Source organism: Medicago sativa, chromosome 5 (assembly GCF_051527215.1).
Source record: "Medicago sativa cultivar Bolivia chromosome 5, Bolivia_mono, whole genome shotgun sequence".
NCBI classification, from domain to species: domain Eukaryota; kingdom Viridiplantae; phylum Streptophyta; class Magnoliopsida; order Fabales; family Fabaceae; genus Medicago; species Medicago sativa.
The window spans coordinates 8,190,163-8,330,773 of NC_140753.1; the positions used below are offsets into that span (position 1 = coordinate 8,190,163).

Below are 140,611 nucleotides of genomic sequence, written 5' to 3' on the forward strand. Positions count from 1 at the left end.
TAAATACATGTTTCTCTTTTAACTTTTGTACACACATATTATTCACTTTGAAAAAAAAAAGTTAAAAGTTCAATGTCTCTATTCGCCAAAAAATTTATCTTGTGGTGTGTGTTGACATTGTTATTTGTGCACGATGCTCTTGGAGTGTGTGTGACTATTTGGAAGACAATCTTGATTTAAACCTTCATTGCAAAGCTGAAGGAGAAGATCTTGGAATTCACATTCTTTATCATGGTGAAAGTTTTGGTTGGAATGTTATAAACGAACAATACTTATGTTCCTTTCCAGGGTGTTCCTATGAAATAGGAGGCTCGATTCTATTTTTAAAATAGCCCTAGTAAAATCAAAACGCAATTCTTTTTGTGTAGCTAAGCTTCATTCAAAAATCAAAATCATAAGAACTTTTAAACACGAAACAAAACAAAATAAAATTAAGTGAAAGAGAGGTGAAATTTACCTAACGGTGTCGTTTGGAATGTCACTCCTACGTCGTAGGAAAGGGGAAATGAATGGTTTATGCGAAAAAGAAATAATTGTTGTGATTCTTTCAATGGGGGTGGGTATCATAATTTTTTTGAGGCCCATAGTTTTTAGAGGCTCGGTTCGGTAGCGCTTCTTGCACTCCCCAAGGTCCGGCCCTGTTCCTTTCAATGGAGTGGTAGTGGTGGATTACGTTTATACAAGATTTACTTTTTTTTGCTAAGCCATGAGCAAGGATAGACATCGAGGGGAAGCGATGACATCCCAACCAGGTTGGCATGCCAAAACGGTGCCACATTTGTTGTCATGCCAAAAACCACACAAAATCAAGAAATAGAAACATAATGAAGTGATCATGCATCCCAAGCAAGCATATACTCCCTCCATCCTTAACTATAAGCCTCATTTGAAAAGAAGTTTAGTCCCTAAATATAAGCTCTTATACAAATTACTAGGTATATTTATTTTTTTTCCTAAACATACCCTAATTAATTTCACTAACTTGCATTGGAATATGAAAAATCAAATTAAATACGCAAACAAATAAAAGACAAATAGTAAAATTCACACACGAACTAAACACATTAACTACACTGTCGATTTTTCTTAATATGTGTGAAATTAGTCAAAAGGACTTATAACAAGGGACATAGGGAGCATCGAGAATAATTATCACAATTCCGAACACAATCCCGTCAAACATGAGTTAAAAACAAAGAGGGAAGAAGAGAAATGAAATTTCTATTGAGAAACACTTTACCCGAACAAAGCCCTAGAAGCAAAAAACTTCAAAATACCAATAACAACACAAAAACTGCAATATGGAAAGAGCAAAACAAACTAATGGTAACATTGATTAAGTTTGAAATTTTATAAACTTGTCTGATTATCAAGGAAATCACGGTTGTTGAAATAAGAAGAATATCGTTGAGGAGGAACGACCAAAATGAAAAACGCAGCATTCATATAAAGAGTCTTCAGATCAAGCTCCGCTTTGATATGGAACAACACTCTTTAGCAGTTTTCCTAGAATCAGAAAACGTGTCTGAACCAGGAAGTCGTAAAATGTTACAAAGTTATCCTATCAAACATCATAAGGCTTATTTCCTTCTTCTTCTTTAAAAAAAAAAAATCCATCATAAGGCTTAATACTTATGTTTATATGTTGCATAGAAATTATGTACCTTCTAAAATGGGATTTAGAGGAAATAACTCCACAATAGTTTCTGCTTTAACACTCCATCGGGATATCAACATTCATGTTTCAACACTAGTCGGATGAAACTCTTATAATTGTTGTGGACGGAAGACCAGAAAAAACATGGTCACATGTTTGTTCAAGACCTTCAATGGCCTCGGAAAGCCTGCAACAAGAAGCAACAGAGATGATAAGAGGATTTCTTCAAGCTATATATGATTGTTTTTTTTCTTTATAATCCAATAAGAATGCTCGTTAATTACCTGAGTAGTTATATTTTATAGCTATGTTTTAAGTTTTCATGAAGAGTAGTAAAATGATTGTTCTTCATGAGTAGTAAAATGATTGTAATATGATACAAAGTGTTATACTCTATATCAAATTATAAGTCGTTTTGGGGAAACAATTGTCTCAAATTATAAATCTTTTTATAATATTATGCAATTAATTATTTATTATCTCAAATTATAAGTCGTTTTATAATATACACCCTCCATTAATGTTATACCATTAATTATTTATTGCTCTCAATTTCAATTCTTTAATATATTTTTCATGTACCATTAATTAAAGATAATTTTGTTAAATAACTCATAACTTCCATTTCTCATACAAAACTAACTAAATTTCTTACAGTGTGTTTGTTTGAAGTTATATTTGTAGATTCCTGAGAATAAAATGATAGAAATATATATATGTTTATGTTTGTTACAAGTTTACTAAATTTTATTTCCGGCTATAAAATGTTTCTAGGAATAAAAAAAAATCCCAAAGAAATGGGAATTAATTTATACTCCCTCCGGTCTCAAATATAAGAAAATATTCCTTTTTTAAGTTCATTGAGTAGTTAATGTATCTGGTCTACATTGTAAAGCAAATACATTAATTATTCAATGAACCTAAAAAATGAATCTTTTCTTATATTTGAGACCGGAGGGAGTATGTAGTTACCTATTATAATCCCTAATTTTATGGTTACTAAGAATATTATAAAGTTAACCAAACATATTTTTTTTAAATATCTTAGAATAAAATTCTCATCTTTATATTCCAAGGAATGTTATTTTTAGAAATAAACTAGTAACATACCCGTGCATCCGCACGGGTGCTGGTTGGTCGGGGACGAATTTGTGCAGTATAAACTTGACATTAAGTATTTGTAAACAATTTTTTTTAAAGAGAAAGAATTTGTAAACAGTTGAAATGTATACATATTAAACAAATTATTATTAATATTTTTGTAATGTATTCCCTCCGGTCCTATTTATAAGAAAAAGTTGGGTCAACAAAAGTTAATGTATCTGGGCTGAATTTTTAACCAAATACATCAACTTTTGTTGACCCAAATTTCTCTTATAAATAGGACCGGAGGAAGTAGTATATAAAACGTTGGATAACAAAAATGATTATTAAAAATAGGTTTTTCTATCATGTGCAAATTTGAAATTTTTTTATATAATGATTTATATTATAATATCGAAATTTTTTATATGCAAATTGAAACAATAATATTATAAACTTATATGATTTTTCTCTTAAAAAAATATCGACTAATATAATTTTAAAATATGTTTATCAAATTGCCATGCGTATAATAATCATTTTAAAAATTTATCAGTGACAACATGTCTCGTGTATACTTATTATTTTAATTTTTTAATCAATGACAATACGACACGTGTATTATAATTACTTTAAGTTTTTAATTAATGAGAACATGTCTCGTATATAGTGACGACTCGTCCCATGTTTAATAATTATTTTAAAAATTTATATCAATGACAACATGACTCGTGTAATATAATTACTTTAAGTTTTTATCAATGAAAACATGTCTCTTGTATTAGTGACGACTTATCTTGTGTATAAAGATAATTTTTATGTTTTTAACAGCAACAATTTTTCAAGTATAAAATAATCATTTTAAAAACTTATTTGTGACAACCTGTCATGAGTATAATAATCATTTTAAAACATGATCTGACGGCGTATTCCATGTATAATTATTATTTTTAACCTTTTAGCAGTAACAACTTATCCCTTTCTTATATGGTGCAGACTTTTTTACATTGTATAGAATTTTAGCAACGACAATATTATAAATAGCAGGAATATTTTTTTATAAATAACAGTCGGTTTTCTGCATCAAGGTTAGTTTAGTCAGCGACAACTATTCCCGTGCATTTACATTGCTTTTGGAAATTTTAGTCAATCCTCACTTCTTCCAAGTATTTCAACTTATCCCTTTCTTATATTGTGGAGACTTTTTTACATTGTATAGAATTTTAGCAATGACAATTATTTAAGTGTATAATAATTTTCGACTTATAAAATTTTATAATATGTTTGCCAACTTCTCGTGTGTATTAGTGATGACTTGTCCCAGGTATAATAATTATTTAAAAATTTATATCAATGACAACATGACTCGTGTATTATAATTACTTTAAGTTTTTATCAATGAAAACATGTCTCTTGTATTAGTGACGACTTATCTTGTGTATAAAGATAATTTTTATATTTTTAACAGCAACAATTTTTCAAGTATAAAATAATCATTTTAAAAATTTATTTGTGACAACCTGTCATGAGTATAATAATCATTTTAAAACATGATCTGACGACGTATTCCATGTATAATTATTATTTTTAACTTTTTAGCAGTAACAACTTATCCCTTTCTTATATGGTGCAGACTTTTTTACATTGTATAGAATTTTAGCAACGACAATATTATAAATAGCAGGAATATTTTTTTATAAATAACAGTCGGTTTTCTGCATCAAGGTTAGTTTAGTCAGAGACAACTTATCCTGTGCATTTACATTGCTTTTGGAAATTTTAGTCAATCCATACTTCTTCCAAGTATTTTGTAACACCCATACTCTCTACTTATATTAAGAGGATGTCAACTTCACCCATGCCATTTAATATGTGACAACTTATATCGTACATTTGAGTTAGTTCTCAATTTTTAAATTTTATTAGCGAAAACTTGTCGAGTGCATGCTAGTCTAATTCAACCAAATCCCTAAAAAAAAAAAGTTCAATTCAATCAATGTCAACTTCTCTTGTGTATTTATTAATGAAAACTTGTCTCGTGCATGATAGTTCTATTTTTTTACGGGGCATGGTAGTTTTATTCTATTTTTTAGGGAGCATGATCTTTCTATCTTACGGGGCATGATCTTTTCGTTGTGATAGTTCTATTGATGCTTTCTATTAAATTTTTAATTTACGTGATGCTAGTTAAGAATCCTTATATAATGTTTTTTTTTACGGAATCCTTATATAATGTTGAATCACAACGAAATAAATTCTTAAATTCAATTTTATTTGTGAGTTTATAATGTATTAGTTACAAATAATTATATTATTTTTTCCCCTAAACAAATATTTTTATAAGTTTCCTTTGAAAAGAAATATAATTTTCTAATAATGAATTAGTGACAAATATTTATTTAATTTTTTATTTATCAGTGACAAATCTTTTAAAAATATTCAATCTTTCTTTGTATATTTTTCATTAGTGAAATATAGGGTCCCTAGTTTTTATAAATTATTAACAAAATTCAAGTGCACCAATAAAAAAATATAATTCATTTTATACAACCGAAGAAAGTTTTTTCTCAATTTTTTTTTCAAGAAAGAATTTATTATTCATTCATTAATAGGAAAAAAAAATTAAAACATAAAAAAAAAAATTTAGAATGAAAAAAAAGTGAATGGGCTCAAAAGCCCAACCCACACATTAAAACACCTATCATCACCACAATTCATCCTTTTCCTTTAACCCTAGCCGCCACCTTACTTCTCTCTCTGGTCTCTCTGTTTTTACGTTCCTTCTCTTCTCTATCACAACCATCACCTTCTCTCTAATTTTCAACAAAATCCAACCACCATCTTCAAAAAATAAAAACACTATTCTTTTCCTCTGATTCTCCTCACGAAGCACCATAAATTTATTTTAAGTTTTGAGGAGATTAAATTTTGAGTCTGTATCTTCTTTCACGTTTTTCGGCCACCGCGAGCCACATGCACGAAAATCAAACTCTCCATCTGCCTACTGTGTGCATCAAAAACAAAATCCACAAAAAATTACAGTTGGAAGAACTCCGTCGGAGAAAATCGCCGGTGACAACAACCTCCGTCTTGCCATCATACATGCAACAACAACAACAATCAAAAGATTAAATTAGATAAGATTTTATTGTATTTTCAATTGTTGTAAGTTTTTTTAGATCAGTAGATCTGGTATAGGTTTTTTAGATCTGATAGTAATGATATTCTTTGGTAATCCTTGTATAAGATTTTTGATAAAAAAAAGATCTTGTGTTCCTGCAAAAATCATACAAACAGAAGACGGTTTTTTTTAAATAAAAAATGAGAATTTTCTTATTATGAAATAGGAAGTGTTTTTTATTACCAACTAATATTATTTTTTTGGCAACTAATTATTTGTTTTATGATTTAATAAAAATAATTATAGTTATATTTTACATTTCAAAATTTAAAATAAAGATAACATAAATGGTAAGGTTTTAGATTTTCCTTTCAGAAATAAAGGACATATTTCTCTAACTTTTCTTTTCAAAGATTAATTATCATTTTACTCACAATTTTCTAATTAATATTTTTTTATAAATAAAGAAGAGAATCTGAAAAAGTTGTTTTTTTTTTTGTATTTTAAGAATAGCAAGACATTATAAAAACATATGAATAAAAGTTTAAATTGTAGACACATATTATAAGATTTTCCTCCTGTTTCCTTAGAATATGGGATTAGACCAATAAAATTACATTAGACATAATTGCTATCTCTTTTGATGGTGGTATTCATCATCTTTATTTTTTTTAATAAAAAATTATAATGAACCATGAAAAGAAGTATTTGAAGAAAATTGATCATAGGACAAAACCATATTCATTTGTTTAAATTTGCAGATTTTCTTTTTTTTTTCATTCTACAGTTTGTTGGCTCTATCCATTTTCCTTCACTTTATTTTTTTTTCAAGTATAAGGAAGGAAAAGGTAATAGAACAGAAATACAAAATATGAATAGAATAGAAATACACAACATGAATGATTTTTTGTATATCTTGATGTTGCATATATCATGTTGATTTGGGTGGAAGAAAAAAAAGTGTAGTAATTTTTATATGATGATATGAAGAAATAAAATGGGAAAATACTTTTTAGCAAGAAAAAAAGAGTTGTTGTTACCTTTCCGTGTTTTTGATTTCGCTTGCACCTTTTTCAATAAAAAATAAAATCTTCCTGCATAAAAGAAAATGAATTGAAGATTAGAAAAAGAGAAAGGTAGAAGATGATGAAATATAGATGAGAAAAGTGAGAAAGAAAGAGGAAGAAGAATGAGTGAAATGGAGTACTGAATATTGTATATAGAAGTATGTTAGAATAAAATGAGGTTGAATATAATTTCAAATTTGAGAGCCAAAATTTTGGGGAAGAGTGTAGAAATGAGTGAATAAGTTTGTAGAAGGTTTGAAATTGAAAAGCTCTTACGGGTTGTTGAGAGAAGTGTGATATTTTTGAATTGACATATTGAATAAAGTAGATATCTTTAAAAAAGCAAAAGTTTAAGTTAGCTTTCAACTAACATTTCCAGCAATTAAAGCAATGTGTGTTGGTAAGACAAAGGATGTAGTTACATGACATCATAATAGTTACATGGTGTAATCTTGTTAGAAAAAGCATTATTTAGACTTGTTTTACCCCTCAATTTTATACGTGTCAATAGCATAGGATGACCAGTTTGGGTTTTTCCACAACATTGTATCTTCTTATATTAAGGAGGATTTGATAAACTTGAATCAAACACATATATGTAAAATGACCAAAAGCAACTATAATCTGAGGACGCAGCCCAACAAATCCTTTTGTTTCTCTACCACTCAATATACTTTTCAAATTTAAGCCTTGTTTTATATTTTTTTTTTTTTGACAAGTCCTTGTTTTATACTTATAACAACAAATTGGTACCATTTCAGCTCAAACTTGGTGAGAGAATTCAAGATGCCAAGCACGAAGGAGAAAAAAACTATCAAGGCTTATGTTGCCAAATTGTTAAACTACACAAATTCCCCTTCCTAGAAATGTTGTCTTTACACATAACTACAACAAAATCGTTACAAATTCAATTCATGCATTTTAAAAGCGGCTTTCATTTTCCATGTATTTTAACAAATGTTTGTTTATAGTACAACATACATCTATCTATCTATCTATCTATATATATATCTTTGAATTTGAAACTTGAACTATTCTTATGCAAGAGTTTTGATGATGTGGCATGTCTAAATGAGCTCTAATTTTTCATTTTCTATTGATACTTTGCCACCCTCTTTTAACTACAGTTAAAATTCTATAAATTAATAATGTCAGGACCAGAGAAATTTATTAATTTAGAGAGTTATTAATTTATCGATAAATTAATAATTATTAATTTAAAGAGTTTTTAAATAATTATACTGTACATAACAAACAAAAAGACAAATTAGTCTATGCCTTTTAGAATTACGTTGCAGCGAACCTTGAGACTCAACGTAAATTAGTAACTACTGTGTTCATATGCATTGGAAATCAATAATGACTTTTAAAGTACACTTAATGTAAACAAGATGAACAAATGTGTTCAATGTATTCTTAATACTCCCTCCGGTCCTATTTACAAGAGAAATTTGACTTTTTAGATACATTGAATAATGTATGTATCTAGTCAAGAACCTAAACCAAATACATAAATTATTTAATGTATCTAAAAAGTAAATTGTCTCTTGTAAATAGGACCGGAGGGAGTATATTTTTTCAGTTTCTATGAATTATTAATTTATGATTTTCTTGGGACCGAAAATTATAAAGGGATCGCCCGAAAAATTATTATTTTATTATTTTATGAGTTTTTCAATTTTTTACATTGGCCCAAGTCGGGACCGGACAAATTTATTATTTTAGAGAGTTTATTAATTTACCGAGTATTAAATTAAAGAGTTTCTACTGTATTACTCTAATAATTCATTCATTATTTAACCCCACTAAATCAATTTAATGTTTAGTGCCCATTATGAGAGATTGTATATGCATGATGATACCCTCCACTAATTCAATGTTTTTCCTATTCATTTTCCAACATTTTCAATTATCCAGTAGCTGAAATATTTTTCTTGAAATCAATCGGTTACATTATCATTCTATTAATTTTTCCTAAAAAAAAAAAAAAAACTCTATGCAGCATTTCTTACGGGGGCAATTTATTTTTATATTTATAACACTATATTATCATGCTATCAAAGAGAGAATTCCCTCTCCAAGTTATGCATCTTCTCCCTCACATTCTTTTTTTATTTTCAGTTATAAATATTCCTATTGAACCAAAATTTTCTTGCATAGTGAATTGCTTTAGTTGCGGATATTGAATCATCACTCTCAAAAACTATCCCTGATTTTTTCATCATCATTTTCTCTAAGAAACTATGATACCTCTTCAATTTTATCTTATGGTTCATCCCATCCGCCATCATCACTTTTGTTACTCTTCAATCTCTTGAGTATTCATTGATTTCTAATCTATGACATGATAGGGACTCAAATTACTATTAGATTAGAAAAATATTTTAGCTCAACTTTTCTTTATTGATTTTGTTTTGAAGGATACTTTGTTTATTGATATAATGTTTATTAGTTTAATTTTCTAACTTTTTTAGTTTATTTCTTAAGGTGGATGTGGCAATTTTTTCATGTCAATTAGAAGAAGAGATTGCTTCAAATAAAAAAAAAAATTTTGGGAGAAGAGGATAAATGAGGCTTTTATTTTCACTTTTGATGCATCCAACTCAAGAAGCCTATGAAAAATGACAGCTCATGTAGGTATATTTTTATAGCCCTAACTATTATTTGCATAAACATTTAAATTTATTGAATTTATTTTGAAGTTGTTTTATACAGTAAATTGTTTAAAGTTTAAGTAAATTATTTTTAATTAGTTTATATGAATGTAGTGCTAATTGTTATCATCTATTATATATTTATTTTCACACTTATATTTTCGGTACAATTTATCTGTTTATCAAATTTATATAGGTTAAAGAAATATATAGGTTAAGACAATATTAGTAGAAAAATATTACAAATGACAAAATAAAATAAACAATATAATTATTTATAATGATAATATTTTATATTTAGTCAAGAAAATATTTTTATAAATATTTTTATCTCAAAAAATAGAAAAAAAATTGATTAAAGGTTAATGAAACTATTGGATGATACCTCTTCAATTACTCGCTCATTGTATTAATGCAAATATTAAGTAACTGTTTCCTATTTCTTAACTATGATCATTTAGTCACTCATTTTATTCCTTAAACAAATGAGAATGATACAAATGATGATAATTTTGTTCATCCTCACTTTCTTCAAGCAAACTATAGAATGATACTTTTCAATTTTGTATTATAGTTTTTCTCTCCTCTTTTTTACTCTTCATTTATTGACTATTCATTGGTTTCTATGATATCATTCAATTTACTCAAAACATTCCTCAAAATTAACCTACAAAATGAAAAAACTTGATTTATCTATCTATCTATCTATCTATCTATATATCTATCTATCTTTGTAAACTAAACTTGAGTCACTCTAATGCTAGAATTGTGTCTATGTGACACCTCTAAAAAAACTTGATTTCTACTCTCTTATTCTATCTATCTAAATAAGTAAATAATAATGTGCAGTTAAGTTGAAGTTACATAAAGATAACTTCTCACATTATATCTAAAAAATGTAACTTCTCACCACACGATAAATATGTATAACAAAGAGTTATTTTAACCGTTGACTCTATATATGCTCCAATTTAAAGATGTTTTTTATATGCTATGTTAATTTTGCATGTTCACATATAAAGCTTATAGACTAATCAAATTCTACATATACACCGCAACATGAAATGTCTTAGCAAACAATAAAAATTTGAAAAGACAGTCCTAACATTTTAAGAATATTAAAAATTATTATTATGCTACAAAAATAAATTTCATTTATAAGACCAAAAACTCTATAAATTGACGTTTTAATTTTTCTAATAAAGTCTTATCTCATGTTATATATACATGATTGAAACATCTACATTCATGATCATTTTCGCTTTTCTCTTTTTTTGGTGAGGTGGTTCTCCCATTTCCTTCCATTCTTTTTATTTTTGTTCTTGGTATCTTTGTAATCTAAGTTTGCATAGTTCTTATGCAAGTATTGTGCTTATGTGGCACCTCTAAAAAGCTTTCTCACACTATTAACAACTTGACTCTATATCTTAAATTCTTAGTCCATCGATATCCATATTGTTGTTGTTCAACTTCGTAACAACCCCACCGTACTAATTATTGTTATCAAAATTAACTATTTAATTTTTCATATCATCAATATTATAATATAAATCATTTTGATTTTCTCATATTTGTCTAAGTCATGAGGCAAAGTATGAAAGATTACTCATAAATATCTATAGCAATATATTTATGTGTGCGTCAAAATAACAACGCATCTCTTATATGCAATATACTTGGATTTCATGAGAATGATAGAAACAAAATCTAAGTGAGACATAAAGATTTTGAAGTTGTCATATAAAAAGAATATTAATGTAACAAAATCTACACATGGTTGGTATAGTAGAGTTTATATACCGGCATCAAATGATTGTCGAACAATTTTATCTAATATAAAATACTACTTGCACATAACAAAGTTCATTCAAAAAGCTCTTTGAACATTTAATCTATTTTGCTTATTGTAAAAGTTTGGATGTTGATGTCATATATTTACTTTTACATTTTACTTATTTAGCCTAGATAAAAAGAATTTTATTTGAATCAAAAGAAACTTTAATTTTAACTAACTCTTTTATTTGACAATGACAAAAGTTTAAAAATGTTTCAAGTGTGATTTTATTTAAAATAAAAATGATTCATTGGAGCTACCGAAATGTTCATTTCCATTAAATTTATAAAAAAATCCATTGAAACCCGTGCAACGCACGGGTTAAATACCTAGTTGCTAGTTATTCCGAAAGCTTTTGTCCCGACATTATCACGACAGTTGTAACTGTAACAGTAACAAGATTTTTTATCATTTTCATCAACCGATGTAATTGTAAAGAAATCCAAAATCTAATATCTATCCTTTATTCGCCATGTGTCCGTAATGGATTTTCTCGGAAGAAATAACACCACTCTTTTTTTTTTTTGAGAACAAAAAGCTTATAACATTTCATTATAAAGCAAGTCATGTATACATGTCGGTACATCATTAAAAATTCGGAAGCTAGTCAAGGAAGTGGCTGCCTTTGCCAATTCATGGGCAACCTCATTCGCTTGCCTCCTAATAAACTCAACATGAGAGTTTGCTAAATTTAAGGAGCAATACTGAATATTACTATCCATAATGATTCCAAACTCAGTAATATCTCCATTGCTTCGGTTGAAATAATCTGCTACACGCTTGGAATCTACCTCAAAATCAACATTGTGTAGTTGTAGCTCATGAGCCCACCGAATAGCATGATACAAACCCAATGCTTCACCCACATGTACAGAGCAAACCGGGGAGAACCACATCGTTTTTGCACGAACAAAACGCCCTTCTTCGTTACGGATGCACATGCCTATGCCTAGCTTATTAGTAGACGTTGAAAATGACGCATCCACGTTACATTTGAGCCTTCCACGCGACGGTTTCTGCCATCTAAGTGTGCTGATCCTGCTGGCTGAACCTGTTTCTGCAGAATTACGTATAACAGCAGCTGCACCTGCTGGTTGCGCATATGACTGAACCTGCTTTCTGTTTGCGTTTCTCCACTCTTCCAACAAGTGTTTAGCTCGTTCAACAACACTTCTGTTATTTTCTGTCACCTGCTGCCACAAATTCAGATTTCTACTCTTCCAAATACTCCATAAAGTCGTGGCAAAAAGCTCAGCTTTCGGCACTGCTGCATGTTCCAGCACATGAAATATTATCTCTGGTGCATCATCAAATCTTTGTAACAATGGCTCAATTAAATTCCATAGACCTGCTGTACGCCACACACCTATTGCTGAACAACAGTGGAAAAAAACATGGTAACTGTCCTCATGAGGATCGTTACACGTGACACACATCGATGGACAATTAACCCCTCTTCGGTTCAGCCTAATCCGAGTAGGCCAACATTCTCTACAGACTCGCCACACCATATTCTTAACTTTGGGAGGGACTTTTAACTTCCAAATTCCACCCCAATAGCCGTTTCTCCTTAAATGCGAATTATCCACAATTTCCTCCACACACAAACGATACGCACTTTTTACCGAATAATGGCCATTTTTTTCCGGATTCCACACTAATCTATCCTCATTTATTTGCGGAAACAGAGGTATATTTACAATATTATGCGCTGTTTCTTCTTCAAATATGTACTTCACTAGCTCTTCATTCCAAGCTTTCCTGTTCTGCTGTATCAAGTTACCCACAGTAAGACCTTGAAGGCCTAAAGCTGCACCAACAGGATATATACTCGAACCAGCTCCCAACCAAGGTTCACCTATAAGTGGAATATCATAACCAGCTCCAATTCTCCATCGCGCACCCTTACCAACAATCAATTTTGCACTGAAAATACTCCTCCAAACAAAACTAGGATTGTGACCCAGCTTTGAGCCAAGGAAACTACTATTAGGAAAATACTTCGCCTTAAACACTTTAGTCACGAGAGTATCCGGTTCAGTTTGGAATCTCCATCCTTGTTTCCCAAGCATTGCAACATTAAACGCCGCAAGGTCCTTAAATCCCATTCCACCATGCCTTTTATGAACCGAAAGTTTATCCCACGACAACCAATGCATTCCTTTATTATTAGCACCACCATTCCCCCACCAAAAAGCATTCATCATCTTTTCAATTTCATCAAGAAGAGTATTAGGTAATCTGAATATACTCATCACATACGATGGGATAGATTGAAGAACTGATTTAATCATAACCTCCCGTCCTGCTTTAGACAAACACTTACTACTCCAACTATTAATTTTATTCCACACTCTGTCTTTGATAAAATTAAAAGTTGCCTTCTTGCTACGGCCTACCATGGACGGTAGTCCCAAATACTTGCCAGTTCCCAACACTGCCTGAACTCCTAGTATGTCAGTTATATCTTGCTGAACCTGCTGCTGAACATTTCGACTATAATATATCTCTGACTTAGGCAGGCTAATAGCTTGCCCCGAAGCTTCCTCATAGGTATTCAAGATCCTCTTCATAACATTGGCTTGACTCACCTCCGCTTGAAAGAATAAAAAACAGTCATCTGCAAAAAGCAAATGGGACACCACTGGTGCAGTCCTACATACACGTATTCCTTGGAGTTCTCCTCGAGTTTCTGCATCTCGAATTAATGCTGAAAGTCCTTCCGCACAAAGAATAAAAAGGTACGGCGATAAAGGATCACCCTGTCTTAATCCACGACCCGGAATAATTGGTCCCACCATGTCTTTGTTGACAATCACGGAATAGTCCACCGTTTCGACACACATCATAATCCAATCAATCCATCTATTAGAAAAACCCATTTTGATCATGACATCCTTAAGGTAAGCCCAATCAATGCGATCATAGGCTTTGCTAATATCTAACTTTAGCGCAACACTTCGTTCCTTAATCCTTGTTTTAGTTTTCATATGATGAACCAACTCAATTGCAACTAAAGCATTATCAAGGATGGATCTGCCAGGAACAAATGCAGACTGAGTTTCTGATATGCATTTATGAAGCACACTCTTTAGTCTATTCGCAAGCACCTTTGACACCAACTTATAAAGAACATTGCACAACGCAATAGGCCTCCAATCCTTCATAGACTTCTGCTCATTTCCTTTTGGAATAAGGGCTATGTTGGTTGCATTCAGAGAAGGTGGAAACTGACCTTCATTAAGCCATTGACAACATTCACGATAAATATCTCCACTACATGTACTCCATAAGTGTTGATAAAAACCTGGGTTAAACCCATCAGGACCCGGGCACTTATCAGGTTGCATTGCAAACATAGCATCCTTAAACTCACTAGCTTGGAATGGTGCGGTTAGCTTCCTGTTGTCATCAGCTGAAATTACTCTGTTCAGAACATTAATCACTGGGGCTGTTGTACTAATTTTCTCCTCGAACAGCTCCTCAAAATACTGCTTCGCTACATTTCTCATTCCTACATCATCAGAGATACGGATTCCATCATCATTCTCTAAAAAAGAAATAGCATTTACCTTTTTTCTAGAAGTGGCTGCAGCATGAAAATATTTTGTATTGAGGTCTCCTTCGCGGTACCAATGTGTTTTAGCTCGTTGCCTCCAATACATGTCATCTTGCACCAACAAGTGTGTCATCTTCTTTCTTAGTGCTTCAAAATGGATTTCATTCTCTACCCCTGCATTGCCTCGGCACCTATTCAACTCTTTCCGACAATCTTCAATGTCAATGCGCAATTTGTTACAATGTGATTTACTCCAATGTGTTAACTCTTCTGCACACGCAGACAACTTCGCCATCACACTATTTCCTGCATTAAGCTGCCAACTATTTTGCACTACCTCATTGAGTCCCTCTTCAACCCTCCAAGCGTTCTCAAATTTAAATGTTCTCCTTCCTCTATAGGGGCGCTGCACTGGTGCTCTCTCCAATAAAATTGCAAAATGATCTGAGGATGGGGCTACAAGGTTCTCCAATCGGGCATGTGGGAAAAGTTGCATCCAAGCTTCATTTGCCATAGCTCTATCGAGCTTTTCTTCAACAGCACGCGGAGTGCCTAAGCTCTTGAACCATGTAAACGGGTAACCTTCCATGTGCATGTCTATCAAGCCTGCATCTGTAACCGCTTGCCTGAACCCACGAATAAGCCAGTTGGACCTCTCGGTTCTGCCCTTCTTTTCTTGTGCATGTAAGATGTCATTAAAATCACCAAAAATGCACCAAGGGAGATTGGTGCTGCCTGCAAGTTGACGAATAAAATTCCAAGAATCTCGTCGTCTACCACCTTCCGGGTAACCATAAAAACCTGTCAACAGCCAAGAATTGTTGTTGTTTTCTTCAATTTTAGCATTAATATGGTTAGAGGAATAATTCACAATAGTGCAGTTAATGGTTTTACGCCAAAATAACGCAATTCCACCACCTCTTCCTACTCTATCTGGAGCAAAACAATAATCATAACCCAACATATAACGGAATTCTTCTATTTTATTTATGTGGACTAGAGTCTCACTAAGGAAAATAACATCCGGATTATAATACCGGACTAGGAATTTTAATTTTGGAACTGCACTCAGGTTTCCAAGGCCTCGGCAGTTCCATGATACAAAACTCATGGCTCCCGGCAGACCTGCTGAGCAGGTTCTGCCGATACATTATCATCCTCATACACAGGATTATTATTAACAAAGACAGTAGTAGATCCTATGCTAGTTTTAGGATCTCCGAAACAAAATTCTCCAGCTCTATCCCAATAGAAAGTGTCAGCAGCTTGAGTTATATGACCTTCAGCAGTTCTTTTCCTTTTCTTTAGGTCACCCCCCTCATCAGCTACATCTTCTCTTTGAACTTGGTTATCCACACTAGGTCCAGTCAGCATCATCTGTTCATTATCTTTCAGATTGGGGACCACGCCAGACACTAAATTATTTCCCATAATGCTAGAATTAACAGCATTTAAGGTATGAATTGCCATCATTGCACCATTATTTGAAAACTGCTCAGAAATAGGATCAACATTAACTTTCTCATTAATGCCTGAAGGAGTCGTTTCTGTATTTACTCCTGCCGCAAAACTAGTGCCTTGACTGGTGAAAGAGCTTTGACCCCCTTCTGCAGCCGTGCCGGAATCCTGCACCACCACTGTCGGTTTCAGCATCCATTTGTTATTAGTCACTGATCTACCTTGTCGTTGTTCTGCTTTGATTTCATTGCTCCAACCTCTGATGCCATCATCAGTTTCAGATTCATATCTCTTTATGCAGGTTCTGTCTGTATGCCCTATTATCCCACACAAGAAACAGAAAATGCCCAGCTTCTCATACTTAAACTTGGCAGTAACCCACGCACCATCCTCAAGTCTCACCTGTAGTTCTTTTTTCAATGGCTGATCAACATCAATGCACACTTTCAGCTTCATAAACCTGCTATGAACCGTATTTTTAGCATCATATTCCTTAAACTCACCTAAGTAAGCACCAAAACCCATTCCTACCTTTTCCTGCATAAAGACAACAGGTAAGCCATGGATCTGAACACACATATCCAGCTTGTTAACTATGGCCTGCTTTGGTACCTCACCAGGTGATATCTTTTGGACAACAATGTTTGCGTTATCATATAGCCAGGGACCTTTTTTTAACACATTCTCCACATCAAGTGGATGAGCAAACTGAAACAGAAATTTGTTATCTTCCACCGGAATGACAGCCAAACCTTTCCCGGGTGTCCACATAGCTCCTAGGCGTGACTGCAGATATTTTGCCTTGATCTGTTTGTCCGTCATGAACCGGCCAATCAGACAATGTTCTAGTATCTGGACATTTGATGCACCTGCATCCATTTTGAGTGTCATGCCTTCCTCTCCAATTGTAAGTCCTTCGATATTGAGATTGGAAGCCATAGCGGAAATGCACAGGTTTAGAACAAAGATTTGTGTTATTGTAATAAGAAGGAAAGTTTTATGAAACATGAAATTTTGAGAGAGGGACTTTAGTTTACACTTTTTGGAATACAAACACTCACACACAGTGGTCACTGCCATATAAAGGCTAAGATACGCTCCTAGGATAGAGAACAATAAAGGGGTATTTGATAATCAACAAGAATATTAAGTCATGAAAGCCTATAATAACAACAATCTGCCACTAGTCAACGAATCTCAACATTAACAGATCTCATTCACAATGAAAGGGAAATAAAAACTCATATAGATATCATAATAAACACAAGACCACAACAGGGCAAAAAGACACAAATAAGGCCAAAACGATCAGATTAATCAAAAGACTAACCACATCGACAATCAAAACTCTCACAAAGAGGTAGCCTTAGAAGAAGATAGCGACACCTTAGGAGAGAAAGCTTGGATTAAGTTCTTATTTCTGAGTAACACCACTCTTGTTTATGTTTTAAATTTTTTCCGACAGTGTAGCACAATATTTATTGCAAGTGTACTAAAGCCACAATAAATATTAATTGCAATTGCAAAGGGTACTAAAGCCACAATAATTAGAGTGCTCGGAATATAATTTACTAATTTTAAAGTGAGTCTCATACCTTCTTTTGCACCCTCTACATTGAGAAACCCTCTCCCTTGAAACTCTCTTAATTAATCAAGGAAATCGCAGTCGAAAAGAATATCTCCAACGAAAGACCGACGAAACAAAGCGCATGATAGATAGATCTTGGGACTCAGGCTGCATCTGGAAATTTAGCAGAGATTAGAAAAGCACAGAAATGAAATATAAAGTAAAATCAATGAAGAAAATGATAATGCATTCCTATAGTTAAACCAAATGAAGGAACATGAATCTTTTGAGGGCAGATAGCAGCGGTTAGTTAAACCTTTTGAGTTTAAGAAGTAGAAAGATAATGCATATCCAATAGACAAGTTACTGAGTGAAGCTTCCATTACAATGGTTAGAGCTCACATATTTTTAACGTAGAGAAGTATGGTATCCGGGGTTTGAACCCCGGCTCTGCATATAATATGTAATATCATATCCCTACCAAATGAGCTAAGCTCACGGGATTATAAAAACGGTTTAGGAAAATCACAACTATTAACATAAATTGTTTAAGTAATAAAATTGTCTAAAATGTATGTGACTGGTGTTAAATTATCCTTTATATATAAATGCATTCAATATTATTTTTCGTATTTCAAAATAAATTAATAATATTAATAAAAGGTGTATTTGGAATAAAAAAGTAATAAATGCATTTAGTTTTTATCCTTTGTATTTGAATTCACAACTTCTAATTCCTTATTTTTTTTTAAATCAAATTAGTTGAGCTATCCAACTTCGATAATTTATAAGTTTAGATTTTTTTTTTCTGTTGGTGTTATTGGAATGCAAACTCACAATGATTAATTGCTAAATCTGTAATGATCTCAAAAAATGTATTTTCTCATGTGCTATTTTAAATCATAACAAAATCATCTTTTATAATTGGCAAACCAATCATATTGCATAAAAAAAATCGACTTTAATACAAGTTACAAACTACGTGATACAACTTTACAATCGTATACTCATTGAGCTAGTACTTTCTTCTTCGCCAATTAAATACTAAATAGTTTTTATTTTCAACTGAATACAATTCACTATGTGCTAGTATATAACTTGTCCACAACCAGGGCCGTTCCTATAAAATAGGAGGCTCGGTTCTATTTTTAAAATAGGCCCGAGTAAAATAAAAACGCATTTTTTTTGTGTGTAGCTAAGCTTCATTAAAAAGTCAGAATCAGAAGAACTTTTAAACATGAAACAAAACAAAATAAAATTAAGTGAAAGAGATGTGAAATTTACCTAACGGTGTCATTTGGAATGTCACTCCTACGTCGTAGGAAAGGGGAAAACGAATAGTTTATGCGAAAAAGAAATAATTGTTGTGATTCTTTCAATGAAATAGCCTTTCAAATTGACCGATTAAGTGATTATACAAATTGATGGTGGTTTGATAGCATCAAATTTATGTCTAGAAAGTAGAACTAGAGTTTAGAAAAAACTCATACGTGTACTGAAGAAAAAAAAGTAACATGTAATTTTTTAATTTAAGTGGGGGTGGGTATTATAATTTTTTTTGAGACCCATCGTTTTTGGAGGCTCGGTTCTGTAGAACCTCTTGCACCCTCCAGGGTCCGGCCCTGCCTACAACAACTACTTTACAAATTTTCTATTAGTTGCATAAATCAAATGGAAAAGCTTCAAATTCTGCATCAAGGTCTTCATGATTATCAGATCCAAAAATCCAAAGACACAACATCCCATTTCACAACTATGCCACTCAAAAACACAACATCGAGACATCACTCAACAATTATGCACACATTTGCAATCACTCGTATGTAGTTGTAAAGTGGCTTACATAATTAGTGTCTTACATTGAAGAGATCAAGCATCATATTCAGATAGTTATTTATCTCAAGAACAATTAAAAATATAAAGACAGAAATTAAGAAACATATTTTCTAATTTATCGCGGAGATTGATTTTGATGACTTTATACTAGGGGTGACAAAATGGATTGGATGGATATGGATTTGAATCCCAATGGATGGATCAAAAAAGGTTCATTAGTCCATTACAATCCACTATATTTTTTTCTTAAAAAAAATCATCCAATCCATCCAATCAGAATAAAGTCCATCCAATCCATCCATTATTAGATTTTAATGGATGGATAATCCATCCGATCCACAAATCAAAGTGTATTATTTTTTTTAAAGTGTATTTTTTTTATAGGTGCTTTATAAAACTTTTATTAGTGAATTCAATCTAAAATAGCTTATTACAATCTTTTTTTTAAAAAACAACTTATTTATGCAAAACAACTTATTATGATCTTGTTTTGAAAAACAACTTATTAATGCAAAACAACTTATTACGATATCTTTTGAAAAAACAACTTATTTATGCAAAACAGCTTATTATGATCTCTTTAAAAAAACAGCTTATTCGAAACAACTTATTTATACAAAGCAACTTATTAGGATCTCTTTTTTAAAAAACAACTTATTCGAAACAACTTATTTATGCAAAAAAACTTATTACGATCTCATTTTAAAAAACAACTTATTCAAAACAGCTTATTTATACAAAACAACTTATTCGAAATAGCTTATTTATGCAGAACAACTTATTAGGATCTCTTTTTTTAAAACCGCTTATTTGAAACAGCTTATTTATGCAAAACAGCTTATTATATTGTATGCATGGTTTATTATTACGCGTAATTGCCTTCAACCAATGTTTTAAAAAGTGTAAAGTAATTATATTGCCTTCAACCATGGTTTTCTACAACTGTACATATAATCAAATTTTAAATAGTGCCAATAATTCATTTAAAATAAAACTATAATGATTAAAAAAGGATAGAAACCCTATCACACCAGAAACTAAATAAAACTAAACAACTTAATTATACTTCTCACTACAATAAGCAGCTTTTGGGAAAACCAAGTTTGCAACAGTAGGAAACAAAGGAAGTTGATTCACTTTAGAGGATAAATTGCTCCAAGTTACAATGTGTGGCCAAAATTACAATAAACATCAACATTTTCAAACACATTGCCCATCTCTAGTGGCTTACATAAAATGTATTTTGCATGGAAAAACTTTTTTGTAACCAAAAATTCTATTGTCTATCAAAACTGCAGCTACTAGTGGCAAAATTCACCATCAGCATGTTGTAAGAAATAACTTTGTGATGATAATTGGAGCCATGGAAGATAGTGGCCTTTTGTATGGTTCAATAAAACTTGGTAGAGATCACAATACATTGTTTCTATCAGCACCTGGAACACATAAATGACCATTGTTACCAAATATTATTCAAGCCAGCCACAAACAAATAAATAATATGATGATGTTGTGAACCCAAATTTGATTGCATCAGTCACTGACTACACGCAATCACACAATCAGGGAGATCGGACGCGTCCAAATCTAGACCATCCAATTGCGATCAGACAACTACTACTAAGTGCAGTATCAAGGTTATGTGGTGAGTGAAGTTGTGAATAACGGTGTAAAATGGTTTACTTTGACATGAACATTCATTAACTCTCTTTCTAACATAACTTGAACATTACAATTCAATTGGGAAGTTCCTGGCACACAGATACATTGTTCATACTGAATCCAAAGTAGCACCACAAAAATTCTGATTCTAAAGTTTATACTCTTAAAACTTCAAGACCAATATCCTTCACAGCACTTTAGTTAAAAATAAAATAAAAAATGTTTCACGGCACAAATTTTAATCCTCTAGGTAACATGATTAATTGTAATTTTGAAATTCATATCATATACATCCATATCTAGAATATTGCACACAGCACACATTTTTTCTTAGTTTATATGGTGGCCAATACTTTTCTCAACACACTCAATTCTTGCGGGACACACTTAGTTGAACACATGACAGGAGTTAAATTGTGAGGCTCGTTTATTAGTTGAACAATCCTTTCTTTATTTTACGAACATAAGGTTTTAATTTTAATACCTAATAAACACTCAATCTCTTTGAATCAATACCTTAAAAAATTAAATAAATCAAACTAATATTTAAATCATAGTAACCTTATTCGCAATTTGCTTCCGTAAGTGGTGTGGGTAGTTTTTTTTTTTTGAAAGTGTGGATAAATTTGTTGGATATACATAGTCGATACGATATTTGAATTTGTGGCAGGTTCAAATGTGATAATTGGTACACTGTAATTAAAAAAATAGTTAAAAAATAAGATGATTAAAATAAGAGGATTTGGAATTTGATATTGGGAAATGCAAGAATTTGAAAGTTTTTAAAAAATAAGATGGATACTCAAACTTTTTTTAAAAGGGAAATATACTCAGACTTATTATTTTATTGTAATGTTTAATGTATTTTAGATATTAACTAACAATTTGATTGGTAGATAAAACAACAAAATTCAAAGTAGTCAAAAGAATTAAAATTCATATTCATGCATGTTAAATTTAAAGTCAAACATTTTACCAAACATCATTTATGAAACTCGAAATATATAAAAACATATATTTTATTATATTTGTTATACAATCATAACACTATGAAGATTTCATTATAATTTCCAGCTAAACGCAATAGGACTTCTTACAACAGTTTTTCCGTCAGACCATTCCAAACTTCCAAAACTTTGAGTGCTATTTGGTTTTGAACCTGATGACGAAAATGTAATTGTGTACGACTTTTTCTCATTTTTCTTAAAACTTAACACTTCTGGTTCAACTGATATCTTGATGGATGGAGCATCTGACTTGATAGACACCTTGTATGTTCCTTCTGCGCCCACATTGGTAAGAGTTCGTGTGTGTTTGATCTCCTCTACACCATGCTCACCCTCAAAAACTACTGCAAAGGAAGGGTAGTTAAGGTTTGTTACACTATATTGTTTCTTTGGGTCACATGTGTATTTTCTCCTTGCCACCATTTCAATTTTATCAGCTGAGTAGTTCAATGCACAAAGGAAGCTCAAATAGTCATCCACTGTCAAATCATAGACAAGTCCAGGATTTAATGCAAAAATAGGGTTGACATGTCCTGCACCAAAATCAAACGGAGTTGCTGGCTTTTTGTTAGCACCGTCCAATAATGTCTTATTGTTCTTGTAAGCCGTATAAGCTGTTGTCATCAAAGCAGATCGAATGGCAGCTGGGCTCCAATCTGGATGAACTGACTTAATCAAAGCCGCTAATCCACTTGCATGAGGGCATGACATGGATGTGCCTGAGATAATGTTGAAATCTACACGCCTAGGATCTGAATCCAAACCTGTGGGGCTCACATTCCTTGTATATGCTGCTAAGATGTTAACACCGGGAGCAATAAAATCAGGCTTCAATATTTGTGGTGTTAATGAATTGGGGCCTCGTGAGCTGAATTCTGCAACAATAGGTGACGGCTCAACCCCGAGCTTTGTTCCTTGAAACAAAATTGTGGCAGTTGGTTTTGGATCAAAAAATAAGTATTTCTTGATAGCTTCACCATCTTTGAAGCCCACGGCAGTTGCAGGCAAAATATGGGCATCTGCCACAGGTTCTTCTCCATCGCTCTCAACGTTAGCTAACACCATGCCCAAACCGCCAGCAGACTTTACTGTGTTTCCTTTTTCTGTCCTAGAGCTCTCTCCACGATCGCATAACACAATCTTTCCTGAAACTTTTTTTGGATCCAAGCTACCCGAAATGCATGTACCAGTACCTAGGCCATTGATGCTTGCATTTCCTGCATATATGAATGGAACGGGAGTATCGGGCAAAGAATTGTCATTCGAAAGGGACACACCTGGATATTTTTTTCCATTTCCAAGACTAATGTATGCAGGGAAATCTCGATCGAGGGTGCCAGCTCCAACAGTTGTAATCCAAGGTGCTACATTGGTAACACTCAAAGGATTAGGACCAGAGTTTCCTGCAGCACATGAAACTAGAATCCCATGCTCCATTGCTGCAAATGCTCCAATTGCGAGGTTGTCCTCAAAGTAATCAATTGATCCACCTCCAAGAGACAATGAAAGAACATTGACGTTATCGGCAATGGCCTGGTCCATTGCAGCTAGTATATCAGAAATGCTACAAGCTTCTTTCCAACAAACCTTATAGACAGCAACTCTAGCACCAGCGGCCATTCCACGAGCAGTCCCATTAGCGTAGCCAAAAAGATTAGCGTTGTTCACTGGAGATCCTGCAGCTGTGCTCGCTGTGTGGGTTCCATGGCCATTATCGTCTCGAGGGGATCTAGACTGAATGGTTTCATCAATTGATCCTGTAGATGCCTCAATTCCCAAAGAATAGAACCTGGCACCAATTAATTTCTTATTACAATTCGAGGTTGTGAAATTGGTACCTGTTTCACATTTTCCTTTCCAACTACGGGGGATTGGCCCATAACCTGTATCATCAAAGCTCTTACTTTCAGGCCAGACACCTGTATCAAGGAGTCCCACAACTACGTCAGTGCTGTTATTTGTTGTGGGGAACATACTAGAAATTTTATCGAGCCCAAGGAATTCTGGTGTACGAGTTGTAAGGAGTTTGTACTGTTGATCTGGTGTCACCTTTAGAATCCCAATTTGGCTCTTTAATAACTGAAGTTCTTCGAGCGTCAGACTTGTTGAGAATCCATTAATTGCATTATCATAGGTGTATAACATTTCAGCTGAATTGGACACCGACTTAAGAATTGAGTTGTACCAGATTGAATGGTGGTTGAAGCTTGTAGGCATTATGGATTTGGCAACATGTACTATGTAAGTAATCTTATTGTTCTGGCTCTTATCTGTTCTTGCAAGAGACACATCACAGACAACCAGAATGAAAAAAAAAGTTGCAACCAAAGGTTTCATGTTAGATAGCTCTGTATGTATGTAATGTAATGAAATGAAATGAGGTTGTGTGAGAAATGCAGTATAGAACTTCGCTTTATAAAGGGGTAGACTTGAATACCTTGGAACTATTACCATATAAAAAGGACCAATGGAACAAAGAGAAAGTGCAGAAAAGATGTCACTCATTAAAGACATAATATTAAATTATATTTATTTCTTTTGACCAAGTATTAAATTATATATCTGGTCAAAAAAGTGTTAAATGATATATTAAATAATTATAATTTTGACTTATGCAATAATATTATCAAATTTATATTCGTAATTAAATGAAATATTATTAAAAGTTATATATATATATATATATATATATATATATATATATAGACACACACACACACACACACACACTCCCTCCAGCCTAAAATGTAAGTAAAAATTGGTCAATAAAATTTAATGTATTTGGTTTAAAATTTGTACCAGATACATCAACTTATGTTGACCCATTTTTGCTTACATTTTGGGACGGAGAGAGTATATATATATATATTGGTCAAATTATTTTTTGTCTCTTAATGTTATGAAGTCAAACTCTAGTAAATGAGTTGCCACGTTATAGGTTTTGGTTAAATTGCATGATATAACCATTATGAATAATAGTGATTAGACCAGCACTCCGTGACTGTCTGTTTGTTCTTCTTATTGCTTTTAGTGATTAGACTGGCACGCTATTTAAGACGGGCTGAGTCGAAGTTTTGAACTCGCTTACAGGGTCGGCCGACCTGCTTAACTGGTTTTTCTTTTCTTTTTTAGAATTATTTTATCCTTTTAGATTTATTTTAGTTGTTGGATTTCATTTAAGATTTGTTTTATGTTGGCAGATTTTTCTTATTTTGCTATTAAATATGATGTTGAGTTCGATAATTTATAAATTATCTTATTTTTACCACAAATTTATTCGATGTCTATTCTTTTATATTTTTTTATGATGAAAACAACGTAACAATTAAGAGCCCGTTAGTTATAGCTCTTTTAAGAAAAAAAATCACTTATTTTAAAAAAATAATCACTTTTAAGAGTTTTGCATCCGTTTGTTACAACTTTTTTAAAAAATAAGAATCTAAAAACAGCTTCAAATGAGAAGCTGTTAAGAGCAGCTTCTCAAAAAATAGATTTTTTTTAGAGGAGAGAGAAAATATGGATCTAAAGATTGAACTAATTTTGTTACAAAAAAATCGCTTTTATATAGTTGTATCCAAACAAACTAAATTATTTTTTTAAAAAAAGTGATTTTTATTACGGTAAACAAACGCAAAATAGATTCTGATTTTTCATAAAATCACTAAAAAATAATATCTAAATTAGTTTATGTCAAAATCACTTTTATTTTAATCGGTAACAAACGGACCCTAAGTTGTATAAAAAAATCCATTAAAAAAAGTTGCTTTTTCCTCAAAAAAAACAAATTTTTTGTCTGGCGGGTTGACCCGCCAACTTGTTTGTCCACCACTAAACGGGACGAGGTGAAATTTTGGAATTCGTCGCATAATTTGACTCGGCTCATCTCATCCCGTTTTAAGCGGGCTTAGATGGGACATACAAGCCCGCTTTGCCATCCGTAATTGCACTAATGCGTATAAATCACGAACAATATAGTTTTTATGAAATTTTGACTAAAATTAATTTGATTTTAATTAAAATTATACTTATAATAGATATTTTGCACTTTCATATTGTAACAACTTTTTTTTTAATCAACCAATATTATTAGTGCAACATCTGCACAAGAAGCGCGAGACTTGCTAGAAAAATACAAACGATAGACCGGGCATCGCACAAAAGCAGCGCACCCCCTAAAAATAAACACCAACAACGTCACACAACAACTGCCAAAAAACTAATGGGCTATACAAACAAAAAAACGCCGAACCCACTCCTATAAAAAACTGCCAAAACACCTGGGCCTAAAAACCACAACCAATATTTATCTTTCGATGATACCAACAATATCTATAAATATTGTAACAACCTATATTTATCTTTTGACTATTACTTTTCCCACCATATGAGGTACTCACGTGCCCTATTTTAATTCCAAAAATGCCCTTCAGATTTTAAAATCCGAAACCCAGTTCAGAAAATATAATCCGAACCATTTTGATGTATAAAGACATCCATGGGCCATGATGTATCTACCGATCAGGGGTATGTCTACACCAGACGAATACAGACAACATCTGGATTGACTGGATCTGACGGGTGTTATCATGACCCTGTATGCTGAACATCGCCATGCATGTCTGTTCGAGCGGGTCAATCTTTACTCTGGATGACTCAGATACGGTACCCGCAAGGTGAGATATTTACCGAAGCAGGTGCTTCGCCTGTTTGGGCGCATCCAGACCATTCCAGACATCCACATGAGAGTGCACCTCCCCAGACGACCTTAATGGAGATCAGTTACTGCTATGTGCACCATCTTGATCATATGCTGACAGATCAACAGTTGGGGCTCCCTGCTAGGCAGGGTGTGGAGGCGGAGCAGGGTACATCAGATGATTTTATCTTATCTCCCATCCACACATGCGTCTTCCGGACGAGGATGTTCTGGTCCCAAAGCCACCAGAGCAGAATGCCCTTGATGAGATTGCTGTTGTGCAGGATGGAGAGCATGAGTACTTGGATCTGGCTGAAAGGTTGGGCCGTATCAGAGACCATGTCTATGTTGTCATTGTAACAACCCGATTTTTCGTTAGATTTATTATATTATTTATTTAATTGCTTTTATGTGAATTTGCGTGTGCTTGTACGTGATTAATTGCCTCTGTGTGTATTTTTGGTCGGAATTTGTAGAATTCGGTGTTAGAAGGGTATTTTAGTCATTTTGGACTTAGGGGTATTTTGGTCATTTTGAGAGTAGGGGTAATTTTGTAATTTTGCTGAGGATTATTTTTAGTGCTTAGTGAGAGTTGTTATTTTACTAAGCCACTAGAGAGAGTGTAGTAATTATTTTATTACAGGTAGGTGACCGTTAGTATTACATTTTACCGTTAAGTGAGTAGTAACATTTTGGGTTAGAATAGAAATGGGTTAGGCCCATTAAGGCATTGTGAGTTAAGCCCAATTAGGTGAACCTATATAAACTCTTGTTAGTAGAGAAATAGGGTTTTTCACCAACATTTGCAATTGAGAAGAGATAGAGATAGAGAGAAGATAAGGGTTTGAAAAGAAGAATCTAGAGAAGGCTAGAGGGAGGTCAAACTTCAAGGATTGGAGCTAGGATTGGAGCTAAAGTGAATCCCTAGTTGATAATTGTGAAGAATTAAGGTAAGAGGGTTAGAATTCAAGCATAATCAATAGTTATAGTTTATCCCTAATTATTTGCTTAAGTTGTTAATTGGGGTTTTGTTGTAGAAATTCGTGCTTATTTATGATGATATGATTATATGCAAGAATTGAATGTTAATTGTGTTGTTGTTGTTGAAATTGTATGTTAAAATGGGTATATGCATATGACATGTTCTTGTGGAAAATTGATGATGAATAATGTTGTGGTTGTTAGATTGATGAAGAAATCATGTTCAAATGTTGTTGTTGTTATCTTGACATATGTTGTTGTTGAATTGATGCATTGGGTATCATTGAAATGGTGAATTGTGATGAAATTTGTTGTTGTTGTTGAGAGTTGAGAAAGTGTTGGTGAGATGATGAATTTTGTTGAATTGATGTGGTAATCTCAAAACTTGTGCATGTTTGAGTGTTTTATAGTGTATATGACCTGTAAACACGTTTTGGGTTAAGTTTTGGGGCTTGGGAAGATCAAAATGGGGATTTTGGATGAAAAAAGGGGTGGAACCCGTAACAATTTTGGCAGGAACTGAGACAGCACGCTTAAGCGTGCTGCAGCGTGCTCCAAGCGAGCAGCTTCTGGGACTAGGACGCTTAAGCGTGCTCCAAGCGTGCTAAGTCCATAAGCTACTGGAACTTGGACGCTTAAGCGTGCAGACCACGCTTAAGCGAGCTGCACCCAGTTCATCCACTTTTGATTTTTGTTCCGTGAACCTTAGGACCTTTCCGAGCATTTTCTAACACTTCTTTCAACCTCTATAAGCACTGTTTGCATCTATAATCCTACTGAAATAACATTTGAATCGAATCGGATTGATTTTTAAAGATTGAGCATGAAACTTGAAAATGGTCAAGAACACGGACCTTCCGGAACTTGATTCTTTTCAAGGAAACCAAGTGGGATTATACTTGAACAATGTTTATATGATTTTTAATGATGATTACAACTGGTTCCATGGATTAATTACTTCTTTTGTTTTGGAAACTAATAATTTTGGAAAAGTGGCAAAAGTGAGATGAACTTAGTGATTTTGGGAATTCTTCATATGTGGCCGATGAAATGCTTATGTAACCTCTACTGTACACATATGTGACTTGTGAGAACACATGGCATAGGCAATTGAGCTTGTTTACTTGGTTTTGGTTCAATACTTCAATTATTTTGAAAATGAGATATCGATAGACGAACTTGGTTGAAAATGCTTCTTTCAAGCCAATTACCTTATAAATCTTCCATGAATGATTTTATATGATTAATTGATGATATGTGGATGATTGTGGATGATTGAATATGATGTTTATCATGATATGATGTGTTGTTCCATTTTACTTGGTTTATGAAAAGTATATGGAAATGTTATGATATTTGGTAAGGAGATGTTGATGTGTGTGATGATGACCCTTATGTAAGTTGTGATTGTTGAATGTGTGGACATGTATACTTGATAATGCAATGTTGTTGAGATAGTCAATGTAATTGGAGGTGAACTTTTACATTGTCATTGTTGTGGTGGAGTTGGGCATTATTGGGTCGTTGTAGTATGTCCATGCATCATAATCATATCGAGTCATATGTGAAATGTAAAAGAGGAGGTGTACTTTTACATAGGTGATTTGTAAGAGAGAAGGTGTTCTCTTGCATATGATGTTTTTGTTGCATCATGAGTGACGACCTTGAGGTGATTTGATACCACATGCATGTATGTGTCGAGTTTAGGCATATCACATTGCATGAGTCTTGATTGTTGTGTTGAATGATGAATGTTGATGATGAGTGTGCTAAATGATTATATACTTGCAATGATTGAGGTTGTTATTTGAGTGTGGATGTGGAGGTTAAATGTTTGTAATGATTAATTGAGAATTGAACTGTTTTATCTATATCAAGTTATTTATATTGATTATGATTGATGTAATACTAACCTCCAGTGGTTTTGACCGCCTACCTGTCTGTATGGATGGGTAGACGCTGTGCAGGAGTAGTCCGCTTGCGGTGAGTGCTTGGATAGCTGGAGTTAGCCTCCACTATCATTTTGGAGTTATAGTATAGGGCTCTGATTAGGTTGAGTCAGTGTCTTTTAGTTGTGTTGGACTTATTTTATTTTTGAGGTGTACTCATTGTTGAGATTTGGAGAATTTTATGTTGATGTATTGTTGACCATGGCATATTTATGTCGGAGATTTTGTATATGAATTTTATCCGCTGTGACTGTTGAGATATTCTATCTAGATGTGCATGTTGAGTTTTTAGATTATGTGAGACGTAGAGTCTAATTCTTGAATATTTGCTATATTCGCATGTTTTATTGCTTTAATAGAATTAGGTCGTTACAGTCATGGTCAGTGGTGTGGTGGAGCAAGGGTCTGAGAAATGGCTTCAATTGGAAGAAATTTTGGGAGAGGTTCATGTAGGGTGGGTTTATCGTCGTAGGCGTGATGTTCAGGGTGGCAGGGGTTTGATTTTATATGTTATGGTGTTGTAACCGTTGGATAATTTTTATTTTGATTTTAGTGTTATGTTTGAACTATTTTGTAACTTTGGGATAATTTTTATTTTTAATATGATGTTTGTAAATTATGTTGTGTTGTTAATTGTTGTTTTGGATTAAATTTTATGTTTGAACATATGATCAATGCATTATGTCGTCTAGAAACAATTTAATTGCCAAAGGCATGTCTCAACCAAAATAGACCATGTCTGTCTCTGTGCTTATACATTTTAGATTATATAATCCGAAATGGCTCTTTTTTCCTCCAAAGTTTGATATTTTTTGAGGTGCTTGACACATTTCGGATTTTATATACCAAAGTTGACTAAAAGTGTTCGGATTATATAATCTGAACTGTTCCAATGCACTTCAGGATCAAAGTGCTTCAGGCACCAACAGTTTCTGAATGTTTCGGATTTTATAATTCAAAACTAGTTCAGATTATATAATCCGAACCATGGGTATTTTTGGAAAAAAAATAGGACGCGTGAGAATGTCATAGGGTGAGAAAAGTAATAGTCTTATCTTTTTCAATGATACCAACAATATAACAAATATAATACCTTCTTTAAAAAAAACAAATATAATACCTTTCAAAAAACTATAACAAATATAATATAAATTCTTATCTTTTTTAATGAGACGAACAAAATAGTATTTTTATAGGTAGGTTTGCTTAAAGGTATAATTGGAATAAAAAAACTAAGTCTAAAAAAGTCTACTTTCTTTATATATATATATATATATATATATATATATATATATATATATATATATATATATATGGTTATGATAGAAGACACCTTTTATGAAGATGTCTTTTATCAAGTTACTCTATGAGCATTTGCGAAAAGACATCAACTTACTTTTAGGAAGGTGTCTTTTATCAAAGTTATAACTAAAAAGTGAAAATCACACATTAAGGTGTGACTTGATAAAAGACACCACCAAAGGGTGGCTTGTAACATAACCCATATATATATATGTAAAAAAACCATTATGAATAAAATGTGTTAATTAACTAAATTGTATTTGTCTCGCGGTCTTGGTTTGTGACCATAGAGTGTGCTCCTCTCGAAGTCTCAAGTTTGATTCTTACAAATGTCAATTTCGGTGGGTTAGTTTGATTTTTTCAAGAAAAATAAAATGTGTTTTTTTTTAAGAATTAAATTTAAAATTAACACTAACAACACATCTTTTAACATACATTTTTCAACACTCGCTCTTAATGTACAATAATCATATAGGTCTCATCCAATTAATATGTGACTCACATGATTCGGTGTGATCCGTGATTTGATGGATCTCATCGAGAGACACACTTTAACATTTTCCTAAAATTTAATTAATAAATTTTTTAAAAAAATGCATTGGAAAATATGTATTAGAGATGTCTTGCTGGCAATCCTCAAAAACTTACTACATCTAATCCTATTTACAAGAAGAATTTGTGTTTGGTCCTTATTATAAGAAAAAGATACTATTTTATTGCTGTGATATACGGTAACTCAGGGACACTTTTAACATTTCCCTAAACTTTAACCAATGCATTCAAAAATAGTGCATTGGAAAATGTGTATTAGAGATGTCTTGCTGGCAATTCTAGCCAAAAACTTACTACATTTGATCCTACTCCCTCCATCTCATAATATGTGTCATCTTTCCTAAAATAATTTGTCCCTTTTACAATATCAATACAATAATTCTTATTTTTTTCGACTAACATATCCTTATTTATTGCATTTCAATAATCTATAATTATTTCACTAGCAACGATTAATAAAGATGTTTTAGTAAATGATACACATTTTGTTATTAAAATCAACACAATCAATGATTTCCTTAATAATCATGTAAAACTCAAATAGGACACATATTGTGAGATGGAGGAAGTATTTACAAGAAGAATCTATGTCTTTTTGTGTCCTTATTACAAGAAAATGATACTCATTTATTGCTATAATACTTTTTGAGATATGATCACTTGAGCACTTAGACCATCCACAATGATAGATGTTTCACCTATTTAACATCATATTAAATAGATACTCTAATTGTGTAGTCTAATATATAGGTGTTTATGGAAAACGGTCGTTGTAGAAGCACCCTCATTCTCTTCATTTTAATTCTCTTCATTTACTTAGGAGTATTTTTTATGAAAATACCTTGTAATTTGAAGAAAAAAATATTATAAAAAGTGACAATTTTTAAAAACTTGTCTTACATGTAGGGTTGAAGTTAGTAATAGAGATCATTCAATCTATATTAAACATATATAAAGTTGACTTATTGCTTCTAATTATTTTCTCAGTCAAAAAATAAAATGATATTTTATATCTACAGTGATATAAATTTCTTAATTTAGGCTCATCCTTCATCATATTGTTATTGTGAAAGGACTACGGTTCGCTGGGTATGCAAGAAATTGTGAAAGATGAAGTAAAAAAGACTGAGAATCCCCATTTAGGAGCCCCGCTCAAGGAACAGAGACCAATCATAAATCATTATTACCAATTTTCAAACTACAGAAGCAACAAAACATGCCACAGCAGTACAATTGTTAGGGTGAAGCTGAGCAGGAGAAAAGTTCAACCATTGCATCACCTCACATTCAAAGTTGAAGAAAGAAAGTCTAAGATTTAAACCTAAAAAACATATAATGTCTGATAAAAGTAGCAATAGTCCAGTTTACTAGGAGAATTTTCTGAACAGCTTACAATAACAATCTTTTGTTTGCCAATTATGTGAAGAAGAAGAAAACGAATAAAAAGAGAATATAAAGCTAACCGAGAAATTAGCTAGAGGAATGAAGCTTGAAGCACTACGAATTCAATCGTAGAAATAGAAGCAAAATACACAACCATGAAATACTTCTAAAGTCATTGTTAAAATCCAAGGGTTCGGTGTAATTCCATGACATCTAACAATTCAGGTTTACTATAGAGCGACATGCAAATGATTAACCATCTCAAGCAAGAAAACGTAAGAAACAGAATCAATTTTGGCAATTTTAATTATTTGAACTTTTTCATTTGAATAGAATAAATGGGAAGAAAAATGTGTATTTGCCGGAAGAGACAAGATCGTTGACTCGTCGTGGTTATTTTTTTTTCTTTCAAGAAGGTTGTCGTGTTATGGGTGGAGAAGAAGATGCAGGGCCACAATAGAAGAAAGAGGAGTGCTATATATCGCGAAGGATAGTATAGCGAGAGTGTCCCGACAAACACTCCAGCCAATGAAAATGGCTGCTGGCCACAAAACATGGGGGGTGAGGTTTTAAATTTTAATTTTTTTTATTAAGCAATCAAATGAAACTGAAATCTAATGGCCATTTTTTGCCAACACACTCGGGTACTCTTCACGAAACAGCTTTTCGCTTGATCTATCTTTTCCCTAGAAGAAAATCAATGGAATACCAAACTTACAACCAAATTAAAAAGGGTAAATGAGTAATTATTTAATTAAGAGATTTTATTCTATTGCATATTCTCCAAATTAGGAGGAATGAAAAATAGAATAAAATGGTGGTATGTGATGGAATGCATTCCATCATGTTCCATGTCACTCCATCCATTTTGTTAAAATCCAAACAAGGGAATATAAGTAGATATCACTCCATTTCATCAATCCAAACAAATCTAATGAGTCTAATATTGTGTAATGGTATGAGCATAAGAAGTCCAACTAATTATCAAACACATGGCCACATTGGTCCATAACTCATAAGCAAACCAAGCCTAGTAAAGAAGTATCGAACAAGATGCTCAAGTCGAAATAATAGTGTGATTTGAACACTGTTGACGAGATCGTATCCAGAATAAGAACTCCCCTTAAGAATAAGAACACATGCGCGTCCCCACCGTTGTGTGTAAACCGAGAAACTCAGTGTAACCATTACATGATGAACATGACTACATGAGCATTATTCAAATAAGCACTATTATATCATAGCTCATTACCATAATAAATAGGGGTTTGTTAGAAGTATAACACACTTAATATGTCTCACTTAAATCATGTTTACACCTTACCTTAGTTTGGCATATGTAGGGGTGGGCAAAGTTAACCAAAAACCAATCTGAACCGGTTAACCGAACCGAACCACATTAAAATTAACCGAACCATTGCATTGGTTAACCGAATTGAACCGTTATTTGAAGATGGTTTACTAACCGAACCAAACTTTTATTAGATTCAATTAACCGGTATTATCCGAACCGAACCATTACAATTCACAACTCAATTAATCAGTTATCACAAAAACTTCTTTTCACACACAATGACACAAAACGTGAACTGAACCCTTTTCTAAACCCTAATTTCAAATTCAATTTCAATTTCTGAACCCTAATTTCTCCTCTTCAGGGACCAGTGATGGTGATATCGAAGCTTTCTTCACCTCACTCAATTCACTCTTCTGCGATTTTCCCACTTCAGTGAGCACTTTTCTCTTCTGCGATTTTCCCACTTCTACTTCAGAGACCATTTTTTTCTGCGATCTTCACCTCTTCTTCGAACTCTTATGCGGACTCTTCACCTAAGGTACAAATTAGTTTATGGGTATGATTTGTTTTGAGTTTTGTTTTTGGGTATGATTGATTTTGGTTTTTGGGTATGATTTTGTTTGATTTTTGTTTCTGGGTATGATTGATTTTGGTTTGTGGGCATGTTTTTGTTTCTGGCATGTTTGTGTGATTATATGATGAGTGTTAATTTGTTAGTGATTGTTGCAAAGTGACGTGTGAAATATTTGGACTCTTAGAAGCTTTTTTTAGCTCATTTCTATAACATATTCATTTGTGTTCTCTACTGTGGAGTTTTTCGGTAGGATGGTGAATCTTTTGTAACTTTGTTATTATTGTTATCCTGTGAAGTTAAATAGAGAACTAAATATAGCAGCACCTTTTAGATTGGTGAATCTTTTGTAACTTTGTTAATTGTTATTATTATTGTTGTAACTTTAAAGCCTTTGGTAATCAAATTTATTTGAACAAAAAATGTTGTTATTCTGAACAAATAGAGAACCAAATATAGCAGCACCCTTTTAGATTGATTTGAGAGAGAAATAGGTTTGGCTTGTATTGAAAGGTAAGCAAGAAATCCAATGTTGTTATAGGCAGTGGGTAAAGTTGTTGAATACTGATATAAGTGTGGTATCATACTATCATGTTCAAGTCCATACTAGATTGAATTGTGAATAGGTTGTTGGAACCATTTTAATTAAACTCTGTTCTTATCTAGCCAGTGCTTCGTAGATACTAGCACGTGTTCGGCACCAAACATACGTGTGAATAGGTTACATTTGTGTGATGACTGAGTATATAATAATAGATTGTGTGATGGCTTGGCTTCATAGCGTTTACATTACTAAGATAACTTCTGTTGCAACATATTTTCTGCATTATTTCTGTCACATTCTGTTGCAGCGTATTTTCCGCATTTTGTTACTGCTACTACTGCACTGTTGCAGCATATTTTCTGCATTATTTCTGTCACATTCTGATATGTTGTCCATTCTTGTTACACAGATGTCGGATAATATCTTAGACTTCACAGTGCCACAAGATACAAACCTCAATGCGTCGAATGAACTATCAAATGAACTTGAATCTAATGCTGAACATGATGTTCAATCTACTGGCAACACTAGTAACAAGCGGTCTAATGTGTGGGAACATTTCACAGAGGTACCCGGCATAGGGTTAAATGGAAAGAAAAAGGCTAAATGCAATTATTGCCCTCAGCTCATTGTAATTAGTGGGACAAGTGGTATGTGGAATCATCTAGGAAGATGCACTAAGTATAACAATGGTGACACCCAAGGGACCCAATCAAGGAAAAGGAGAAAAATCGTTAAAAAGGGTCAAGTTGTTTCATCTCCAAGCTATTCAAAATTTGATCAAGAGGCTTTCCGAGCGCAATTAGTGAGAACTTTTGTGTGTGCCGAGCTCCCTTTCCGCTTTGTGGAACATGAAGAATTTCGAAAGTTGTTGATTATCTTGCAGCCTCGATTCGACATCCCCTCACGATATACATTGAGGCGTGACATCTGGGCCCTCTATATTGAGGAGTTGGGGAAATTGAAAAAAGACTTGAAGAATTGTGGTAGAGTGAGTTTGACAACAGATACATGGACATCAAATCAAAACTTAAGCTACATGAGTTTGACCGTTCATTTTGTTGATCGTGGATTGAAGCTGCACAAGAAAATCATAAATTTTTGCCAAATCACGGGTCACACGGGAGACATGTTAGGTAAATATGTTGACACTTATTTGAGGGATTGGGGGTTGTATGGTAAGATATTAACGGTAACAGTGGATAATGCCAAGGCAAATGATGTAATGATTCGATATTTGCATAACATGATGGGTTCTTGGGACAATCACGTCCTAAATGGGGATTATGTTCACATGCGGTGTTGCACGCATGTATTAAACCTTATTGTGAAATCTGGCTTGAAGGAGGATAAACAAGGGTCTATTTCAAAGATTCGTCATGCTGTTAAATGGGTCAAATCCTCGCCATCTAGATTGGAAAAGTTCATGATATGTGCTTCTGATGAGAAAATTCCATACAAAGGTGCTGTTGTACTTGATGTTGACACTCGTTGGAACTCAATGTATTCAATGTTGACGGTTGCCTTGAAGTATAGAAAGGCCTTTCACAAGTTAAGCGTACGAGAGGTCACATTTCGTCGAGAAATGGAAGAGAAAACAACGCATGGAATAACAGATGAAGATTGGGACTATGTTGAATCAGTGCTTCCCTTGCTTGAGTTGTTTTATAAATCCACAATTCGTTTGTCTGGATCTTTGTATGTGACCAGTGCTTCGTATATGGCAGAGGTGTTCACCATTGGGAAAGGGATCAACAAGCATATGAGGAGTACAAATAAGTACATCATGGAGACAGCAAACAAGATGAAAATTAAGTTCAATAAGTATTGGGGAGATCCAGGCACCTTAAATATCTTGCTATTGATTGCTTTTGTTCTTGATCCACGGGCGAAACTGCATTTTGCTGAATTTTATATTGACCTTTTATATGCAAGCACCGGAAAAGCTAAACACCTGAAGGACAAATTGATGTTAGAGTTTAGAAAAATTTATGTTCAATATGGTGGTACAGATTACTCTCAATCTAGTCTACTAGAAACCAGGCATGAGAAGGATGACGATGATATTTGGTCCCACTACAGTCAAGAAACCGGGCATGTTTCTGATTCTAAAGATGAAATTGAAGAATATCTAAAAGAAGCTCGAATGCCTTACAAGAAAGAAGTTGATTTTGACATCTTAGGTTGGTGGAAAGCCAACTTAACTAGATATCCTATTTTGGCAAGCATAGCTCGAGAGGTGTTAGCTATTCCTGCATCTACAGTAGCTTCAGAGTCGGCATTCAGCACTGGTGGAAGGGTTGTTAGTGATTACCGTACTTGTCTAACACCCAAAATGGTGGAAGCGCTTGTTTGCACGCAAGACTGGTTGAAAGGAAAGGCCCTCCACTTGTTTTCTGAAGAGGACCTTGATGAGATCCATCGATTGGAGAAAGGTAAACTTACTCGTATCTATATTATTACTCTTGTGTATTTTGATTCATATTTTCAACATTGGTTAATTATATATCTTTTTTTTTTTTTTTTTGTAGAGATAACATCTCAAGAATCTGTCCACTTAGATGATTAAAGTTGATATGCACTCTGGCCAGTATTATTGAGGTACATTATAAGGTCTAATTTGTGAACATTGTCTGATCAATTTTTGAGATTCCTTCTGTTGCTTGAGTTTCAGATTCATTCAGATTTTGTCTTTGATGTGTTCTGCAGCTTCTGCATCTATTTGTGTGTTACTCATGTTTTTGAATTGAGCTATCTGAAATGCATTCATTTGACTGTGCTCTGGTTTTCTTGAGGCTTCTTTTGATTTGGAAATTCACAAAGAGAAAGTGAATTTGGCTTACACAGTTTTCATGTTCACATGTAGATTTTTTTTTTTCTTCATGTTACTGGTTGTATTGGAGTTCCTTGCTATTGAATTGTTTCAGCAATGGTTAGTTTGCCATGACTAAGAATGAGATTATCCTAGTTGATGGAAAAGAAACTCATGTAATTTTAAGACCATAGGTTGATTAGGTTAAGTATTCTGGTATGGTATTTTCAGGATGCAGTTAATGGTTAAGTACTATAGGTTAAGTAGTAAACAAATAGCTTACCTCCTATTGGATCTTATACAATAAAATCATATGTTTCATTTGATTTAAATAAAATAAGATTTGATTCAATAGACATTATTTAAACTACAACCAAGTTGATGAACTTATCTTGTGTAGTTGTCTTACTATTCCAAATATCAGTATAAACTAATTATTGCAGGTTCACACAAGTAATTCTTCTGATTTCGAAATGCTTTTCCTGTGTTTCTCTGCTAAGTTTTTTTTTCCTGCTTATTCCAAATGTCTTGAATCCCTTTCTAAGCCAATTCACTTCAATTCATGTCTTTTTGTTTTGCAGGGCCAATTCACTTCAATTCAATTCATGTCTTCAATTCCAAATGTCTTGAATCCCTTTCTAAGCCAATTCACTTCAATTAATTCATGAAGTCAGAGATCAATTTTTGTTTTGCCATTGTAATAGTATTTTTGGAAGGATGTTGACCCTAAACTTATGCAAGTATGATGTATTGAGAGCAACTAAGGAATTATTGTGCATCTTTATACTTCAAACTGAAGTTGATTTTATTGTTACTTAAGGATTAAGCTCTTGTGATTTATGTGCTCTTAAGTTGATGTCAACTGTACAAAAGATATTACACAGGTCGGATTCATACTATTTTGAAAAAATAGATCCTAATAAGCTATTTTGCATAAATAAGCTGTTTTGAATAAGTTATTTTGAAAAAATAGATCCTAATAAGTTGTTTTGCATAAATAAGCTGTTTTGAATAAGTAGTTTTGAAAAAATAGATCCTAATAAGCTGTTTTGCATAAATAAGCTGTTTTGAATAAGTTATTTTGAAAAAAGAGATCCTAATAAGCTGTTTTGCATAAATAAGCTGTTTTGAATAAGTTATTTTGAAAAAATAGATCCTAATAAGCTGTTTTACATAAATAAGCTATTTTGAATAAGTTATTTTGAAAAAAGAGACCAAAATAAGTTGTTTTGCATAAATAAGTTGTTTTGAATAAATAGTTTTGAAAAAAGAGATCTTGATAAGCCGTTTTGTATAAATAAGCTGTTTTGAATAAGTTGTTTTTTAAAAAGAGATCCTAATAAGCTGTTTCGTATAAACAAGTTGTTTTGAATAAGTTGTTTCTTGAAAAGAGATCCTAATAAACTGTTTTACATAAATAAGTTGTTTCGAATAAGTTATTTTGAAAAATGAGATCCTAATAAGCTGTTTTGCATAAATAAGCTGTTTTGAATAAGTTGATTTTAAAATAAGTTGTTTTGCATAAAATAAGTTATTTTAAAATAAGTTGTTTTTTTTAAAATAAGTTGGTTTTAAATAGATATGCTTAATGGTTTGGTTCGATTCGGTTAATAGGCAAGAAAACGGTTAACCGAACCATAACTTTGGTTCGGTTCGGTTACTTCCAAAACTTAAACGGTTCGGTTCGGTTATTCCGAACCATTTCACCAATTCGGTTCGGTTCGGTTCGGTTAATCTGGATAACCGAACCATGCCCAGCCCTAGGCATATGTGTGTCTTGGAGGCACATTCCCCATTTTGGAGAAGGAAGAAGAGACGTAGAAATCAGATCCCCAACTCATATGATCAGGGCCGGCCCTGAGGGGGTGCAAACAGCTCAACTGAGCTGGGCCTCCCCCAAGGATGGGCCTCAAAAAAAATAATTATACCCAGTAGTATACTATCCTGCAATAAAGGGGGTGCAAACAACGCATGACTTTTGATTGTTTTGTGCAGGTTTAATTTTCCTCTTGCTTTTGGTGTTAGGTGGGGATTCCTCATGTATACGGTAGTTATTTTCACCTATGGGTGTACCGCATATATACGGCACGTTGTATTTATCTTTTAAAAAATATAAATAGAGCATTGCTCTTTTAAAAAAAATACGTTTTGATTTTATCACTGGCCTCTTTTCATTCCCAGAGCCGAGCCTCCGAATTCTCAGGGACGGCCCTGCATATGATCACCCCGTGTTCAAGAACTAATGTTTTTTAAGAGTTTCTTCTCTAATTAGAAGCATCCACCTTTGTATCAACTGAGCTTTAGGGGTCTAGTTCTTAAGCTAAAATTGGCCTGCAACATATCTTAAACTCTATCACCATTAAGCTAGATTCTCAAGTTGTAGTCGATCAACTTGCAAACATTCATGATTACTATGAGAAAATATCAACGTGCTTATGTTGATTAACCCGTTATTGGAAGACGCTTAATTTGAAGCTCTTAGATCTTATGAGAAAATATCAATGTACTAATTATGTTGATTAACCCGTTATTGGAAGACGCTTAATTTGAAGCTCTTAGATCTTATGAGAAAATATCAATGTACTAACGAACAAAACTTTAATCAAGAACATATTTTAATGATTTAATGACAAAAATGCAAGAAAAATGATATGAAAATGATTAGTGACCGGAATAGCAAATTTGAATATGTTTATTTTCCAATGAAGATTATGTATGAATTTTTTTGTCCATCTAATAATATTTGCTTCATAACTCATGAATGTATCAAGTAACTTGATTCCTTTTTAAATTAACTTTTCGATTGTTAAGACTTGAGAATTGATGTACCATGTTTACAGCCTTGATTGGGGTGGCACTTTGGTGCCATTAATGGCATCATGCCATTAGATCTCCACCACACACACACACATCATACACACATCCACAATGTTTGGGTGCCATCAATGGCCAGGATGTAATGGCACGGTGCCATTAATGGCACCCGCCATTAATGACACCATGCCATTAGATCTCCACCACACACACATCACACACACATCCACAATGTTTGGGTGCCATCAATGGCCAGGATGTAATGGCACGGTGCCATTAATGGCACGGTGCCATTAATGGCACCCAAGTATTTCTCCCTTGATTGGCTGAAGGCTAGATAACCCTAGCAGCAGGGAACGAAAATATCAAACATGGAAAAAGACACGTGACTTCGTGCTTTCATCCAGCTGTGCCGTATAGTTCTTGCCAATTTTTAACGTTAAATTAATTGCTTTTCTTTCTTGATATGTTATATAGCATTGCTCTTTCTTTAAAGAAGATTTATATTGTCAACCATGATACATCCATTAATTTTTTAAACAAACATTCAACACTTTATAAAAATCCTTAATTGTGAAACATGAGTGCATATATTAGTTATCGTTTTTTCACGAACATATCTATATTTTTCTTTTTTGAAAAACGATCATATCTATGTTGTCTTAGTAAAATTATAAAAATGTATCAATTCACTTATCAATTTTTTAAAATAGTTTATGAATTTGTAAAATTTAAATTAGATCAGTCTTTTTTTTACAAAACAGATTAGTCCCTCTATTAATATTGATATTTTGTTGTAACTAACTAATTTAGAAAGATGACGACCTATTTCTTCTTTTAGAGGAGATATAGGACGACTTTGATTAACAACACTTTACTATTCCATAAATCAAATCATTTAAAATATCGATAATATACAAAGAAAGTTTAGTAAAAAAAAAGTTGATAGAAGTAGAACCCTATACAAGCAACTTGTTCTTGGTTAGTTTTTCATATATACGTGTGTTTTAGGAATGTTATTTGAACAATTATTTTTTTGATAAGTTGTGGGACAACCAAAATATACAAAGAAATACAGGTATCGACACAAACAACAAAACAATAAAGAATCCCTCAAAAAAAACAAAAAAAAAAACGCAAGTATGAAAGAAAAAGTTGCCACAAAAGTTGTTCAAATATCATTTCTATTTTTTTTTTACTCAAAGTAACTTTATTCAAATATCATCAAATACTAAATAAAATACGAACATTTCTCATAACTTAAATTTAAATATTAGTTCACCGTATTATGTAAGATTAACTCTTTTTACTAGAGTCAACGTCTCGGTGACAATCTTTGTATTTATTGTATGGAAAATTTGAAATTATTTCAAATTTTCTGTAGTTTAGAAGTAAAATAAACTGATCATGTAAAAGAATATTCTAATTTATTATCAATCGTTGTTTTTTTTTATCTAAACTAGTTATCCTCCGCATGAACATATGAATAATCCCTCGAATCATGTGAAACTTAAATGGACGGAAAACTCTATCTAAATGCACGTCATTATAAAGGAAGTATAAATTGCCAATAGTTAAATTTTTGGGAGCTTCTACGGTAGTTGAGGTATATTATATTTGACTATTAAATCAATAAATCAAGGATGATTTTAATAAAAAAAGGTTTATTTATTGAATTTTTTATGTTAAAAAATATCTGTTCATAAGAAAAATATATTATTTCATTGTTTATAAGTATTATACTACCTTTAAAAAAAGTATTATACTAAATTTTATATTTTATAACAAAAATATTAAATATTTACTATTATGAATTATATAAATTTAAAGAATAAATTTTAAAAGTTCCTTAAAAATAGTAAATAATAATTAGTTATTAAAATTTATTTTTTTGAAAGGATAGTTTTTTTTTAAAGATAAAAAATATTTTTTTAATATTCTTATTTATTTAATTATCAATTATTTTGCACTTTGTCAACGTTAATATTGAACGAGCATGGCCCCATCGTCCCAAAATAAGAAGCAACTCCCCATTAATAATAATAAATGCTCTGAGAAGAGATTATGATGTTCGTTGCAATTTGCACAGATAATGTCAAGTTACATTTAATGGGGGTCGGTTCTGTAATGTAATGTACTAACCACTAACCAGGTTATATTTTCATATTTTCTACGCTAGAAAACCTACCCATTGAACAATAGAGAATCCTCTTTTAATTAACCAATGAAATTTCATTATTTTTCAGTTAAAGATTTATGCTACACCAAATATCTCTAAGATGTGGCTCTACGTGTTCCTCGTGGCCTAAATAAGTCCAAATATAACGACGTGACTTTCCAGATTCACATAGTCGGTGAATGATTAAACAAAAATAGAAAGTCACAACCTCACACAAAAGGAAAAACGTAGAAGAGAAAATTGTGTAAACAACAAAAAATGGGAATAGTGGAAGAAGCTCACAACGTGAAAGTTTTAGGAACAGGAAATAGGTACATAGTTCTAGCTCATGGATTTGGAACAGACCAATCTGTGTGGAAACACTTTGTACCTTATCTTGTTGATGATTTTCGTGTTGTTCTATATGATAACATGGGTGCTGGTACCACTAACCCTGAATACTTTGATTCTGAGAGACATTCAAGCTTAGAAGGTTATGCTTATGATTTACTTGCTATTTTGGAAGAGCTTCAAATTGAATCTTGCGTATTTGTTGGTCATTCTGTTTCTGCAATGATTGGTGCTATTGCTTCTATTACACGACCTGATCTTTTCCTTAAACTTGTCATGGTTTCCGGTTCACCAAGGTAATTAGTAAGTTTTATTTGTACAGTTTATACATAAAAATTGTAACATTGTTTAATGGTGAATTATTTGAACAATAAACACAAAATTTGGAGCACCGCCTCACACTGTCACACACACAATATATATGTATAAAATAGATTTTAAAAAAGGGAAAATGGATTTGTGTCCACTTAAAATATTGTTACTCCTTTTTTTTATACCTAGGTTCAATTAGATATCATTGAGAATTTTTTTTTCATAACCCTTACATTTCTCTTGATTATTTTGAATTCGACTATAAGTATATAGTTTGGTAAAATATTCTTTTAGACATAGTTTGAATTTGGATACTCTCAATCAATTCAACTTTAGCTGGGTAGACACTTGATACCATTGAGATGTTTTATGTTCTTGTTGTTAACGTGTCGGAAAAGACATGCCCTAGTAATATGAAATTTGATATAGTTGGATAAAGAATTCTTTTATAACTTGAATACTTTGAATCGATCCTACCTAAGTTGCTTAACAATAAAATAATAATAATAATTTTAAATTATATGCATAAAAATTTATTAGCTAACTGTAAAACTATTTTATATGTGATTGTGACATGGTTTATTTTCTCTTTGAGTTAGGTATTTGAACGATGTGAATTACTTTGGAGGATTTGAGCAAGAAGATTTGAACCAATTATTCAACGCTATCGCTGAAAATTACAAAGCATGGTGTTATGGATTCGCTCCACTGGCTGTGGGTGGGGACATGGATTCAGTGGCAGTACAGGAGTTTAGTCGAACATTGTTCAACATGAGGCCAGACATAGCTCTAATAGTGTCACGGACAATTTTTCAAAGTGACATGAGACAAATTTTGAACCTTGTTACTGTGCCTTGTCATATTATACAAGCTGAGAAAGATATGGCGGTTCCGGTGATGGTTTCGGAGTATCTTCACCAACACTTAGGTGGTCAGTCCATTGTTGAGGTCATGCAGACTGATGGTCATTTGCCGCAGTTAAGCTCACCAGATATTGTTATTCCGGTGTTGCTTAAACACATTCAACTTAATATTGAGCCCACGAGGTAAATACTTGTTATTTACATCACTCCAAAATTGTGATTAAGATTTGACTTAGTCATAGTTAGGGACGTTAGTTGGATTAAGATCTGATAATTCAATTTTAAAATTTTGCTCCTGACTGAGTGGATAGTTGTGTGGTAATTTCGGAAACATAAAAAACCGTTACGTCACAACATTATATTATCACTATCGTAGACTTTTATTTAAAACCTTATAGTTGATTGGAGAGATATACTTGTGAGGTAAATAGAGAGATGAGAATCACCCTGTTTTATTCTATTCAATTATTTATTTTTGCTTGTTTGTTTGTGATTTAATTGTGGTATGGAAGAATGACAGTGGGAATCGAAGGTCGTTGTCCATCACTATGTTGTGGGGATGTATAAATTTATTTTCTCAACCAATTGGAGTACTTTGTGTGGCCTAAATTTAATGGGGGACAAACTTCAAAATCCAGAGTCAACTTCTGTACTGTTTTATTATGGTGGAAAAAAACTTTTGTACTGTCTGAATCATAGTTGGGAATTTTTCATGTATCTTCAATCATATTAACTGAGGTTTTAAGTTAAAATTCTGAAGTATTTTGCATTCGATTATAGTCCTATTATATCGATGAATTGGTCAAATTATGCGCGGAGGATGTCCTATTTACTCAAAAAAAGAAGGTTTTAAGTTAACTTGCAGAGAAGAACACAGTAGCTTAAGCTGAAATATTGACTTGTAAAAAATTGGTAATACAGTATTAGTTATGCATGTTTAACTTTAATTTTTTTTTTTTAAAAAAACGTTGGAACTTGGAAGCCTACAAAAAAAAAAAACTATTAGGACCTTATTTAACTAACAGAAAATACAATTCCATAATCAAATTAGGAATTTCATTTCATTGTATACATATATCATTCATATGTGGTTAGTCTAAGTGATAATAGATTCAGACACCTTAAGCAAATTGTTAACCAGTCTTTACTCTTATGTATGAGGAAAACTTGATTGAAAATGGAGAATTTACTTTGTATGTCCAACAAATTGTTCAACAAATAGTCATATCTAAACAAAGGTGGATGATTAGTAGTATCTATTACAATTTAAATGTTTATCCACAAATTAGGAACATGTCTTCCTTAGACTTTATCTGGCTTCTTGGTGGTGTTGTTTCTATCTTCTAAAATCCTATGAGAATTTGAAAATAAAATCATTCTATATTAACATTAATTTCTCTTCAATTAGTTATATCAGTGTTCTCACTTTTTCGCACAAAATAGTTGTTCTTTGGTTTTGTGATGTTTTAAAAAAACTAGTTATACTTAACTATTCATTTACTTACTTTTTTTTTTCTAACAATGGCAGCTGCCAGAGAAACTACCACACTTTCCAAAATCCAGAGGCTTCATCAACAAAAACAACAAATACAGAGGCTTCATCCTTGATGAAAATGGAAGCAGATTTGTAATTTGAATAGCCATTCTTGGCTGATTGATGTTGGTGTTTGTGTTGCTAGCTAAGATAAGTTAAGGGTCCTGGAAGAAGGAGAAGGGTAATCTGATCAAATAAATAAGATGCATTATCTCCCCATTTTCTAGTGTGAAGAAGGAAAAAGTTACATATAATGTTTTTCTTCTTTTTAACATCTCTAAAAAAATAATCTTATTCTCTTCTAATTTTCCCTCTATTTTCTCATGTATCTTTTTCTTGTCTAGCAAACTACGTTTTGGTGCAACATGTGAATCATATTTAAACATCATTGGTGGGTGATTAATTAAGGATCGTTTTATCTAGTGGGTGATTCATTAGGATTAAGTTAACCATGATTGGGTGCTCTTTTATAAACATCAAAAGTTCTGTATGCATGTTTTAATGGTTATGTTATGTTTTGGTAAATAACGTTATCTTATAATTCAAAAAGCAATTTGTATTTAACTTTTGTTGCTTATTATCTTTAGCTATATTATTTGAGACACTAATTTAAAATGCAGGCGATATCCAATCAATTTGACTCGTTGAATGTGGCGACCGTAACAAATTCAGTTTGTATTTGGTATTATCACCCACCATGAGCGGTACACGAATAAGAAGCAATAGTCTTCCTTGTGAAAAGTAGTTAGACTTGGAGCAAGATGTCAAAAAGTTGTGTGTGCAACTAAAATATGGCTGGTTATAGTTGTGTGCAACCGACATTTGGATGGTTATATGATCGTATGAAAATGCATGCTCACGGCAATTTCGTACTTTGTGTTTATTTTAGGTTTCAAGTGGTTACCATATATTACCGTATAAATTTGTACTTTCCATCAAATTTTGAGATATTGCGAGCATTAAATTATATAATTTTCTTTTGACCTTAGTTATGTGCTTGATTAAATGATACAATGACTAGAGTGTGAATGCAATTTTTTTGTTAGCCCTTTTAAAAACAAAATTTATATATTCCTACTTAAGAATATCCTATAGATACATGTTTCTTTTTTAACCTTGGTACACACATATTATTCACTTTTTAAAAATAAAAAAAAAACTTGTTGAATGTTCAATGTCTTTGTTTACCAAAAAGTTTATCTTGTTGTGTGTTGACATTGTTAGTTTTGCACGATGCTCCAAGACTGCGTGTGAATTTTACTAACTCTTTGGAAGGAGTCAAAGATCCTCCCATTTATTAGTCTCTCCATTTTTTCCATTTGAAGAGATAAGACACAAAAACTTTGAAAATAATTAATAGTAGTGGGACCCACTTAGTGGTATGACCTATTGCATACTTTTTTGTATCTATCTATCACTAAACGACTTTATCCATTTATTTTTAGCAAATGGAGTTGATCTTAACTCCTTTGAAAGACAATCTTGAATTAAACCTTCATTGCAAAGCTGAATGAGAATATCTTGGAATTCACTTTCTTTATCATGGCAAAAGTTTTGGTTGGAATGCTGGAAACAAACAATACTTTTGTTCCTTTCAATGGAATAGCAGTGAATTACGTTTATACGATATTTACACGGTGACATTTAGCATGGAAAAGGGCAAGAGTTCCCCACCATGGGAAAGTAAATGTTAACCATTAGATTAAATAAGGAACACTGTTTTATGGTACACTCTTAACACTAGATTATTTATTTCACTATCTTCCTCTATCATCTCTCTTCTTCAATGTCACATTCAATCTTCAACCAAGAACATAAAAACTCAACAATTCCAAAAATTAAAATCTCTTCAAACTCTTCTTCATCTATGATCCGGAAATCAAATTAAAATTAAACAACTCAGACAAACAAAGTCAAATCTCAAAAAAGGAAAAATTCTAGAAAATGAAAAATATATTAGATTTGGAAAATGAAATAGATCACCTAATGATATTGGGTTATTGTTAGTGAGTTAGTCTAAATACAACAACAACCTTTTTGAGTATGAACTACCCAGAAACCGAACACATAGTGCAGCCACCAAAGTTTGACAACCCAATTGCAAAAAATGAAACTTTATAAATATATATATCACCATCTTGTTTAATTGGACACTTAAACTTGTAAAATCCTCCAAACAAAAATTCAAAAAAGAAAGAAAAAGAACTAGCAGAGAAAGATCATGAAGCCATGGACATTGTCGACAATCTACTTGGTGGAGAAACACTTGGTGTTGGTTTGAAATTCAACTATGTGTAAAAACGAAAAACACATAAATTTGTCACTGGAATTTTTGGTATATAAAGAAATCAGGACCATGTAAGGTTGTATCTCTTGGTAAAGACGATTGTTATTCTTGGAAAAAGTAACTGATAATGATGTACTTATACATATGTTTTTATCTTAATAAATGTTGAACTTTGGATATTTAGAACCCAATGTACTCTCTATCTCAAATTGTCCTAAATTAATTGAATGGGTGCCTATATATATATACTATGAGATCCATTAACATTAGGGGTAAGCTTTACAACTTACACAAATGTCAACCATTAAATCAAATTAATCCAACAATTCACAATGTTCTATCCGTAAAAATAAATTAATTAAATTAATTGAATGGGTGCCTATATATATATACTATGAGATCCATTAACATTAGGGGTAAGCTTTACAACTTACACAAATGTCAACCATTAAATCAAATTAATCCAACAATTCACAATGTTCTATCCGTAAAAATAAATTAATTAAAAAAAGTCATGTTAACTAGTTAAAAAACAAAAGAAGTTCCTCAAAAAAAAAAGAATTAAATTTTGTATTGAAATAAATATATTTTTTACATTTTTAAATGTTTAACTACACAAATTTTAATATATTTATATTATATTTCTTTTTTTAACTAATTATGACCCCAACCTAAATTTGAACCCCAAATTTGTTATTTTAGACCCAAAATAAGAGGATTTGGGATGTGATATTGGGATTTAAAATTGTTAGAATTTGAAAGTTTTAAAAAATTAAAAAGGATGCTTAAACCTTTTTTTATAAAAGGGAAGGATACTCAAACTTATTATTTTGTTGTAATGTTTAATGTGTTTTAGATACTAACAAATAATTTGATTGGTAGATAAAACAACAAAAATTTGAAGTAGTCAAAAGAATTAAAATGCATATTTATGGATGATAAATTTAAAGTCAAACATTTTATCAAACATCATTCATTGAACTCGAAATACATAAAAACATATATTTTATTATATTTATTGTATAACCACAACACTAAAACATTATTGGAGATTTCATTATAATTTCCAACTAAACGCAATAGGACTTCTTACAATAGTTTTTTCGTTAGACCATTCCAAACTTCCAAAACTATGAGAGCTATTTGGTTTTGAACCTGATGAAGAAAATGTAACTGTGTACAACTTTTTCTCATTTTTCTTAAAACTTAACACTTCTGGTTCAACTGATATCTTGATGGCTGGAGCATCTGACTTAATAGATACCTTGTATGTTCCTTCTGCACCCACATTAGTTAGAGTTCGTGTGTGTTTGATCTCCTCTACACCATGCTCACCCTCAAAAACCACTGCAAAGGAGGGGTAGTTAAGATTTGTTACACTATATTGTTTCTTTGGGTCACATGTGTACTTTCTCCTTGCCACCATTTCAATTTCACAAGCTGAGTAGTTCAGTGCACAGAGGAAGCTCAAATAGTCATCCACTGTCAAATCATAAACAAGTCCAGGATTTAGCGCAAAAACAGGGTTGACATGTCCTGCACCAAAGTCAAACGGAGTTGCTGGCTTTTTGCTAGCACCGTCCAATAATGTCTGATTGTTCTTGTAAGCCGTATAAGTTGTTGTCATCAAAGCAGATCGAATGGCAGCTGGGCTCCAGTCGGGATGAATTGACTTAATCAAAGCCGCTAATCCACTTACATGAGGGCATGACATGGATGTTCCTGACATAATGTTGAAATCTACACGCCTAGGATCTGAATCCAAACTTGAGGGGCTTGCATTCCTTGTATATGCTGCTAAAATGTTAACACCTGGAGCAATAAAATCAGGCTTCAGTATTTGTGGTGTTAATAAATTGGGGCCTCGTGAGCTGAATTCTGCAACAACAGGTGATGGCTCAACCCCAAGCTTTGTTCCCTGAAACAAAATTGTGCCAGTTGGTTTTGGATCAAAAAATAAGTATTTCTTGATAGCTTCACCATCTTTGAATCCCACGGCAGTTGCAGGCAAAATATGGGCATCTGCCACCGGTTCTTCTCCATCGTTCTCAACGTTGGCTAACACCATGCCCAAACCACCAGCAGACTTTACCGTGTTCCCTTTTTCTGTCCTAGAACTCTCTCCATTATCACATAACACAATCTTTCCGGAAACTTTTTTTGGATTCAAGCTACCCGAAATGCAAGTACCAGTACCCAGGTCATTGATACTTGCATTTCCTGCATATATGAATGGCACAGGAGTATCAGGCAAAGAATTTCCTTTAGAAAGGGACACACCTGGATATTTTTTTCCATTTCCAAGACTAATGTATGCAGGGAAATCTCGATCGAGGGTGCCAGCTCCAACAGTTGTAATCCAAGGTGCTACATTGGTAACACTCATAGGACGAGGACCAGAGTTTCCTGCAGCACATGAAACTAGAATCCCATGCTCGATTGCTGCAAATGCTCCAATTGCGATGTTGTCCTCAAAGTAATCAATTGGTGATATACCTCCAAGTGACAATGAAAGAACATTGACGTTATCGTGAATGGCCTGGTCCATTGCAGCTAGTATATCAGAAATGCTACAAGCTTCTTTCCAACAAACCTTATAGACAGCAACTCTAGCCCCAACGGCCATTCCACGCGCAGTCCCTTTAGCGTAGCCAAAAAGATTTGCATTGCTCACCGGAGATCCTGCAGCTGTACTCGCTGTGTGGGTTCCATGGCCGTCATCATCTCGAGGGGATCTAGACTGGATGGTTTCATCATTCGATCCTATAGATGCCTTGATGCCCTTTGAATAGAACCTGGCACCAATCAATTTCTTATTACAATTTGAGGTTGTGAAATTGGTACCTATTTCACATTTTCCTTTCCAACTGTGGGGGATCGGCTGATATCCTGTATCATCAAAGCTCTTACTTTCAGGCCAAACACCTGTATCAAGGAGTCCCACAACTACGTCACTGCTGTTATTTATTGTGGGGAACATACTAGCAATTTTATCGAGCCCGAGGAATTTTGGTGTTCGAGTTGTAAGGAGTTTGTACTGTTTATCTGGTGTCACCTTTAAAATGCCAACTTGGCTCTTTAGCAACTGAAGTTCTTCGACCGTTAGACTTGTCGAGAATCCATTGATTGCATTATCATAGGTGTATAACATTTCAGCTGAATTGGACACTGACTTAAGAATTGATTTGTACCAGATTGAATGGTGATTAAAGCTTGTTGGCATTAAGGATTTGGCAACATGTACTATGTAAGTAATCTTCTTGTTCTCGCTCTTCTCTATTCTTGCTAGGGACACATCACACACGACCAGGATGACAAAAAGAGTTGCAACGAAAGGTTTCATGAGTGTTTTCATGTTAGATAGCTTTGTATGTATGTAATGAAATGAAATGAAATGAGATTGTGTGAGAAATGTAGTATAAAACTTCGCTTTATATAGAGGTGGAATTGAATACCTTGGAACCATTACCATATAAAAAGGACCACAGAACAAGGAGAAAGTGCAAAAAAGATGTCACTCGTTAAAGAAATAGTATTAAATTTATTTATTTCTTTTGACCAAGTATTAATTTATTTATCTGGTCAAAAAAATATTAAATTATATATATATATATATATATATATATATATATTGGTCAAATTCTTTTTTATCTCTTAATGTTATGAAGTCAAACTCTAGTAAATCAGTTGACACATTATATATTTTAATTAAATTGCATGATATAACCATTATGAATACTAGCATTCAGACGGACACTATGTGATTGTTTGTTCACTTTTTTTATTGCACTAATGCGTATAAATCACGAACAATATAGATTTTATGAAATTTTGATTAATTTGATATTAATTAAAAGTATTGTTATAGATAGATGATAGATATTTTGCACTTTTATATTGTAACAAACTATATTTATCTTTTTTAATGATACCAACAATATAAAAAATATAATACCTTTCAAAAAAATATAACAATATAATATAAATTCTTATCTTTTTGAATGACACAAAAAAAGTATTTTTATAGTCAGATTTGCTTAAGAGTATAATTGAAATGAAAAAAGTCAGACCGCAATAGTCTACTCTCTCTCTCTCTCTCTCTCTCTCTCTCTCTCTCTCTCTCTCTCTCTCTCTCTCTCTCTCTCTCTCTCTCTCTCTCTCTCTCTCTCTCTCTCTCTCTATATATATATATATATATATATATATATATATAAACATTATGAATAAAAAAATTTAATTAACTCAATTGAATTTGTCTGGTGTTGTTGGCTTGTAACTATATAGTGTGCTCCTCTCAAAGATAATTGAGTTAACGAACCAACATCATCAGACAAATCCAATTGAGTTAATTAACATACTGGTTTTATTGCCATGTTTAACAAAACTAGTAAAATCACAACAACAACAAAATTAACAAGGCAAAATGAAATTTATATACCACGAAAAAGGCTCCCCCTAACGCAAGAAGAGCAAGGGAAAACACTGAGAACTAAGAATGTCTTACAATAGAAATATGAATACAAAATACAACGAAGCACCACGTGGGTTATCCCGCAACCATTAAATGATTAAGACACCAATTATGAAAATTAAAAGTTAAACAAGGATTCTTAACCCTCAACCACCATAATGATAATAATTTAACTCTATCTAAGAGTTGAGCATTTGACTCTCATTTTGCTTAAAAGAATGGTTATTCTTTTCTTTTCAAATTACTCCCACACAAGCTAGCCACACAACATGCATATGATGTTGTAATGATTTTATAAATCCTCCTAATGCACTAAAATAAAGACTTTGATCAAACAAATTTAAAGGGCTCACTAAAAAAATATTGAACCAATGCCGCACGAGAATCCAAAGAAGTCACGTTCCAAAAATATGTGATTATCCTTATTTTATCTATCATTTTTTCTTAATCTTTGTGAAAATAATCTAATGCTACAATGGTTTTGAGATAGATGGAGTACTAAAACTTTTCATTACTTTCATTCATTTTTACAATTAATCTCGCCATTGTTATTAAACTTAATATTAAGATTGTTTGACAAAACACAATACTACCTCTAATGTATAATAATAAAATTGGACCGTGAAGACCCGAACGAAGGACTTCACGCCCTTCATAAGGGCTCAAATGAGCATAAGTGCCCCTCCCAAGGGCCGAAACCGGCTAAAGCGGCACCTTTATAGGCACCGCCAATAAGCACGCTCTAGAAATAGCCAGAGCCCTTGATAATCATCCTTATCCCCCGATAGTCATCCTTATACCCATAACTAAACGCCTAAAATAGAGGGTTTATCCTACCCTTTATTGACTATAAATACCCACCTTGAGCTCATTCTCAAGGCATCTCATAAATAGTCTAAACCCTAGAATATAATACAAAAACCCTAATATCAATTATTGTGCTTTTACAAGTACAGTTGGCGTCGTCTGTGGGAAATCGATAAAACTAACCTAGACCACACTCATAAACCTAAAAACCTATCGGTGATCTCGAAAGAGGCGATCTCGAAAGGACGATGGCCGATCGACAACCAAACCAGGTTCTATCTTTCTAAAATTATAATTATTCGAATGAACTAAGAACATGATGTTATACTCATGTCGCCGCTTTCATCAATTTTTTTCCTTTTTCATATGCACATATATTATGTATGATATTCAGGACACAAGTATATATTACCAATCAGATTTACAGCAATCGAACATGGTCTAAACCTCCCTGAGACACTTACTCACACTTGATATACATATAACCTTCCCATCAAGTGTGAGTTCGTTCGTTTATTTGAGTATATTCTCCCTCAAATGAAAGATTTTTCATCTATATACACTTGCACCGCCGTTGACACAAATCTTCACCAACATACACAGTTTGATCATCTTTGTCATGAAGACATTTGATACAACGAGTTGATCACCTTTAGTCAAATCATCAACTTTGATCATACCATTGTTGTGTCACGGGAGTCGGGTGGATCATTTCATCGGGCTTTGAGAAACCACGCAAGTAAGTTGGACTCTACATGTTCATCCAAAGCCTTAAGACCATCCAAAATGGTAAGGTCTTACTCCATAAGATTTGGTACCTATTAGGTACCATCACCGTGGGAAAAAAATTGAGTACCTAATGAGCTTGCGGTCTCAAATATGCGTCTCATACACTTGCGGGTCACATATATTTTTAATATTTAAAAATGAAATACAATGATATAAAATTATTGATAAATGATATGTGGATCCTATTTAAAAAATTTGTGTGAGGTTTTGGGTTGAAGGGATTGAGCGCTTATTAGATTCTACTGTTAAAAAAATTATAAATGAATTGTTTACACACGTATGACCCATTTAATTGCTCAAAAATGAATTTTTATCTACTCACACTTGATCCACCAAGAAGTTTGAGGAGAAACAAATGAGAACAGGACCAAAATACTCTATCAGTGAAAATATATTTTTCTTTATAACACTGAAATCTCTCACTTAGAGGAAACGAAAAAAATGAATTAGGTAAGATTCAATGTTTTAAAAAATCAGATCGAAAGTCGAACCACTATGGTCTCTGGATCAAGGTTCACACGGTTGAAACATGGATGAACTGGATTATGAATTAATAAATAAGTATATTTTTTTATTATATATATTACAACCCAATATCTTATCTACCACCTCTATATAGGCCAAAAACCTTTTTGACAAAGCTTTTATAGGCCCGTATACAACGGCGTCATCAGGACTTTGAGTTATGAGGTTGAAATGTTTGAACTTTAATTATAATTATAAGGGTTTTTCTAACCTACATATGCAACATTGCATATGATAAGGTGCAATAAATGTACCTCTTTTTTCAACAAAAACTATTATATTAATTATCCTTTTCTTAACTTTTTTCATTAATTTTCTCTATCATATTAATCATTCACTATTTTATTTTTATAACTATTTTTTTAAGTGCATGGAAATTATCCATGAATTAAATGGAACGCTAAGTGCATAGAAGAAAAATGTATTGAGATATAGAAGCCAGAAAAAAAAAATTTAACGCAGAAGATTATGAAAGCAACAAATTATGGAAGGACTTAGATAGCAAAGACCAAATTTAACTCCAAAAATTTAGATAGTAGCAACAAATTCAAGGACTAACCATTCCTTCAAAAAAAAAATAAAAATTCAAGGACTAACCATGACCACTCTTTTTTATTGTAGTTTCATGATACAACTCCAAAAATTTAACTAAGACTTTAAATATAAAATAGGATTTAAAATTTGTTGTGCTTGAGCTTCATTCTTCCTCTTTTTGATGGTTGATGACGGAACATAACCTTCCTTATCTTGACAAGTTGTAACATTGTGACCACTTCTATTGCAAAAGCTACAACTTCTTGCTTTCCTTGACAATTCGATTCCACCTTTTGATCGTTTTGTTTTGGGACGACCTTTTGTTATTGAACGCGGAGGACTGCTAATAAACTCTACTGCATTCTCCACATTCTCAATATATGGACCCTTGCCTTTATGTCCTACTTCACTAAGCATGACATTTACTTCGACTGGTCTTTGAATTCATCACGACACCAACATAATGGCAGATACCTTGTTGGAATTTGAAAGCAATCTTTATGAATAAATATTGTCAACGCATGACGACAAAGAATACCCCAAAACTTAAAATGCTTACAACTACAACCAACAACATCTCCATCCCATAAGACTTTATGCTTTTGTGAATGTTGCTCCTTGTAATATTTCACAATAAATTCTACATGCTTTTCTTCACAAATCTTGTATTGAGTTGTCCTCTCAAACTCCTCCTGAAACTTCTTAAACGCAAATTTTGTGAAAATACTATGAACTTGCTCCTCTATAAGGGATAATGATCAAAGTGAAGATCCCCTATATGTATCCAACATGGTGTGATGTAGTTGTTGTTGCCCAATGTCCTCAATGGCAAGATCAACCTAAAATATTAGATAAAAAAAATTAAACATGCCATTAGTTATTAAAGTATCATTTTCTACATTTTTTTAACCAACAAATTGTTTTTATTCATGTATAGCTCGAAGATGCCGCACCTAACAGATGCATAAACCACACTTGTGAAGAGCAAAACACCTAATAGAGACATAAAACGTGCTAGCCAACACATAACAGATGCATACTACACGTGCTCCTACTGTCCAAAACTATCCTCCAAAACATAGTATAAACACGGAGGTTTTTACTCTACTCACCAAGGTGAAAACATTGACAAGGTGACTAAGCTAAATTAGCATATAAATACTTACTTGTTTGAAAAGTTGAAATAAACTTGAACGAGATGAAGTAAAGCGTTTCACAAACCCATTTATACTCTCTGATCTTCATGTTGTTGTCATACCCCCAAAGAAATGTCCACGAAGATAAGCCGATACCCAATATTGCTTAAGTTCATACAAGCCTATTATGTGATTGTTTGCTTCTAGATTGTACTTGGAAACAATTATAAACCATTCTTCTTCAAAATCATCAACGTTGTCAAGCTTGTAGTGTTTATAAAAATCAGCACACCATGAAAAGTATCGATTTTGAAGAATTGAAGTAAAGTAGTAAACCAACCACTAAATTTAGCAGTAACGTGCCATATACAAAAGGCATGTTTTGTTGATGGCATTTCAAAAGCAATTGCCTGAGTCATCCATGGATCTTGATCGGTAATGATTGTCTTTGGAGACTTCTTCATGAGAGTAACAAAAGTTTGAAGCAAAGAAAACAAATAGAAAATACATGGGGATACTATTAGAAAAGATGAAAGAAAAAGTCTACCAAAGTTAATAGAAAAAAAAAGATGTATACGAACTAACTTTCATTAACCATCGAAATGTAGACACTGTTTCATTCCGAATGAGCGCGCAACCAAACAATATTGTCCTTCCGTGATTGTCGATTCCAACAAAAATGCCAAAAGGCATATTATAAGAATTCAAATAGTAGGTAGTATCAAATGCAACATCATCTCCATACTCTTGGTACAACTCAAAGCAATGAGGTGGAGACCATAATATATTCTCTAGTCTTTTTTCTTTATCAATAGTGAATGCAAATTGGAAGCAAGAGTTTTCGAATAATTTAGCTGCCAACCCTAGTCAGCAAGCTGAAATGAAAAAGTCCTTTCTAATAAATAAGGTAAGCTTCATAGCTCCCAGATATAGGAAATGCTTAACACGATTAGAAACTCCAAAAAAAAGTAATCGAAGTCTGGCCGGTCGAGTACCACATAAGGAGACAATCCTATCAAAGCGAATAATCCAATGACTTCCTTCCCCTTTTTTTTGCTTATTCAGGCCTGAAGGCTAGTCAGCTTGACCGCCGCCCCCTTGTCCTGGAGGCTCTCCGGGCGAGGAGGGGCTTGCTATCGGAACCTTTTCTCCCGGTGTATGTGAAAAAGAGTGACGAACGGACTTCTAGCTGTATAAGTAAAGATCCCCCTTCCTTAGTGCTCCTTTGGAGTCAACCACAAGATAAAGAAAGCGATTGAAGCAAGCATGAGTAGTATCCCCCCTCCTTCGTTGTGGGTCATCATGGCACACTTACAAAATTGTAAAAGATCATCAGCATCACCATCTAACTTACCTTGGTGAATCTTATTGAAGAAATTATGAATATCTTTCCGAAGAAATGGAAGATCACCATACTTAATTTTTCTCAAGCTCTATAACACGCATCATTTTCTTGACAGAAAGATCAGCTTCTTTTAATAACAAAATTTTCTTCTCATCTTCCTCATAAATGTTGCGGTAAGATGCAAGGAAGCGCACTTGATCTCGAGGTAGTAAATCATGATTGTGGTTGGATATAAGTTCAATAACTTGCAATTCTTTTGGAAAAATCTCAAAGGATTTCTTCAATTTGATTGTCATGTCCGCTGTGCATCCACACCTTGCAGATTGTCTATTTCGTTGTTCTTTAGATGGATCATGATATTTTTTTTCTTCTGGAAATCCTTCTCGGTGACAGAAAAAAATCCAGAAAAAATCTCTCCTATGTATCATCCCATTTTTTTTAAGAAAGCGACCTTTCCGGATTGAGAAACCACTCCTTTTGGCATAATTCTCATAAAATCTGAAAGCTTCTTCCTCACTAAGAAAACATTGCCCAATAAAAGGTTCAAAACAATTTTCGATAGTAATTGTTTCCTGCTTGTTGTTGCTCAAATCAATTGCTTCATTTTCTGAATTATCACATGGTTCATTATTTGGAACATCGTTCAAATCAATTAAATCTGTGACTCCTAACCTACACAAATAAATTCATATTACTACTACATAGCTAAAAAGTAAAATGATGTCACCATTATTTATCCACAAAATATTATTATTGAATTCGTAAATAAGGAATTAGGGGTGAAATATTTATGGAGCAATAATATGTATGTGTTACTTAAGGAAAGAAATTGAGAACAAGGTGTGGTATATAATGTGTGACATAAGGAATTAGTTGAGAACATGTGAGAAAAAGGTGAAAAAATTGAAAGAAAGTAATTATATTACTTACTGTGCTATAGCTGCCACATGAGAACAATTGATTGAGTTTTGAGCACTTACCACATCCATGAGAAAAAATGTAACGCAGAAGGAGGGAATAGTGGAGGGAAAAAAAGTAACAATTGAGGAGGGAATACCGTAAATTGAGGAGGAAATACACATTGAGTTGTATTTAGAATGTGACTATTTAGTTATTCACAAAATACAATAAATAGAGTGGTTAATAGTGGAGAGAGATGGAGAGAAAATAAAATTACTTATCATTTTTCATGAAAAAGATAATTAATATGATAGTTTTTGTTGAAAAAAGAGGTACATTCACCTTATCGTATGTAATGTTGCATATGTTAGAAAAATCCTAATTATAATAGTATATATTAAAAATTTTGCATCGTACTAATTTTTTTTACATACATACTTGACAATTTTCTCTACGCAGTTTAATCTTCACAACTTTCATGCATTAACAAGGTTAGTTTTTTAACCAATAAACTATTTGACAGAAAAGTATAATCAACGACGACTCATGTTGTTGAGATTCAAACTCGATTTCTCATAGATGATATGTCTTTAATTAAATTTATTATCGCTTGAGGCCATTCATTCAATTGGTTAAGTTGATTTTCTAGAAAACAAGGTAAGTTGATTTTCTAAGGCTTTGTTTGCAAGTTTGGAGGGGAGGGGAAGGGAAGGCTTCTAGGGGTGGAAAATATGACGAAAAATGGAGAAATCTTTCAAAAAAATTAAAAGAGTAGGTTTTTAGATAATGATAAATTAATGCATATGATTACTATATTCTTAATTTTAAAAATAATATAACAACATAGATTAAATTTGAAGAATTCATGTAAACCCTCCAAAACCCCCTAAAACCCTCCTTCAATACAATTTTTTAGTTCCCACAAATGAGGAGGGTTTAGTATTATGAAGAAAAATTAACCCCCCCAAAACCCTCCCTTCCCATTTTCCTCTATTTCATCCACTTGCTCATTCCTTTTTTCTCAAATCTTCCACTCCCTTCCCCTTCAAACTCGCAAACAAAGCCTATCATAACTGTATTTCTCTATATTTATCGCTTTATTTGTTCTCTTTCACCAATCTTTCACTCTCTCTCACATTTTGCACCATACCTTTTGAATCCAAAAGCTAGACAATCTATCCCCATACGTACCCTCTCCTCCCAAATGTTTGTCACAATTTTTATTTCAAGTTAGAAAATAATGTCCTAAAATGAATTAATTGAACGGCTACTCTCCCATTCTTTGCTCCTACAGTAGTTCATCCCTATCCTATCCCCCACGGCAGCACATTTTGTAACACGTCTTTAAACAATTTTTTATAATTTATGAGGGATACTGTATATCTTAATAAATTAAAAAGAAATCCCATCAATAGACTTCCCACTAATCAAAGTATCCAAAAGCACGTTATTGTTCATATTTACATTTTTTTCTTCAAAAAGCCTAATGAGAAGAATCACGCATCATAAATATGGATAAGTGAAAAATTGCATGTTCAAATCTACATCACAACACATCAAATACCTCTACTACTACCAAACATAGAAGACATTTTACATGTTTTTTTGTTTGTTAGAAAGTACTCCCTCCGTTCCTTTTTAAGTGTCACTTTTGGAGAAAAATTTTGTTTCAATTTAACTGTCACTTTCAAAGTTCAATGCAACATTAAATGTTGTTTTACCATTATTACCCTTAGTTATTTATTGTGGAGAGAGAAATATATGAAAGAAGATATTAAATGAATAAGGTCATTATGGTAAAAGTATAAATTATTGTATCAAAAGTAGTAACATTTATTTATTGTCTTGGTATGTGTAAAATGTCAAAATGTGACAATTAAAAAGGAACGGAGGTAGTAGAAACTACCGTCGGTTTTAAAAAACCACAAACAAACAAAGTTCAATACTACTTTGGGCTTTTACAGCACGTGCAATCACGCGTTAAGCGCGTCATGAATCACACCATTTCCATTTCACGCGCACCACCCTTCTCAATATTCTTTTTCCCCTCCTTCATCCTAATTTTTTCCAAAGCCTCAAAATCCCTTGACCTCAAATTCCCATTTTACCCTCATCTTCTACATCTGAACCCTCTCGTGAACCTCTGAACCAAACCAATCGTAACAAACTCCGCTGAACCAAACCAATCGTAACAAACTCCGATCCGTTCATCATCTTCATCAATGGCGGCACCTGCAACTTCGCAACGAACCGAGCTAGCGAAGCTCTGTAGCACCAAAGACTGGTCCAAGGCAATTCGAATCCTCGATTCTCTCATTTCTCAATCCACCGCTATCCAAGACATCTGGTTCAATCTTCATCCCTATCCGATTTTTTTTTTTTGTTAATCGTTGTTAATTATGCTAATTCGTTGTTTAATTTTGTTCTTATGCTTGTTTTTCAGCAACAGAGCTTTCTGTTATAGTCAATTGGAGCTGCATAAGCACGTGATTAAGGATTGTGATAGAGCGATTCAGCTTAATCCTTTGCTTCTTCAAGCTTATATTCTGAAAGGTTTCTTAGTGGTTTATTGAATTTGTTTATCAGTATCTACTTTTTCAAACTGTTTGTCTAAACTATAGTTCTGATTTAAGTTCTCATATGAATAATTGATGCTATTTATAGATTTGTAACCATATTTGACTTCGGAGTTTTGTTTTAAATTTAAAATTTTAATTGATTTATTTGTGCTGTCTATAAATTATCATCCCCTCAATTTTTTTTATAAAGTTTCATAATTGAAATGAGAAATGATATTTTGACATTTGAGGTCCTTTGGTTTTTATGTGTATTTTTTAATTACGTGTAAGTTGCAGGTTGCAGAAGATAAAAAGTACGAATCTCTATCTCTCATTATTGAAATGAGAGATAGAGATAAACATATACAGTCACATGTAATGTCTGTATTTTAATGTTCAAATAACACAACTCATTCAACAATATCTACTTTATCTAATTGTTGTGTAAAAATCTCTGCTGTTTAGTACAATGAGAAGTGCGATTTAAGTTCTCGTAACAATAATTGATACAATCGATGGATTATAACTGTATTGACTTTGGAGTTTTGATTTAAGTTATCGTGCTTTTTATAAATTATCATCGCTCAATTGTTCTTTATAAAGTTTCACAATTGAAGTAGACGAGTGGGTTTTGAATTTAATAGTGGTTTATTGTGTCATCTAGGTCATGCACTTTCGGCTTTGGGAAGGAAAACGGATGCTTTAGTGGTATGGGAGCAAGGCTATGAACAAGCTCAGCATCAGTCTACAGATTTGAAGCAGTTGATAGAACTTGAAGAGCTTTTGGTGAAAGCAAAACAAGCTATCAATTCATCGAATGAAACTAATGGATCGCCTATCCCACAAGCCAGATCAGATTCTTCAAGTAATAGGAACTTGACTGAAACTTGTGAGAGCCAAGCTAAGTCAGGTGGCAATACAAGTGATAAATCTGAGGTCTTGCTAAAGTCTGCTGATAAATTTGATGCAAGGAATGAATTAAATAGCGAAGGCGGAGAGTCTAGTAAATGTGATGGCCAAGTGAATGGAAGCCCTGATATTATTGATAATTTGAGGTATGACTCAAGTGATACTTCAGAATCGTGTGATAAAGTGTTAACTAATAGCGGCGAATCAAGCGACTCGAATGATGCTGCTGAAATTCTCAGAAAGCCCAGTTTTAAGTTCACTTTCCCTAGTGAAAAAAGTAGTGAAGCAAGGAAAAGTAAGAAATTCTCTGTTGCTCGGGTTTCAAAGACAAAATCTATAAGTGTAGATTTTAGGCTTTCACGGGGAATAGCAGAGGTTTGTTACCGTAACTGCTGATTTGCAGTATTTATCTGTTTAGTTGCATAATTGATATTGTGATCATTTGCAGGTTAATGAAGGGAAATATGCTCATGCTATATCAATTTTCGACCAGGTGCAGTGTTGTCATCTCTAGTGATACTTGCGGTGTCTTTCTTTTATGAAATTTCTACTATGTCCTCTTTTTATTGATCATCAAATGACACACTATGGACTTGTCTCCATCACACAATCAGATATTGAAAGAGGACTCTGCATACCCTGAGGCACTGATAGGAAGAGGGACAGCATATGCATTTAAGAGAGAACTTCATTCTGCTATAGCTGATTTTACCAAGGTATTTATGCAAAATATTGGAATGTTGCATATTGATATGTTTGTTTATTTCCTCAATTTATAAGTCGTTTACGTGTTGTATACCTTAGGCTATACAATATAATCCAGCTGCTGGTGAGGCATGGAAGAGGAGAGGTCAGGCTCGGGCAGCCTTGGGGGAGTTTGTTGAGGTGAGAATGCTTACTCTATCTTAGTATCTGTCTAACATTTTGAAGTTTGACCTAAACTTCATTTCTAATTGAAATCTCATTTTTGTTGTTTGAATCATTGCCTATTTTAGTTCAATAAGGTTTTGAGTCTGGTCCATTGACGTGCACACACTCAAATAAAGAAGTGGACCAATTCTATTGCTGAAAATTAAAATGGAAAAAAAAATGGTTTTTATTTTTTGTATGTCTCTGCTTCTTTAACTTCAATAAGGTTTTGAGTCTGGTCCATTGACGTGCACACACTCAAATAAAGAAGTGGACCAATTCTGTTGTTGAAAATCAAAATGGAAAAAAAAATGGTTTTTATTTTTGTATGTCTCTGCTTCTTTAACTAAGGTGCGAGTTTGATACGGATTACACATTGTCACTTAAAAACTTTTAGTTGAACCAATGCCTAAACAATATACATTTATTTACGGACAAAACTTAAGTACAGTGCCTAAGGCACCACGGTCCTATTCTCTTTTTAAAATACAATGCTTATATCATTTCTTCGAAGTCAAATCTATGTCAATCAATCCACTCTTGGTATAACCGAAGAGGTTGAGTTGAATGATAAAAGACTGTTGAATTTTAAACAAAAAGCACATGTGTCCTTTGTTTATAAGAGAACAGTTCCACCCGTACATGTGGATTGTATTCAAGTATTTTCCTTTATTTCTTTTGGCCTAAACTAAACTAATGTGGTTGTTAAGGTTTATGTGGTTTTTATTATGATAGATTCATGTTATTGCACCGTGTACTATGTTATTGCACTGTGAAATATTGAAATTTTTGGCGCTTCTTGTGATACCTTACTTGAGTCACTTCTGATTGTATATTATGGTTTTCTTACACAAATAAAAATCCACGAATGTGACACTGACCACTGTTTCCTTTGTCAGGCTATCGAAGACTTGACTAAGGCATTAGAGTTTGAACCCAACACAGCAGACATTTTACACGAGAGGGGTATCTTGTCTAACATTGAGTGTTTTCATCTTGTTTTTTTTCAATAAGTGATTGATGCATGTATCATGTAGCAACTCCATGAAGTCTAGACACAGCTTTCATTAGTTTTATGTGAAATGAGTTTGTAGTATTTATTTTTGATATTATCCTGATTCCTGCATGTGTTTCATATCTCATTTAATTTCTAGTTTAGGGAGTTTGATTCTAAATAATTGCGGTGATAACATTGAACTAATTATTTTTTGTCGTGAGCAACTCTTCATGCACATCTAGTCTAATGTATGTTTTTCATTAAATTTCAAATACAGGAATTGTGAATTTCAAGTTTAAAGAGTTCAACACTGCAGTTGAGGACCTTTCTGCTTGTGTGCAGCTGGACAGGGATAATAAGTCTGCCTACACATATTTGGTGGGTCCTAAGTCTTAATATTTAAATCCTCATTCACTCAGTTCCCCTGATGTTGGTTTTCTTCTCTTATACATGATGTGCAAACATTGTCTTTTACAGGGTCTGGCATTGTCTTCAATTGGTGAATATAAGAAAGCTGAGGAAGCTCATCTAAAATCACTTCAACTTGATAAAAGTTTCCTTGAAGCATGGGGACACCTGACTCAGGTATCTATGAACTGTAATACATTACTGTATGTATTGATAGCGTGTTGGCTCACTGCACAACTGAATGTAATGTAGTTGCAAAACTGATAGTGTTTGAACTGTGATTAGCTGTATACTTGTATGTATGCACTCTGGTCTCTTGTAATATCTTTTGTCACCACTCTTATCCATCACATTTTTGTCTGCCTGTGTTCTATTTTACTCATTCAACATGAGTTGAAATTTCCGTCTCATGGCTGCTTAGTCAGCATCTACATTTTTTTTGTTACATGTGTGCTTAATTTGTTTAGTAGGTTACCGTTTGCTAGTTTTATTCTGAATATAAGGTTTTTGGCAGTTCTATCAAGATTTATCAAATCCGACAAAGGCTCTTGAATGTCTAACTCAAGTGCTGCAAATTGATGGGAGGTAATTGTTGTGAATGAAACAGTATTACATTATCTTTGTCTCCTCTGGTTTATTACACTTGATGTAGTTTGTGCCTGTTAGCTCTTTATCTGAGGCTAATTGCTTGACTTTCGATGATAGGTTTGCTAGAGCTTATCATTTGCGTGGCGTTCTGTTCCATGCAATGGGAGAGCATAGGTATTTATGCAACCGTAACTGCTGATTAGTTGGAGATTAATATTTGCTTGACATGACTGTTTCTTGCTGCGAGCTTTCAATTGTATTGATGATCGGGTCGATGAATACAATTAAAAGGAACTTTGATGATATGCTGTTATAGAATACAATTTAGAATTAGAATAAGGAATATGCTGAAACCTTTCAGGGAGCAAAAGAGGTTTAGACTGGTTTTAGTTACTTAGGAGTTGTCATGGAGGGGAAACTTTGATTGATTGTTTTTCACTACATTAACTGAATGAGATCTTATTAGGAGGATGGTTTCAGACTTGTAAGTTTTGGCTGGTTATAGAATACGTACTTAACTTGGGATTAACTATGACAGGAAGGCTATCAAAGATTTGACAACGGGGTTGAGCATTGATGGTGCCAACATTGAGTCCTTATATTTACGAGCTGCATGCTACCATGCTGTCGGACAATACAAAGAGGCAGTAAGATTTTAATTTTAGCTTTTGGGAGCATTGCTAGTTCACATTTGTTAGTCCATAACTGTATTTGATTGTCACAGGTCAAGGATTACGATGCTGCACTGGATTTGGAATTGGACTCAATGGATAAGTTTGTGCTCCAGTGCCTTGCCTTTTATCAGGTTTGTCACACTGAAATAGTATATTTGTAGCGCAATGTATTTTTTTTTAATCTCAGAGTATGGTAACAAAATATATACAAACTTGCTAAAAGTGGGAAAAGAGAACCAAGAGACATAAACCAAGTAATATGCATCAAGGACGAGGAGTGAATAGTATTGGTCATAAAACAAGATATTAAGGTAAGATGGTAGAGCTATTTTCATAATATTTCTAATGAAGGGCATGAGTATTTTTTGGACTTCATTGGGCTTAACATTAGAAAGCAGGATTGAAGTTACTCCTGCTATTTAAGAATTCATCAATCTAATGTAAAAGAAGCATCGAATATGGAAGTAACAGTAACCTGGTAGCTGATTGATAAAAAACTATGAGGTCTAAGACCATTGCCAAATGAAAGGAGGAGTAATTTAATCCTTATTTTGAAGAGCAAAGGTGAAATTGTGCAAATTATAGAGGGAGTAAACTTGTAAGTCATACTATGAAGTTTTGAAAGATAGTAGTTATGCAGAGATTACAGCAAAAGACTTACATTATGGAAAATTAATTTGGTCTATACCAAAAAGATTGAGAGAGAAGTTTTAAGGGAATAAGAAAGACCTGCACATGGTGAAATTTGCAAAGGTGAAATTGTGCAAATTATAGAGGGAGTAAACTTTTAAGTCATACTATGAAGTTTTAAAAGATAGTAGTTATGCAGAGATTACAGCAAAAGACCTACATTATGGAAAATTAATTTGGTCTATACCAAAAATTGAGAGAGAAGTTTTAAGGGAATAAGAAAGACCTACACATGGTTTTCATTGATTTGTAAAAGACGTGATATATTTCCTAGATAAGTTTTTGTGGAAAGCCCTAGAGAAGAAAGAAGTTGAGATTGCTTACATTCAAATGATTAAAGATATGTATGAGGGTACTATGAACTGTAATTATAAGGGTGCATATGGGTCATTTTGGAGCCTTTCCAAGTTTTAGATGTGCACACTAAACATAACCAAGAGACAAAATCATGATGTTTTTTTCTTTTTGCAGATTATAGTCTTAGTTGGAGAGTTTAGGGAAGAAATGAATTAAGATTTAGAGAATGGAGACATGTAATGAAAACACATGGCTTTTGTCTAAGTAGAAGTAAAACAGAGTTGTTAGAGTAATAATAGACTGGTTTAGCAACAAGAGGCATACAAGTACTAGCATAGGTGAAAATTTGATAAACAATGGCACGAGTCTATGTTTAAAGTACCTTGGATCTATTATACAAAATGATTGAGAGGTAAAGGGAGATGTCAACCGTGGGATTCAGATAAGGGTGAATAAAATGGAGGAGTATGTTGGAGTGATTTGTAATTTGAAGGTGCCACCCAAGCCTAAAGGGAAATTCTATCACACAACTATAATAAGATCTGTCATTCTGTGTGAGACTGAAAGCGATATGGTGCTAACAAGAACATAAGCTTGGTATCATAGAGATGAGAGTGTTACGGTGGATGAGTGGTTGCACAAGAAAAGATTAGGAATAATCGTATCGAAAGTTGAATTATCCTCAATTATAGAACACATGATAGTCACAACTTAACTGGTTTGAACATAAATGAAGAAGACCTGACAAAGCACTAGTAAGGAGAGTTGACTAGTTGGAGGATGTTACATTAGTTAGAGGGAAGGAAAGACCAAAGAAAGTCATGTCAAACCATTAGGAGAGATTTGAAAGTAAATTGTATATTTGTGAACTTAACAGGGCATTGTTGCGTTGATTAACCCATATACACCTGGTGAGAATAACTAGGTGCAACAGTAAGGTTGCCGTCTAGTTTTTGTTTTACCACGAAATAACTACTAATGAAGTTGGGAGTGTAGTAATTAGGCTTGGTGCAATGGTAAGGTTGCTGCCCTGGGTTCAAATCTTGGAAAATAGTTTCTCTGCTTGCAGGGGTGAGACTGTGTACATCTACCTTCCCCAATGGGAACCTTGTGAATTGGTCCTCCCTTTTTAATAAAATTTTATTGTCGAACTGCTTTGTATCTGTGTAATGCAGTCAACATTGTCCTTTTATGTTTTACCATCAAGAGCCTGGTGAAATGATGTGATTCAAACTCTCCTCTTCTTTTGCAGAAAGAGATTACTCTTTACACAGCCTCAAAGTTTAACAGTGAGTTTTGCTGGTTTGATATTGATGGGGATATTGATCCACTTTTTAAGGTAAAAGTTGTGAATCTTATTCCACTTTTCTTTGATACTTGTCTTAATTTGGCCCTACTAAATGTGTTGTGGGATATTTGAACTGAACCATTTGGAATCATTGTATCATTGCGATGGCATCTGAATGCCAGAAGCTAACGCCTCTTGCTTGTTTGCCTGATAACTTGAGTTTCTTTGTTGGTTTCAGAAGCATAGCAATTTTTATTCTGAAACTTTTGTATAGGAGCTGTTTTTTGCAACGCATAGATACCCAATTCTGTCATATTTATTTGTGCTTTTTTAATATTCAGGAGTACTGGTGCAAAAGATTGCATCCAAAGAATGTATGCGAAAAGGTTTTTAGGCAACCTCCTTTGCGTGAATCTTTAAGAAAGGGAAAGCTTAGAAAGCAAGAATTAGCTCTTACAAAGCAGAAGTCTGCTCTTATACAGGCTGCAGACTCCATTGGCCAGAAAATCCAATATGATTGCCCTGGTTTCCTGCCTAATAGACGTCAGGTACAGTGAATTTGTATGTTACTGTCTTTATGTCCGTGGCTCACTAATCTCAATTTTGTTTTCCTATGTTTTCCGTGAAATCCATTGTCTGTGGATGTCTATATTCCACTTTATTTTTGTCCTAATAGACTCGGGAAAGGCTTTTGACCTTTAATAGGCCCCTCTTCCTTGATTTGATAATTGCTGCGGAATGTAGCAGCTAACAAGTCTTTTGAGATCCCCAGTGGATTGTAATACGGCTTGAACAATGTTCATAAGTGGTGGGCATCCTTCATATTATTAACCGTTTTGTAAGGATGGGTTCAACCCAATCCAAAATTTTAATATGGTATCGGAGTCTATCCTAGATCCATTAAGCCACCTGTTATCGTGTCACTCAGATCATGCTCTTGATTTCCCATCTTGAGTGTGAGGGGTGTGTGTCTTGAGAGACCCACATTGGAAGGTAATATGGCCTGAATAGTATTTATAAATGGTGGGCATCCTTTACCTTACAAGCCTGTTTTGTGGGGTTGAATTATACACAACCCCCGGGGCACTCTTTAAGCATTCTAAATTAAAAGTGATTATTCTTTTAAAAAAGTCAGACATATCAATTCCCAATGCACTGAATACACAAACTTTCATAAAAACTTACCATTTAAAGTCCTTAAAAAGTGCCCCGGGGGCGCACTCGATAGTATATCCATTAAAAATTAGGTCCAACGATCCTCGAGCAAAATCATAGTGTGAAATGTTCAGTTTTCATCAATTACATGGTTCATTGGAGGTTTTGTTGACATGTCTGGTCTATTTATTAAGCTTGTTTATTCTCCGTATAAAGTTATGATGTGTAGTACTGCAAAAATCACATTCATATTAAATTTCCATTTGCGACCATTATCATGTATTATCTTAATCTTTACACTCGATTCTAAGTCTTTGTAAGTTTTTAATGTTTGAATTTTAAAACAACTTCCATCTAACTAATGTTCAAAGTTATTTTCATATTATTGACATTTCTATCTTTTAATGTTTGTGTCTCTGATTCTGTCATTTTTTTTCTTCTTATTTATCAGCATCGTATGGCAGGATTTACTGCTATTGAAGTTGCACAAAAGGTCTCCAAGATTTGGCGTATCCTTCAAGCGGAATGGAAATCTTCTAACAAACCCAACTCAAACTCTAAGCATGGCAAACGGGTTCGAAGGAGGGAAAGAATTAATTTGCCCAGTCAGAATAGGGGAGGTGCAGGTTGTAGCACAAGTAGTGCCTTTGAAACATCTTCATCTGGCATTGTAGATGATAAACTTTCCAGCCGTCACATGTCATGGAAAGATATTTACTCGATAGCTGTTAGATGGAGACAGATTTCCGAGCCTTGTGACCCTGTTGTGTGGGTGAACAAGCTAAGGTAGACCATCTAATGTGTCAATCTTTCCATCTTTTGGTGTTTATGCATTTGATTATTTTACATGTTTTTGTTTATATCTGGAATGTCCAATTGTTCTCGATTATCATTGTTGTGTGCATGTTCTTTGAACCATCTGTTGAAGGTATATGATTTTAGATTAAGAATAGACTTGGAATTATGATTATGGTATGATATTTTATTTAAAAAGTTAAGCATTATCCTTTATTTATACTAATACAAGACTCTAATCCTACTTAGATAGGAAATAGAACACGATAATAACTAAGAAATATTGAAACTACTCTTAAGAGATAATCTAAGATATTCTATTTTAAGAAACTTATCCATGAGATAATCTAAGATACACTTTGATCATACCAAGCTATTATAAAATATTTTCATATTTCTTAAATCTTCAAGCTAAAGCTTGTTGAGCTTTAAGCTTGTTACATATTTTACCCTAACAAATACAAAATATATAAGTTGATATTGACAATTCAGCGATTATCACTTGTCAAACAAGAGTTGATACCAAATTGCAGCTGGGACAAAAGCTGGGGTCCAGACCACAATTGGGACAGAAAAACTGGTGTCAGGTCATAATAGCTTAGACAAAAACTGATGCCAAAATGGGTTTTAGACAAAACCTACAACAACTCACAACTGAGACAAAACCAGTGTTAAACTGCAACTAAAACAAAACTAGTGCAAAACGAGAAAAGACAATCTGTGCCAAACGAGCTGAGACAAAACTAGTGTCAAACCACAGCTACATCAAAACCAGTGTTTTCAAATAAACATCTTCAAACTGTAGGTGGGATCAGAGAAACAAGGATTGATCCAAGGAGAATGTGTGAGGTAGGTTTTGCTGGAGTTGCAAACAAGGCTAAGATCAAACTCAAATGAAAGATCCACAAACTGATAATAGTCTCAACAGAACCTGGAAGAGCTGAGAAACCAAATTTGACCACCAGTGTGACAAACAGATGGTTGGAAAGTGGTGTGTAGACCTCACGTATTGACAAGAATGAACACGATAGCTGAAGTGACGGAGACGGTAAAAACGGATTTCGAATAAAATTACTATTGTACGGTCCAAAGTACAAGTGAACTTGACTACGCAATAGTGATGGGACAGATTGTGCAAGATGGTATCACTCTGATGGCAAGTTCTACTGTGGACGATCATTTTGAAAGGTAGTTCATGGTGGATCAGCACCTAAAAATTTCCCAAAATACCGATGATAAATGACGTCGCTCTATAGAAGTAGAAGCTCACAGTCCTCTATTATCTGCACGATTGAGATGGTGACCTGATTGGTGCCAGTTTGACAAAAACAAGTGAAACCAAATGAGTTGAACTTTGAAGCACATATATAGCTTTTCTCTTGTTTTTGGCAAACTCACACTTATCAGGTCACTATAATAGACATTGCAATAAGGAGGACGTGAACTTGTACTTCCAGGGGCCGACATCAATCATCGTTATAGTTTTGGACAATTTTCAAGTACTGGTCCATAGTGGACCACCTATTCACGGTAGAGCTTGCCCACTATGAAATCATGTTTAAATTATTTGCAATTTCGTTTAATGAAGTACTTTTAATGAATAGTTCTGATAAAACCTGATTTATATATTTTATAAGTAATTTGTATGATTTATTCCACTTAATATTGTACATATGAATTGTCCCTTACATTCTAATTGTTGAGTTCAGTCAGTGTGTAATTGTTGTGTATAGGCAGCTTAACTTATGTGCTTTTGTGGATGCTTGTAGTTTTTCATTTGCATGAGATTTTGACTGTATTGATAAAAAGACTATATTTTTTTTTTTTCTTGGGCAAAGGCTGTATGTTTTTATTTAGCTCTCTACATTGATGTCTTTTATTGAGGAGATCAAGCAATTTGTAGCAAAGTAAGGAATATAAAAAAGGTGTAGTTGCAGTTGCTAAGAAAACTTGTAGGGCATAAGTAACAATGGAAAAAACAGGAACAAAAATGAATATTCATTACAATTTACAACAAGGTTGATTTTAAGTATATTTTACCTCTGTATTGTTTTCTACTATTGGGCTTTAACTCATTTCTTGCTTTTTTGCAAAGATTATTTTTCATTAATTAATATTCTGAAAATTTTGAAAGGCAACTAAATTTTCTTTTTGCTGTTTTATGAAAATCGGCTTATAATTTTGTTGGTCTAGGTTTGATAAGTATTTCCTTGCTTGCTTGCTGCAATATGTGGTTAACTTTCCCAGTTTCTATTCAGATTATTACTTTGGACTTCAATAAAAATGAGATCTTGTTTTTGATTTTTAATTGGTTTGTTTGCACTGCAGCGAGGAGTTTAATTCTGGATTTGGTTCTCACACACCCATGATTCTGGGGCAAGCCAAAGTTGTCCGTTACTTTCCAAACTATGAAAGGTGAAGAGACATTTTTTATTCTATATTGACTCACTGGCTGTGGAATGCTTATTCTTTTTAAATGCCACAGGACCTTAGATATTGCAAAGACTGTCATGAAAGAGAGATCTTATGTCCACGGAAAAACTGATCAGATCATTCATCTTTCCAATGATGGGAAATTAGAAGAGGTGCTTTGTACTCATTGATCTAGATATTTTCTTTGTTTTTACGTTGTAAGGGACCTTGTGACCCTGACTTGTATAGCTTTGAAAAAGTTAGTTTTATTTTCCCACATTGGTACTGCACTTCTCTGCTGTTTTATTGGGAGATACAATAATATTTTACACATCAAGGATATACATTATTTCTTCTACACATACCACAATGATATAGTTGATGTGCAAGTAACATTGAAAGTTGAAACTTTCAAGTTGCATCACTGGTAACATTTCCGAATACTTATGGGTCAAGTTAGATATGCTATTGTTAAAAGCATTTGCAGTTAATTGATAGATGCAAATAGTTTTGTGTTGTCGACATTCCCTTTTTAGGACTTGGGCTTGGAACATGGATAACACACAAGCTATTTTTTTGCTGTACGCTGAAATTCCACTGATTTTTTGGAACAGTGGGGGGAGACATGGATAGAGATCTGACTAATAGAGGCTTCCATACTAGGCAAAGAACCAATTATCTTAGAAACTGACGTTGTTAGCTAAATATGCATCAATGGTTTTAGATTACAACTATGAGCCATGTAATCTTCTATTTTTAGCTATGATATTTAATTTTCATAGTTACCTGATTGGAGTTGAATTTTCCTTCTAAACAAGCTTAAGATTCTTTAATAATCAATAATCAATTAACTTTTATGAATAAATTTTCCATGATTCTCCTCATTTTGCTTGTGATCATTGCAAATTTTTAATATTAGTCTCTGGTGGATGTTACATGTTACTTTTTTTTCAAATAGCAGTTTAAATATTAGTATTTCCATATTCCATGCTTCTATGAAAATGAAAAGTTAAATATTTGATGTGCAGATAATGAATGCAAAGTCATGCTCTGACCTTTATAAAGTTGTTGGCGAGGATTTCTGGTCGTCTACTTGGTGCAACAGTACTGCATTTGAAGGGTAAGTGTGCATAGTGAAAATATAGCCAGTGGGAAGAAACATCTAATGTTTCAAATGCTTACCTCTGGATTGTAATGCTTATACAGGAAACAGCTTGAAGGGACAAGGGTAACACTTGTAAAAATGTAAGCTAGATACGTGTCTTATAAAAATTCAAGTTATTTTGTTCCCTTTTTTTATGGAAGTTATTTTGTTCCCTATTTCCCTTTTGTTGCTACTTAACTTTAGCTTTCATACATGTGTTTTTAATTGCGGGAATTGATATTCAGGGGGCAGCATGGCTTTGACTTTGCAATTAGAACACCTTGTACACCTGCCAGATGGGAAGACTATGATGCAGAAATGGCGATGGCGTGGGAAGTATGTCATACCAAATTTTCTAAACGATAGATATTACCGTATCTGTCCAATTTATGTGGCTTGTTTCTGAATTGAATATTTCTTTTGATCTTACCGTATCTGTCTTATGCTTCCATGGGAATTGTTTAGAAATTTGCTGGCAGTATTTATTCTTTTAAGTTTCATTAGATTGAATATATTTAGATTGAATATATGTTGTTCTTAATTAAAATTACCGGATGATATGTGGAAGCTTACCTTGCTTGGTACTGTTTTTGTTAGGCTCTCTGCAATGCTTACTGTGGTGAAAATTATGGATCTACTGATTTCGATGTGCTTGAAAATGTGAGAGATGCAATTTTAAGGATGACATATTACTGGTATGATGACATTATCAAAATATGTAAATTCTTTTGGTTTCTTGGAGCATTTGCAATGATTGCAATAAACCTATCCACATCGATTTTCAGGTATAATTTTATGCCACTATCTAGAGGAACTGCTGTAGTTGGATTTGCAGTTATGCTGGGTTTGTTTCTTGCTGCTAATATGGAGTTCACAGGAAGCATCCCACAGGGTTTCCAAGTTGATTGGGAAGCCATTTTAAACTTGGATCCAAATTCTTTTGTGGATTCAGTCAAGAGTTGGCTATACCCGTCTCTGAAGGTGACAACCTCATGGAAAGACTATCATGATGTTGCATCAACTTTTGCAACAACAGGGTCGGTTGTTGCTGCCCTGAGCTCTTATGATGAATGAACTCTTGGAAGCAATAGCCAGGTGAGTCCATGGCATACCACATATTTTAGGCATCTGTATGGTTGGATAATAACAATATTGCTGCTGGTTTTTCACAACCTTCTGCAGTATGCAGCAGAACTGTTCGAAAGCATTGCCTTGCTGATCTTCAAATTGAGGCTTAATCTGTACAATAGTTATTTATTGATGTTTATTGTATGGTATTGTAATCTGTACATTAATGTAACTTTAGGCATTGGGCGATGAAATTACCTTTAATGTTTGTTATTTTTCAATAATCGCTCCTCCCCTTCTCCCAAACAAAAAGAAAATACTCACACAAATAGACACACCGTTTGTTTGTATTGTCAGAATGAGGTGTGTCGAAGGTGCTATTGTATTCGGGGACAAAACAGATAAAATAACGTAACATCTTTTGTTGGTAGAAACTAATTTATTTTGATAGAAATAAAATAACGTAACATTTAACAAATGATAAGTTTGTTTGTTTTAAATAAAAAAAAAAGATAAGTTTGTTTGTTGGTTTATTTTTTATTTTATTAAAGCTTGGATTTAAATCGAAGGTGCTTTAGTATTGTATCCTCTTGGATTTAAGTTTGTTACAAATAAGCAACCCAATCTTCATATTGATATATTTCTTGCTAAGTTTTTGAAGCTGTCTATTAACCCATTTGATAAGATAACTCAACTAAAAGGGATTGATATTTGAAACTTTTTGAAAATGAGATGTGTTGGCTAGAGGGAGAGTTGACTGTGAGAAGCATTTATAAGCACCTATTTGACAAAAAAATTGTCCTTATATAAATAAACCTCTTTTTAAATTACTAGAAGCATTTATTATTTTTTTCATAAACATACCCCTAATTAATATATTATTAACTTGTCGTGAAATATGAAAAGTCAGATTACTTATGTAAACAAAGGATAATTTGGTAATATTAACACACAAGTTTTTTTTTTAATTACTAGCAACTTTTGTTAAGAAAAGTAAAAAATACAAAGGGAACTTATATATAGAGAACATATTTTTTTTTACACTTTTAAAAGGCTCATTACGCAGGTTTCAAGATATTTTTACAGTATTAGTATTTGGTTTCTAACGAATGTTTGAGGGGCATTTGTTATATTTTCCTTGAATGGTTAAATGATTATGATTATACAAGAACATTTGTTGAGATGAAATGAAGATAGATATTATTTTATTTTTTTTACGGTTGAAGATATCTCTGTTGTCAATAGCGGCCACTCTTGGCGCTATCGCGGTGCGGAGCGGCAAACAATAAACCACCGCGTTACAATGCTCCAAAGCGGCGCGTTTGGAGAATGCGAGTTTCGCAGACGCGAAACGGTGGAGCGGGCGGACCCAAAGCGGCCGCTTTTTCCATGTTTTGGAGGTTGTTTCCGACGAGTTGCAGGAGAAAGGGACACAAACGACCATGTTTTAGAGGTTGTTCCGGCGAGTTGCAGGAGAGAGGGACAAGGGGAGGAAGATACAGTTTTTTTTTTTTTATCGATTTGAAGAAAAAAAAATGTTTCAGCACATGAATGGCTGGACATAACCCACTACTCTTGTTTGTCTTTTTTTTTTTTTGACAAGGCACTACTCCCTATTTGAAAGAAAAAAAACACGTTTTAGCTTGTGAATGGCTGGACAGAACAAATGTAACCCACTACTCCCAATTTGTAGTTTTGCTTTTTATCAATTTTTTATTTTTTAATTGAATCTTCTCTGTTCATTCAATAGCTTTACATTGGTTTTTTGTTTTCAATAAATATTAATTAATTGCGAATGTGATTTAAAAAAGTCACACTCATATAATAATCATAATAATAATTTGTTTTACTAAATTAATAGTAATAATACTTTTTTTTAAAGGAATAATAAATAATACATAGTATAGTATATTGTTTTTAAATTATGGCATGATATATTATTTTTGTCTTTATCAAAAAAATATAGTATGATATATAGTTTTTAAATTAATAAGTATATACAATTAATTTGTTTCTTAAGTACATTGTTTAAGGTATTTTAGTTTTTTTTTTTTAGCATTATGGTATTTAAGTATATTGTTTAAGTATATTATTTAAGGTATTTTAATATTTCTTTTTGAACAATATGATATTTAATACTAAAAACAATTAATAATCTTTGATTTTTCATTTATACTAATACTAAATATTTTTTTCGCCATTTTATTAGTCCTTTATTAATAATATAATTTTAAGTTTTAGTGTCCGTATCATGAAATAGCTCCCGCTATGTGCCGCGTCAATTTTTCGGGTGGCCGCGCCGCGCCGCTTTGACAACAGAGGAAGATATACATATTTACCTCTTATGGTCCTTTTTATAATAAACAAATCGGTTAGTAATGAAGGTGAGAAAAACACAAGAAGGGGGGGTTGAATTGTGTTTTTAAAAATTCTTCGTTTCTCCTAAACAACTGAATACACTGATCAGAAGCTAAGTGAGACAGCTTCTGAAGTGATAATCAGAATCTAAATGCAGCGGAAAAAAACAGAGAGAGAGAAGAAGAACGACACAAGGCAATTATACTGGTTCCTTCCACAATCCGGAAGTAGTCCAGTCCCCCTTGCACTTCCAAGGAGATTTCACTAAGAGTAATATCTGATTACAATTGCTCAAGCACACAAGCAAGAGACTTCCTTTGCTCAAGCACACAAGCAAGAGACTTCCTTTGCTCAAGCACACAAGCAAGAGACTTCCTAACTAAACAAAATTACACAGAAAATTGTTTAAGGTTGAACACTTGATATACAATCAGAGGTGCTCACAATACAAATCAGATACAGACTCAATGGACTTAAGAATTTCTAAGATATGACTATAAGACACAGAAATTCTAAGTGAATGCAGAACAATTTCAGCAGAGGTTTGGCACTTGTAAAAAAGTTGTGAGTCTTTCGTTCAGCGTTCTTGCATTACCAAAACTCTAAGTCTTCACTCCTTTATATAGAGGTGTGAAAGAGACGTTGTGAAATTGCCAGCACACCAAAGAGTCGTTGTTGAAGCTTGATCTTTCACCAATGATATATTGCCTGATTTGGTTGTTGTCCTATGAAGAACAAATTTGAAATCCATTCCTTATCCAAAGGAACATCTATGCAGGCGAAGCTGTATTCTGGAGCTGTTTTCTTGTCTTGTAGCGTGGACACAAAACAGAGTAGTGGAGAACGTGGTTGTACAATTCGTACAAAGTACAATGTCAACGCTTTCGTCCAAATTGCAAGCACAAGCCTTCAAACACCTTTGAAATGACCGTTGCAAAATTCCACTAATCCTTTGTTTGTGTTTTCGAATCCAATAGACAGCTTTTGCAATGTAGATTCTTCAATTCTTGAATCTTTTGCAAATCCAGTTGAGATTCAGCTTCTGGTGAAATGGCTTCTGATGAGGCAGCTTCTGATGATGCAGCTTCTGATGATATGACTTCTGCAGCTTCTGATGATGCAGCTTCTGATGATATGACTTCTGGACTTCTTGTCTTCAGGACCACTATTCTTACTTCAGAAGCGTCTTAACGTCAGGAGCACTATTCTTACTTCAGAAGCGACTTAACTTCAGGAGCGCTTTTTCTTCTTTAGTAACAAGTTGCCTTCAGGAGCGTCTAAGCTTCAAATCTTTGTTGTTTCCTTTGCTCTTTATTTGCTCATTCAGAACCAATGATGATGTAACTTTGTAATTATGGTCCTGTACACTTGAACAAATATTAGCTAGTCCAATTTACAATTTTTAATACCTTGTTATCATCAAAACTCTTTAAGGTTCATTGTTAAACACATTTTGTTCCAACAATCTCCCCCTTTTTGATGATGACAAACAATAGTATTTAAAAATTGATCAATTGTTGTTAATCTAATTAACAAGTTGACTTTGGGGTTCTGAGGTTTGTAAGCTCAGAGTCTGAGGTTTGTAAGCTCAAACTCCCCCTGAGTCTGATAGTCTTTAAGGTGAGGTTTGTAAGCTCCCCCTAAGTTCTATCCAGGTTAATTAAATTCATTTTTCGCACAATAAAAATATCAGAGCTTTAAAAAATTGAATCATTGGAAGAATTAACTTATAGATAAGAAGAATGGTTCAATTAATTTTACTTGAATTTTGATACTCCTTCGTTCGTTCATAGCTTATACCAATAAGGTAAAAAAAACTGATAGAAGTTTTTCAAAAAAAAATTCAAATGCCATTAATGGGGCTCAGAGCCTTTAAATACTTGTCACATATACTCCCCCTTTTGTCATTATCAAAAAAAATTGAAATAAATGTAAGCATAAAAGACAAAAAAAATATGAGAAAAACTCAAATAGAGAGAGTATAATAGTAAATTAACTAAATAAATTAGAGCAAAGTATATGAACATGAATATCCAATTATCAGAAGCAGCTAATCAGTCAAAACCAGTAAGCATTCAGAAGCAAAGAGAAATAAAGCAAGATGGTTTCAGAAGCAAGGACTAAGAATTTAAAACAAACAACAAACAAAAATAACACAAATGTGTGCAACTAAGGGTTGGTTTGATGTTGTTTCTTCATCTTCTCCATTTCTTCAATTTTCTTCTGCAACAGTTCTTCAAGCTGTTGTTGCCTCTGGAGAAGAGCCTGTTCCCTTTCCTTAGCCTCTTGCTGCTGTTGTGCCATCTGTTTCTTCAGAAGCTTACACAACCTTGCTTCTCTGGTCAAGTAGGCCGTTTCTGAGAAGAAAGGCTGGTTTGCCAGGAGCAGTGTAGAACTTCTTACTCTGAGACTCTGATTCAGATTTTCCATTAGCCTTCTGACTGAGGCTTGCTTGACTCTGATGCATTTAGCCTTGATCTCTTCAATAAGCTCAGCTGCCCGGTTCTGAAGTGATGCCCAGGAGTCTTCATATGCACTTGTGAGATCAATTGTCCTTCTTTGATCCACCAGATTATGCATCTGACTCAGGATTGTGAGAAGCTCAACATTGATATATCCAGTTTCCAGGATGTTTGTGGGTGGTTGTTCAAGGGTTTCAAAATCAGAATCACAGATTTCCAGATCTTGAACAGGGTTAGGAACTGGAATGGTAAGGTGTGTTTGTGTGTTTGAAGATGAAGGCTGGTCAGAGGCAATGTGAGTGATAGAGGTTGAGGCTTGAACATTGACTAGAGAGATGTCAACATCCATGGGAGTTGGTTCTGGGGAGTGTTCAGGTACATGTTGAAAGTCAGTTTCAGTTGGTGGTTGTTGTGGTGAAGTTGATGTTTGAATGTTGAGTTGGGGGTCAATGGTAGCTATTGGTGATTGTGGGGGTGTTGTGGGTTTATGTGGTTCAGGTGTTTGTTGATGGGGGTTTTCTGAAACAACATTTTCAGAAGCAGCTGCTTCTGGAGTTGTTTCAGAGGCCTTTTCTGAGGTTTTGTCTTTGGGTAAGTCACCTGAATAGTGTAGAATAAGATTGTCTAAGACAGAAGTGTCTTCTATTGGTTCAGGTACTGATGGTGAAGAGGGTGAAATGGGAATAGAGGTGACTGGAATCTGGATTACCTGAACTGCAGGGCCAGCTTCAGAAGTGATCTTCTGTGGACCAGCAGCTTGAGGAACTACTTCTGAAGTTCCATCTTCTGGAGCATTTTCAAAAATGAGCATCATATCGTCTTCCTCATTGTCTTCAGTAGGCTTACCAGCAATGGCTCTTACTTCAGCCAATTTATCTTTGTAGAACCTATCACAGTCTTCCAATCCCAAAGCCTTGAGCTTTTCATCTCTTTGATGAATGTATTGTGCTTTTTGTTCCTTTCTGTCTGATATAAGATCAGAAGCACGTTCATCTGCCATCCTTTTCATTCTTGGAGTCATCTCAACCATAGGACTCACAAGTTGAAGGGGAGCCTTCTTCTTCTTTAGCTTGGGATCAGCCTCTTCTTTCTCTATTTCTTTAAGAGCTTCCTCCAGCTGCTCTTCGGTGATTACCAAATCTGCCTTACCTTTTCTTCTTTTCTGAGGAATAGAAGCAGCACCAATCTTCAGCATCTTTCCTTTATCCTTGATAGAAACAGGTTTAGCAATAGCAGCTTCTGACTCAGTACTAGTTCTGGCCCTCTTTCCTTTAGTAGGAGCAGCATCAGATTCTGAACTAGTTCTGGCCCTTTTCCCTTTAGGTGCATCAGAAACAGCAGCTTCTGACACAGCAACTGCTTTGGCCTTCTTGCCTTTCCCTTTAGCAAGAGCAGCTTCCTCCTGAGAACTTGCATCAACCTCCAAGACGTACTCAACTACTAATCTAGCTAAGTGTTCAGGATTACTTTCCTTAACTAAGGAAGGAAAGTCCCTGATAATCTCAGATTCTTCTGTGGTCATCTCCAACCACTTCTCATCTTTAGGAGCTGTCTTGAAAAAGTGCATTGAATGCAAAGTCTTGCTACTGATAGTCTTTTCTGCAGTAGAGACTTCGAAGCATTTATCAGAAGCATCCCTTGTTCTTCTCAATAAATCCAGCACTTTCCCTTGATAAAAGATCTCAGAGAGCAATCTTCCATAGGGCACTTGTTTCCTTCCTTTGACTGTGCCTTCATTAATAGCCCAGCAGAGATGATCCAATACATATCTTGGAAATTTTATTTTTTCCAGATTGGTCATGAAATAGATTGCTAGCTTCTGTTGGTTGTTGGGTTGATCAGACCCACCTGCTCTTTGAAAGAAGCAATCGTTACTGAATTTCACCAACATTCTGTTGTGAATCTCCATTTCAGAAGGCTTAGCATCTTTGTTACCACCCAGAAGAGTGTTGTAGTAGTTTTGCAGCAGGACATCATCCTTTTTAACTATTTCTTGAAATCTTCCTTCTGCATCCATTCTACAAGCTTTAGCAATTATCTCCTCTGTGATGATTACAGGAATACCCATCACTTCAGACCTTATCTCAAGGCTACTGAAGGAAGTGGGATTCAACTCAAACTCCTTCTTTCCTTTCTTCGACCCAGCTGGTTTATCTGCTGCCTTCACAGGCTTTCCATTGACGATTTCAGCCCTTAACCAGAAATCTTTGACCAAGTTCACATATGTTGGCCCATTTAGCATGTTGAAGTATCCAGACAGTTTCTGAGTTTCTACATAGCCTTCCATGTTCACTTCGTACTTCTTGAGTGAAGTGAAGTCCACTGGCGATTCTACTTGGACGATTAAGGATTTCCATGGAATATCCATAGTCTTCTCTTTGTAGATGGACCCAGATTCTGGTACTCTTTGCATGTTTGATGTAGATTCTGAAACTTTTGGGCTTGATGATGCCATTTGATGATTGACGAAGATTTGAAGAAGATGAAGATTTTAGGGTTCTAAGGTTGAGATAATGCGCTTACTTCGCAAGAGGTTTGAGAGCAAATGTGTTTGTTGTGAGTGAGTAGTGTGTGAATTGACAAAGTGTTAAAAGTAAAACGATTGCAATTCAAAAGAGACAAACAAACATAACATTAATGACAAAATTGGGGGCGCGTGAAAAGTACTTTCAAAGCTATTAAATCATCATTGCCCTTTTAGTTATACACCAACACATACAGGCCACGTAAGAAGTTCACAGAGTAACTACCAAGTTAGTGGGCCAGAAGTTACTTTTTAAAAGGTAACCTTCAACGTTTCCACTAATTCAACTATTCAGAAGCAACAAATCCAGCTTCTGGACTTCAGATGCTGACGTCATCATCAGAAGCGAGTTTTCCTCAGAACCTCAATAAAGAGCTTCTGATCGACTACCGCTTCTGAACTAACTTCAGAACCTAAAATCCTATTCAGGAGCAAGCAAGCATTTAATCAGATACAAAGTGCATGTTCAAATTTTTCTTTATAAAATCAAATCTTTCAACAGTTAAAGGCTTAGTAAATATATCAGCCCATTGATTTTCAGTATCAATGAATTGTATATCTAAAATTCCTTTTTGAACATAATCTCTGATAAAATGGTGTTTGATTTCAATGTGCTTAGCTCTTGAATGCAAAATTGGATTTTTAGACAAACAAATAGCAGCAGTATTATCACAATAAATGGGAATACTGTTAGCAGTTATCTGATAATCTTCCAACTGATGTTTCATCCAAAGTAGTTGTGTACAACAACTTGCAGCTGAAATGTATTCTGCTTCTGCTGTAGACATAGCAATAGTTGTTTGTCTTTTGCTAGCCCAGGATATAAGATTATCACCCAGAAATTGACAATTGCCACTGGTTGACTTTCTTTCAATCCTATCACCAGCATAATCAGCATCACAGAATCCAATTAGCTTATAATCTAAGGATTTCCTATAAAGGAGTCCAAGATTAGTTGTTCCCTTCAAATACCTGAAGATTCTCTTGACAGCAGTCATATGAGATTCTCTAGGATCTGATTGGAATCTTGCACACAAGCATACACTGAATAAAATATCTGGCCTAGATGCAGTGAGGTATAACAAAGAACCAATCATACCTCTATACAGCTTCTGATCTACTTTAGCTCCTTCATCTTCTTTGCTTAAGTTGCACGTAGGGTGCATTGGAGTGTTCATCACTTTACAATCTTCAAGTTTGAACTTCTTCAGAAGCTCCTTTGTGTACTTTGATTGATGAACAAAAACTCCATCTTTGCATTGATTGATTTGAATGCCAAGGAAGAACTTCAGCTCTCCCATCATGCTCATTTCAAATTCATCCTGCATTAACTCAGAAAATTCCTTGCAAAGAGATGCATTAGTAGAACCAAATATTATATCATCAACATATATTTGCACAACAAGAATATCTTTCTCAAGGGTCCTTCTGAAGAGTGTAGTATCAACCTGTCCTCTTTTAAAATCATTTTTGATTAAGAAATTACTTAGTCTATCATACCAAGCTCTGGGAGCTTGTTTCAAGCCATATAGTGATTTCTTCAGTTTAAAAACATGGTCAGGATATTTAATATCCTCAAATCCAGGAGGTTGCTTGACATACACTTCTTCTTCTATGACACCATTTAGAAATGCACTCTTGACATCCATTTGATATAATATTATGCCATGATTAACTGCATAGGAAAGAAGTAACCTGATTGCTTCCAATCTTGCAACTGGAGCAAACGTTTCAGTGTAATCAATGCCTTCTTGTTGACTATACCCTTGTGCAACAAGCCTGGCTTTGTTTCTTGTTACTTCACCTTGCTCATTCAGCTTGTTTCTGAATACCCATTTTGTTCCAATAATGTTCTTGTGCTGAGGTTTGGGTACCAGATCCCACACATCATTTCTTTGAAATTGATTCAACTCTTCTTGCATAGTTAGGATCCATCCATCATCTGAAAGTGCTTCATCAACTGTTGTAGGTTCAATCATTGAGATTAGTCCAATCATTGACTCTTCTTGTCTGAAATGTGATCTTGTTCTTCTTGGACTATCTTTGTTTCCAATGATTAGCTCCTCAGGATGTGAAGACTTGTGTTTGAATGTGTTTCTGGGAGGATCTTCTTGATGTGAGCCATCTTGTGCTTCATCAGAAGCAGGTTCATCTTGCGCTTCTGATGTGGGTTCAGCTTCTGGACTATCTTCAGATTCAGCTATCTGATCAGGTTCTGGAGTAGCTTCAGGAACCTGTATCTCTGCAGAACTTTCACCTTGCTTTGAAGTTTTATCTTCAAGCTCCTTGTCATCAAATTTAACGTGCATAGATTCTTCGACACAAAGTGTTTCTGAATTATACACTCTGTATGCCTTTGACCTTTCAGAGTAACCTAAAAAGATTCCTCTTTGGGCCTTGGCATCAAATTTCTTTAGGTAGAGCTTGTTGTTCAGAATGTAACATGTACATCCAAATTGATGAAAGTAAGAGATATTGGGTTTTCTTCCTTTAAAGAGTTCATATGCTGTTTTCTCCAAAATAGGTCTAATATAGATCCTGTTTTGAACATAGCATGCTGTATTCACTGCTTCTGCCCAAAAATGTTTTGGTAAATTGTTTTCATGGATCATGGTTCTGGCCATTTCTTGTAAAGTTCTATTCTTTCTCTCTACAACCCCATTTTGTTGTGGTGTTCTAGGAGAAGAGAATTCATGGAAAATTCCATGTTTTTCACAAAAAGCTTCAAATGGCTCATTTTCAAATTCTCCACCATGATCACTTCTGATTTTCAAAATTTTTGATTTTTTTCAGATTGAATTTGAGTGCAGAAGCTACTGAATACATCACACGCAACATCTTTACTCTTTATGAATTTCACCCAAGTCCATCTGCTGTAATCATCAACAATGACTAATCCATATCTACTTCCATATAAGGATGCAGTACTCACTGGTCCAAATAAATCAATATGGAGTAATTCTAAAGGTCTTGAGGTTGAAACAATGTCTTTGGTTTTAAAAGATGATTTCACAATTTTCCCTCTCTGACATGCACCACAGAGTGCATCTGAATGATAGTCAATGTCTGGTAGCCCTTTCACAAGTTGTAACTTACTAAGCTTAGAGATTAACCTCCAGTTAGCATGTCCCAACCTTCTGTGCCACATCCATTTCTTATCATTCACTGATAGTAGGCAAATCATCTTCTGATCAGCCAGTTCAGAAAAATTGATTTTATAGACATTGTCAACTCTCTTTCCCTTGAACACAATGGATTTGTCTTCCTTGTTGATTACTGTACAGTTGGGTTTTTCAAAAAGCACATCATAACCATTATCACAAAATTGACTAATGCTCAAAAGGTTATGTTCAAGACCATCTACCAACCATACATTATTAATTGAGGTAGAGGAATTACCAATAGTTCCTGTACCTATGATCTTGCCTGACTGGTTGCCTCCAAATTTCACATTTCCTCCCTCTTTCATTGTTAGGCTGAGGAACATGGACTTGTCTCCTGTCATGTGTCTTGAGCAACCGCTGTCTAGGTACCATGATCTTTGCTTTGGCACTGCTCTTAGACATACCTGCATCATTGACATTTTTAGTTTTAGGTACCCATTGTTCTATGGGTCCTGGAAGGTTAGTACTTAAGGCTTTACTCTTCACTTCTTGTACCTTGTGCTGTGAGTTGGGTTGCTTCTGATTAACCATCACCTTAGGTTTTGGTACTTCAGAAGCAGTAACTGTCTTCTTCTGAAACTTAGACTTCAGAACCCCAGATTTTGGTTTCACCAGACTCTGAGGAATAGGTTCTGATCTTTTCAGGATCCTAACCTTTGAAGTCTTGGAATCAGATTTGATCATAGCCTTTGACTTAGAGTTCTTTGGCTTTGAAATAATCTTAGCCTTAGAACTAAAAGCTTCAGGTTCTGATTGAACAACAGTTTCCAACTCAGCCCCTTCTGGTACAAAGAATGTTTTCAGACCTTCCTTGATGCATTCACAACAAGACTTTAGATTGGTTTTCTCAAGTTTCACCTCTGGAAAACCAATTCCTCTGCCATTGTTCTTGTAAATGCTATAAATCATAGAAGCTACTCTGCTTCTGTCAATGCCAGATATAATGAAATCTTCAAGAGCAATTTCATGATTACTTAAAGGTTTTTCATTACACTTTTCTTGTAGCTTCTGACATAAGAACCTGAGCTGATCTTCATATGTTTTACACATGAAGTCAAAACCCCTAAGTCCTTGTTCAGAAGCTTTCAGATCCAATAGAGTTGATTTTTGCTGTTGTACCAAATCAGCATATTTTTCTTTTAAATCCTTCAACTCATTGGTTCTTACTTCAAAATGTGTAAGAAGTTCTTTAAGTGACTCAACAAGTTCATCTCTGGGAATTTTGGAATATACCTCGTTTTCATCTTCTGAGTCTGAATCTGATCCAGCTTCTGAAGTTGCTGTTGCTACCAACCCAACAGCTACCTTTGCATCTTCATCAGCTTCCTCTTTATCAGATCCAGATTCACTACCCAAATCATCCCAGGTTGCCATTAAACTCTGCTTAATCTGCTTCTTGAATTTGCTTGGTTTGAATGTAGACCTCTTTGATTTGTCCTTTGACTTTTCTCTTTGAAGATCAGGGCATTCAGCAATGAAGTGTCCAGGCTTCTTACAGTTGAAGCATCCCTTCTGATCTTCTTTCCTTGAGCTTCTGGAGTTACCCCTTTTGGCGAGAAACTTTCTGTTCTTCTTGGCCAGATATTGAAGTCTGTTTGAGAGCATGGCCATTTCAGCAGCATCTGGTTCAGAATCTGAACTTGACTGTTCTTCCTCTTCAGATTCAACCACTCTGAGAGCTTTTGATGACTTGCCTTTGGATGGAAGAGCTATTGATTTACTCTTCTTAGTAGACTCATGTTCATTAAGACTTAACTCATGAACTTTGAGAGAACTAACAAGATCTTCGACACTTAAAGTGTTTAAATCTTTAGCTTCCTCAATGGCAGTCACCTTCGGTCTCCATCTGGCAGGTAAGCTTCTGAGAATCTTGCTTACATGATCAGAAGCAACATAGCTCTTCTTTAGAATCTGTAGCCCAGAAACTAAGGTTTGAAACCTTGAGTACATCTCCTCAATAGTTTCATCATCCTTCATCTTGAATAACTCATACTGATGTACAAGCAGAAGAGCCTTTGCTTCTTTGACCTTCTTGCTCCCTTCATAATTTGAACAGAGAGAAGCAAACATAGCTTTAGCAGTGGATTTGTCACTCATTTTCATGTACTCTGCTTTGGGTATGGCAGTGACAAGAGCTCCTCTGATAATATGATGCTTCTTGTAGAGTTTCCTCAGTTCTGGAGTATGTTTCTTTCTATCCACAGCAGCTCCTTCTTCATCAAGGACTAAATCACCAACACCATCTTCCAGAATATCCCATAATTCTTCATCTAGGCTCATGATGTAACTGTAAAAATTGGTCTTCCACCGAGAGAACTCTTCAGCATCTCCATTGAACTTTGGAACTTTTCCAACACTGGTTTTCTTACTATCACTATAATCATGTGAGACATTTTTATAGCTAGTATCACTAGAACCAGAACCATTAGGAGGAGGAGTAGTCATGTTTTTCTCAGATCTTTGACTGTTGCACGGTTAAGTGTTACACAACAGACCAAGGCTCTAGATACCAATTGAAGGTGAGAAAAACACAAGAAGGGGGGGTTGAATTGTGTTTTTAAAAATTCTTCGTTTCTCCTAAACAACTGAATACACTGATCAGAAGCTAAGTGAGACAGCTTCTGAAGTGATAATCAGAATCTAAATGCAGCGGAAAAAAACAGAGAGAGAGAAGAAGAACGACACAAGGCAATTATACTGGTTCCTTCCACAATCCGGAAGTAGTCCAGTCCCCCTTGCACTTCCAAGGAGATTTCACTAAGAGTAATATCTGATTACAATTGCTCAAGCACACAAGCAAGAGACTTCCTTTGCTCAAGCACACAAGCAAGAGACTTCCTTTGCTCAAGCACACAAGCAAGAGATTTCCTAACTAAACAAAATTACACAGAAAATTGTTTAAGGTTGAACACTTGATATACAATCAGAGGTGCTCACAATACAAATCAGATACAGACTCAATGGACTTAAGAATTTCTAAGATATGACTATAAGACACAGAAATTCTAAGTGAATGCAGAACAATTTCAGCAGAGGTTTGGCACTTGTAAAAAAGTTGTGAGTCTTTCGTTCAGCGTTCTTGCATTACCAAAACTCTAAGTCTTCACTCCTTTATATAGAGGTGTGAAAGAGACGTTGTGAAATTGCCAGCACACCAAAGAGTCGTTGTTGAAGCTTGATCTTTCACCAATGATATATTGCCTGATTTGGTTGTTGTCCTATGAAGAACAAATTTGAAATCCATTCCTTATCCAAAGGAACATCTATGCAGGCGAAGCTGTATTCTGGAGCTGTTTTCTTGTCTTGTAGCGTGGACACAAAACAGAGTAGTGGAGAACGTGGTTGTACAATTCGTACAAAGTACAATGTCAACGCTTTCGTCCAAATTGCAAGCACAAGCCTTCAAACACCTTTGAAATGACCGTTGCAAAATTCCACTAATCCTTTGTTTGTGTTTTCGAATCCAATAGACAGCTTTTGCAATGTAGATTCTTCAATTCTTGAATCTTTTGCAAATCCAGTTGAGATTCAGCTTCTGGTGAAATGGCTTCTGATGAGGCAGCTTCTGATGATGCAGCTTCTGATGATATGACTTCTGGACTTCTTGTCTTCAGGACCACCATTCTTACTTCAGAAGCGTCTTAACGTCAGGAGCACTATTCTTACTTCAGAAGCGACTTAACTTCAGGAGCGCTTTTTCTTCTTTAGTAACAAGTTGCCTTCAGGAGCGTCTAAGCTTCAAATCTTTGTTGTTTCCTTTGCTCTTTATTTGCTCATTCAGAACCAATGATGATGTAACTTTGTAATTATGGTCCTGTACACTTGAACAAATATTAGCTAGTCCAATTTACAATTTTTAATACCTTGTTATCATCAAAACTCTTTAAGGTTCATTGTTAAACACATTTTGTTCCAACAAGTAAAAGTTGATGTATTTGGTCTACATTATGAACCAACTAAATCAAATATAGTTGACCAATTTATCTCTAAAGATCGGAGGAAGGAAGTATTAATAGTCAAAATTTTTGTTCTGCCTTACATCATTGAGAAAGAGCGAAGTAAGTTCTGTTTAGGCATCCTTCTCGCTCTTCTCCTCCGCGATAGCTTGATCAATTGCGGCTAGATAATCAGAACCCAAACAATCACCACCTCCCCAGCAAACCTTGCATATAGCAACTCTGGCCCTTAGGGCTATCCCATGTGATGTACCATCAACGTACCCAAGAAGACTCACATTTCTCACAGGAGACCCTACAGCAGTGCTCACTGTGTGAGTTCCATGGCCATAAGTGTCTCGTGGCGACCTAGAATCCTTGGTTTCATTGATTGGACTACCTGTATCGGCTTCACAGCCCTTTAGATAAAACCTAGCACCGATCAATTTCTTATTACAGCTTAAGGTTGTGAAATTGGTACCTGTTTCACACTTTCCTTTTCACTTGTTGGGAACAGACCCATATACGGTATCATCGAAGCTCTTGCTTTCAGTCCAAACTCCAGAGTCTATAACACCAGCAATTACATCCTCCATGGTTTTGTTTAATGATGATGATGCATGAAACATGGCAGGAATTCTATCAACCCGAGAAACTCTGGAGTTCTAGTAGTAAACAAGTTGTACTTCTTATCTTGTGAAACTTTTAGAATCCCAGCTTGACTCGACAATAACCGGGCTTCTTCAGCTGTTAAGCTTGTAGTAAAACCACGAATAACTTTTTCATATGTATAGAGAATGTGTGTTGAGGTAGAAACCAACCTCAGGGTTGATTCATACCGGTGTGAGTGGTGATTGAAGCTGGATGGCATTTCTGATTTTGCCATATGAACTATGTATGTTGTCTTCTCCTCGTCATTCCTTTTCAAAGCCAGAGACACATCACAAACAAACAGAATCACAAAAAGAGTTATAGCCTTCGTTAGCATCTTCATGGTAGCCTGCAATAATAAAAGAGAAAAAAGATGAGTGCTTTTGTGTTAGTTACTCTTTGGCTGCAAGTATCATTAAATCTATGTTATGCTTATTATTCTTATTTTTATGCTTTGAAAAGGTAAAAGAACATGAATCCAAGCAGAGTACAAGGATTATATTAGCAGTGGTGGAGCCACATATAAGTGAGGGGATGTAGCTGCATCCCTTTGGACTTTCAAAATTTACACTGCTCAATTTTATTTCTATTTGAACCTTTTAAAAAATTTCTATTGCATCTACTCGAAAGATTTTGCATCTATAGCTCAAGTTTTCATCAGCTCATATAAATAACATGTGACCCAGTTAATAACTTACTTTTGATACTTTCTCTTTTGGTTTTTATATCTTAAGGCACTTACGTTTCTTTTATATTTTTCTAAGGATACATTCCCTTTATATTATTTTCTTATTCATAATATTTTCTTATTAATAATTAAATTTGTGCTGAAGTAAAAATGAAACATTTTGGATTAAACACAATTTTTACAAGTCATATGGAAAGTCTTTACTATTAAACCACACACACACATCCACACACACACACACACACATATATGTGTGCGTGCGCGCACGTGCGTGCTTGCATGTGTTACTTAACATTTCATATAGTTTCAATTTCTTTTTGAAAGATTTGGTAAATTGTATAACTTTATCCTCTTCCATCCTAACTTATAAAACAATTATTTTCTGTCTTAAAATTATAAGAAAAAAAGAAACTTTTTACCCTATTTAATCATGTTGTTTAAAAAAACATCTTTCTCAATTGTTTATTTACTTATTATGATAAAATTAAATGGAAATTATATTTTATTTACACTCTCTCTGATATTCTCCATAAATAATAATCAATAAAAATTGTTTATACTTCTTCCCATGAAACTTATTCAGAGGAGAAAACAAAAAGCTATACCCTAAAATATTGTTTTAGGTTTTTTAATAAGTGTGAATTTATTACTTCTTTTTTTATAATTTAGAACGGATGGAGTATGTCATTCTCCATCTTCCTTTCTATTTTTTTTTTCTTTCCTTTTTATCTTCTTGAGAGACTATAACTATGATCACTTTGACTAAAAAAAACTATGTTTGCTAATTTCTTATTATTTATGATATTCATCTTTCAAATTCTAATTTTCGTGTGGTATATATTGTAATTAGTTATTTGATTGGAAAAAATGATAAAATTAAAAGAAAAAATAACTACAAAAAACTTTGGTATCTCCAATGAAATTAAAAGTCTGAAGCCCCTGACCTAGGATCTTGACTACGCAACTGATATCAGGTTATAAAGTAACAACTTACAAGCATACAACAAACACTGGAGAGTCACAATGTACAACATAATCAATTGATACAATGATACTGAAGGCTAGCTATTTTGATCTGTGATAAATAATCACTTCAAAGGATTCAATTGACATTCAACAACAGAATATTATTACCAAAACATGTAATTAAATAAATGATTTGAAAGTAAACAAGTGGTGCTAACTAAGTAACATCAACAAATTAAAGATTATTACCACATCTTGAATGTACTTAAAAATATGATTTGAAAGTTAACAAGTGCTAACCTCAACAAATACTTCTTCCTCAGAGGGATTTGCAACAAAGGTGAGAGAAAAACTTTTGCAAAGACAACTACAGAAAACAAAAGTAAGAAAATAATATGCATTGCTAAATATGTAATGTGAATCAGAGAACTACACAAAAGTTAGACTTGCCAAAAATGTCATGTGTACCAGAATAAGCAAGTCTTAGTCCCACAACACAAATACTTCACCAACTACACAACAACACTTTTATGAGATACATTTGCTTGATCATGAAGCATAAATTAATGAGTCATGCTATACAGCACGACACACACGCACACAGAAATACATAAGACAGGTTGAAATAACAAGCAATTTACTCAGTAAAAACAAATCTAACACTTCAAATGTAAATACTTAATTCACTTAACACTTTAACAATAATAAGTATTGGAATGTTGGTACTTATCCTAAACCAATCGATAAAACCCAGGCTTAGGTGATTTGGAGAAGTGGCAAAAAAAAAAGGAGTTATAATGTGACTTCTTAAAAACAATTAATTACCTAAACACTAAATGGGTTATTTTAAGTCATAATTTTTTTTAAAATGAAAGCATTTTTGTGACGTACATATGACACGAAAAAGATTGTCGTGCACTTTAGTATTTCCCTAAATTAAATTCATCAAGACACACGCTTAGAGCACCCATATCCATGCCACTCTACATGGGTGGTATAAATGGGTCCCACATAATACTTTATATTACTTCACACTTTCCAATTATTTAAACCACTCAGCTACATTTTCCAAATATCCATACCACTCTTACAAAACTTACAACGGGTCCCACTAATCTTACAATATACTCCAAATTATATTTTACATTAATATATAAAATGTATCTCACAATATACTCAAAATGAATTAAAATATCCAAAAAAATAAATAAAATCAAATGAAAATATATTAAATAACGTACTACTTGACACAAATAAGTTATAAGAAAATACAATAAAAAACACATAAACGTTAAAATAAACTACTAGCACAAAATAAAATAAAAATACATAAACGTTAAAAAAATACATGAACGTTTAAAATAATTTTTAGTTGTGAATATTCTCATGTTGTGTAATATGATGCACGTTCATCTTCAACAATCATGTTGTGTAATATGATGCACGTATCCATTATACGTTTTAGTGCATCCAAGTGCCAAGATCGAGCTGGGTTACGTATGATCGCAAATCGGGATTGGAGAACTCCAAACGCTCGTTCGATATCTTTTCGAGCACCTTCTTGATGTTGGGCATACAATTTTCTCTTATCCCCCTGTGGCATTGGGATGCTTTTCACAAATGTTGCCCATTCGGGATAAATGCCATCTAATAGATAATACCCCATGTTGTATTCTTTACGATTAACTGAAAAATGGACTTCAGGAGCTCGCCCTTGCATAACATCATTGAAGACATCAGATTGGTTCAACACATTGATATCGTTGTTTGAACCCGCTACCCCAAAGAATGCGTGCCAAATCCACAAGTCTTGTGAAGCAACTGCTTCAATCATAACAGTGGGTTTACCATGATCACCTCGAACATATTGCCCTTTCCATGCAACTGGGCAATTTTTCCATTCCCAATGCATACAATCAATACTCCCAAACATAACTGGAAAACCACGTGCCTCCCCCATCTGCAGTAGGCGTTCAATATCTTCGGTGGTTGGCTTTCTCAAGTATTGTGGCCCAAATACACTAATCACACCTCTTGTAAACTTATCAACACATTTTAGTGTCGTGGATTCACCAATTCTCAAATAGTCATCCACACTATCAGCAGATGTTCCATATGCCAACATACGAATAACAGCAGTGCATTTTTGGAGTGGTGAAATACCTGATCTACCAGTTGCATCAACCCTCAGTTGAAAATACTCATCATGTTGACCAAGAGCTTCAACTATGCGAAGGAAGACATGTTTACGCATTCGGTACCTTCGACGGAATTGCTCATCTGTGTACACTGGAGCTTCTGAAAAATAATCATTGAATAACCGATCATGTCCTTCTTCATGATTCCTCTCTATATTTCTTCTTTGACGTCTGGGCTTACTTGAGCTCGCATGTTGCTCTTGACTTTCAAAGTAAAGCCGCACAAGTTCTTCATCCATGTCGTCATTCATGTAATCCATGAACATTTTTGCAATATGGGAAGGATTGGAAGGATCCATGTGAAGAGAAGTTTGGTATTGATTGCGAATAAAATGTGCAAAAGAAAAAAATTAAAGAGATAAAATTAATAGTTCAAATTTAGACAATATAGAGATGGAAAATTATAATAGATTGAAATTTAGACTATGGTGCATTTTATAAGAAGTAAAAACAAGAAAATTTATTGCTATTTGTTTTATCTTGGTTTTCGGGTGTCAAACATTGATTACGTTTGAACCTTTTTAACCGGTGATATCTTATTTTTTCTTGGGAAGGGAAAAAGTAAGCAAAACCCTTGAGAATCGAGGTCCGGGAGTTGTTTTCGCTACGGGAAGGTGTTAGGCACCCATAACGACTATAGTAACCTATAGGAACCGTCTTTAATTTCTACGCGCGCGCTTTATTTTTAAATGCTATTTTGAAATGTTATTTACACCTAAGAATTTACTAAATGAAGAATTGGAGGGAGAAGAATGTTTTTGGATTTTTATTTTAGTTGAATTGAAGGAATTTTGTTCCTTGCCTACGTACCCGATTAAGGGATCAAATCCACCGTAGTTCTCTCTCAAAAAATGTTTTTGTTTTTGTTGATTGATTTTAAGTTTGAAAATTGGATTTTGAAGAATAGAAAGAGGCCTCAAGGGCATGAGATTGGAAAATTGTGAGGTGGAATTAGTCATTTGCAAAAGAGGTCAAAGTATGATTATTTTCATTGGATTTTTGATTAAGAAAATAAAAGGAAAATTCAATGGGATATTGGATCCCAAGGTTTATTTGGAAAGGATTTGAGTGAAGTTGTTCACATTTGTTTGGAAAATTGGGTTTTTTCTAAGTATAAGTCCTAGGCATTCATCTAAACATACAATCCTAAACATACATCTAAACATGCATATTCTAGCTATATAGTGGTGTGTGTGCATGTGTCGGTGCTTGTGTCGGTGTACATCATTAGAGTCCATTGTCCTTTACATCATACCCTAGATACATTCTATGGCCTCTTTGCCAAGAAATTAAAAGCATGAAAGTAAAATATTACAAGAACTCCTAAGTGTTTACATTCTAACTTTGGTACAAATCACATTGCAAGAAAAATAGAGATGAATATAGGATGAAATGGAGATGCTTATGAAATGATGAAACATGAAATGAAAGGAGTTAGTAGGACATGACAATATCAAAGAAGTGAAGTAAGAGAAATACTAGGATATAAAAGATAGAAAATAAGTGCAAACATGGCTAAAATTTGTTCATAAAATGCAAGAACCAAGTGACCTATAATTCTCACATTCCAATTACATTTTAAAGGTTTAGAAACAAGTTTTTGGAATGGGAATTAAGGCTACATGATTTACTTGACATTTTAAAACAAATTTGGAGCATATTTACATTATTTAACTACTTAATGACTTGTAAGCTAAGTAACCTACCAAAATTCACAATTATGCAACAAAATTAAACACAAACAGTAGCTAAACCCTATGAAATCAAGTGGCATAGGTCACTAAAATTCAACAAGCAATTTGGATTGAAATCAAGCAAAGTTTCACTTATTTTTAGCACAAAATATGACAAAACTAGTAAGAAAATTAACACCTCATTTTTTAACCAATTTTAACATGTGAAAATTACCACAAAATGCTACAAAAATATCAAGAAGCCTACATGAATTTTTTTGGAATTTTTTAGAGATTTTTTAGACACAAACACATGTAAAATTTCACAATTTTTAACAAAAAATGGTAAACTTTTAACAAGAAAATGCTACATATTTTGTAACCAAGATTTGACACATGACAACATCACAAAAATATCAAGAAAATGATCAAGAACACATAGGAATTTTTAAAGGTTTTTTAGGCTAAAAAATGTGCAAGAAAAATCACTAATTTCACCAAGAATGGAAAAAAATGCCTCAAATATTTCTTCTCAGGCTTTAACACAAGACAATGTCACAAAGATGTTAAGAAAAATATCAAGAACACATAGAAAAAATTTTAGGATTTTTCATGAAAAGATTAAATGGACAGGGGTGCAATTAACAAAAAATTTACTAAAACGTACAGAAAAAGGGGGGTGTAAACAGCATACTGAAAAAAAATGAAGCATTTGGGCTGCAAGATGGGACCAAGGGAGGTTGGACCGGTTCAGGAACGGGTCGGTTCAACCGAACCGGTCCAACAAGAATAGCATACAAGCAGCAGCGCTGCACTTCTCTTCTCCCTTCATTCATTCTTTTTTTTTCACCAAAAACATGTTCATGCTCAAAGTTCCCACAACACATAGATCCAAACATTCAAATTCAGCACTTTTGAAAACAAATTCTTGAATGAAAATCACAACAAGGAAAGGATTAACATGGTTACCTCTTACACAAATTGGAGAATACTTCTTGCTTGCTTTGCCGGTTCTTCCTTCTTCTTCGTATGGTCCGATTCGTTCTTCTTCCCCCTTCACGTTTTGTTCCTCTTCAAAAATGGCTTATGTGTTGCTGTTCTTGATTTGTTCTTGCTGCACCATTCTTTCTTCTTCTTTTCTCACTTCATTTTCGGTTTTGGAATGGATGTGTTGGTGATGATGATGATTGTGATTGTGTTGAGGGTTGAATGCAGATTTTGAAGATGTTGTTGATGCCAAAAGATGAATCCAGAATTGAAATGATGAAGGTTGTTGTTAGTTGTTGAAGGTTTGGTTATGGAGAATTGGTGAAGGTTGAAGATGAAGTTGTAATGATTTTGTGGTTGTTTATGGTGGTTATGGAGGTTAGAGGAGTTAGTTAGGGTGGAGGAGAAAGTTTGTTGTGGTGGTTGAAAGTTGGTTGTGGTGGTGGAAGTGGTGGAAAAAAAGTGGTTATGGTGGTGGTGATGAGTGGCCACGTGAGAGAGAAGAGAAGAGGGAAAGAGGAAAAAATTGTTTTGTGATTTTTTTGTGGAATTTGTAAAAAATGATTGGTGTTGAAAATTTGACCATGGTTTGACTTATATAGGTGATGTGAGAATGCTTTGGGCCAATGAGACAATGCCATGTGTACTTGACTTGTAACAAACTTTTGTGGACCAATAACATTTGGACACGTGGCACTTGGACTCTAACAAACTAAAAAAGGATTAAAATGCAAATAACAAAAGTACGAGGACTAAAATGAAAATTAAACTAAAATTGAATTGAAAAAGTAAATTGAAAATTAACGTAAAGCGAGACGATTAAAAACACAAAGCAGATTAAAATGAAACAGAGATATTATGTGAAATGACCAAAATGCCCCTAGGGGCTTAAAACGACTAAAAATGACTCAGATGAAATTTTAAAATGGATTTTTAACAGGAGATTAAAGCAAGAACTTATACAAGACTCAGAGACAATTTTTAGAATTTAAACAGAGTTTTAACACATGAAAAGACTAAAATGCCCCTAGGGGCAAAATTGACTCGAAATGACTTCAAATGCAATTTTAAAAGGGATTCTGACATAGAATTGAAATGAAGACTTATTCAAACTATTTGAAAGGACTCAAACAAAATTTTAAAAGATTGAAAGAAATTTTAACACATGAAATGACTAAAATGCCCCTAGGGGCTAAACTGACTAAAAAATGACCCAACTGATGTTTTCTGAAATGAATTTTGACATGAGATTGAAACAAGGAAAGACTCAAACAATTTTCAAAGATTAAAATGAGTTGAATGCAGGAAATGACTAAAATACCCTTTTATGTGAATTTTGCAAATAACATTGAAATAAAATGCAGAGAAAGATGCAATTGATCAGAGACATATCAAATGACTTATAATGCAAGAAAAGAAGAATTGAACAAGTATTTTTAGGTCCAAAATTAGGGTATAACAGCTGCCCCTATTTAAGTTTCTTTGTCCGGGGAGTCAAGAGACGAAGTCTTAGAATTGACGGGACGAAGATACTTAAATATTAACATTTGCACTGCTTTTGGACATAAAAATACACTTTCAGATTTTCAAACAAACACGAATGCCATGCAACATTTCATTTATGGATGCAAGACAATCGAACCGGAATCTACGGGCTGTGTCACACCACCAAGGGATTTATAGACATCAAGGTAGAAAGGACGGGCAACAAATAGACAGGTACAAGCTGTTCTTTGGATCGAACTAGCCACTTGACCAAGGAATACAAAGCAAGAGATAGGTGCAAGCTGTTCTTGGGATCGAACTTGGTACTTGACCTGAAACATAGACATATAGGCAGATACGAGCTGTTCTTTGGATCGAACTTGACACTTGATTGAAAATACAAACAGATAGGCAGACACAAACTGTTCTTGGGATCGAACTGGCTGTTTGGCCGGAGATATAGACAAAAGGGTAGATACAAACTGTTCTTTGGATCGAACTTGCCGTTGGATTATCACCACATCATGGGGGGTAGGTGCAAACTGTTCTTTTAGATCGAACTTGCCGTTTGACCGGTAACAAAGCATGAGCTGGGTACAAACTGTTCTTTCTAGATCGAACTTGTCGTTTGACCGATAACAAAGCATAAGCTGGGTACAAACTGTTCTTCAAATCGAACTTGCCGTTTGTCCGGAAGCATAGGTATATAAGCAGGTACAAGTGGTTCTTTCTGGATCGAACCTGGCACTTGACCAGTAACAAGATACAAATTGAAAATCTGGTTTAACAAGATACCAATTGAGGGTAAATTGTCATTGACTTGATTTGAAAATAGACATGACCATTTTTGTTGGCCCAAGAGTAAATTGAGAGTAAATTGACATTGATTTGAATTGAAAATTGACATTGAAAGTTGAAATTGACATTGACATTGACATTGGCTTGCAAATTGAAATTGACATTGACATTGACATTGACATTGGCTTGGAAATTGAAATTGACATTGACATTTGATATTGACATTGACATTGGCATTGGATATTGACATTGACATTGATATTGGCATTGGATATTGACATTTGACATTGACATTGGCATTGGATATTGACATTTGACATTGACATTTGACATTGGCATTGGATATTGACATTGATATTGACATTGACATTGACATTGGCATTTGGATATTGACATTTGACATTGACATTTGACATTGACATTGGCATTGACATTGGATATTGACATTTGACATTGACATTTGACATTGAAATTGAGATTGGAGATTGACATTGCTTCGAATTTGACAATTGAAATTGAAATTGAGATTGGAAATTGCTTCGAATTTGACAGTTGAAATCGAAATGGAGATTGGAAATTGCTTCGAATTTGACAGTTGACATGATTTGAGATTGAGATTGGAAATTGCTTCGAATTTGACAATTGGAATTGAATTTGACAGCTGGAATTGAAATTGACAGTTGGAATTGAGTTTGACAGTTGAAACTTGGATTGAATTTGGCAGTTGAGAGTTGGATATGCAACATGTATGCATGGTATAGCAAGATTATTGGATGTATGAGCACATAAAATGCATGATTATGCATGTACGAATGCTTGGAATGCATGATTGGTTGGCAGTTTGACAGAGAAGTTTCACAAAGGCAGATGAGACATTGGAAGATTGGGCACGTAGTGGCTCGTGCTGCAACATATTCACAGGGGAAAAACCTCTTTGGAGAGACCGTCGTTGAGAGACGTATCAAAACCATGGCTGAGGGCAATAAAACTTGTAAAGGAGGACCCTTGGAAGGTTCTTGGATACAGGTCGCCGTTGCTAGGTGTGTCAGTGCTGGGTGAACATTGAATGTTCGCGTCTGTGGTCAATGCTTTTCAATTTTTCATTCTTTCATTTTTCATTTTCAAACCCCACTTTTGTCTGAACCGCCCTTTCGGGTTTTCGATTCACCGGGGAATAGAATTCTTTTCATTGCCCCATTTTTGCCTGAATTGCCTTCATAGGTTGTCAATCAGCGGGGTGCTCATTTTTTGCCTAAGCCGCCCTTTCGGGTTTTCAACTTAGCGAGCTTTTCATTTTCATTCTTTCATTTTCTTTTCATTCTGTTTTTTCAATCTTGCCATTGACCACAGATCATCCTGGGGAGTATCCTGCTTGTAACATGTATTGAAATAGACATTGACATTCATTTATTCATGCATGTTTCATTGAAATGTACCCTGTTGCTCAGGTTTGCTTTCAAAATAGACAGCAAAAGATTTTTAGTTTTCAAAAGATGTTTGTTTCAGACATTGACATTATCAAATAGAAAGAAAGTATTTTGTATATAGTATTGAAAGTAGAAAGAAGAATAGAGTTTCAAACAAATAGCACAGGCTCAAATTGATGTAGAAGAGTGAGAGTCAGCCAAAGGCATGACTTCACGGATTTACAAAGCTTGGAAAATGGTAATTTTATTGGTTGGTGATACATTGAACACGATGACCGCTACATTTCATAGAAATTTTGAATTCACAAGTACAGAAGCCTCCGATGAAGACGATCATTGACAGTTGCAGATGCCCCAAGGGGTGATGGTGATTGGCCAGATATAGTTACTTGTCTTTTATCAACCTCATTTTTGCATGAACCGCCCTTTCGGGTTTTCGGCTCATCGAGGCGCTCATTCTTGCCTGAGTTGCGTACAATCTCAGCGAGCTCTTTCATATTCATTTTTTGTCCCTAACTTTTGCCTGGATCGCCCTTTCGGGTTTTCGATCCACCGGGAAGCGCATTTTTGCCTAGGCCGCCCTTTCGGGTTTTCGACCTACCACGCTGTTCTTTTCTTTTTAGACAAAGTATTTCTTGACTATATCGGCATTAACAGGATTTGGGAGTTCAACACCATCCATGTGTGTAAGAATCAAAGCACCACCAGAGAAAGCCTTCTTGACAACATATGGACCTTCATAGTTAGGTGTCCACTTGCCCCTCGGGTCGGGTTGCTGACTTATCCTTCTTTTCAATACAAGTTCGCCTTCCTTGAATTCTCGAGGTCGGACTTTCTTGTCAAAAGCATTCTTCATTCGCACTTGATACAACTGTCCATGAGTCATAGCATCCATACGTTTCTCTTCAATCAGATTCAATTAATCATACCGACTTTGACACCATTCAGCCTCAGTTAATTTTGCTTCCATGATTACTCGAAGAGATGGAATCTCCACTTCCAGAGGGAGAACTGCTTCCATGCCATACACAAGAGAGAAAGGAGTTGCCCCGGTTGAACTTCGCACTGTAGTACGGTAACCATGCAAGGCAAACGGTAGCATTTCATGCCAGTCTTTGTAAGTAGTGACCATCTTCTGAACAATCTTCTTGATGTTCTTGTTAGCGGCCTCAACTGCACCATTCATCTGAGGTCTATAAGGAGAAGAGTTGTGATGTTCAATTTTGAATTCTTCACATAAAGCTTGCATCATGCTATTGTTCAGATTGGAACCATTGTCAGTGATGATCTTGTTGGGAACACCATATCGACAGATGATGTTATTCTTGATAAACTTGACAACCACTTGCTTGGTCACATTGGCATAGGAGGCAGCTTCCACCCACTTGGTGAAATAGTCAATTGCCACTAGAATGAAACGATGTCCATTGGAAGCTTCTTGTTTATCAACACATCTTAACAAGACCATGTCATAGTTCCTCTTGTATAGGATTTCTCCGTCCAGAAGGAATCTGCTAGCCCATCGTCTCAAGGTCTTTTTATCCCTGTTGGAAGCACCAGGTGGATATTCACGATTCTGCAAGAATTGTTTGATGTTGTGATACCAAGGCTTTTTATCATTCACATCTTCATCAGCCTGATCTGGCATATTTTCAATAGTAAACACGTGAGCGGGTCTATCAAGACGCTGCACCTTGATTACGGGCACGTCATTCCAATGATTGACACGAAACATGGAAGACAAAGTAACAAGAGCATCAGCCATTTGATTTTCGTCCCGAGGGATATGGTGTAGCTCAACCTTTGTAAAGTATGTCAACAGACGTCTTGCATAGTCACGGTAAGGGATCAGCTTCTCATGATGAGTCTCCCATTCACCCTTTATCTGATTAATAACAAGTGCAGAATCTCCATAGATGTCGAGGTGTTTGATTCTCAGGTCAAGGGCTTCTTCGATGCCCAAGATGCATGCTTCATATTCAGCTATGTTGTTTGTGCATTCGAAAGTTATTCGAGTGGTGAAAGGAATGTGATGCCCCTGTGGAGTTACAATGATGGCTCCAATTCCTTTACCATAAGCATTAACAGCACCATCAAACACTAAGCCCCATTTACTATTGGGATCTGGCCCTTCATTGGTCAGTGGTTCTTCACAGTCTTTTGCTTTCAGATACATGACCTCTTCATCAGGGAAATCAAACTTAATTGGTTGGTAATCATCAAGAGGTTGACAAGCAAGATGTTCAGCAAGGATGCTTCCTTTGATTGCTTTCTGAGCTTTGTACACAATATCATATTCAGACAACAACATTTGCCAACGTGCGATCTTTCCAGTAACAGCAGGCTTTTCAAAGATGTACTTGATTGGATCCATTCGGGAAATCAACCAAGTTGTATGATTCACCATATAATGACGCAGGCGTTTGGCAGCCCAAGCTAAAGCACAACATGTCTTTTCAAGCATTGCATACCGAGTCTCACAGTCGGTGAACTTCTTGCTCAGATAGTAGATGGCATGCTCTTTCTTACCAGTCTCATCTTGTTGACCGAGAACACAGCCCACTGAATCATCTAACACTGACAGATACATAATCAAAGGCCTTCCTTCCACTGGCGGGACAAGGATAGGTGGCTCCAACAGGTACTCTTTAATGCTATCAAAAGCTTCCTGACATTCATCATTCCATACAACAGGCTGATTCTTTCTGAGCAATTTGAAAATTGGACCGCAAGTAGTAGTCATGTGAGATATGAATCTAGAAATGTAATTCAGACGTCCGAGGAAGCCTCTGACTTGCTTTTCAGTTTGCGGGGCCGGCATCTCTCTGATGGCTCGGACTTTATCGGGATCAACTTCAATGCCTCTCTGGCTGACAATGAAGCCTAGCAACTTTCCAGATCTTACACCGAATGTACACTTGTTAGGATTCAACCGCAGCTTATACTTTCTCAATCTTTCAAACATCTTTTTCAAATACACAACATGCTGCTCTTCATCACTTGACTTTACAATCATATCATCAACATATACTTCAATCTCTTTGTGAATCATATCATGAAACAGAGTAGTCATACCCCTTTGATAGGTAGCACCAGCATTTATCAAGCCAAACGGCATCACTTTATAACAAAATGTTCCCCACGGAGTGATGAAGGACGTCTTTTCTCTATCTTCCGGAGACATTCGTATCTGGTTATAGCCAGAGAAACCATCCATGAAAGAGAACACTTTGGATTGAGCAGTACTGTCAACAAGCACATCAATATGAGGCAATGGGAAGTTATCTTTCGGACTGGCTTTGTTCAAGTCTCTGTAATCAACACACATTCGGACTTTCCCATCTTTCTTTGGTACTGGCACGATGTTGGCAATCCACTCAGGATATTCAGCTGTCATGAGGAAACCCGCATCAATTTGCTTCTGTACTTCAGCCTTGATCTTAAGAGCCATGTCTGGACGAGACCTTCTCAATTTCTGTTTGACAGGAGGACATTCAGGTCTTGTCGGTATCCGGTGTTCCACAATCTTGGGATCTAGACCCGGCATATCTTCATAGGACCATGCAAAGACATCTGGATAATCATGGAGAAGCTGAATAATCTTCTTTTTCACCTCTGGCTCAAGTGCAGCACCGATCTTGATCTCTCGCTTATTCTCTTCAGTACCCAGGTTGATGAGTTCAACTTCTTCCTGGTGAGGCTGAATGGCTCTTCTTTCTTGCTCAAGCAGTCGAGTGATCTCATACGGTATCTCTTCATAGTCATCATCCTCATCCTCGGCTTCATATACAGGGAATTCAAAATTTGGAGGAACCATAGGGTCACTGTGTTCAACGGGTTTATTATGGTTCAATCTGCATAATATGATTGGGATGATTTTTTTAGAAAAATGTTTTCTATGCAGATTTTTGAAATTAATAAGAAAACACAGATGTTTTGGTTTTTTCTGGCATTACCATTATTTCCAAGAAAAAGGCACTAAAAAATAAAAACAAAGAGTCGTGAGAAAGACGACAACTTTTTATTGATTAACGGCAATGCCGAAACAATCACGCCCTTACAAAGATATCACTTTCGCCTTGGGCAAAGCGAAAGGATTGTTATTTTGAAAACAAAAACATGAGCAACAAGACACATTACATGGAAGCATGCATGACTAAAGGAACATCAATGGCCTCCCAATTTCTCACAGTGCCTCCTGGTATAACAAATGTAGGCACGTGACTACTTTCAGCAGCATCTTCAGCAATAGCATTGATGAACCCAGCACTGTAGAAAGTTCCCTTTGAAATACCAGAGGTTGGGGAGAATCCAAGGCCCTCTTTACGCTTGTTTTCCAGAATCTGAATCACTTTGCCCCAGCCAGCAGCTTGCCCTGCTTGGACAGCCTTCTGGGCATCTTTCAGCGAGGCCATGCTAGCACCAGCCCTCCGGGGTTCTGCACCCTCAACAGTCAATCCTTGAAACGACGTCCCTTCAGCGGACCCTGCTTCAACACAAGAGAAAGATGATACTTGGCTAACTAGATATGCTTCTTCACCATGCACAGTGACGATCTTACCGTTCCTCATGAACTTGAGCTTCTGATGCAAAGTGGAAGTTACCGCTCCAGCGTCATGGATCCATGGTCTTCCGAGGAGACAACTGTAGGAAGCATTGATGTCCATAACTTGGAAAGTAATCTGAAACGTCTCAGGACCAATGGTAATTGGCAAATCCACTTCCCCGAGAACATCTTTGCGGGATCCATCGAAAGCCTTAACCAGATAGCTGCTACCCCTCAGGGAGATCCCATGATGACTTAATTGCCTTAGTGTGGATTCAGGCATTACATTCAGAGACGATCCAGTGTCCACCAATACGTTGGATATCATATCAGACCCACAGTGTACTGAGATATGTAGAGCCAAGTTGTGGCGTTTCCCTGCTTCGGAGAGCTCATCATCACCAAACCCCAAGTTGTTGCAGGCGGTAATATTACTTACTATCCCATCAAATTGATCCACAGAGACTTCGTGGTCAACATAAGCTTGCTCCAGTATCTTTATTAACACCTTCCTATGAGCTTCTGAGCTCATGAGCAGAGACATGATGGATATCTTTGACGGAGTTTGCAGCAGCTGGTCAACAATTTTATAGTCGCTTTTCTTGATAAGCCTCAGGATTTCGTCCAGATTGGACTCTTCAATGGGCTGGCCCGAGGGGCTGGCATTCTCTTCCTCAAGGTTAGCCATGTTTCTTTTCTTGTACAATCTTGTTTGATGAATTCTAGCCGGTTGGTAAACCTTACGAGCACGAGCCACCTTTCAGACTGCGGCGGAAAAACCAGGAGACAATGAGCACGGGAAGCCATTTGTGACCGATGAATGATGCATATGATGCATGATATGCAAATGCGAAAAGACTCTTTTTTTGTCAGAAGGCTTGTCAAAGTGGTTGTGAACATCACGGAGAAACACGGTTTTATTTGAAGATCTTGAGCAAAACTAGAAGTTTAGTTGAGATGGTATCACTTGGTGTTTATATCCGTGACGTTCAAAAGATGACTTGTCTAAGTCCTCCGATAAATGCATGGGAAAAAGTTTATGCATGTATGCATGTATGCATGAATGCATGATTATGTTCAAGTTCGGAGAAAACATGGTGGGTTGAAGTTCAAAGTCAAGGAGTCATGGGTGGACACGGTGTCCGGTGAGTCTAGGGCTTTAGGATAATAGTAACCGGGTTCTAAAAAAGGTTCCCAAGTTACAACCTCTCCGACGTATCTCATGGTGTCACGAGACAACACTCGCTCCATGATTATACGTGGAAGGTCTAACTTGAGTGTAGTATCGCGTGACGACTAAAACTCGAGACGACACTCGGTTTAGCCTCCGCACTACGTCCTAGAAAATGGCCATGGATGGGTTTGGTTATCTACAGTTCATAGCGTCATAGAACAATTAGAAGTAAAGTGCCTAAACGCGACAACCCGCGCCGACAACATCACCTCCAAAATGCCTCAGCTATGTGGGATTGATCGCATAATCCAAAACACGAGGCAACCCCCGGAATGAATTGTCGATTATATCCCCCCTAAATCCTAAGTTCACTCAGCCCGGGTGCAGGACTTTTGATATTCTCACCCCACACGTTTGCAAGAATTTAAACATTTATTCACATAGGAAAGCAAGTAAAAGAAGCAAGTAAAAAATACAAGCGCAAGCGTGGAAATAAAGACTAGGCGTAACTCTCGAATCCCCAGTGAAGTCGCCAGCTGTTTTATCTTGGTTTTCGGGTGTCAAACATTGATTACGTTTGAACCTTTTTAACCGGTGATATCTTATTTTTTCTTGGGAAGGGAAAAAGTAAGCAAAACCCTTGAGAATCGAGGTCCGGGAGTTGTTTTCGCTACGGGAAGGTGTTAGGCACCCATAACGACTATAGTAACCTATAGGAACCGTCTTTAATTTCTACGCGCGCGCTTTATTTTTAAATGCTATTTTGAAATGTTATTTACACCTAAGAATTTACTAAATGAAGAATTGGAGGGAGAAGAATGTTTTTGGATTTTTATTTTAGTTGAATTGAAGGAATTTTGTTCCTTGCCTACGTACCCGATTAAGGGATCAAATCCACCGTAGTTCTCTCTCAAAAAATGTTTTTGTTTTTGTTGATTGATTTTAAGTTTGAAAATTGGATTTTGAAGAATAGAAAGAGGCCTCAAGGGCATGAGATTGGAAAATTGTGAGGTGGAATTAGTCATTTGCAAAAGAGGTCAAAGTATGATTATTTTCATTGGATTTTTGATTAAGAAAATAAAAGGAAAATTCAATGGGATATTGGATCCCAAGGTTTATTTGGAAAGGATTTGAGTGAAGTTGTTCACATTTGTTTGGAAAATTGGGTTTTTTCTAAGTATAAGTCCTAGGCATTCATCTAAACATACAATCCTAAACATACATCTAAACATGCATATTCTAGCTATATAGTGGTGTGTGTGCATGTGTCGGTGCTTGTGTCGGTGTACATCATTAGAGTCCATTGTCCTTTACATCATACCCTAGATACATTCTATGGCCTCTTTGCCAAGAAATTAAAAGCATGAAAGTAAAATATTACAAGAACTCCTAAGTGTTTACATTCTAACTTTGGTACAAATCACATTGCAAGAAAAATAGAGATGAATATAGGATGAAATGGAGATGCTTATGAAATGATGAAACATGAAATGAAAGGAGTTAGTAGGACATGACAATATCAAAGAAGTGAAGTAAGAGAAATACTAGGATATAAAAGATAGAAAATAAGTGCAAACATGGCTAAAATTTGTTCATAAAATGCAAGAACCAAGTGACCTATAATTCTCACATTCCAATTACATTTTAAAGGTTTAGAAACAAGTTTTTGGAATGGGAATTAAGGCTACATGATTTACTTGACATTTTAAAACAAATTTGGAGCATATTTACATTATTTAACTACTTAATGACTTGTAAGCTAAGTAACCTACCAAAATTCACAATTATGCAACAAAATTAAACACAAACAGTAGCTAAACCCTATGAAATCAAGTGGCATAGGTCACTAAAATTCAACAAGCAATTTGGATTGAAATCAAGCAAAGTTTCACTTATTTTTAGCACAAAATATGACAAAACTAGTAAGAAAATTAACACCTCATTTTTTAACCAATTTTAACATGTGAAAATTACCACAAAATGCTACAAAAATATCAAGAAGCCTACATGAATTTTTTTGGAATTTTTTAGAGATTTTTTAGACACAAACACATGTAAAATTTCACAATTTTTAACAAAAAATGGTAAACTTTTAACAAGAAAATGCTACATATTTTGTAACCAAGATTTGACACATGACAACATCACAAAAATATCAAGAAAATGATCAAGAACACATAGGAATTTTTTAGGAATTTTTAAAGGTTTTTTAGGCTAAAAAATGTGCAAGAAAAATCACTAATTTCACCAAGAATGGAAAAAAATGCCTCAAATATTTCTTCTCAGGCTTTAACACAAGACAATGTCACAAAGATGTTAAGAAAAATATCAAGAACACATAGAAAAATTTTTAGGATTTTTCATGAAAAGATTAAATGGACAGGGGTGCAATTAACAAAAAATTTACTAAAACGTACAGAAAAAGGGGGGTGTAAACAGCATACTGAAAAAAAATGAAGCATTTGGGCTGCAAGATGGGACCAAGGGAGGTTGGACCGGTTCAGGAACGGGTCGGTTCAACCGAACCGGTCCAACAAGAATAGCATACAAGCAGCAGCGCTGCACTTCTCTTCTCCCTTCATTCATTCTTTTTTTTTCACCAAAAACATGTTCATGCTCAAAGTTCCCACAACACATAGATCCAAACATTCAAATTCAGCACTTTTGAAAACAAATTCTTGAATGAAAATCACAACAAGGAAAGGATTAACATGGTTACCTCTTACACAAATTGGAGAATACTTCTTGCTTGCTTTGCCGGTTCTTCCTTCTTCTTCGTATGGTCCGATTCGTTCTTCTTCCCCCTTCACGTTTTGTTCCTCTTCAAAAATGGCTTATGTGTTGCTGTTCTTGATTTGTTCTTGCTGCACCATTCTTTCTTCTTCTTTTCTCACTTCATTTTCGGTTTTGGAATGGATGTGTTGGTGATGATGATGATTGTGATTGTGTTGAGGGTTGAATGCAGATTTTGAAGATGTTGTTGATGCCAAAAGATGAATCCAGAATTGAAATGATGAAGGTTGTTGTTAGTTGTTGAAGGTTTGGTTATGGAGAATTGGTGAAGGTTGAAGATGAAGTTGTAATGATTTTGTGGTTGTTTATGGTGGTTATGGAGGTTAGAGGAGTTAGTTAGGGTGGAGGAGAAAGTTTGTTGTGGTGGTTGAAAGTTGGTTGTGGTGGTGGAAGTGGTGGAAAAAAAGTGGTTATGGTGGTGGTGATGAGTGGCCACGTGAGAGAGAAGAGAAGAGGGAAAGAGGAAAAAATTGTTTTGTGATTTTTTTGTGGAATTTGTAAAAAATGATTGGTGTTGAAAATTTGACCATGGTTTGACTTATATAGGTGATGTGAGAATGCTTTGGGCCAATGAGACAATGCCATGTGTACTTGACTTGTAACAAACTTTTGTGGACCAATAACATTTGGACACGTGGCACTTGGACTCTAACAAACTAAAAAAGGATTAAAATGCAAATAACAAAAGTACGAGGACTAAAATGAAAATTAAACTAAAATTGAATTGAAAAAGTAAATTGAAAATTAACGTAAAGCGAGACGATTAAAAACACAAAGCAGATTAAAATGAAACAGAGATATTATGTGAAATGACCAAAATGCCCCTAGGGGCTTAAAACGACTAAAAATGACTCAGATGAAATTTTAAAATGGATTTTTAACAGGAGATTAAAGCAAGAACTTATACAAGACTCAGAGACAATTTTTAGAATTTAAACAGAGTTTTAACACATGAAAAGACTAAAATGCCCCTAGGGGCAAAATTGACTCGAAATGACTTCAAATGCAATTTTAAAAGGGATTCTGACATAGAATTGAAATGAAGACTTATTCAAACTATTTGAAAGGACTCAAACAAAATTTTAAAAGATTGAAAGAAATTTTAACACATGAAATGACTAAAATGCCCCTAGGGGCTAAACTGACTAAAAAATGACCCAACTGATGTTTTCTGAAATGAATTTTGACATGAGATTGAAACAAGGAAAGACTCAAACAATTTTCAAAGATTAAAATGAGTTGAATGCAGGAAATGACTAAAATACCCTTTTATGTGAATTTTGCAAATAACATTGAAATAAAATGCAGAGAAAGATGCAATTGATCAGAGACATATCAAATGACTTATAATGCAAGAAAAGAAGAATTGAACAAGTATTTTTAGGTCCAAAATTAGGGTATAACACTATTGCCATTGCAATTTAGCCGTTGTTCAACGGTAAAAATATTTAGGCTTCAGTTTTGAAAAGCAAGGTGAGAAAATAGCCAAATCAATTTTCAATTCATTATAATATTATTTAGAGGTGTATGAATTCTGAATTGCTACCGTTGCCAAAGTATACCACGTATCCATTTTATACCACTCTTACCACATCAAATAGTGGTGTCTTTACTGACAAGCACTGTGGCATGGTTGAAAAAGCAACTTAAGCACCCCGCGATATTTGTGCTCTTAATTCATTAGAGAACTACAAAAATTAGACTTGCCAAAAATGTCATGTGGACCAACGTTCAAAATTACATGTATGAATCAGAATAAGCAAGTTTAAGTCCCACAACACAAACACTTCACTAACTACACAACAACACTTTTATGAGATACATTTCTTGATCACAAAGCTTAAATTAAATTCATCAAGACACACGCTTAAATTGAATTCATTAGACACACATAAGTATTAATAAATAAAGTATGAAAGAGGTAAAAATTAAATAATTAGATTGATGTATTAACATGCAAGCAAATGTATCTAAATAATTTATTTCTCAACTTTTTTTTTTGGTTGATTCTCCACTTTTATTTTGTTTTCCTTTTCCATTTATCATATCATATAATCCTAAAAACTATTAATTGAAATTAATAAATCATTGGAGTACTGCGTCCATTTCTAATTTCTAAAACAAAGATTTTAAATTAAGATGGCCTGTTTTAGTGTGGCTAAGATAGAAGGTGAACGAGTCCTAATCTTAATTCTAACAAGTTGTTGTTATCTGCTAGCTATTAGCTGCATAATCCTATTTATCCTGTTTGGTTGATCAATGTGATCAACAATATTATTCGTGTTACTGAATGTGGCAGTGCTTGGTATGCTTGTATTATTATGGTTTAGTGCATAACTAAAGACATATGTTACTTGATGTAGCTCAAGTAGTGCCATCTTAATAACAAAATCTAATTGTAATGCTTATTTTATGATAGATGGCAACAAATGTTGATAGTAGTGTTTCATGGTGATATCATTGTTTTCAGCCAACAAAAGTGACCTGGATACATATTCTTCATTTAGTTAATAATAACTAATACCATTTTCTAGATAATTTTTTATCCAAAAAATAGTTTCTTCACCATTACCTAATTTTCTATATAATTTTTCAGCAAACCAGCCTCTTTTGAATCCCCACACTCCTATCTAGATAGTTGTAAATCGTCTGATGGATATTGAAAAGTTTTTGAGAACAGTGTTACTCATTATCACAAAAGTTTAGAATTGTCGATGCCAAATTTAGATTGGAGACCAGCAAAAGATCAAAATAACAATTAAAATATTATTAATCTCAAGAATCTTGGACCAATCATTCTTATTCTTATCATACTTATATCTAATCTTTGTTAACAATGCTAATAACTTTGCAAACCCTAAACCTAAATGGTTTTGGCTCCAAAACAAGGAAGACCGTTGGATCTCATCATTTGGCTAAGCATGCATCTCATCCTTTGATCTAATCTGAGTCAAACTTTCAAATTTGATGTATATTTCCTATGGTTTTGACTCATTATTATCCTCCAATTCCCAAATTGACTCCACACTTATCGATGCCCACCTCTTTCTCCTTCATTTCTAACGTTCTCTTCTCTCCTCTCCCATTATTCCTTCTAGCCTGCTTTGACGAGGTCGGCGGTGGAGTGGCGAGATCCTCAGATAATTCCAACGGTGGTATGAAGGTCATGGTGTGATTAGACAGGAACTCAGAAACTGTTGATGACCCATTTCTATTTGTGAAATTATTGATTATACAGGATATTGCATCGTTTAGTGGGTTAGTCTTCTTCTTCCTTACTTTGCTCAGTTTGTGCTCAAGAATTTATTTATTATTTAAAACCGTAATCATGTTCACCATCCCTACTTTGAACATCATATTTGCCTGTGAGATTGATTGAATTCTCTGTTTATTTTCGTTTTAGTTATGGTGTTTAACTATTGTTGTAGTTGGAATATATTTTTGGTCAAACTCTAATTTGATTTTATTGTTGCTTCTAAGCTCAATCAACTTTTTATGTATTTTGGGTTTGCCTTTTCTTTTTTCCCACGATGTCGTTTCTCTTCCTTTGTTTCTTTGCAAGATTAAATTCCATCTTCAATTATTGTTGTTTTTTTTTATCCTATTCATATATGGATTTTTATTTCAATCAATTGCAACCTTGGTTTTTTCTTTTAGTTTTAGAATATGATTTTGCAATTTGGTTTTCAAGGGTTTTACCGTAAAAGTGTACATGTAGAGACTACCTGCCGATGAAATTCGTATCAAGGAAAGGACCCTAGAGTCACGACCCTCTGTGTTCAGTAAAAAGGAAGAACACGGTTGAATGAATTCAATACAGGTGCATCCAGATAACTATATTAGGAAGACTGGATTCATTGTTGACGGTGTATCGTGTGATTGCAAGCTAAACGATATCTCTTGAATTTCATTTTTCTATTTGTTTTTAGGGATTTTGAGGGGATAATCATGATATTTTGAAAGCTTATGAAATTTTTTTATTTTGAGTTTGATTTTATATGCCCACCGATCTTGATTTATATATTTTGGGGGTTGAAAGTTTGATTTTGTGTCAATGTTAATAATAATCTATAATTTGTGTTTTCAACAGTCCTTTTTGTGTTCTAAGGTAGATAGTAGAAATTGAATTGTGAACAGCATGGTGACTTTTGTTTAATTGTTTCTTATGTAATAACCTTTGAGAAAGATCTATTAACAAACCACATAAGATGATAAAATACCATGTTTTTTATTTCTGTTTTATCTGATACCGGATTTTGTCTCTATTCTGGATCATGATGTTTAGTTTATTTTCTTGAAACTATTGCTGTTTTCGGTGTACTCTTTTTTGAACCTAAGACCTAAGTGTCTCATATACTATCCTTTCATGTTGCTGTCAAATAATTTGTCTGAATGAATCAAAGTTTTTTCTGATATTAATACTTTTGCTGATTTCGGTTTTACCTATATGCAAAGTCATTTGCGTTTGAGAATTGGTGCTTTGAGGCTTTGATTATAAGCCTATTAATTCAGACAAGATATTGGAGTAAGAATTACATTCATAATGAATGCGAACCGGGTGTAATAACAATAAGTTATGTGCTGGTGTAGATGAGGGATATGTGAAAGATATCATATTTAAGTTTTATAGTCTATAAATGAAACATTGCTAAATCCTATGGATGTGTGATCAGGTTCATATCAGCCACTAAAAGGGTTGTCCCACCGATAACAAAATAATTTCTATTCACTAAGTATGCAACTTATTTGAGACTGTTTATGACTAATATCGTTACGGGACCTTTCCGTCAATATGTCTTTTGATTATATGTTTTATGACATTGTTGAGACATTATTATATGCTCCAATAGTGATTGTGTATGTTTAGTATTGCTAAGCGCATTGTTAACGTATTCATAGCCATTCGCCGTTTATAAGAGATTAAATTTAACTCATTCATAGTGCTTTATCAATAATTTACATATATTATATAGATCATTGTGTTATGTTTTTAAAAGTCTACAATTTTTCTATGCTTAATTGAAATAAATGTGCCCCTGTTGGTAGTTATTTTAAATGTTGTAGAAATGTGAAATTGAACAGCAAGAAGACAATTTATCAATCTAACAATTAAAGTCTTTGTAAAATCAAGGATCACATATTCTGCAGTGCGCTATAAATGTATGTTGATTGCAAGTTGCAACTATATCAATTTGTTTTGAGTTGTAAGTAAAAAGTAAATATTGGGATTTTGAGTCTATTTTGGCCATTTTGATCAATTTGTAAGGTATCAACCACTGTTTGAAAGTTCTTTCTTTGCTTGGTTTTATGATTTTCCAAGGAGCATGACTTTGTGTAGCTAATTTAGATTGATTTTGTATATCGAATCGTTGATAGAGCTATTCTTTTGTTGCACATGATTTGGTAGATGTGGCGTGTATTTATATCCGTTTCGGACTGGTGTGGCGCCAACATGCCTTCAAAATTATAGGTATCTCAACCAATAATATGCATAAAGGAATTGGAAGCGCCTAACACTTCAACAGACAATTAAGTACACTTTATGGCATATGTTGATGGAAGTGGTGGAGATTTGATGATCGTTAAAACAGCTTAGGGGACTTATGTTGATATTTACTATGACAAAGGTTTGTAGTATGGCAATTTGTGAAAAGTTGTAATGAGTATTGTAATTGTTAGTGCTGGCACAATTATGCTGTCTCCATGCTTCTTTCATTAGTAATGTTAATTTTTCATTAAATAGCCACGTTTGAATGCAAACTTGATTATTTTTTTACAATCAAACAAACTGATATAGTTGCAAGGATGAGGTAAACAGAAAGCTTCATAAGAAATCTCTAAAGTGTATGATTTTTGGGATTTGATATTCTTGAATCCAACATCCACTCTACCAAGATAACTCTAAAAGTTGGATCTACTAACTTGATGATAAAAAGTCAGTTTTTTTATAAAACAAAAAGGCTTAACACTAGCTTCTATCCAAACCTACCAACTCTTCATACTCAATTAGATACAAATTTAGAGTGAGATTTCACAATCTGAACTTCTATCCAATTATGGATCATGTTAGTTATCTTAATAGTGTTTTTATGTGTTATTTACTATACATTGTCTTTGAATTGGATTCTTAACGATAATTTTATCTATATCAATTCATGACAGTAATATATTTTACATATATCTCGCCCGTACGACGCACGGGTGTGTGATCTAAGGACATAAAATATTGAATCATTTTGTTTTTTATGTAATAGATCATATTGCAATATATCAGCTTCTCCATTTTTAATGTCCCGGGCGGTAGCACGGGTAAAAGTACTACTCCCTCCGTCCCGGAATAACTGACCCATTTTCTAAAAAAAAGTGTCCCAAAATAACTGACCCATTTCAATTTTCAATACAACTTTCATCATTCCCAATACAATATAACACTAAATAATACTACTTTTATCATTCCCAATACAATATATTCCACTTTCCCCTTTATTTATACATTTTTCTTAATCTGTGTGAAAAACCAAAGTAGGTCAATTATACCGGGACGGAGGTAGTAGTTCTTATTATAAAAGCTTATTAGGTTAAGCTATTGCTTAACCCTAATCACAAGCCTAATTTCCCTCCAAGGATGACTTCCCAATCTTACACAACAAGCCGCATGTAATTAATTAATTGTGTCTGACCTTCCATATCCCCTCAAATTTGAATTTGAATTTCCCTCCTCAAAGCAATTAATTCGGCACTAATCTCAATCATTATCTTTTCATGTTCCCAAACGTTATTTACATCTGTAAATCTTTTACACGTTTCCCCTAATTCTCATTATCTCTGATGAACACCAAGGTGGCTTCATGTCTTCCTCTCACACCTTTGTACATTTCAATGAATTTTTGTCTTTAGTCTCCAAACCATCCCATTCATATGCTTATTCAATTATTGTATGTTTTATTATTATTAGTATTATTTTGAAAGAGGGAGTTGTTGCAACCAAAATGGTGCTTTTATGTTCTATCGGTAATTTAAGGTTATTCATTATTCATTTCCTATATCCATTCCCCCTTATTCTTTTCCATTTGTTCGATTGCAAAATTGTAGGTTGTAGTGGATGAGCAAAAGGGCAAATTCCTAATCACATCTCTTTATTTTCCCATTCATCTTTTCAATACACAATAGTGCCATACACACCAATATCGTCCCACTTCAGCAAATTCTCAGCGTTCTCAATCTCATTGTGGGTTTTATAATTGCATCTCTGTAGCAGTTTTTGAGAGGTATCATTTCTTACCCTTGAATCATTCATTTTTGATATTTTTTTTAACTTTCTGATTTATAGTTGTTTTGTAATATTAAACCCATTTGGGGTTTTTATGCCATTGATGCAAGCAAGGTCTTTTTGATGGTCATGAATTTGATAATTCTTCAACAATTCAAGGTATGTCCTTCAAATTTAATGCTATTCTTATTTTAATGAACCGTCAATGAGATAATTTTTTGAATTAAGTTTCGAACTAATTTTGAGTTGGTTAGATTTGATGTTTATGCATGTATGCCAATCCGTAAGTGTGCATGACCCATAAAATTAAAAAGATTAATCTGGTGCTATGATTTTTTGAATCTATATCGAACTCGGTACTCCAAAGTTTATAACACTCGCACACAATGCACACCAACCAATTGTGTCTACCTTGAATGATGTTTGAGAAAGAGATACATTTATACAAGTTTAGCAACATACAAGGATAGTCTGAGTTCTTTTTCATTTTTGACACTACTGGTCTGTAATTGGACATGATCTTTTTACTCATCTGCTGTTGGAGGATTGATGTGCTATGAGAATCCTAAAAATAAGATTAATGTAGGACATGCTAATGTAGAGGATTTTTGGGGTGCGACCTTCAAGGTAAAAAAAAAAAGAATATATGTTAAATTATGTGACCAAGATCATAATTAAAGTTTCCTTAGGTCATAAATAATGTCAGTGATAAATATATATATTGATTGTACTTATTTAATTTAATCTGTGGTAAATGTTGCTCTCTTTAAATGAAATTGACTTCTAAATATTATGTTACAGGTTATCAAGTGGAAGGGGCAGCAGTTCTTGCAGAGAGTGGACCTTTTTATGAGTGAATGCTTTCTTAAAGGGCAATGTAATTAAGTGGCTTGAGATATTCATGCCTTTTTACTCTTGAGATATTCTCTATTTAAGCAAAACATTGGCTATCTCATGTTTTGTTGACTTGCTGTTGCGGATTTATCAGGCATTTTTTCTCTTATGGTGTGGTTTTGTTGTTGATTCAACTGTCATTTTTCTGATGTAACAGAACAGAATTTCGGCTCCTGTTTTAGTCTGATGTAGCTAGAGATTTTGTTAATAAGGCTTTTGGTATGCGTATTTGTGAATAATGATTTTGTATGTGTATTGGTAACTTTCAATAATTGATCGAGTATACATATTTTAGTTTAACTCCAACAAAATAAAAGTTCGACATGTGTGAATGTAATGTATTAGAAATAGGATTCGTAATAGTTTTTCTTTCTTTCTCTCTCAAAACTATTTTTTTGACCACTCTTCTGTATATTGTTCAAGTGCGTGTTGGTTTTGATTAATTAGAGATAATGTATACATGACTTCTTTATCTTCATGGAATTGTGAAATGTGGTGTTTAGCTGGAGGTCTTTGAATAAGTGTTGTTTTGTAAACTTTTGTATTGTCTCAATTAGCTACTGATTACGTACTTTAATGTCACCATCATTTGCTGTTTTTATCCATTTTCTACATATTATGATCAATGTTTTAGTTTTTTTAAAACGCAACACTATAACCTATTCATATACATGTAATATATAATAACGTACTACTTATGTGCGTATGTTTCACTTGGTATGACTCGTGCGGAGCACGAGTCGATGGTCTAGTAAGCCTAGAATTGACTTAATGAAGAAAATACGAGGGAATTAAGCTAGGGTTATTACATACTCCAATAAGCTTTAGATATAATATCTTGAAATTAGAAGATCCATTTATTTATTTATTTTTACAAAAGTATGTCTAATTAAATAAGAAAAATTATAATAATAGAATAAAATTATTATGTTCAATTTATTGGTGTTGTTGCATGGAAGTGTGTTCGAACCGTTACTCACCGTTTCTTCACCTTTTAAAAAATGAAATGTGATATTCTATCCACTTTATTACTTAGCCAAAAAAAAAACTTATTGGCATTGTTGTAGTTCTCAATTTCGAAAAATGGAAAATGTGGGATAAGAAATTGTCAAATATAAAGTCGCAACATAACAAAAATATTTAGCACCAATTGTTTTTGGGGTTAAATACTAGTATTTTTTTTCCTATAAATATATAAATTTTTTATTTTAGTCTTTCTAAAATACATTTTAGTTAACACTTTTTTCTCTCTTCTCTCCTTCTCAAACCCTAGACGTCACCCCTTTCTTCTTCTTTTCAGAGGGGTGATTTAGGGTCAATTTTGACCCAAAAACCACCCCTCCGAATTGTTTTTCCTTCTATCCTAATTGAATAAGTGATTTCACATATTTTCTATTTTCTTTCGTTTGTTTTTGTGATTTCGTCGTCTCTAAACGACTCTGTTTGTTTTGATTTCCCGTCTTTGTGCAGTGTGTTTTTGATTTCCCGTCTTAGTGCGGTGTTTATTTGATTCAGGTTGAAAGATTAGCTTTGAGCAAGTGCAGATCCGATCAATGACAATGACTTTGACGTCGTCGACGTTGCAGATCCGGAGACATGAGTATTCTTGAGACATGAATATAGTCATATTAGTCATATTTGTAGGCAGAGGTAGTTTGCCGTTTTATGCTATTAACATGGATGATGTGAGTTTGTTCACAGATTCATCCTTTTTGTTTTTAGCGAATTTGAATTTGTATTGTATCGATGCACTCTATCAATTTGAATGAATGAATATCGTTTATTTTTGTCAAAAAAAAAAATAAAAAAAAACTTTTCCTAGCATTATTTTTTGTCTCTACTTTTAATTTCACTCATGTGCAGCCTTCATACCTTAAAATGGAATTTTTTTCAAGAATGTGTAGAATATTATAAAAATCTCTCAAAAAAAAAGATTTTTTTAACAAAACATAAATTAAATAATATTTTTTAAGAGTAAAAGCGTAAAAATTCATATTTAATTCATGTTTGTTAAAAAATTATATATTTTTTGGAGAGAGATTTTTATAATATTTTACATTAAAAAAATATGAAGGCTACACATAAAGATTTAAAAGTAATGATTAAAAACTTTTGATGGACTAAAAATCGAAGAAAATTTATAAAGAAATTAAAACAAAAAGTTAGTATATTTATAGGAATAAAAACATAGTTAACCTTTGTTTTTGAGAAGTAATACTCATTTATCCTTATTATAAGAAGAATAACAACAAAATCAATACAATCATTATTTATTTTAACTTTTTGAATATTTTTACAAATATATGCTTATAGAAAAACTTTGAAGACAAACATTAAACATTAAATGAGAAAAAAAAAAGTATTTTTAAGTATATTTTAAAAGTAGTGATATTTTTTTTTATATAAATAACATCAATATTTTTTTGTTAAAATTACAACAGAGTTTATGCCCAATTCATTGTAGTTGGAGTTTCAGTAACCCCCCTATTCTCAAATTTTCCTTCGTTCTGCCGCCGCCCCTCTTGTGTTGGATATGCATACCATTAGCAAGTAGTTTTTTTAGAAGAAGATATTATTTGTTTCTCAGACTCAAAAGGATAAGGATTTCATTTTGATCTGTTAACAGATGGTTTCAAAAAGGTTCACGTTCCTTCATCTGGTATGCTTTTTCATTTCTTCATAGTTAGATATGACTCCACTTCATATTTCATTTCTGTATGTTTTTCTAATCTCTACTAAATCTCCAGATGCAGCCTCAGTCCGAAGATCCATCTATCATGCGCTTTGTTCAGTCGGTCCTTCGTTGGTGATATTCTTTTCGACCGTAATTTCCTTGATTAATTAAGAGAGCGTGGAGAGAGAACAGCTATTGCAAACAAAGGTACGAGACTCACTTTAAATAAAATTAAAATGAATTATATTCCGAGCTCTCTGTTTATCGTGGCTTTAGTACGCTTGCAATAAATATTGTGCTACAATGTTTAAATGAAACTAAAATATAAACAAACATTTGTTAATATACATGGAAAATGAAAGTTTATTTTAAAATGCATGAATTGAATTTTTGTTTGTGTTTAACTTGTAACAAATTTTGTTACAGTTATGTGCAAAGACAATATTTTTAAGAAGGGGAATTTTTGTAGTTTAACAATTTGGCAACTCACCAAGTACTTTGTTTTGAGATAGTCTCAAATTTGTTTGGTAGTCTTCATATTCATATCTTTTGCAAATAAGATTTTTCAAACGTAGAACAAAGACATTTTAGTCTTTGCCTCCTTGTCTTCCTATCTTTGTGGTTTTTAAGCTGTGCCATTGTATGTTTTTCGAGTAGTTGAAAGACTTCATTGTCTTCTTATACAGCCTCCCAAAGATCTAACTTTTCAAGACGAATAGTTATTCTTGCAGCCCATAATTTGTACTATTCACCATCATGAATTGTGGTGGTGATTGGTGATGATGTTGTTACAAATGATAATGTTTCTGTTGCCATTTTCATTTCCACAAACTCAAAGATCCCTCTAGCTGATTGCTCCTAGTCTTAAATTTGTTGTATCCAGAGGTACATAACCAAAAGGATTTGTTGTATTACAGCCCAAATTATAAGTCGTTTTTTGTCATTTTACACATTAAGAAATGTTGTTAGTTTTGTATGGGAAATGGAAATTATGAGTTATTGTACAAAATTATTCTTAATTAATTGTATGTGAAAAGTAACATTATTGGAGGGAGTATATTTTAAAGCGACTTATAATTTGAGATAATAAATATTGTAAAATGACTTATAATTTGAGACAATTTTTTCCTCCAAAGTATAACACCTTGTATCATATTACAATCATTTTACTACTCTTCATGAAGAGTTAAAACATAACTAGTAAGGTAATTAACGATCATTCTTATAGGATTATAAAGAAAAAAAAATCATATATAGCCTGTAGAAATCCTCTCATCATCTATGTTGCTTCTTGTTGCAGGTTTTCTGATGCCATTTTGAAAAAACATGTAACCTCCATCCACAACAATTGTATGCATAATTGTTTCATCCCACTAGTGATGAAGCATGAATGCTGATATCCAACAAAGTGTTAAATCGGAAACTATTGTGGAGTTATTTCCACTAAATCCTATTTTAGAAGGTACACAATTTGTATGCAACATATAAATATATAAGTATTAAACCTTATAATAGTTGATAGGGTAATTTTGTAACATTTTACGACTTTCTGGTTCAGACACATCTTCTAATTATAAGAAAACTACTAAAGAGTGCCGTTCTATATCAAAGCGGAGATATCTGAAGACTTTGTTTTGGTCGTTCCTCCTCAGTGATATTCTTCTTATTTCAACAACCATGATTTCCTTGATTAATCAGGTGAGTTCATAAAGTTTCAAACTTAATTAATGTTACCATGACTTGTTTTGTTTTATTTTATTTAATGAAGCAAAACAGAATCACACATTTATTTTATTTGTTTATGCTCTCTCTGTGTGGCAGTTTTTTGTTGTTATTGGTATTTTGAAGTTTGTTGCTTCTAGGGTTTTGTTTGGGTAAATTGTTTCTCATTAGAAATTTCATCTCTCTTCTTCCCTATTTGTTTTGACTCATGTTTGATGGGATTGTGTTTGGAATTGTGATAATTATTCTAGATATATGCTTGCTTGGTATGCCTGATCACTTTATTATGTTTCTATTTCTTGGTTTTGTATGGTTCTTGGTATGACTGCAAACATGGCACCGTTTTTCCGCATTTTCTAGCCAAGACTGACCATGCATACTTTGCATAACGATGTGCTTTAACCCGTGTTCATGCCTTTTCACTATTTTTGGGGTAGTCAACTTAGCTCTATATAGACTGATTAGATCATTGTTGCCTTTGCTTAATCTCTATTCATGTAGCTATCTTTACTTTGTTTTCTCTATATAGACTGATATATGTTCTTTTAAATGAAGAACTGAAATTCAATTTGACTAGCTTCCATATAATATTAATTCATAGAAAATGATGCATGTCACCAAATAAAGTATTGAAATTTAATTTGCCAAGGCTTCTTTAAGCTAGACAGAGTTTGCATCGGTTACTTAGGACTTGGTAGTCGATTATTTTATTTTACTATTTGATAACATTCGAGTCCATTCTATAGCACATATTTTATTGTACAATGTGTTCATATATATACTTTGTCGACAACTTCAGTTTTATTCAATCCCGAAGTTTTACTCCGATACTAGTATATGGCTTCATCCTTTGGCAGTGGTCGGTTAATTTTAAATTGCAGTCAGTCAAACGAGGACCCTAATCATTTGACTGATAGGCTAAACGCATTTGTTTGTTTAGTCAGTAGTCACGTCACGCTTATTACTTTACACTTCAAAAGTGAAAATCAAATAGTTATACTCAGTCTCATCTTACTTACTGTCCGTGATCAAATTTTTATATATAGTGAGTTTATGTCTAACTCAGTTTTTCCCTTTCCTTGCCACCACAGTCACCTCCTATTCCACCACTATCACCACAAATTCCTCCATTCTCGCCAGAACCAAGAAAAGAAGAAAACGTCATCGGAATCGCTTGCAGCATCTACAAGTTCATCATGATATGCAAAGTGTTGATTGGCCTCATATTTTTGTAGCAGTATTTGTATGTCTCAAGTTGGGAAAAGGGTTATAGGTATTTTACATCTTTTAATAGCACCATATTTTATCATTTTCTTATTTTAATTTCCTTTTTTATTTAAATCGTTTTACCTTTGAATGTTCTAGGTATTTTCTAGTTTTTTGATTCATAATTGTTTTCTCTCTTTGAATGCTTTATTTAAATCGGTTGGACTTCATTGATTTTATCTCTCGCCTCTCGGTTTTTGGTCCATATTGGATATGGCTTGGCATTTAGCGCATATACCATTCCCACACTTAAAATTGCAATAGCATTGGGGGTCCTTAAATCCTTTTGGTGAATGGTTTCATGCCCATCATTTCAATTCACTATTTATCGATAGATCTACTTTGGTTACAAGCTGTAGCAAGCTTTTCGTTTTGGGGCATGTTTCATTTTGGAATGTAGTAATTTAAAGAAGTTTAAGATTGGTTACAAGCTGTAGCAAGCTTTTCGTTTTGGGGCATGTTTCATTTTGGAATGTAGTAATTTAAAGAAGTTTAAGAAGAATGCTCTATGAGTGTCTCAAGCAAGCTATATATATATGAAAGGTTCCGAGGATGAGGAGCTTAATTCGATCATATAATGAAAAATGCTTACCTCTATTACATATCATATTCAAATATTTTATAAATGGTTTTTGTCCTGTCTGTGTCGGTTGTTATCGTGTCTTTTTCTTTTGTGTGTGTTCTTCAATGATGACTAAATTTATCATTGTCAAGGTTCATTCATATGTCGTAATAAGAATAGTTTGTGATTGGTTGTTACTAAATAGGTTGAAGAATCTGAGAAGGGCATGAAGAACACTAACTATATCATTCACAGTTCTCCAGGCCTGCTTCCTCCTCCGCTGTGCCTTCCTCTGCTGCACCTTCCAATCTTCATCTCCATGGCACTGAACAGGTAACATACCTCACATGCATTTGAATGGATTCCCTTTCAGTTTATAATGTGTCAATGAAGTATTAACTTATATCAACCGAGTAATATGCAGAAAGAGTGCAAGTTCTAGTTCATCTTAGATTCTTTATTCTGTGAATCTATATTGTGAATCAAACCCAACCTTTGTCAGTTTTCCCGAAAATATTTCCTTGCTGTTGGACAAGGTCTTGATTTCATACAAGAATGCTTTTCTATTTGGAGATCCTTTATGCTTTGAAAAATATTAAATGCTGTGTGTGCACAATTCTCTTCAACACCTGAATGATATATATTAGTTATTCAAATGGACTCTCACATAAAAATTATGCTTGATTAATTGGATTGCCTGTGTTCCCTGCATATGTTTTTACTCATGGGCCAAAATCCCTGCTACTGTTCTAACAAGTTGCTGTTATCTGCTAGCTATTAGCTGCATAATCCTATTTATCCTGTTTCGTTAATCAATGTGATCACAATATTATTGTGTTACTGAATGTGGCAGTGCTTGGTATGCTTGTATTATTATGGTTGTGTTACTGAATGTGGCAGTGCTTGGTATGCTTGTATTATTATGGTTTAGTGCATAACTAAAGACATATGTTACTTGATGTAGCTCAAGTAGTGCCATCTTAATAACAAAATCTAATTGTAATGCGTATTTTATGATAGATGGCAACAAATGTTGTGACTCAAAGCTTTGACCTGACTTTATAACTAAAACTTTCATTGGTATTTATGTTTGATGCAGTTATGAAAGGGAATTATGCCAAATGTTGTGTTTCATACTAGAACATCGATGACTACTCGGTTGAATTCCAAAACTAATTGCTCATGCAAAAATGATCAACAAAAAAAATGAATAGTCTACAATCCATGTTTCTATTTGCTTTTGAAAAACATTGGATTTGGATGGAATGTAGAAATTAACATTGTTGCTACAAGTGAAGAGGTTTGACGAAATTATCTTCAGGTACGATTTGACTTTTATAGGTTTTGTTAGCAGATTTACATTAATTTTATTTGTCAATGTTGCTAATGTATTGATGGTATGCTTATACTACTTTAGGCACATTATAATGCTTCTCTTATTCAAATGTAAGGGTGTGGCCATTCCAAGTTGGAAATAATTTTCAACAAAAATAATGCAACTGGGAGTATTTCATCATTCATCTGGCCAAGAATTGGAGCGCATCAATGCCTTAATACTCAGAGTGTGAGTCATGTACGTGTTGATGATGATAGTTCCGATGATGATATACAAGATGTGGACGTGTAAAGCGAAAAACTCAAGTAAGATCCCAAGAAAAAGGCTACATCATGTCAGATGGAAGATGCACTTGCACCCTGGGTTCAATTATTTTTGGCAAAAGTCGAGATGTATAGGGGATAAGAGTGGCAATGCTACTTCACGTGTATAATCAAGTTGTTCTCTTATTAACAATTCTTGTCCAATAGGCGTTCAAAGTGTCAAGTGAGCTCTTAATGACATTGTAAATTGTGTAGAGGGAAAAATGTCCTTAGGTGGTTTGCTCACTTGTTCCATCATTAATTGTTTTATATAGGGTGTTCGACATACAGTGTCTTCTTTTTTGTCAGAGAATTTCTCATACATGTATATGTGTTCGTCCTTTGTATGGTTGGTTAAATATCTCATATTTAATCATAGGTTAGAAACTGAGAATGGAGGAAGAGAATATAGAAATGAAATCATTTAAGGATCTTGGCTTATCTGATTCATTGGCAGAAGCTTGTGAAATCATTTTCTGTACCAACCCTTTTCTAAGGCTTTGCTATTCAAATAACTTGACCGTTTGAAGCTCTGTTTTGATTTGTAAGAGCATCTACAATGGCGATGTAGTTTCGTGGGTACTTATCATTCTTTAATAATCTTTTAATGATAGTACTTAGTAAACCACTTTAACCATCAAACCTAGTACTCTTAAAAATTTACTTTGACAATTTCCACATATATTTGTTTTGACAAAAATAGCTCTATAATCTAATAATTATATATCACTATATTTCAATATTTTGATGTTAAAAATGTGTGGAATCCTAGTACTCTTGTATGTGTACCACTCTTGTTTTCTCTGCAACATGTACTAAAGTTTTTGAAGTTAATCGCCCCATTGTGGATGGTAATACACATGCTTGGCTCGAGTAATAATTATATATTTAAGAACATCAAAATAAATTATGCTACTCCATCATGTCGGTTACATATTATTGTTTGACAGCACAGCTCTAGAACATTTATAAACCACCAGAGACTTGCAATTTTTTTTTTGTTTGTGAAATGCATTATAATTGTTTTGGGCAATGACGAAACAAACAATGAATATTATACGCCATAAGAGAAACCAATCCCCTGAGCAGCCATTCTTGGGAGGTAGGAGAATAAACCTAATCCAGTCAAGATTTTGATTATAATATATATACAATGAGTAACCATTTCCACTTCTTATACTAGTACTATCCGTCAATTGAAGTCTCAATAGTCAATAGAAATAGCTCAAATTTCAAAATACCTTTTCATAATAACATGAAATCTAGAACTAATCAATATTGCTTCAGGGGAATTTAGTCTCAGTAGACATGAGAATGTACTGTTCCCAAGCATCCATAATGCTCCATCTCCTCTCCTAAAAATTACCAACTTACTAAAATGATTCATAGGATCGTAGTCTATATAGTAGATAAACAAAGTTCCTTATTAATCTCAGACAAAACATGCCATGCTGTTTGTCACTACTCACTACCCATGCTTCTGGACTATGTTGTAGGGAAGAAAATCCTTATACAACAAATCGGTATGTAACATATCTTCCTGCAGTCTCACTTGGCCGGATTATCTTAACAACTTGTCCACGCTTCATGCCATAATATCTTGCAACTGGATCCGTCACCTGGATTCTAGGTAGCTGAGAAACAGACCATAAATATTAGATATAGTGAACCATGTCAGCATCAGTACAAATATTAGATATAGTGAACCATGTCAGCATCAGTACAATTTTGTAGTAGAATGATACAATTGCACATACAAGACAATATGCAAACAAGAACGGTACATCCATTAGACAAAGATTAAAGCAGTAAACACTAAAACCAGTAGAACTATCCAATGTAAATAGATTCAAAAGCTCTCAGGACAAGCGAACGACAAGGGTGACAAATCTGACAAACTTTCACTACAGGAATAAACAATGAAGAAGTTTTATTTGCATGAAATACAATGGATGCTAATTTTGCTTTTCATGCATTCTTAATTACATCCAAATCTAAATTAGAATCAGGAACTAGATTGTACATCATCATGGAACCAGGAAAGAAGAAAGGTTAAAATTCAGAGATGAAGCACGTGTGAGTGTGTGCAGAAATTTTTCAAATGCCTAGGTGAAATACTATTATATAACTTTACAAATTAAATAAATGGCTGGGATAAGTAAAGAGAATGCCCCAAAAGGGAAATGCTTTATAGCAGTTTGCTGTGATCGGCTGATTGTAGCTATTCATTGTTTATAGTCAGAGGAAAATGGCTGGAATAAGTATGTTGTTTCCCCTTATATGATAATAATTGTCTTTCTTAGCTTTCTTTAGGTGTTCACCTAATGGAATAGTTCCATCTAGTGATATTAATTGCAAAGGACATCATATATTTTAATTTTTACGAAATCATAGACTAGTGAGAGTGAGGTACAAATGATGAAGTTATATTTGAAGTACTCTGTCATTTAGGAAAGTCAGTATCCACTAACCTGAGAATACATCTAAAAGCTTAGACAGATCACTTAATTTTCTATAATTAATAGTATTATACACGATATTCAGCTTTAAATCACTCAACAATCTTAATGTGTACTACCAAAATCGTTCTAATTTCCAGACTTAGGCACTATAAAATCTGATTTCCTCTGAAATTTTTATGTCAGCTTGATGTTGCAGGGTACGCCGCTGACAATCTGCAACAGTAAGCTCTATCTAAATACTCACCCAAGTGATTATTTAAGACAATCAAAGAAAATCAATGAAAGAACTGGAGGGGGAGATATAATGCATGAGTTGAATAGGAAAGGGCTGTGGACCGAGTGGCGTCTTAAAGGATAAAGGGTTGGGGGGTTTGAGATGACCGATAGCGAGGGGAATAGGCAAAACTCTTTCATTCTGAAGTTAATTCACTATTTTCCAGATCAACAAAAACACTAAAAGAAAGAAAATAAACAATTTAACATAATGATATAAGCTAGAACAAAATCATCAAAGAGGAACTAAAATACAAATAACAATCCAACATCAGCTACTACAACATTAACAAAGTCCTAATAGTTTACATTTTCACTTTGTCCTTCCTTCAATGTTACAATGCCATCAAGTGCACTCATTCGATTAGTCACATTCTAAATAACACAAAATTTCCTCAATTTTTTTATAACTGACCTGAGTTTCTTTAACGGTGTATCTCTCGAGTAAGGTTTTCTTCTCATTGTCAGTCAGCACCTGATGTTTTGGCACAAGCACATGATATCTTACATTAACGAGCAATTCAGCCTCCTGCAAGCACGCACACACTAACAACAGTTACCTCAACCATTAACAATCACCACAAAACTTGATTGATTGATCGATTGATGAATTACCTGAAAAACTTCCAAATGAAATTTGGAGGCAATATCAGAGATACTGTTCCGTGCCTGGTTAGTAAGTCTGGTCTGGCAAACGATGATGGCCCTGTAGACATTCTCGGAGTTCATGCGTTTGGTGTAAGTCCTGAAGGTGTGGACGCCAACCTTGTCTTCCTCCGGGAAGAAGACATAAATCTGGTCAGAGGGATTGTCTTTTTTGGCCTTGTTGATGACAAGGTCTTCTCTCTTCATGTTCTCCCCATACTTCTCCTTGAACTCTTCTTTCGACATATTAACCTCAAAATCTCCAACGAGGTAATTCCTGTCATGAAGCATCTCCATCACCGTCTTCCGGATCCTATACAGCTTCGTTATTTCATCCTCCGAAAACACCATTGTGGAGTCGCTCTTCTAAGTCCCTCTAATAAACTCAAGTATGGCAAAATAAACAAATTAATCATAGCTGTTATGCAAATAATAACCGTGTAAATTTTGTTTAGACAACTACTGAATCAAATTAAATCACATCACATTATAATCGTAATCACTTACAAGTTGCAACAAGTATAGAAACCCTAATCTAGTGTTTGATTTTTTCAGTGTCTATTTCAATGAATGAGAAATTATATGAAGTATATTGCCACTAATTGCAGAAGATAGCATTCCAAGTTGGAATTCAAAAAGAAATCGGTAAAAAATCGAGACTTACGCAAGGGGAAGACGGAACGCGAAGGGTTTGAGTTGATAGTAATTAGGGTTTTGATGAATGAATGGAAGAAAAGTGATTGAAAAGATGCATGCGCTAGCAATCGGTTTTAGTAGTGAGATGAACTGCGTGGATGTTAGTACTATTTCAATATTAATGGAAATAGTTGGCCCGTGCGACCCACGGGCTTATTACTCTCTCCGTTTTAAAATAAGTGTCGCTTTAACCAATTACACACAGATTAAGAAATGAAATAAAGTTGTCAAATGTTATAGCAATTTTATCAAATTATCCTAATCAACTATTAGTTTGTTTTAATTAAAGAAAAAAATAATACTTTGGAAGTAGTGTAATATAGTATTAATTGAAGGATACAATTGAAAAGAAAAAGTTATTATTGCATTAAACTGAAAGTGACATTCATTTTAAAACAAATTTTTTTGGCTAAATCTACACTCATTTTGAAACAGAGGGAATATATTTTTGGAGTAAATATTTCTCAAAATATTTAATGATAAAATTGGAAACATATTAAGATAAAAAATATGATGCTATTCATTAGGGGTGTTCAAAACCAAACCAACCCAATAAAAAAACCGCAAACCAAACCAATCCAAACCGAAACCGCAAAAAACCGCATTTGGTTCGGATGAATTCGGATGACTTTTGCACTGAACCGCGCGGTTCGGTTCGGTTTGCGGTTTGCATCTCAGCAACCGAACCAAACCAAACCAAACCGTAAGAATAATGAATATTACTTAAATATGTACTAGCCCAATTACATAGCTCAAGAATAATCTCTTTTGATTCGATTTTTCCATCATTGCACCATCAAGTTCGATTATAATTCTTTTCCATCTCTTTCAATTCATTTCCAGTGATGAATTTGTTTTCTTTACTTCCCAATAATTTGTTTCATGCTTATGTTTCTTCTTAATTTTACCTATTTCGATATAAGTTTTACCTAATATTTTATCATATAAACATCAAAATAAAATGTCCTATGTTTATTTTGTAACAAGTTGGCAATATTAGAGTTAATGTAATATTTTTTTATCTCGCGATAAACCGCACAAACCGAACCAATCCAAACCGCATTGGTTTGGTTTGGTTTGGTTTGGATGACTTTTTAAAAATCAACCGAACCAAACCAAACCGCATGCTCTTTTATCTCGCGGTTTGGATGACTTTTTTGCTCAAAACCGAACCAAACCACACCGCGAACACCCCTACTATTCATAATGATTTTTTATATCTTCTACTCCCTCCCAATATATAAGACCTTTTTCTTAAAATAAAAGGAATTAAAAAAGTGAATATTTGTATTAAAGTTGTTTGTAATCACTATTGTTTTTACAATTTTATCTTTAAGAGAGAGAGTTAGTTTATGTTTTCCATATGTTATTTATTGCTGATTGAAAAAAGATGTATAAAAAATAGGGGCATGTATGTAAAGAAATAATTAATGTGGTTGGAAATATCAAATGTGTCTTATAAAAAGGAACAAATTTTTTTCTCAATAATGTCTTATAATTAAGGACGAAGGTAGTAGTATGTTTTGTCTCTTTAGGGCTGTCTTTTTCTCTTTCCAAAATTACATTTAAAAAGTGTAACAAACTTTTTTATTTATCCTTTAGAAAGTGTAACAAATTTTTTATTTATCATTTAAAAAGTGTAACAAACTTGATGAGTATATATATACGCTTAATTTTTTATTATCACAATTATATTCTTAAACAACTTTTTATATAATAAAAATTGTTGTTGGTGTCATAAAAAAAATAAGAATTTATATTATATTTTTTATTATATTATTGTTGTCATTAGAATAGATAAAGGTCATGTTAACCAGTGCCCACTGGTTAAGGAAGACAAAAGTGGAAATTTTAAATAAAAAAAACACTTTTTAAGCTTTTAATGCAATGACAGCACAACTTTCAATGCAAGATACTACTATATTTAACTCCTTAACTAGTGCCCCAGGGGCACTGGTTAACATTCGTTAATTTGATTTGTTATAATTTGAAAGAAAAAAAATCATTCTTCTGCTACATCAATTTGATTTAACTTTTGTAGGTTTTGTTTGCAGATTGACATTAGTCAATGCTTGTTAAAAAAAAAATTATTAGTCAATGTTGATAATGCATTGATGGGATGCTTATACTACTTTAGTCACATTATAAAAGCTTCTCTGATTCAAATGAAAGGGTGTGGCCATTCCAAGGCGTTGGAAATAATTTTCAACTAAAATAATGCCATTGGGAGTATTTCATCATTCATCTGCCCAAGAATCGGAGCGCATCAATGCCTTAATACTCAAGAGTTTGAGTCATGTACGTGTTGATGATGATAGTTCTGAATCTGATGATAATATACAAGATTGGAGCGGCTCGCTTGTAGTGTAAAGCGAAAAACTCAAATAAGATCCCAAGAAAAATGCTACATCACGTCAGATGGGAGATGCACTTGCACCCCGGGTTCAAGTAATTTTGGCAAAAGTTGAGAGATATAGGGGATAAGAGTGGCAACGTCGCTTCACGTGTAAAATCAAGTTGTTCTCGTATGTTTAAGATGTTTAGGGAGTTTTAGGAGGGTGCAAGCCTGTTGAGATGAGTCTCTCATTTTGATGTTCGTCGTTTGCACCACCGCTTATCATGTCGTTTGTCTTGCTTATTGTGTGTTGGTTTCTGGTGGGCCGGTTAATTTTGCTTCGAGACAGGGAGTCGGTGACTAGCTGCAATCCAGTTTGACTTGATATGGTATTCTCTGATGTACCGGGGGCGAGGGGTGCCCTGCTGATTTGGTTCTAAAGTCTGGTGGGCCGATCTTTTTTGATTCGAGATCGGGAGTCAGTTCTTTGGCTCAAATTGGTTTTTGGGCTTTTGTTTTTATGCTCTTTCGGTGGATCGGAGGTCGAGAGGTTGTGGAAGTTGCATGTTCATTCGGTTAGACGCTTTTCGTTTGTGGCTCTGCTTGGGTGATGTAGTCTGGCTGTTTTTTAAGGGGTGTTCTTTGGGGGTGAGTAGTGACGATGGGTTGTGGGGGATGTTGTGTTTTCAGTGTTTGTTTCCGTTAAGGTGTCCGTCTTAGGTGGTGATTTGTTTTGGTGGGTTATGTTCAGGGGCTTGTATGGTGGTTATGATGTACCGTCTATATGCGGCATCATTTGTATCTTGTTTCGTCCATACCTTGCGTCTTGCGGGGATGGCGTTTAATAATATTTGCTGATTCAAAAAAAAATAAAAAAAAAATAAAAAAAAAATAATATGTGTTCCAAGTGTCAAGTGAGCTCTTGATGACATTGTAAATTGTAAAGAGAGGGAAAAATGTCCTTAGGTGGTTTGCTCACTTGTACCATCATTAATTGTTTTATATACGGTGTTCGACATACATTGTCTTCTTTTTTGTCAAAAAATTTCTCATATATGTATGTGTTCGTCCTTTGTATGATTGATTAAATTTCTCATATTTAATCATAGGTTAGAAACTGAGAATGGAAGAAGAGAATATAGAAAGGAAATCATTTAAGGATATTGGCTTATCTGATTCATTGGTGGAAGCTTGTGAAATCATCATTTTCTGTACTAACCCTTTTCTTAATCTAGACAGCTTGCTATTCAAATAACTGAACATTTTGAAGCTCTAGGTAGGTTCTGAAATTAGTGTCAAGTGTAGTGTGTCGTGGTGAGTTTCTAATACACTTTTCTTACATGATTCGTTATACATGAATTTTATGCCTCGCTCAAAACATAGGTAATGTTTTTTTTTGTTTTGTCCAATGAGGCATAAGCAAGCATACTAAAAAATCTATTTTGATTGGTATATTCTCTTTTTTCTATAGCTTGTTGGAAGGATTGACCTGTTACAACAATCTAAGACAAAAAAGCCACCTCATATTATTGTGTGGATTAAAAATTTTATTCATGATTTGATAAGAGATAACTAAACTTATAAAGGTTCTGCATTTACAATAACGAGATTGAGACTCCTCTCAAAAAAAAAAAAAAGAACGAGTTTGAGACTGTATTTTCTTTCATTTAGTACTTATTATGGTTTCTATGTTGTTTTGAATTAAGCTCAAGTTTTATTTTTGACTAAATATACATGTTTTTTCCTTTAATGAATTTAGGTGAATCTTTTTGGTGGTTTTGCATGTCAAGCTAGAAAACTACCACGACCTTGATTTGCCTTAATTAATTAAACAATATTTTTCTTGTGAAATGAAAGACAAGTTGCTAGATGGACTATAGTTAATACTTAATATACATTTGTCAAGGAAGGAGTGATTTTTTTGTTTGATTGGTAAGAGCATCTACAATGAAGAATTTTTGTGCTTAACTGAGTTTTACATGTACTTGTCGTTCTTTTATAATTTTTTAATGATGGTACAAAATATTCATCAACTTAGCACCTCTTAAAAATTTACATGACCATTTCCACTAATAACTCTATTATCTATATTATTTTTTTTGCCAATAATAACTCTATCATCTATCAATAATTATATATCATTATATTTTAATATTAAAAATGTGCGCAATCCACGAAGAGCAATGAGGTATTGTTCTCTATAGGTACGACCTTACAACTCTTATTTTCTCCGCAACATCTGCTAAAGCTTTTGAAGTTAAATCACCCCATTGTGCATGGTAATACACATGCTTGAGTAAGAACATCAAGACAAAATATGCATTAAGAACATCAAAATAAATTATGCTACTCCATCATGTCGGTTACATATTGTTTGACGCCACAAACTCTAGAACAAACCACTAGAGATTTGCATTCTAATTTTTTTTCTGTGAGATGCATTATAATGTGCAATGAAGAAACAAACAATGAATAGGACACCATAAGAGAAGCCAATCCCCTGAGCAGCCATTCTTGGGAAGTAGGAGAATAGACTTAATTCGGTCACGATTTTGATTATATACAATTGAGTGTCCATTTCCACATACTAGTACTACCTATCAATTGAAGTCTCAATAGTAATAGTTCAAATTTCAAAATACCTTTTCATAATAACATGAAATCTAGCATGGAACTATCAGAAGAGAGCTCTTTACAGATAGAAGATTCTTTACCTTTAAACAATTTCACTAGGGAACATATAGAACTAATCAATATTGCTTCAGAAGGAATTTAGTCTCAGTAGACATGAGAATGTACTGTACTCAAGCATCAATATGCTTAGAAATTGTGAATGAAATCATGCTCCATGTCCTCTACTAAAAATTACCAACTTACTAAAATGATTTATAGGTCTATAGTCTATACGGTAGACAAACTAAGTTCCATTTAAATCTCTGACATTACGATCAATAACAACACATGCCATGTCGTATGTCACCCACTACAATAAAAAAAGGCTATATAATCACTATCCAAGCATGAAATCTGGTATATATCAGTAGGGAGGGAAATCCTTAGACAACAAATCGGTATGTAACATATCTTCCTGCAGTCTCACTTGGCCGGATTATCTTGACAACTTGTCCACGCTTCATGCCATAATATCTTGCAACAGGATCCCTCACCTGGATTCTAGGCAGCTGAGATACAGACCATAAATATTAGATATAGTGAACCATGTCAGTGTCAGTACAATTTTGTAGTAAAATGATACAATTGCAAATACGAGATAATATGCAAACAAGAACGGTACATCCATTAGACAAAGATTAAAGCAGTAAACACTAAAACCAGTAGAACTATCCAATGTAAATAGATTCAAAAGCTCTCAGGACAAGCGAACGACAAAGGTGACAAATCTGACAAACTTTCACTATAGAAATAAACAATGAAAAGAAGTTTTATTTGCATGAAATACAATGGATGCTAATTTTACTTTTCATGCATGCTTAATTACATCCAAATCTAAATTAGAATCAGGAACTAGATTGTACATCATCATTGAACCAGGAAAGAAGAAAGGTTAAAAATTAGAGACGAAGCACTTGTGCGTGTGCAGAAATTTTTCAAATGCCTAGGTGAAATACTATTATATAACTTTACTTTAGAATCAGGAACTAGATTGTACATCATCATGGAACCAGGAAAGAAGAAAGGTTAAAAATTAGAGACGAAGCACTTGTGCGTGTGCAGAAATTTTTCAAATGCCTAGGTGAAATACTATTATATAACTTTACTCATTAGATTAGTCACATTCTATAACACAAAATTTCCACAATGTTTTTTATAACTGACCTGAGTTTCTTTAACGGTGTATCTCTCAAGTACGGAATTCTTCTCATTGTCAGTCAGCACCTGATGTTCTGGCACAAGCTTGTGATATCTTACATTAACCAGCAATTCAGCCTCCTGCAAGCGCGCGCACACACACACACTAACAACAGTTACCTCAACCATTAACAACCACCATAAAATTTGATTGATTGATCAACTGATGAATTACCTGAAAAACTTCCAAATGAAATTTGGAGGCAAACTGAGAGATATTGTTCCATGACATGTTAGTAAGGCTGTTCTGGCAAACGATGATGGCTCTGTAGACATTCTCGGAGTTCATACGTTTGGTGTAAGTCCTGAAAGTCTGGACGCCAACCTTGTCATCCTCCGGGAAGAAGACATAAATCTGGTCAGAGGGATTGTCTTTTTTGGCCTTGTTGATGACAAGGTCTTCTCTCTTCATGTGCTCCCCATATTTCTCCTTGAACTCTTGCTTGGACATGTTAACCTCAAAATCTCCTACGAGGTAATTCCTGTCACGAAGCATCTCCATCACTGTCTTCCGGATCCTATACAGCTTCGATATTTCATCCTCCGAAAACACATGAAAAACTTCCAAATGAAATTTGGAGCCGATTTCAGAGAAGTCCCGTGCCGCTTTAGTAAGGCTGGTCTGGCAAACGATGATGGCTCTGTAGACATTCTCGGAGTCCATACGTTTGGTGTAAGTCCTTAAGGTATGGACGCCAACCTTGTCATTCAACGGGAAGAACACATAAATCTGGTCAGAGGGATTGTCTTTTTTGGCTTTCTTGATGACAAGGTCTTCTCTCTTCACATTCTCACCGTACTTCTCCTTGAAGTCTTGTATGTTAACCTCGAAATCTTCTACGAGGTAATTCCTGTCGCGAAGCATCTCCATCACCTTCTTCCAGATCCTATACAGCTTCATTATTTCCACCACAAGAAAGCACTGAAATTCCGAGGCACAAAATTCCTCGGAAATCGTCCAAATCTCCTCGGAATTCCAACTTTTTCCGAGGAACTCATGTCCTGGAAAAATAGTTGGTTGCAATCCAAATACCGAGAAAATTTCCGAGGAACTTTTGTTTCCGAGGAAATATGTCCTCGGAATTAAGATGTGACGGCTGACACCAAACTGGCGCTCCTGTTGTGGCTGACATAGAAGTGACTAGCATTTCCGAGGAACTTTGTCCTCGGAATGTATTATATTTAAAAAAAAAAAATTATAATTATTTTCCTGTTTCAAAATTTTAAATTTCAATAAGTGCCTGTTTTTAAATTTCAAATTTCTAAAGAAGAGCCAAATATTTTAAAATTCCAAATTTCAAAAAAGCGCCAAATTTTAAATTTCGAATTTCAAAATAGCAGTAGCACACATATGCATTTCAAAATAAATAGTAATCCTAGAAAAAAGGCTAAATGAGAGTACAAGTTACATTAAAGCTCAATTCAACAATACATATAGTGATAAAAAAAAAGCAAGTTAATCACAACTTCAATTTCAATATTGAATCAAGTGTATGAAGCTAATTACAATAACATTGCGAACAAAAGCTTGGCTTATACTCCAAATAGTTTGTATTTATTTTTATTTTATTTTTTTGAAAATTAGCTAGTTTGTATGTGAAAATATTTTCTTCACGTCAAATTTAATTCTTTAATAAATTAAAAATTAACATTATATAAAACAGAATGAAAGAATAGTGAGCCAAAGATAGACATAACCTGGTTAACTTTTTCATGAGTTTTCATTCATTCTTCTTAAACAGAAAGAAAGAATAGTGAGCCAAAGATAGACATGAGTTTTCATTCTTCTTAATTAGACGTTTCAAAAGAGAATTGATGCCTACAAATACAAAATCCAAAGTACAGAATAATCCTGCAACAAAACAACATACAGCCGAACCAGAAAAAGTACAACCTATAAAAACCTGCTAAAAAGCCAAAGGAACCACTGTCACTCAAACAAGCGAACCAATAGCCACAAGAAAACAGTCCAGCAAGAACAAGCAAAGGAAACTGACCAAAAACAGTCCAGCAACTCAGCTTGATTTTTTTTAGCTTTTATTGAAAGATTTGAGAAGAATCACTAAAAATATTTCAAAGATTATAAACCCTAATCACCAAATCATACAACAAAAGGATGAGAATACCTTTGAATATTTGATTGAGTTCTTCAATGGTTGTGTGACCCAGCTTTGGTTACTGTAAAGGAGGATTTGGTGAGAGTTCTTCAATTGTGAGAAGGAAAATTGCCGAGTTTGGTTCTGTGAGTGAGTGAGAAGCGCTAGATCTAACCTTGAGAGAGAGAGAGAGAGAGAGAGAGAGTGAGACAGAGAGGAATGTGCTCCCAAATATATCAAAATCCTTGTTACACGCTTTGAAAAGAATTTGATAATGACAACATGTTTTCCGAGGAACATTTTCCTCGGTATTTAACTTGGAAAAGCGCGCCACACTGACTTTGCAGGTAGAAGGAGCAGAGATTCTGACATGGACATACCGAGGAAAAAGTTCCTCGGAAATCCTTAATTTCAGCGAGAAACCATTGTTCCTCGGAAATTTTTGGTCGGAATACTCAAGCTTTCTTGTAGTGTTCATCCTCCGAAAACACCATCGTGGAGTCGCTCTTCTAAGTCCCTCTAATAAAAAACAGTACTCAAGTATAAATAAATAGGCAAAATAAACAAATTAATCATAACTGTTATGCAAATAATAACCGTGTAAATTTTGTTTAGACAACTATTGAATCAAATCAAATCACATTATAATCATAATCTCTTAAAACAAGTATAGAAACCCTAATCTAGTGTTTGATTTTTTCGGTGTCTATTTCAATGCATAATTTCTATATTAATCTTCTTAACTAGTGCCCTTAGGGCACTAGTTAGCATTTCCCATTAATTTTTAACCATATACATTAACTTTTTAACTATCATTTTATTTATACTGGCATTGGATTTCACATGGAGTATTATATACTATAATCCCAAGGACAGTAACAGGAACAAATCTGATATGATATGATATGATATTAATAGAATCTCATGAACAAAATCTGAACCATGAAGCACTCTATCACTTCCAAGTTCTAACACAGTAGTTTCCTTTTCACATACCCCCCATATCCCCACAAAAAACAGTATTAGACAGACACAGTATTACCAAGAGTCAACCGACCCTTGTAATCGCAGAAGATAGCATTCCAAGTTGGAATTCAATAAGAAACTGGTAAACAAAATCGAGACTTACGCGAGAAGGAAGACAGAACGCGAATGGCTTGATTAGTTAATTAGTTAGGGTTTTGATGAATGGAAGAAAAGTGAGTGTGTGTGAAAAGAATGTGCATGCGCTAGCAATTTATCAGTAGAGTGAGGTGAACCGCGTGGATGTCAATACTTTTTTAATATTTATAGAAAACTAGATCTGCAACCCGCGGGCAAATTATATTTTTAGAGTAAATATTTTTCAAAATATCTAATGATATCGAAAAATATCAGAAACGAATTTTTAAAAATTGGAAACATATTTATTATCTTTATATATACATCAAAAAAATGCACCGTTAAATCATGGACGTTGAGGTAATGAAGAATATCGTGCAAGATAGGTGGGAGAGCAAGAGTGAAGAGTCTACTTCAAGGAGGAGAGATTGAATGCATAAATTTTTAGTGAGTTTTAAGCCTAGGCTAAGAACCCAAAGTTCAACAGAGTCTATTAATAAACCCGCGTGATATGAGTGGTCATAAGCTTGGTGATAACCGTCAATATAAGATTAAAAAAAATTACCATGCGAAGGGTGACAAACAATGTTCAATTCTTTCTTTGGTACGAGTTGTATTAGTTATATGGCCAGACCATCCACTATATATATTGTGGAGGTTTGTACCAACATCTATTTTTCCATCAAATGTGAGCAGGTTTCCGATCTTTCCAAAGAAGCTAAACCATCACCACAAAAAAGGCTGGCCAATTCATATTAGAAGAAGTGTATAAATTGTATTTAACGGTTAGACAACTTCCTTAATAGTAAAGGGAAAAAAAAAATTTAGTCCCCAATTATTATTAATTAATCACAACCGTTATATAATTTTAAAATCAAAAGTCAAAATCTGGAGACAATATATACCTTATTATAAATATTTCAAAAAAAAAATATACCTTATTATAAAAAAAATACGGTATAAAATAGTTGTTTTTCTTGTTTGATTAAGTGAAGTAAGTAAAATAAGTTATAATGAGTGTATATGTGTATATATGAGACCGGCATCCACCTCATGGTCGGACCCATTTTACCATACATTAGTTTATGTACTATCTTTACCTTCAATATTTACAACAACAAAACAAATTGATCGAAGTATCGAACCCATTTAGCAATGCAATAATTTGCGTTTTATATATAAGGCTAATGTGTGTAAATACAAATGACAATATGTGTCATTAGATGGCGTGAGAACATATCCATTTTATCAAAACTCTTTGCTAATTTTAAAGTATGTCATTGTTGTTAATTCATTTAAAAATCACACCAATAAAATATCTGATGTGTGAAGCAAATTAATCAAGCAACAAAAACAACGTGAGTGAACAACGAGAGAGAGAGAGAGCACGAAATGTGTTTACCTGGTTCGGTTCAATACTGACTTAATCTGAGAGAGGGAGAAAGAGAGAGAGAGCAGCTCTCTGTTCCACTATAATGATGAGTTTTTTACAAAGAGATATCAAAGAGTTACAAGAATCAATATTCAAACCTAATTTTCTTCCCGTGACCAAGAGACTCAATCCTAATAGTGTTTCTCCAAGGTGAATCAATGGTGATTCAATCCCAACCCTATAATTTGTTGCTAAGAGAAAAACTCTACAAACTCTAGTTTTGTTGTTGACTTCTAATCCTTGTTTTTCTACTCTCTCATATTTCATCTGATACAAGATATGTATTTATAGAAAAATATAACTCATAAATTTGGAACGAATATCACGTTGGAGATACGTTTTTTTTTTCTCCTTGCGCAAAATATATTTGCATAAAAAATTTCTTTTAAAAATATATTTGCATCAAATCTTCTTTCATACAGTACAAAAATATATTTACTGTCCATAAATATATTTTCAACAACAATCTTCTGGAAGTACAAAATATATTTGAAACAAATCTTTTATATTTTTAGCAACAATCATCTTCATCAAAT

The 140,611-nt window shown here is 34.0% G+C and overlaps 5 protein-coding genes, 4 long non-coding RNA genes and 3 pseudogenes across 15 annotated transcripts; 5 read left to right on the top strand and 7 right to left on the bottom strand.

Moving 5' to 3' along the window:
* Positions 1 to 22,503: 22,503 nt before the first annotated feature.
* Positions 22,504 to 24,888, bottom strand: LOC146919690 (subtilisin-like protease SBT1.7 pseudogene; annotated as a pseudogene). Its single transcript, XR_015011582.1, has one exon. The product of XR_015011582.1 is annotated as a subtilisin-like protease SBT1.7 pseudogene (transcript).
* An 18,867-nt stretch (positions 24,889 to 43,755) lies between these two features.
* On the top strand, positions 43,756 to 47,188 carry LOC146919691 (putative esterase KAI2). Its single transcript, XM_085713125.1, has 3 exons — positions 43,756 to 44,211; positions 44,827 to 45,273; positions 46,619 to 47,188. The coding sequence occupies exons 1-3, from the start codon at positions 43,844 to 43,846 to the stop codon at positions 46,719 to 46,721; spliced, it is 918 nt and encodes a 305-aa protein (XP_085569251.1). The 5' UTR covers positions 43,756 to 43,843; the 3' UTR covers positions 46,722 to 47,188.
* A 2,711-nt stretch (positions 47,189 to 49,899) lies between these two features.
* On the bottom strand, positions 49,900 to 52,318 carry LOC146919692 (subtilisin-like protease SBT1.7 pseudogene; annotated as a pseudogene). Its single transcript, XR_015011583.1, has one exon. The product of XR_015011583.1 is annotated as a subtilisin-like protease SBT1.7 pseudogene (transcript).
* A 3,761-nt stretch (positions 52,319 to 56,079) lies between these two features.
* LOC146919693 (protein FAR1-RELATED SEQUENCE 12-like) lies at positions 56,080 to 56,859 on the bottom strand (annotated as a pseudogene).
* Positions 56,860 to 61,487: 4,628 nt separating this feature from the next.
* On the top strand, positions 61,488 to 75,744 carry SRFR1 (Tetratricopeptide repeat (TPR)-like superfamily protein). Of its 4 annotated transcripts, XM_085713129.1 has the most exons (24): positions 61,488 to 61,765; positions 61,862 to 61,971; positions 62,641 to 63,260; positions 63,334 to 63,378; positions 63,500 to 63,601; positions 63,690 to 63,770; positions 64,694 to 64,760; positions 65,069 to 65,169; positions 65,269 to 65,376; positions 65,714 to 65,784; positions 65,905 to 65,961; positions 66,326 to 66,434; positions 66,512 to 66,592; positions 68,701 to 68,787; positions 69,078 to 69,284; positions 70,343 to 70,677; positions 73,015 to 73,101; positions 73,172 to 73,271; positions 74,127 to 74,218; positions 74,305 to 74,343; positions 74,488 to 74,578; positions 74,840 to 74,937; positions 75,028 to 75,337; positions 75,425 to 75,744. In XM_085713129.1, exons 1-23 carry the CDS (start codon positions 61,641 to 61,643, stop codon positions 75,314 to 75,316), a joined length of 3,102 nt encoding a protein of 1,033 aa, XP_085569255.1. In that variant the 5' UTR covers positions 61,488 to 61,640; the 3' UTR covers positions 75,317 to 75,337; positions 75,425 to 75,744. The 4 variants fall into 4 exon arrangements, with proteins under 4 accessions (XP_085569255.1, XP_085569253.1, XP_085569254.1 ...); XM_085713127.1 differs by having other exon boundaries at positions 74,840 to 75,337; XM_085713128.1 differs by having other exon boundaries at positions 75,028 to 75,744.
* A 17,570-nt stretch (positions 75,745 to 93,314) lies between these two features.
* LOC146919695 (uncharacterized) lies at positions 93,315 to 94,635 on the bottom strand. Its single transcript, XM_085713130.1, has one exon. The coding sequence runs from the start codon at positions 94,553 to 94,555 to the stop codon at positions 93,443 to 93,445; it is 1,113 nt and encodes a 370-aa protein (XP_085569256.1). The 5' UTR covers positions 94,556 to 94,635; the 3' UTR covers positions 93,315 to 93,442.
* A 17,602-nt stretch (positions 94,636 to 112,237) lies between these two features.
* On the top strand, positions 112,238 to 114,879 carry LOC146919696 (uncharacterized). The gene is made up of 2 exons (XR_015011585.1): positions 112,238 to 112,397; positions 114,547 to 114,879. It is a non-coding gene; the product is annotated as an uncharacterized LOC146919696 (long non-coding RNA).
* A 937-nt stretch (positions 114,880 to 115,816) lies between these two features.
* Positions 115,817 to 117,618, top strand: LOC146919697 (uncharacterized). Its single transcript, XR_015010680.1, has 4 exons — positions 115,817 to 115,979; positions 116,232 to 116,407; positions 116,524 to 116,568; positions 117,211 to 117,618. It is a non-coding gene; the product is annotated as an uncharacterized LOC146919697 (long non-coding RNA).
* Positions 117,619 to 126,276: 8,658 nt separating this feature from the next.
* LOC146919698 (DNA-directed RNA polymerases II and IV subunit 5A-like) lies at positions 126,277 to 129,333 on the bottom strand. 2 transcript variants are annotated; one of them, XM_085713136.1, is made up of 4 exons: positions 129,210 to 129,333; positions 128,516 to 128,921; positions 128,316 to 128,429; positions 126,277 to 126,799 (listed from the first exon to the last, which is right to left on the bottom strand). In XM_085713136.1, exons 2-4 carry the CDS (start codon positions 128,894 to 128,896, stop codon positions 126,674 to 126,676), a joined length of 621 nt encoding a protein of 206 aa, XP_085569262.1. In that variant the 5' UTR covers positions 128,897 to 128,921; positions 129,210 to 129,333; the 3' UTR covers positions 126,277 to 126,673. The 2 variants fall into 2 exon arrangements, with proteins under 2 accessions (XP_085569262.1, XP_085569263.1); XM_085713137.1 differs by having other exon boundaries at positions 128,516 to 128,929.
* LOC146919699 (uncharacterized) lies at positions 126,738 to 128,938 on the top strand. Its single transcript, XR_015011587.1, has 2 exons — positions 126,738 to 127,607; positions 127,665 to 128,938. It is a non-coding gene; the product is annotated as an uncharacterized LOC146919699 (long non-coding RNA).
* Positions 129,334 to 134,449: 5,116 nt separating the features above from the next.
* Positions 134,450 to 136,347, bottom strand: LOC146919700 (DNA-directed RNA polymerases II and IV subunit 5A-like). The gene is made up of 3 exons (XM_085713138.1): positions 135,622 to 136,347; positions 135,414 to 135,527; positions 134,450 to 134,758 (listed from the first exon to the last, which is right to left on the bottom strand). Exons 1-3 carry the CDS (start codon positions 136,345 to 136,347, stop codon positions 134,633 to 134,635), a joined length of 966 nt encoding a protein of 321 aa, XP_085569264.1. The 3' UTR covers positions 134,450 to 134,632.
* A 795-nt stretch (positions 136,348 to 137,142) lies between these two features.
* LOC146919701 (uncharacterized) lies at positions 137,143 to 138,015 on the bottom strand. Its single transcript, XR_015011588.1, has 2 exons — positions 137,573 to 138,015; positions 137,143 to 137,438 (listed from the first exon to the last, which is right to left on the bottom strand). It is a non-coding gene; the product is annotated as an uncharacterized LOC146919701 (long non-coding RNA).
* Between the last annotated feature and the right edge of the window lie 2,596 nt (positions 138,016 to 140,611).

Bases quoted from the DNA above. Each gene is read 5' to 3' on its own strand.
- LOC146919695 (XM_085713130.1), bottom strand. From the start codon at position 94,555: ATGGATCCTTCCAATCCTTCCCATATTGCAAAAATGTTCATGGATTAC.
- LOC146919698 (XM_085713136.1), bottom strand. From the start codon at position 128,896: ATGGTGTTTTCGGAGGATGAAATAACGAAGCTGTATAGGATCCGGAAG. The intron at 128,430-128,515 runs GTAATTCATCAA...GCGTGCTTGCAG, and splicing joins TTCATTTGGAAGTTTTTCAG to GAGGCTGAATTGCTCGTTAA. The intron at 126,800-128,315 runs GTCAGTTATAAA...TCTGTTTCTCAG, and splicing joins ACACCGTTAAAGAAACTCAG to CTACCTAGAATCCAGGTGAC.
- SRFR1 (XM_085713126.1), top strand. From the start codon at position 61,641: ATGGCGGCACCTGCAACTTCGCAACGAACCGAGCTAGCGAAGCTCTGT. The intron at 63,379-63,499 runs GTGCAGTGTTGT...TCACACAATCAG, and splicing joins CTATATCAATTTTCGACCAG to ATATTGAAAGAGGACTCTGC. The intron at 65,785-65,904 runs GTAATTGTTGTG...TTTCGATGATAG, and splicing joins GTGCTGCAAATTGATGGGAG to GTTTGCTAGAGCTTATCATT.
- LOC146919700 (XM_085713138.1), bottom strand. From the start codon at position 136,347: ATGAAGCTGTATAGGATCTGGAAGAAGGTGATGGAGATGCTTCGCGAC. The intron at 135,528-135,621 runs GTAATTCATCAG...GCGCGCTTGCAG, and splicing joins TTCATTTGGAAGTTTTTCAG to GAGGCTGAATTGCTGGTTAA. The intron at 134,759-135,413 runs GTCAGTTATAAA...TCTGTATCTCAG, and splicing joins ACACCGTTAAAGAAACTCAG to CTGCCTAGAATCCAGGTGAG.
- LOC146919691 (XM_085713125.1), top strand. From the start codon at position 43,844: ATGGGAATAGTGGAAGAAGCTCACAACGTGAAAGTTTTAGGAACAGGA. The intron at 44,212-44,826 runs GTAATTAGTAAG...TCTTTGAGTTAG, and splicing joins ATGGTTTCCGGTTCACCAAG to GTATTTGAACGATGTGAATT. The intron at 45,274-46,618 runs GTAAATACTTGT...TAACAATGGCAG, and splicing joins CTTAATATTGAGCCCACGAG to CTGCCAGAGAAACTACCACA.